Here is a 144179-nt window from a genome sequence, read left to right on the forward strand (position 1 = left end):
AATCCCAGACTTGGTGGGGTAGGGGGTGGTAGAGCATGAAATAGGTTGTCAAAAATATGAGTCTAAAATATGAGTCAACCAAAGAGACCCATACACACACATACACCCATTTACACAAATTCCCCCTGTGATATTTGAAATCCGGCTGGCGAGTCTCTATAGGAGAATAAAAATCAGTAGAACAACTCAGCTGATAAAGTTGGAGCGCCATGTCTCAAAGTTTGCTACAATGACAAATGTTCTTTCCTTAATGAGAATGCTTCAAAATATTAAAAATCTAATCTAAGAATAATCTGAACACACTGCACGTTTTCATAATTAGTTCGTCACTTGTATTTACTTCATGTATAATACATAACAGCCTACATCATAAAATAAATTAACGATTAAATGTCAGATCCGCCCCTCCCCTCACTTAGGCCATCTGCTTAGGTACTCAGAATGACATCCATTGGCACCAGGAAATATATTGCGAGATAAAAATCTTACTATCACTGGAAAGTCATGTCCCAAAACATTGATCCTCTACTTTCTTAATCAATTTGGTCATGTCCTTGACTTCCAAAGTTAGGTTACACTCTGATGCATAATACTAGTTCTGAATCTATATAGATCTCTGGGAATGGAGAGGGAAAATGTTTGGGAAACTTGGAAGCAATCTGAAAATTCATAAGTTTTATCATTTTTATCTTTGTTTAGGTCCAGCAAAATAAGCAATCTGATTCAATTATAATAAATAAGGCAACATACTTTTAGCAGACTGAACAATGAATCTTGCACCTAAATACATATTGCTGTTTTTCAAATGCATGCTTATGCTTGTGTGGCAAATTAAATACAATTTCCTTTAGAAAAACATGTCTATGTTCATGATAGCTTCTTGTCATCATGCACATTCTCAAGCCATGGATATTAATAGTGCAATCACTGTCAGTCAATACTATAACTAGGGAGGGGTAATCAGAGCATTCTAGCAGGATTCTAGACTTACAGGATGCTGATAGCACTTGATGTTTCTCACAGAAAGAACAGAGATTGACACTAAGCAATAATAATAACAATAATAATTATTATATTTATATTTGTCATATAAATTATATATAACTAAATGAATATATATTTATATATTATTATTATGAATTATTAATTAATATGTATTGCTTTATTAATTAGTAATAATTACTTAAGATAGGATGTTACCAGATGTTGAACGAATGTGAATATCTCCATTTCCTTGCCCTGTCTCCATTCCTAGCACCAGCTTCTAATTAGTCTTTTAAAGTCCTTTCAGGAAGGAGGGAAGGAAGATATTTGAGAATGCCCTTCATGCCATTGGCTTTTGCTTAGTTTGTGGAGCTTACCCCGGGCACAAAAAATCCCCCATTGTGGTTCTGGTATCATGTAGGTTTTCTAACATTAAAATGGGATCTTCCAACTCAAAAAAGGTCAGAATCACTTTCAATATCCCAAAGATATTTTAAAGAAGGGAAAGGGACCTGTAATGTGCAAGAATGTTTGTGGCAGCCCTCTTTGTAGTGGCCAGAAACTGGAAACTGAGTGGATGCCCATCAGGTGGAGAATGGCTGAATAAATCGTGGTATATGAATGTTATGGAATATTATTGTTCAGTAAGAAATGACCAGCAGGATGATTTCAGAATGGCCTGGAGAGACTTACATGAACTAATGCTGAATGAAATGAGCAGAACCAGGAGATCATTATATACTTCAACAACAAGACTATACAACAATCAGTTCTGATGGATGTGGCCTTCTTCAGCAATGAGAAGAACCAAATCAGTTCCAATGGAGCAGTAATGAATTGAACCAGCTATACTCAGCGAAAGAACTCTGGGAGAGGACTATGAACCACTACATAGAATTCTCAATCCCTCTATTTTTGTCCACCTGAATTTTTGATTTCCTTCACAGGCTAATTGTACACTATTTCAAAGTCCGATTCTTTTTGTACAGCAAAATAACTGTTTGGACGTGTATTAGCATATATTGTATTTAACTTATACTTTAACATATTTAACATGTATTGGTCAACCTGCCATCTGTGGGAAGGGCTGGGGGAAAGGAGGGGAAAAGTTGGAACAAAAGATTTTGCAATTGTCAATGCTGAAAAATTATCCACGCATATATCTTGTAAATCAAAAGCTATAATTAAAAAAAATCACTTTCAATTCATAATCTTCTATCCCAATCCACAAAGTTGTATCTTACATGAATTTGATCCTAGTATTATCTTTTCTTTCATGATTTAAATGTATAAATCTTAATTACCAAGTCATTATCACTATTAGAGACTTGAGGTCTCTAATAAGTTCTCCAGTTCAGTCTCTGAATCCCATTTTAGAAGTGAAGGTGATAAGAGTTCTGTGGTCAAGTTCCCTTCCCAAAGAAAACTCAGAGCTAGAAGAATAACTGGAACCAACTGGAATGTCCTTTCTCTTCACCTCTACCTCTTGAATTCCTTGGCTTTATTTAAGACTTAACCAAAGTCCCATCTTCTGCATGAAGTTGTTTCTGATCTCTCTTGCCCCCAACTAGGTACTAGTGTTCTACTACCCAAACTGACTAGTATAAATTCTGTATATATTGTGCATATATTTGGTATTTCCACCATTAGAAAGTAAGCTTCCTGAGGGCAGGCACTATTTCACATTTGTCTTTGTATCCATAGGCTTAGTCCACTAGCTGACACATAGCAAACATTTAATAAAATGCCTGTTGGTTGCATGACTGCCTGCCTGATTGGAAGGCTCCAATATTTTTTGCACCAATTTGAGGAATTTAAGTTCCTTTAGGGAAGAAATTTTCTCTATCTTTGTGAGCAAGAACTTTTTTTTTTAATTGTAGTAGCTTAATTAGGTACTTATTCTATTAAATCACACTAAATTGAATTGAATGGCAGATGAAACGAGAGTAGCAATTTTGGCCATTTCTGAAGGGAAGATCATAGGGATCACAGATTATCTGGAAAAGATCTCGGAACAAAATACCACAAGCTCCAAATCATAGAAAGAGGAGCTTCAAGGAACCTAGACAAAAATGAAAACATCTGGGGAACAAGAATTTTTTTTAATCTTTGTGTAAATTACCTGTACTTAGCACAATGCCTGATTCAGAACAAGCATTTAATAGATACTGGATTAATTGATGCAATTCTGAGTACTTGTATACTCTTTTCCTTTCCTCCCTCTATTCCTCTTCATTCCCTTTCACAAGCAGAAATGTGTAAGCACCACAAATATATTATACATACACACATATTTGTTTATAGGTAGATAGTGTTCTAGAGTTCAAGCATGCAGATAAAAGATTAGAAAGTTAAAAGGTTTTAAAATCAGGAAAAATTATAATGATGATGACAATAATAAAGCAGATAATATTTATATAGTATTTACTATAAGCCAGGCACTGTGCTAAGCTCTTCATAAATATTACTTTATCTTCCCAAAAAGTCTTAGAAATATGTGCTATTATTATTCCCATTTTACAGATGAGGAAACTGAGGAAGAGGTATAAGTATATAAGTATTATAAGTATATAAGGTATATATTAAGGTATAAATATATAAATATTTATTTGCTCAGAGGTAAACAGCTAGCAAGTATCTGAAGCAGACTTTTGAAAATGTTTTCCTGATGCTCAGCATTCTATCTACTACATCATCTTAGCATGAGTTCCAGGTCAGAAAGTTTTTATGGTGAGTTTTCAATCACTGCAATAAATATAGGCCTTAGTTTGATTAATTCAGAAGATGTATGGCATTTGGTGCTATCTTTGGTTTTCCATCTTTTTCTCACCAATCTAGATGCCTTTTTGAAGTATTTCCATATCCATTTGTCAGATTTAGGTACATTCATATTATCACTCAAAAAGAAAAGAAGATAAGAAAAAAAATCAAGGTGACATGATTCCCAATAAAAATTTCCAGCATGGAGCCCCAATGGAAAAGTAAAGCCTTTACAGTATTTACTTTGCTAAAAAGTTAGACCAGGAAGCTATCTCCCCACAAACTTTGTTAGGCAATACTTTATTCCCAAACTCTAATATTAACTTCCTTTGTGATTTTGGGCAAATTACATAACCATGCCCCCCACTCCCTGCTTCTTCTGCCAAAGAATAATAAAAATAATTTCTTGTCCCTATAACACACCTTTTATCACTGAAGCTCAAATGCTTATATTACTTTCCTACCTACCACTCATGCTGTGTTGTGAAAATTAATTAGCTAATGTCTGGAAAGTGCTTTCAAGATGAAAAGTACTATATAAGTGTTAAGTGCCACCCAAGAGTGCCAATGAGGACAACCCAGTAGAGAACATAATAGATCTTCTGGGAAATGAGCGAATAGCCAGCTAGAAAAAAGCTTGGTAACAAAATTAAAAAAAGAAATATAGAAAAAAAAATGAAATACTGCAGCCTTATAAAGAAGATTCAACAAAACCCACACGTCCATTTACCATGTAAACAAACACAGATATATTTATAAGATGAGGAGAATTAATTTGGGGTGCTAGGGTTGGGAAATATGATGAGAAACTAGCTCTCTTTTTGGGGGGAAATATTACTATTTTAGAAATGGCATGGGGAAATAAGTGGAACTTTGGAGTAAGCTGAATGTCTGTAGATGATGGGATGAAGACAGGAAATCTGATCAAAACAAGAGGATCTACAGACTATAGGGCTTGATGGTTCATGGGTCATGACAGGCGATGACAGCTCTAGGTTATTGAGCATTGTCTAGCTCTCTCCTTTGGGAGGAGAAATAAAATTTAGAGGAAGAATCCAGATGCCCATGTTTCAGACCCACTGGACCAGGAAGAATCTGAGAGCAATCAAAATGGACCATAAGTCGATGATATAGGAGAATCATTTGAAAAAGCTGGGATTACGGGGCTGAAGAAGAGAAGACTCAGGAAGGATATGGTAGCTACTTTCAAATATTTGAAGAGCTTTCACGTGGAGGAGTTCTACATTGGAGAATCTATGAGATTATTTCTCATTTACACTATACATATTTTTTTAAAGCTTACACTTTTTTATGTTATTTCTCCCATTAGATTTTGAATTATTTGTGGACAAAGACCATGTTTTTTGCCTTTCTTCATAACTAGCACTTAACAAAGTATCTGGCACATAATAAGCATTTAATGTTTGTTGACTTGTTCAGGAGGGGTTCACCATTTCCTTCTCTACCTCATTTTACAGATGGGGAATGAGACAACATAAGGGTTAAGTGACTTGCCCAAGTTCACACAGCTGTTAAGTGTCTGAGGTCATATTTGAACTCGTTGAGATGAGTTTTCCTGACTCCAGACCTGGCTCTCTATCTATTATCTGCACTGATGCGTACCAGTAATTCCTGTGTAAATCAAAATGGGGTTCTTAACCTGAATCCATGAACTCATTTTCTCTAAAAATAATTTTAATAACTACATTTTGATGTAATTGACCTCTTTTGTAATCCTATTTTTAATAGATTAAAATATTGTTCTGAATAGAGTCTATAAACATCAAAGGGATACATGACACAAAAAATCATAGTGAACCACTGAGTGGTGAAGTACCCAGGGTCATATAATTTGACTGATCTTATGCTCATAAGTTCATCAACCTAGTGTTGGAATGACCTTTAGTGTTTGAGTCCAACCTCCCCCCACCTCTTTTTCTCAGGAGGAAATTGAGGTTTAGGGTCACAGAGTTGGTAAATATAAGAGAAGAATCTGATCCCTTTCTGATTCCAAGGCCAGTCGTCTCTCCAATCAACCATTCTTCATGTATATGGATTTGACAGCCTTACACAGGCTCCCTGGACAATAGATTTAGAGCAAGAAAATACCTCAGAAGGCATCTAGTTGAATCCCCTGACTTAGAGAATGTCCTGAAGATAAGTGATTTTCCCCCCAAAGTCACACAGTTAAGAAACCATGATATTCTCAGAGAAAGTACAGCAATTTTGATTCTGAATTCAGTCAATGTAGCAAATCTTACCAGAACCAAAGCCCTGAGGAAGTTCTATGGATATTTTTTCTCAAGTCAGATGTTCTCTTGTTTCTTTGTTGAAGTTATCTAGATTAAAAAGTGGGGAAACATGGATAAAATTAAGAAACATGGCAGGGAAAGATCCTTTTAAAATCCCTTTAAAATCAGGTATATCATATGATTTGGGGGTCAACATGTCAGCTTAATTATAATGTCTCTCATTTCTGTGGTTTCTTCTAGAGGCTGTGCCATGAGCACATTTTAATTCCTTGTCACCACCAAGACCAAAATTGGTCCCTGCCTCTCCTGAGATTAATTACAAGACCATCTTTATCCAGAATAAAACAAATCAAGACTAGATAGGGAAAGCTGGAGTCTTGCTAGGACATACTCTATTTCCTAGGGAGTAGGGAAGGATATGCAGGGGTAGGAGAGAGAGAGAGAGAGAGAGAGATAGTGAGTGTAAATAAGAGAGAGAGCAAGACATAGATAGAAGTATATAAATACAGATAGATGTATCTATAGAAATGTGCATGTGTGTATGTATGATATATATACATTGCTTATTTTCTGTTTTGCTTTTATTGTCAAATATCTATTATTATTTTAAACCTGATAAACATCAACAAATATGAATAGTTCCACATATAAAGAAAAAAATAAAATTATAAATTAAACTATAAATCTCTATCAAAAATTTTAGTTTTTAAGAAGAAAATAAATTCAACCTGGAATTACAGTTACAGAACTGTCATTCCTGTTTGCATTTTCTTCTGAACATTTTCCTCTCCTCTCCTGCCTCTTCTCCCTCTCTCCCCACTTCTCTCTCACTTTCTCAGTATGTGTGTGTTGTGTGTATATGTAATGTCTCATTGACTCCCTTGCTTTTATCTAGTCATAACCACTTTCAATTTCTTTATCAAGACTTTCATAATCTCTGTACATTTGATTCAAATCCTTTTTGGTAGAGGGTAGAGTTTGATGTTCTTCAGAAGAAGAGTCACCTCATGTTATTTTGAATAGTTAGGAAGCTCCAAAGATGCTATTAAGTAGAAAAATAAAATACAGTAATACCAACAGCTCATATGGTATAATATATGGAGAGCCAGTTTCAGTGTCAAAATTATGCAGATTCAAATTTTATCTTTTAGTCATACTGGCTAAAGAAGCCTGTATAATGATGATGATGATGACGATGACAACAACGACAACAATGATGAGTAAGATTTATATAGTGCTTACTAGATTATTATCTCATCTGATCTTCCCAAGAAACCTGGAAAAGTGATATTATTATCACAATTTTACAGTTAAGGGACCTGAAGCAAATACAGATTAAGTCACTCATCCAAGATATTAAATGTCTGAAACTGAATTTGATGTCTGGTCTTCCTAACTCCAAATCCAGCACTTTTATTTACTATACTCCTAACTTCCCCAAATAACTGTCCCAAGAAACAGGTTGGAGAACAGCTACCAAACTGCATTAATGAAGGGAGTTGCCTATTTCTTTGTATTTCTCTCAAAAACCCCAAATGCCAGGACTAGTCTCAAAAGTCCTAATTAGAATTGGGATGAATATCTAATTATATATGTTAAAGGGTCTATTCTAGAAGTAAGTAAGAGGATCATGTTAGTTTTGCAGTTTTAGAATCCCCAAGAAATCTGCAACCATTTTGTTCCTGCTATGGGCTAGATTCCTTATTAGCAATGAGAAATATTTATAACTCTGTAATGGAGAATCTTATTTCTCCATTAAGTGCACCACAACTAGATCCCTTTTTTCTTGCTGAAGTAAAAAATTATTTTATGAATGTCAAAGTAAATAGAGATTTTTGGTGATGACAAATTCATAGTGAGCCAGATGTTGACTGACAGAAACAGGGTAATGAGATACATATATCTTGTGAATGGAAGGAATTTGATTCTAGGAGATGAAGTGACTGATGGAGTGTAGAGGATGGGGAGAAGGAGATACAAATGGGATTAATAAAAAATGGAGATGAGGAGAAATCCTGGGGAACAAAGAGGATGAACTCATGGGAACCCCTAAGTAGCTATGGGAGTAGTAGGGAGACAAAGAAGGTGTCCATCTACACTTTCCTGTGTTGTCCTCAAGAAAATGTGAAATTTTGTGTGAATATGAAATTCCACATATAAAGAAAAAATAAGAATTATAAATTAAACTGTAAATCTCCATCAAGAATTTTAATTTTTTAAGAAGAAAATAAATTCAACCTGGGAGTTACAGAGCTGTACTTCCTGTTTGTATTGTCTTGAATTCAAATATGTGAATATTTGAAAAAAATCCCCTGAATATTTCCACATATTTAATATTCTCTGATCTATCAATCTGGGAACTTTATAAAGAAAAAAAGGAAGTATAGTTAATTTGGCCTAATGTATAGGGTTAGAATATAAGGTCTGAAAGGGGACATTAGAAGCCATTGAATCCAATCTTCTCTATTTCATACAAGAAAACTGAGGTAGACTCCAAGTCCGGCGCCCTAACCATTATGCAATTATACCTCTCAGATCTTTGTTAGCTTTGACTAATATGTATTTCTTATTTCAAATGCTTGTGATCCTTTTCTCTGATAATGAGTTGGAGAGTTATTTTGTTTTGTTTTTCTAGAATTCAAACTCGAGATCAATGACATATAGTCAGCAGGAGCCACCTTTCTACCCTTTTAAAAAAATGAGTATAATACTGTCTTATCTCAGGGCCTTCATCATCTCTCCATAATTAGTACAGGACAAATGGTTCCTTATCTCAGGGTGCCAATATTGTTTTGGTGCAAGTTTTCCCCAGGAGAAAGTGTACCTCCTGAGTCTCAAATCACAATTTTCCACTAGTTCAGGCTACCACATGAAATCATAACTCCAAGGTTCCCATTACTGAGTTATCTTTTTCCCACAGTTTTTGTAGGAGTGAGATTCAGTATCTCTGGAGGCCAGTCTACACCCCCAATACTGCTTCTGTACCACAATCACCTCTACCATCATCCCTAATATTCAACTGAATTTGTCACAGAATAAGCAAGAATTTCTAGTTACAACTCTATACCTTCTATTCTTTGTAACTTTTCAAATTCAGTAACTCTGTAGATGTTCACTCATTCAAAAAAGGTTTTAGAAGATTGGTCTTTATTTTCTAGATCTTTAAAAAAAGATGTTTCTTTTTTTTTAAGAAGTATCTTGAATTGTTTAAAACACTGAATAATTTTTCCAAAAGCACTATTTTTAATCTGTTCTGTTGATTTTCAATAAAATAAGACTTTCAATTGTCAAAATCTAGTCCATAGATTAAAAGCTATGAAATCTTCACAATATGTTCCATTACAATCAAATTTACATTCTTGAACTAAGATATTTAGGGCATATCTTGTACATTTGCATATAGATCTCTGAGACCTTGAGTATTGCTGTTACCCTTCTTTGCCATTATCTGTTTAAATTACTGGGCTTTTCCATTGATTTTTAAAAATCTCACTTTTCTCTGTAATATATGGTTGAATGAATCTTTAGGGTACAGTTTTGTCCTCCCTTTCCTTTTTTCACTTTAAATTTCTTAAAATCAGATTCATCTCTAGAGTCTTTCATAGGTCTTATTATAAACACTTAACCTTACCTAGAGACTATCATTCCTGAATCTTAAGAAATTTCCTTTCTCTGATACTAATTTCTTAAACAGCTCTTCCCTCCTCATCTCTGCCTTTTTCTAATGAACCTCCTACCTTCACTCAGTGACAGAGTAGGAAGTATTAATTATTCCCCCAAATTCTTCAGCATCTTTTCCAGAACTTCATTACCTCTAATTATGCTCTGTAGGTTCATTCTAGCACGATGAGTCCACTTCCATATGAAGTTGATATTGATGGTCAGTTTTAACAAGACTCAAGGAGGCCCTTTGTCCTGTGTAATCTGGAAAAACAGCCTCTTTCCTGATTATTCCTGTCAGGTTTCAGTACCTCTTAAAAGGCCATCATTTTTTTTTCTTCCCATGATTACTACTATATGTCATTTCTTTCCTCAATAGTACCTCCTGGGGCTTCATCACTATTCTACAGAACATGGGGTACTACCTCTTCCTGAGAAGCTCAAACTCTACCATCTAAGGAATGAGGCACAAATCAAGCACACAGTTCTTGTTCAACTGACTTTCTTCTTGCTCATCCCTGTGTTCAGTTGGCTTTCTTCTTATCCATCCCTGGGTCCCACTTTTCTATCCTCCCAGCTCCTAAAAAAAGCTTTGAATTCTCTTTTGGCTCTTTGTATTCTTCTGAATTTTCCTCTTAAAACATTTTTTCTAACAATCTGTTTTTTCAAGGAACATTTCATTTTTCCATTAAGTTAAAACATGGGAAAATGTTCATTCATTGCTTTTACTTTCCCTTTTAATGGGGAGAAGAGTTGCTTTTTGTATATGTGAAATTGTTATTTAGCATTGATAAGAACAAAAACACGACTGGGTCTCTGCAGGTCACAGACACAAAACCAGTTTTCTGTTCCTTTCTTCAAACCCACTTACAATGTGGCTTTTGCTTCTTTCTCTGCTATCTAGCATAATGGTGGAGAGCACCTAAGCAAGGACTCTTGATAGGGAGCACTGTAGAAGGGAGGGGAAACCGTTTATCTGACAATACCAGAAGACTAGAAGACTGAAAGTTCAATAATCATTTTTTTACTATACAGGGATGGAAATGAACTTTTTCTCTATATTTTCTCCTGCAAAGGTATTTTCTGTACTAGTGATGGAGATACAAATCCAAACAAAAAAATACTATTCCCTACCCTCAAGGAGTTTACATACTTTTTTATAAATGGTATTTTATTTTTCCAAATATATACAAAAATAGTTTTCAACATTCGCCTTTGCAAAATCTTGTGTTCCAAATTTTTCTCCCTTTTCCCCTTTCCTCTCCTCTCCCCAAGACAGTAAGCAATCTGATATAGGTTAAATATGTACAATTCTTCTAAACATATTTCTATTTTCTTTATGTTGTGCAAGAAAAATCAGATCAAAAAGGCAAAAAACATAGGAAAGAAAAAAAAAACAAGCAAATAATCCCCACCAACAACAAAAAGGTAAAAATGCTATGCTTTGATCCATATTAAGTCAAGGAGCTTAATGGAGAGAGATGGAGTATGATAAGTTCGGAAGGAGGTGGGGGATACTGAAGAATGATGGTAAAGTACAGGGATTGTAGAGCCCTTAAAGATAGTGGTTCTAGAAAGAATTCAGATATGGGGACAAGTCACTGGGGCAGATGGAGAAGACAGTTAAAAAATAGTGGTGATGTATGGAGCATAAAGGGTGGAATTTCCAAAAGGCACTTACCTATGGAAGAAAGGGGCTATAAGGGTAGAAGGAGAAAATAGCTAAGGAACAGCAGCAAATTCCAGAAAACATCATGTAATCAGCTATTTACAGGTAAGAGATATATAGGATAACTTGAAGATGATCACAGAGGAAAGATGTTAGCAATAAAAATTATTAGGAAAGATTTCATGTAGAAGGTAGACTTTTAGCTAAGCCTTGGGGGAAGCCAGGGATACCAAAAGATTAAGATGAGAGAGTGCATTCCAGACCTGAAAAAACAGCCAGTCAAAATGTCTAGTGTCTGGAGTGTCTTGTTTTAAAACAGCAAGGCAGCCATTGCTGCTGAGTCCCAAAGTTTATGGTAAGAAATGAGGTAGAAGAAGACTGGAAAGGTAGGAAGAATATTAGATTGTGAGCTCATAGTTCATAGAACCATAGGTCCATGGATTCCAGATGGATAATTCCTGATTGAGAGGGAAATAATAAATATTATCAGGTATTTGAAAAGCTATTTCATGGATGAGAGACTTTTTCCTCGTGATCTCAGAGGATAGTACCAGGACCAATGGGTAGAAGCTGTAGACAGACTCCATATTGAAGGAAAAATCAACCCAATAAGTAGATCAATACAAAACATGGAATGAGCTTCTGGAGAGATGGTAAATTTCCCATTGCCACAGCGGATGACCACTTGTTAGCAATGCCATGAAGGGGATTCTTGGTTGTGGAGAGCTCAGACTAAATGGTTCATGGGAATCCCCCCATACACACACACAAACACAGACCCACAGACCCACACGTTGTGTTTCTGGGCTGGTTTACAGCTACTGCCCCAGTGGCAATCTCACAATCCCCATCTGGAGTGTGTATAATGCTATCAATAGCTTTTCTTTCTTCCTTTGGAAAGATTTTCATTTGTGATCATGTCTGATCTAACCAAGTCAATAAAGTATAATTATAACAATGTGTACTAAGCAACAGCTAAGTTCAGAGGGGGATTGTCAGAGGCACAGAGTTATGGTATATAATATACCCATCTGTGTGATAAAGGTTTCACAGACTAATCACACACACAGAGACACATTCACAAACACACTCACATATACTTACACACATACACATTCACACACACACATACACATGCAAATTACAATCCATAACAGCTACAACAGCAACGATTATGAACTCCTCATTGTTGACATACTCTAATCCCAGATCCCACTTGTGTTGGAAGTCATTTGTTCAGGTAATAATTTTTGCAATCAAAGAGATCTTTTTGCTTGCCCCACCTGCAAATGAGCCCCCTGAGTGCTGGATGTACACAGTTAACAGGGGCTATCGGGGGTTTGTAGGTTGTGGTTATTAACAGATTTTTTTTTCCACCCAGAAGCATAGACTAAAATCAATCATTCTGATAACTAGGCATGGCATGAGCTGTCTCTACTTTCATTTCAATCTGATTAATCACACATACACAGACCTTTACCTTAAAGGAGCGGCTGTTCACATTTAATCACAAAGACACGTTCGAGCGCTCCCCGTCGCCCATTGCTAGATTTAACCGCAATTTATGCCTTCTGTCTTAGCAAATGCATTTATGATAACATGGTTCTCTGGCATATGAATGTATGATTTTACTCATTTTACAAACATTAAAATTGAAGCTAAGTAAACTAATACATTGTGTTGTGGCTCATTTATCATCGGCGATTTACAAGCTTTGAAGTTTCCATTATACACATATGTTTTATCTCATGGTTTATCCTAATAATGACTGGCTAGATGAATGACTAAAAGGATATTTTCTCTGTTAAAACTGAAACATGCTAGGTATCTAAATCCTTCATCTAACAAGATATTTCTCTGCCTCTCACCACAATTGGGTCTTATTATTTCATGAATTACTTCAGGCTTCCTATATTTCAGGTAGGCAAATACAACTGTTGGTACAGGGATGGATTTTATATTATTTTTTTCCCGACATGGAATCAGGACCAAGTAGGTCTCTCATACAGCTCTTCATTAGAGTGTTCCCAAGAAGCACGAAATTCCAGGAGGTGGATGTGTCGTAACCATGGCAACCCTGGGGAACATTCTGAAGGGGGACTATTTGCACGAGAGGGCAAGTCACAGAATGAAAGGGTTTCGGCAGGGATGGCTGTAGATTTCTCTCAGGGAGGCTAAAGGTGCATCATTCTCCACTACCATCACACTATCCAAGAACTTGAAGAGACTGTGGCTGTATAAGAACAGAGCCGGGGTTAGAATTAAGCTTGGGAGGTTTAAAAAAAAAGTGAATATAGATCGGTAGAAGGGACCCTGTTTGGGAAATGAGTTCATTAGATCATTGTCCAGTGAGCAAATTATTGACCTCATACATAGATGTGTCCCCAGAGTCTCATTAATTTTCTTAGTTTAAGGGCAAGACCCAGAATTTGTATAGTCATTCCTTCTCTTCTCCTCAGTTTATGTTTTCTTATATATCTTATATACATACAGATCTTCTATATCATGCAGAGGGCAGGAAACGATTTTGAGAATTTACGTCTGGACAAAGACTGGGGGGAGAGGGGGTTGAGATAAGGATCTGTGAATTCACTAGTACAGGGAACTCCCAAGCTAAAGAGATTCCCTGTAGGTAGGGATGTTTTCTCCAACTTAAAGTCATAAATGCAAGAGTCCTAAAATTTGTGACTTGTATTTTGAAGTTTGGGGCAATCTGATGAAATCTATGAACACCTTTTCAGAATGTTTTTAAATGCATAGGATGACAAAGCAAATCAATTATATTAAAATAAACATCAAAATACTTTCCCATTTCAGTCTACAGGCTCCCTGAAATCTATCCATGGATTGCAAAGAATCCTTGTCTTAGAGAGCCAAGACAGATTAAAATGTAATTGGGAAAAAGAGAACATAAAAAAATAGAAAAGGACCCCCATGTACAAAAATGTTTATAGCAACTGTCTTTGTGATTGCAAAGATTTGGAATTTGAGGGGAATGCCCCTCAATTGGGAAATGGCTGAACAAATTGTGGTATATGAATATAATCTAATGATACTTTTCTATAAAAATAATGAGCAGATAAGATGAAAGAAAATGTTAATGATCAGTGCTGGAAGGGATGTAGGAAAACTGGGACACTGATACATTGTTGGTGGACCTGTGAACGGAGCCAACCATTTTTGGGAACTATGCTCAAAAAGTTATCAAACTGTGCATACTCTTTGATCCAGCAATGTTTCTAATGGACTTATATCCCAAAGAGATCTTAAAAGAGAGAAAGGGACCCATATGTGCAAAAATGTTTGTGTCAGCCCTTTTTGTAGTGGCGAGAAACTGGAAACTGAATGGATGCCCATCAATTGGGGAATGGCTGAATAAATTATGGTATATGGATATTATGGAATATTATTGTTCTGTAAGAAATGACCAGCAGGATAATTTCAGAGAAGTCTGGAGAGACTTACACGAACTGATGCTGAGTGAAATGAGCAGAACCAGGATATCATTGTACATGACAACAAGAAGACTATACAACAATTAATTCTGATGGACGTGGCTCTTTTCAACAATGAGATGATTCAAACCAGTGCCACTTGCTCAGTGATGAAGAGAGCCATCTACACCCAGAGAGAGAACCATGCAAACAGAGTATGGAACACAACATAGCATTCTCACTCTCTCTGTTGTTATTTACTTGCATTTTGTTTTCTTTCTCAGTTTTTCTTTTTCTTCCTTCTTGATCTGATTTTTCTTGTGCAGCAAGATAACTGTATAAATATGTATACATATATTGGATTTAACATGTATTTTAACATATTTAACAGGTATTAGACTACTGCCAACTAAGGAAGGGTATGGAAGAAAGGAAGGGAAGATTTGGAACAAAAAGTTTGCAAGGGTCAATGTTGGAAAAATTAACCATGCTTATGTTTTATAAATAAAAAGCTTTAATAAAAAAATTAAAAATAAGAAATTTAATCAATGTAAATCAAGTGCCATAACTTGTGAAACAAGTAAGTAGCTGCTACAAGCTCCATTGGGTAAGAGTATCCATTGGGTAAGAATACTGACTCATCTGTAAAATCTTACAAAGAAGGATAATGCACAATTATGAACAATATAATTTTATTTTTTTATTATTTTATTCTTAACTTAAGAAATAAAACAAACATTTCTGTAACATAGTAGAATAGAAAAAAAGATGACTGTACAAGAAACTGAAACTCTATTATGTACAACTTGCTATTTCTTTTTAAAATATATAATAAAGTTATTTTGTAAAAAAACAATGATGAGCAGACAGATTTCAGAAAAACCTGAAAAGACTTACATGAAATGATGCTGAGTAAAGTGAACAGAACAAGAAGAACATTGTATACAGCAATAGTAACATTGTTCAGATGATAAACTTTGGTAGACTTTGCTCTTCAAAGAAATACAATGACCTAAGAGAATTCCAAAAGCCTCAAGATGGAATACTGTCCACATTCAGGGAAAAAAAAGAAAGAAAAAAAAAACACTTCTAGAGTCTGAATGCAGATTAAAATATACTATTTTCACTTTTTTTTTTAACTTTCTCATGATTTTCCCCTATTGTTCTTATTCTTCTCTCACATTGTGACTTATGTGGGAATGTGTTTAATATGGTTATACCTATATAACCTATATCAGATGGATTACCATCTCGGGGAGGAGTGAGCAAATGAAGGAGAAAGAAAAAAAAATAGAAATTGAAATATTATCAAAGTGAATGTTGAAAACTAATAAATAAATTTGAAAATATAATTGGGAAATATTTAACAAAATAAAGAAAAACACAATAAAACTTAAAACCTAAGTCAATATTTGGATTCACTATATATGGACTGGTAGCTCAAGTTTCTACTGAGTTTGACATTATGAAAGATTAAGTGATTTACCCAGGAAGATGTAAGCTGACAAACATCAGAGGCAGATTCAAATCCAGTTCCAGTCTAGCTTACAGGCAGATTCTTTCCAAACCAAGAGGAATCACCCAAGCCTTTTATAACTCTGTACCCACTCACCTCCTGTTGGGTAGAAAGATAGTAGACCTTTTACTGTTTAGCTAGGAACAACTTTAGTTAAACTTGATCGATGTTTGTTTATAATCAGTGAGTAAGCTGCTACTTTAATGCTGCTACCTTGGAAGAAGCTCCTTCCAGGCATGTTAAATTAACTGAAGTGCGTAAAAACAATGAATAAAAATGCCTTGCCACTTTAATGAGAAAATTGACTTTTGTTTTCCTGAATTTTCCTAGTCCCATAAGGCTTTTTAAGCCAAGAGCACATATTTGGATTCAGAGAACATAACTTCATCTTACCCTTGTTGGGTTATCATTTCGTTGTTGTAGTGGGGGAGGGGGGAACCTTCATTCTTGAAGAGGACCAATGGTATCACGATGGTGATATTTTGACTTGCTATGGCTTTGGAGACCATTTTGGATCAGAGAAATTCACTGTTCTCTGAAAAGAGATTTGAATATAAATACTCTCTGATGGAATTACTATCTGTGTGTTCTTGGGCAAGTCCTTGGACTTCCTAGGACTATACATATGGGGAAACGAAGTCCTAGGATGTAATTTCTGATATTTCTTTTAGGTCTAGAACTGTGATCCTATGCTTTACTTATGTGACCTTAAGTGTGTCATTTAACCTTTAGCCTTGGTTTCCTCATCTGCCAAAGGGGGATTCAGATGGATTCTGAAGTCCATTCTATGATACTGTGATATACCTAAGCAAATTTGGGTACATCAGTTACAAAAAAGCTTCCTATGACTCAATTTCACCATTTGTAAAATGAGTTTAGTCTAAATAACTTTTTGAGGTCCCCTCCAGTTCTAGATCCATGATCCAATTTTTAAAGGATGAGTCTTCTCAACAGTCTCAAGGAACACATATATTAGCACAATGAGGTTACTCTTTCCCACTCCACCCCAATCCCAACCCCAAACTATATTACCTCACAGAGTGGAAACTGATATACTAAAGTCAATATACTATACTAGGTCAAATTCATCTTGCGCCTAACCCCTTAAAGACTCAAAGAGAAATGAAGATTTACTTTTGTCTTTCAATGGTCTCAAAGATTATTAAGGATAAGCCTCCTCTTATAGCTATAGTACTTCAATTCAACCTGCCTCTGTCACCATTTGTGAACCCTTAGATAAGTCATGTATGTTCTCCATTGTTCTTGCATTTTTCATCTGTAAAATGCTAGCATTGGACTAGATGATTTCTTAAAGTTCCTTATAACCCTAAGGTAGTAATCCTGTTAATTCCAGTGTTTTCACTCATTTATTTCCTATTTATCCTGTTCTTAGCTTTTTGTACGTATTTGTTTACTTGTTGTCACTTCTATTAGATGGAAGCTTCCTGAGGGCAAGAATTCTCTTTTGTCTCTTTCAGTAGATGTTTAATAAATGCCTACTGATGGACTTACTAATTCTACCTCCCTGGCCTTGGGAAAGACATTGGACCTCAGTTTAACTATTTGTTATATAAAGGAGCTGAATTAAGAGATTTACAGGTTTGTTTGTTTGCTCTCCCCCCCCCTTCCAGTTCTAAATTTACTATCTTTTGATCCTACCTCTAGGACATCAAGAGGATTGGATTTGATGGTCTTTGGAGTCTCTGTAAGCACAAGATCCCTGGTCCCGTGATCTTTGATTTTCTCACTGTGAGTACTACTTCCATTCATGTATATCTCAACTCCTTTAAATTTAGGAAATAATGTTTGAGTTACCATGGTCAAAAATAATTCATTTCCCTTGATTCAATGCAGTATCAAGACTCCCTGAGCTCAACTATGCTGGTCCACAGAAGCTATACTTTCTGTCTACCATTGGGCATTAATGTTTTTCTGGGTTCCATCTTGATAGAAAGAGGGTTGTGCTTAACTACATTTCTTTCTTTCCTTCCTTCTTTCCTTCTATAAACTGAGTCTTCCTCTGTATATTGGTCATTCGTAAGTTCAACCACACACCTTACTGGCACAGAAGCTTTGACCTACTACTACATTTCTAAACTATGCTGGCCTTGCCCTCCTTAAGCATCCTGATGGCCCCCTGCTCCTAGTGGCTCACCATACTGGTACCAGACTTACTATGCACATTTAACTAACTTAAGACTGATTGCAACTCAGAACTCTTAAGCTCCAGCATTCTACCAGCTTTGGTTTCCTCCAGTAGCACAGAATATGAATTTCACTAGATATCTTAAAGCAAAAAGTAGACGGCTATTTTTCAGGTATAGAAGTAACTCTTATTCATGTACAAATGCAATTAACAGGCCTCTGGAGCTCTTATAAACTCTTGATTCTGTGACCTTACAAAGCTTAGACTCCCCTGATATAAACTTGAGAGGAAATCTGATGTAGTGAATAGAACATTGGACTCAGAATCACAAAAAAGAGGCATAAATCCTTCGCTGATACTTATTACCTATATGACCATGGTTAAATCACATTATTCCCCTAAGCCTCATTCTCCTGATGTATAGGTTAGGAGAGATAATACAAAAAAACCCTATTTCATTTGGGTTTTGTAAAGCTAAAATTGATCGTAGCTATATAGATTGAGAGCTAACAGGGTTGTTAGAAGCCTCATTTTGTAGATAGGAACTTGAAACACAGAGCTTCAATGACTTGCTTGTGTTTGTGCAACTAGTAAGTATTTGAGGTAGAATTTCAATTCAGGATCCATAGGATTTCAGGTCTAGTACTCTGTCCACTATACCACCTAGCTGCTTGTAAATGAGATCATAGATGCAGAGGACTTTCTAAACTTCAAAAAGTTATGTAACTCAGTTGTTATTGTTATTATTAGAGAACTCAGGGTTATCTGCGCACCATAATGAGACAGTTGAGTCAGACTTTAATGGATGAATAGTTGATAATTCTGTTGTTAAAAAAAATAAACAGAAACAAAAAGAAACTTTTTGGATATTGGAGCCAAGTTATCATTTTTTGTCTGTATCACTTTTTAGAGATGTTAAATTCCATAAGCTTATTGGCTTTGTAAAGAAGCATTTCTTTTGAATTGTATAAAACCTATCTTGTCTAAGTTCCAAGGATGAGCTTTTAACTACTTATCATGACAAGAAATGGGTTGTAGTTGAGAGGAGTTCAAGCCTAGTTGAAAGGCAATTGAGAGTATCCCAAAAGAACGTGCACTAGGTCTTCTGGGACATTATACATATTATAGTAGAGTAAGTGATGGGTCAAGAATTCAGGATATGTAGCAAGACTGGAAAATTCAAAGTTAGAGAAAGAGTGAAGAGCCTGAAGAGTGAAGCTTTTTTATTGAAGCATCAGAACACTAGTGGGCCATAGTAACCCAAGGCTTAGAGTACAAGAGAACAGGAAATTGTATATAGGACATGTTTGGAGATAGTGACATGCATCCCCAATAGCCATTTCCCTTTTTTTTTTTCCACAATTAATATTCCCTTAGGCAACTAGCTGAAAACAATTGTATAATCATAACCAGAAGCCAGAGGTTTCCATGTATTACCTATGACCAGGTGAAAGAGGAGCAGATAAATGAGTTTGCCAGAAGTACTTAAACTTCACATACTTTGGTGGCCCAGGCAACAAAACTATACCCATATCTAACCCTAACTCCCTGTTCACCTCCACTTCTGAGGATCCTTGTTGTCCTTCAACACTTTCCTTACCCATCACTGCCCAATGCTAATATCTTTCCCTTCAAAATTATCTTCCCGACTCTACACTAGCCTATTCTACTCTACTACTCCCCCCATCCCATTCTATTCTTTATCAACAAGTATTTATTTCATACTAGAAATGTACAAAATATCATTCCAGGTACTGGAAATGTAAAGACAGAAGTGAAAAAATGACTCAGCCTTCATTTTACATCATTCTTCATTGAATACTTTTCCTCTACTCCCAAACTCTGTTATATTTTCTCCTTTGAAAATCTTCAAACCTAAGATTTTGACTACAAAGTGTAGTTAGAAGCCCACAAAGTTTCTGTCTTTAATTCTGACCTTTTTTTTTTTTTTTGCCAAGTTCCACACCATATTTTCAAGTTTTTCATGAGTATCTACATCTGAATGTTCTGCCAGCTTCTCAAACTTCATATTTTCAGAACTGAAGACATTTTCTGTGCTGCCTAAACCAGCCATCCCTTTTCTAACATCCCTCTGTATTAAAATCATTATCAAACCCCATCTTGACTCATTATTTCTCTCACACCCAAGTCATGTCTCATCTGTCATTTTTTTTCCCCATTTAACACTGAAATCTCTTGAGACTCATTCCCACCCACATTATCATTAGTCCATACCCACATTCATTCTTGGTTGTATTATTGCAATGGACTCCCAACTGGTCGACCAGTTCAACTCTTCTTTTCTCTAACTTATGTATCTTGGAATTTTTCCAACTAACTTCACAGGATGAGCAAATGGAATAGTGAATAAAAGATAAAAACAACTAATTTCAAATGTAAAGCAGTAATGAAATATTTAATCATCTTCTAAGATATCCTTTGTACTTGAGTCAAGTTGACCCTGGCTACTCTTGTAAGTTCATTAATGTGATAAATTTCTCTAACCATCTCTAACCACAATATTTATTTTGGGCCATAATTTTTAGATCATAATTTGGATGATCATAATTTTAGAACTGTAAGAGATTCTAGACATAGATGGGGAAAGTAAGGCCTAAAAAGTTACATGATCTGTGAAAGATCACTCAGATAGTAAGTTGGGTAATAAGCTAGTATTTGAACTCGACTCCTGTAACTCCCAAATTCCATACTCTACTTACTGAACAATCCTAAATCCTGATTAACCCCACACAAAACCTCTTTTGACCTCTACTACTTCAGTTGTAAAATAATGGGGATGGACCAGATCTCAAAGGCTACTTTCAGCTCTTTGGTTCTAATAATAAATACTCATTTATAATATTGAAATCACAAAATACCTCAATAAAAGCAATTACCTCAACAGAATTATAATGTCACTTGTGTGAAAACGCCCTACTATGATACAGCTTACAATCCATCCATACTGTTTCTAAAGCCAACCCAACTATAAATTTTCAGCCAATATTATGTATCCTGGCTTGATACTATGATATCAATTGACCAATAATAGGTCTCAGGTCGAGTCCTACTTGGTCATTATTTGGGCCCTGAATGGCTCAGAATAAATATAAATAGCAATTGTTTCTATTTTGGCCAGAAGCACTGAATTCTTCTCCTTTAGAACTGATTTTTTTTTTTATTTAATTTTATTTATTTATTTTTCTGATTTTTTTAATTAGGTAAAAGAAGCCATTTTCTGCCTCATTTCTTACTTAGCCTTAATCACTGATTGGGTATAGACTCAGTTAAACTGAGACCTGTTAAAAACCTTAGCTTAAAAAGGCCAAGGTTTCTTCACTACATCCAAGCCATCTCCAATTACCCTGATCTATATTTTGTCACTGGATCCAGATAGTTCCACAATAAAAAATGAGGCTGGTGACTTTACACAGCCCTCCCTCAATTAAATCCAATTTACTTACATATCGTAGCATCACCTCCCTCCTTTTTAAGAATGAAGGACAAACAATCCTATGATTTGTTATCTGTGCCTTTCTGTAAGTTCACCTTAGAGAATCCACTTAGTGAGTTGGAAGATTTCTTGTAATTTAAAGAAAATTCATTGGCACAAGATGATTCTCATTCAAGCCATTCAACCTTTGTGCTTTTGAACTGACCCTTTTCCAATCGTCTTTTTCCAGGAGGATATCTTTTATATTGATTTTTGAATTCAAGTCATCATTGGAATTCAATTCATCACAGCCAACTTTTGTTCAATACTATCTCTTTTCACTGACCTTTGGATGATCTGTAATTTTGGTCCTTTGGAGATCATGCTGTTCTGTGATACGGAGCAGTAGTTTTGCTATCAGGCAATTGGTCTAAACATAGTGAGAGGAGGGACTGGTCACAAAGAAGCTTGAAATGGCTCTGCTCTCTGACAAAAGCATTAAGCAAGTTTATAAGACAAGTATATATCATCAGAAGCAGCACCGGATTAGAAATTCAGGATATGTGACAAGACTAAAAGACTCAGAAATCAACTCCAAAATCAAAAAAATCCATGGAGCCATGACGTAACCCTCAAAGAATCCATAAGATTCCTAAAAGTAATCCAGTTGACTTTCTTTCCTCTATTTCGTTCTGGACCCACTTGTTGGCATATCAGCAACATCTATCCAATATATGCTCTGATAGATTATCTCAGTAGGTTGCTTATCCAGCTGTATGTCATTATCATATTAATAGAGATTTTCATGCGTTTTATTTTTTTCTACGTGGCCTGTTAGGACAATTTCTCCCACTGGCCCTGAATCTTAATGAAATGCTCCAGTCATACTCTGGAGCTTGATACAACCAGCACAATGTCAATTATATACAAGATTACATGTAGGAATTTCCAATCTTGAGTAATACCTATTTCACTTGGACTTCATACAAAACATTTTCCAAGACAATGGCAAATATCTCACTTCATTATACCTCACAAGATGCTGACAACCAAGATCACAACTCTAAGTTCTCTCTGACTCTATCATGGCACTTTATATGTTCTTAACATATGTGTGGGAGACATAGAATACATATATTTTAAAAGAAATATTAACATAACATACAAAATTTTCACATTTGCATTAATATGATTAAATAATAATGCAGGTACAATTACAATTTCACATACAAGAGATAAAGCTTTGTTCTTTAAGAAGATACTGAGAATCTAAAGAATAGGAATAGGAATATAAAAAGAGAAAACAGTCTTGATGGGGATTATTTATAGCTGTAGTTACTCAGGGAAAAAATGAGTGAAGAGGTAACAACTTCTATGTCTTTGATGTTCAGAAAAGTGATAGATTGAAACTGAGATTAATTTTACTTTCAATGTCAGAATTTTTAAAAAGGCTAAAAGAGATTGGCCTAAATAAATTTTAGAGAAGTAGGATTTTGAGAAACAACATGACCAAAAAGTAAATTGAATAAGTAAGAGAATGTATCATAGAGATACAGACTAGACACATTATTTCATTGGTATAATATACTCTGGAGTGATGGGAGTATATTTTCCTACCAATGAAAGTCAATACTTTTTCTACAACTCATAATCTTAGAAAGTTGCCTAGGGTACTAAAACATTACATGACCTGGATAGGATCATACAACCAGTATGCAGCAAAGTCAGGATTTGAATGTAGATTTTTCTGGTTTTGAAGCTAGCTCTTTATCCACTTTGCCACATAATCTCTCTATACCATTTTCCTTATTCCCAACAAAGTTATCTATGTATTAGGGCTTGGATCTTTCCAATGGGAAAATATCAGCACATTTCTTCCATCAAACCATATGTACATCATCTCACAACATATTTGTTCTGAAACTCCAAAATATCTAATATGAAGATCCCCAACATCTTGTTTAATTTGTAACCATGAATAATCCTCAAGTACAATTTTCAAAAACACTACCTGACCCTTGGCTTAAATCAACTTCCTTGGCAAAACAAAGCATCCCCTGAGGATCCATTAGGTGGAATTATTCTAAGCTTCTTTCTAAGAAATTGGTTCCATTTCTCAAGATGTTAACATTTCAAAATGGTTCCTTTAACCCACAAGAAATAAGCATGTTAATATGCTTTCACAATGGGAAAAAGTTTCCCTTTCACAGGTCTGTTTAAAATTGGACATTTTCCCCCAAAGAGAATATTGTTTTATGGATTACCAGATCCAGAGGAAGAAGATTGCAATGGCTCTTGGGGCAAGGCTATTACTCATAAGCTGCTCAGGATGAGTTCTCACGGATTGGGACATCAGTAAAGGCCATCAAGTCAGTTATAATGGCCCATTTATGACAAGGCCATCTATTATTTTATGGGGTGAGTTAATCCAGTTCTAGCTGTGCCCTTTATAAGAAGGGTAGGGAAGCTTATCAATGTATGTGATTCATCATGAATTTTTTAAAATTATGCCATCCCCTGGTAAATCATGGCAAAGTTCATTGCCAAGGCTTCTTTTTCCAGAATTGTTTCTGTATATACTACACTGAGATGAAACAAAAATGGAATTGGCTAGCTTTTTGTATCATTTGCTAACAGAAATTGCTAATATGACCAAGTCATGCCATTGTGGCTTTTAAACTCTTAGAAAAATCAACTTCTGTGAACATTTCTTGGAATTGTTTTGCTTCTCTATTTTTATCTATCCTTATCAAGTAATATTTACTGAGTTGGGTTCCTTGGATACTCGGCATCACAGGGATTACATTACATTGTAGAGAGGAGGAAAGGTTTATATGATCTGGAAAATTGAACCTAAATATAAATGAAATGATAACCAAGTTTGATAAATGCAATAAGTTCAAATGGGCAGCAACGTGGGACAGTGGATAGAAGGCCAGACTTGGAATTAGGAAGATTCCTCTTCCTGAGTTCAAATTTGGCCTCAGAGACTTACTAGCTGTATGGCCCTGGGAAGGTCACTTAACCAATCTCAGCCTTAGTTTCCTCATTTGGAAAATGAGCGGACAGAATCTGATGGCCTCCAACATCTTTTTGGGGGCTATAAATTTGTTATCTAGAGCAATGGCTTGCATTAATAATCCAGGGTCGACGTCTTACAAGATGTCTCCTTGAGCAAGAGACAGACCAGTTTCTGGCAGAAATCTGAGCCTTTTGTTAAAATGTTTATTTTAACAAAAGGTTCAAATTTCCTCTAGACTGAATAATGATTATGTCACCCAAGTGAGAAAATATAGTAACTGACTTGCTACATGTCAGGATTGCACACGCAAAAAGTCAGCTAGAAGATCATGGGATGTGAGAAAGAGGCCCCCTCCAGCAAAACTGTAACTATCACAATATAGCATCCCATGGTGACCCAAGATGAAATATTTACTGCATGAAAAGCTCTTTGTCCACAGGCAAAAAAGAGGGAGGGAAAAGCTCTCCTGAGAAATCTCAGAATAGTGAGAAAAGCCCAGGAAAGGGACCCCCAAAACGTTGGGAATTGTCAGATCCAGCTCAAGGATGTAGCACTCACATTCGCTGCAATAAAACTCAGCCCAGGATTGGGGCTCTGAGGTTCCTAATATTCTGTCCTGAGATACCAAAGGGTGTCTGGAAGATTCAGCAGCTACATGGTATAATGGATAAAGAACTGGGCCTGGCTTTAGGAAGCCCTGAATTCAAATCTGAGCAACGGTAACCCAATTCATGACAGAAAAGGGGTTGTACAAAAAGTTCAGAGACAACATTTCTGGATATAGCCATTGTGTGGATTCATTTTCCTTGATTATTCTTTTTTCTTACATGTTCTCTTTTTTCAAAATACACAAATGAATAAAATAATGATGAGTAAGAAAAGCTGGCATTTATATAGGACTTGAAAGTTTTCAAAGTGTTTTACAATTATTATCTCATTTTACCCTCAAAACAACTTTGAGATATTGTTATTCTTATTTTACAGATGAGGAATTTGAGGTGAACAATTTGTGACTTGCTCAGGTTCATATTAATAGAACTGTCTGAGGCCAATTATAGGTCTAGCTCTCTATTGGGACAGAGGATGGGAGTGAGGAAGAGAGGAAGGAAAGGAAGGAGGAAGAGAGCAAGGAAGGAAGGAAGGAGGGAGGGAGGAGAGAGAGGGAGAAGAGGGAGGAAGGAAGGAAGGCAGGCAGGCAGGAAGGAGGGAAGGAGGGAGAGAATAGAGGGAGAGGTGGGAGGAGAGAATGGAGAGAGAGGAAGGAGGAAGGGAAATAAGGAGAGAGGGATAGAAGGAAGAAAAGAGGAGAGGAGGGAGGGAGGGGATGAGGGAAGGAGGAAGGAAAGAGGAGAAAGAGGAAAGGGAGGCAAGAGAAAAGAGGAAGGGGAGAGAGAAGATGGAGGAAAGGGAGAGAAGGGAGGAAAAGAGGGAGGGAGAGAGGGAAAAAGAAAGGGAAGGAGAAAGGAAGGAAAAGGAAAGAACACAGTCCCCTCTGTGCCACAAAAAATAGGGAATTAATGGATTTTTCAACTTCCAACAATAAAATTCAGCATATCATCAATTCTAACAACTTATTAGTCACTATTTTGTTCTTGGTTCCCTTTATAGCCTTTGCCCACCTACCACAGTTTTAACATATATGCCTATAACCAATGAATATACCAATATTCTTGTTTTTCTTTCTTCACTTAAACTATTTCATAGTTTTATTTATTTTTATATCCATTATTTCTGTCTTTGTGGACATTATAGTATTCAATTATGTGGTTATTTCATAGCTTGATCAACAATTGGGAAATGGATGAGCATTTCCTCTATTTTGCTTTCAGGTTTTCACAAAATCACCAAAAATTGCTGTCCTAAATATCTTTGGCAGATGCTTTTGCTTTTGAATATTCCTGACAGCTAGAGTCTTCCACTGGTATCCTTGAAATATTTAGAGAAATAAAAAATTGGCTTTTCCATGTTAGGTAGACCTTGGCTATGAACTCAGAAGACATGGACAAGAGTCAAATACATAGGAAGACAGGGACAGATTGTGATCTGTGTCTTTGGGAGAATTTTTACTTTGGTGAGACCATAGATCCTTTAGAGTACTGAGAATTTCAATAAAATTCTTAAGAAATATTTTCAATTTCACAATTCATTGGCCAAAGAACATAATAACTGGGTTATTCTGCACAACCCTAATCATATGTTTCTGATGAGAGCTAACCTTTATATAGCACTTTAAGATTTGCAAATTGATTTCCATAAACGATCTCATTTGACCCCTATAATCACCTGTTTGTGATCTATTATCTATCATATGCAGTCCCATCATTTATAGATGTTTTGAATACACGCTCAGGACCACACAAGTTGTAAATTCTTGACCCTAAATCTCGGACTCGATGTATTGTACCATCTATTGGTAAAAATTCTCATTTCCACCTGAGTCAATCTTCTCTTGTTCTAGTCTCTGGAATAGCCCTTCAAGTATAGCGGTACCTCAGTACTCATTGTTAATTGACTCCAAAAGGTCACAGCCATCACGGCTCACCATCACTGCTCTTACTCCAGCTGCTGCTCCTCCGGCTGAGCACATCAGCTGGTTCATGGCCCTTTCATCACTCTTTTTGGGGGAGCCATATACACTACAGCCACATTATCCTGGAGGAACTGACTCATGACTTCCGTGTTGTCCCACCCACCTCAGCATCAAGGGCTACATCTTGACAGTCCTGAACATCACCACCTTTGCTGCAGAGAAGCTGCCCACAGTGAAATAGCAGCAATACCTGCAGTAGCAGCAATGGCAGAGTCAACCTCACATCCCCATAGCTCAACCAAGACAACAACCAAGTGCCATGAGCACCAAGCAAGCATTTTTTTTTCCTCATTGAAATGTGTCAAATACTGAATTTGACAAGTTTTAAAGCAGAGGTGTGCTGAGGTACCACTGTACCTGTTGAGAATCATCAAGTCAAATCTAGCATCTTTTTTACTCACACCAAGAGATGTCTTTGTAACTAAGAAAAACTAAGGTATAGCCTTCTCCATTGTAATGAGGTTAATTCATCACCAAGGAAATTATTAAGTTGACTTTAAGATCTGATTGCCTGATGTTCTCTGAAAGGCTCTAAATTTAACTTAAGCTACTGGATATAATATGGATACATAAAAAACAATGTGTATACAAAAAAACATAGATACATTCCATGAGAAGTCAGAAGAAAGAGGTTCTATTCCCTTCTCTGCTACTAATTAATCAGGCGATATTGGAAAGTACTTCCCTCTCCCTGAAGCTCATTTTCCTCATCTGTAAATTGAAGAAATTGGATTAGAAGCTTTCTAACATCCCTTCCAACTCTAGCAAGCTTTGAAAAATTCAAGTAGTTGAGTCTTCAAACATAGAAATTTGAGTCTGACATTCTTTGCACAGGCTCTGCATTACAAATCCCAATAGGGCTGGAGATCAATTCCAAATAATTCAATATTGTACCTGCTCAGTCGCAGTCATGTGAAAAGAGTCCACAATGGGGTCAAGTTTACTTTGGATATTAATCCTTTGCATTAAAGCATGACCATTTTTCAGAATTAAATAGACTAGAGAAAATCTGTTTTTTCTTAACACCAATGTTCTGGCTTAATTTACTAAAACAGCTCCATAGGCACTTATTATATAAGAATACATCTTTATGAAAATATGGTCACAGATTAAATATATATTCAGGCAGTAAAACCAAATAAAAACAAAACACCCCAAAGGTTAATATCTCACTGTTTAGAGGGCTCTTAAATCTAATTTTCTTTCATTCAAGGAAGGAAGGCTCAAAAGAATTTTCAATTCAAGTGGCACACTTTAGAGGAATTGGTATAATTCTCTACAGCAAGAATTGGCAGAAGATAACAGCATTTATACTTACTACACAATTAAATCCACCTAATCCTATATCAATCAATCAGCAATAGTCTATAGTAGCCTATATTAGCCTATGTATTGTAGCATGTTACAAATGGTGGTGAGTCTTGTGGATTCAAAGACTAAAGTGAAATTATCTATGCCCCTAAGGGGTCCATCATCAACTGGTATTTTTTTAGTGCTACAAGTTTCAGGTACTATGCTAAGTGCTAAGGATACAAAGACTTCCTGTCCTCAAGAAGTTTATGTTCTAATGGAGAACACAAACTATATAAAAATGGATCAAGGTAACCTTAGCAGGGGAAGCACTGCATCTGGTGGAACTCAAAAGATAGAATTGTATTGAGAGGACAAGGACTAAGGCAGTAGATAATGTCTGCAAAATTGCAAGGAGACCAGTAGGGCTGGACCACAAAAGGTTGTGTGAGAGAGGAATGTGTGAGAAGACAAGGCAAGAAGGGGGCAGGCTCAAGACTACAATGACAAAACAGAAGCTCTTTACCATGTTTGATTCTAGAGGCAATACAGAATTACTGGATTTTATTGAGTATGTGTGACATTGTCAAACTCGTGTTTTAAGAAAATTCAGTGTTGGGAGTGGAACCAAGAGTTAGAGGGAGCAACCCAGCCAAATTCTCTCAACATTCCCCTCCAATTTTTTTTTAAAATAACTTTGTAAGTAAAATTATGGAGTAGCAGAGGCAAGAAAAGATCAAAGTGAGATATTTTCCAGTCTAAGACAACTTACAAGGTTGGGATCAGGTACCCAGGAGGACATTCCATTGCAATACTATTGGTGGGCATTACAGGACACTGAAACAGTAGTAGTCGTAGTAATAAGTTCAGAAGATATTAAGATATCTCTGGAGATAATAAGGGATAGACAACTGGTCAGAAAGGGATTACAGGGTACCTTTTGCTGGCATTAGGTGCTACTGGTGCTAATTGGAAACCATTACTCATAGGTAATTCTGAATCACAGTCTAAAACGGAGGGGAGAGCTTATGTTGGACAAAAATGAGTGGGGGACCTGTGGTCACACTGACCCTAGTGCCTGCTTCAGCTGCCTTCGTAGCCGTTGGAACAAATTGTTCTTATCCCCACATTCTGCTGGGGAAAGTCTTCACATGATCAGGAAAGACGCTCCCTCAATTCACCCATAGGTTTCAGGTCTGATACCCTCAAACTGGTTTAATCTATCTACCAAGACAGTATTATTACCAAGATGTGGCCGTTATGCATGTCCAACTTTAATATGAAGTTCAAAGTCAGGAGATAGGCTGTAAAAATAAGCAAATAGCAACAAAAAATAATTTGACCATAGAGAGATACTATGGACTTTTGGGGAGGAACAGGATGAAAAGAAAATGAAAAATAAACAAAATAAAATAGGATGGAGATAAATACACAGTAATTGTAATAGTGAAAATAAATGGAATGGCATAAAACAAAAGTGGATAGTTGCATGGATTAGAAAATAGCATACTGTTCATAAGTTACAGAATTGAAAGAAAAAAAAACACAGAAAGTTAAAATTAAGGATCTAATTAAAGTTAAATTAATAGTTAAAATTAAGAATCTAATGTGTTTTAGGCAAAGTAAGAAAAGGCAGGTAGCAATCATGATCTCAGACAAAGCAAAGGCAAAAATAGACATCAGTTTAAAAAAATCACAAAAACTACATTTTACTAAAAAAGTACTATATAAATATATACATTATGTATTTTCATATACATATACATACACATGAAAATATTATCAATATTATTAAAATTGTCATCATTACTAAGGTAGTTTAAAAGAAAGGATGGATTGAGTTGTGTATGATAGGGTAATTTTAGAAAACAAAATTGGACAGGAAAAGATATCAGGGAGTAATTATAAAATTGGGGTATGAAAGGAAGGACTAATATAGAAGATACAGGTACAGAGCTGGTAATGTTAGAGCCTTCATCTCATTTGGATTGAAGAGGAAGCAATGTATATACATCTGGAAGGGTATAATTCACTTGAATTTGTACAGAGCTCAGAAAATTATGGAATAAGGATCTGGTGAGAGAGGGACTTTTATGGGGTTATGCTGATTGGGATTGGAAGAGGAAGAGGGTGGACAATGGACTCTTAGAGGGTTTGGTCAGATGAATAGTGGGAGGGAGTGAAAAGGTAAGGTAAAAGGGATAGGGTTAAAAGGGAGATTGAGAAACAAACAAACAAACAAACAAACAAGCAAAAATGCACTGGAGGGAAATTCTCAAACAGTAATTATAACTGACTGTGAATGGGATGTTTATAACAGCTCTCATTGTGATGGCAAGAAATGGAAATCACAAGGATCCTCATCAATTGGGAGATGGCTGAACAAGTTGTGATATACAGTTGTGATTGGATTGAATCCAATTGTGATTGTGATTTTAATGAAATATTACTATACTAGAAGAAATGATGAACTTAGTGACTTTAGAAAGGTATGGAAAGACGTGCATGAAGTGGTGAAAAGCAAAATGAGTATCAAGAGAACATTGTATACAATAATAGCAAAATTGTTTTAAGAACAACTTTGAGAGACTAAGTCATTTTGACTATTCAAAATACACAAATTAAAAATAAAGGACATATTAAGAAAGACGCTAAGAAAAACTGATAAATAGAAATATATAAAATATATATATATTTGTGTCTAATGGTAGACATCTCGGGTGGGGCAGAGGGCAGAAAAATTACATGATAACTTTTTTACATATCTACAAAGAAAAATAGCAAATTGTACATAATGAATTTTCAGTTTCCATGTGCACTTATGGAGATTTTTGTTTTATTACATAAATTAAAATATTTTTTAAAAATAGAAAAGGACCTATTATATACATAAATATTTATAACAACTTTTTTCTGTAGTGGCAAAGAAATAGACATTCAGGGAATGCTCTCTATTTGGGAAATGGCTGGTCAAATTGTAGACTGTGATTGTAATGAAACACTATTATGATATTAAAAACTATAAAGGCAGTGGTTTCAGAAAAAAGAAAAACATGACAAGATCTATATGAAGTGATACAATTTGAAGTGAGAATAATAAGAGTAAACAATGTTGTAATGATCAATTTTGAAAGCTTAAGCTACCTTGATTAATATAATAATCTAAGACTCACTTTGAAAAACATTCTATCCAATTCCAGAAAGAGAACTGGTTAACTCTGAATGCAGAACAAAATATAATTTTCTCATTTTCTGTTGTGTTTTGTTTGTTTTTGCTTTTTAAGATATTGATAAAATGGAAAAATGTTTTTCATGATTTCACATATCTAACTCATATTACTTTGTTTGTCTTACTGGTGGGTGTGGGAAATAAGGAAGATAATTTAGAACCCAAAATTTAAAAAGAAAAGAATGTCAAAAAATGAATTTAAAAAAAAAATGACTTTGGCCGGTAGTGGAAGAAGGATAGAAGTGGAGAAAGACTTGATATGCAGAAAGCCCAATTAGGAGAGTATTGCAATAGTTAAGATTAGATCTGTAACACTGTGGGGTAATGGCAGCTATGTAAGTGGAGGGGAGACATAAAGTAGGTCTTATTGGGATAGAAATAAATACATATGAGATTTGATAGCTATATATATAGTTATTTGATAGCCATATATGCAAATACAGTTTTTCTACTTGAGTAGGCACTTAATAAGTGCTTAATACTTGATTGATCTGCATGCTTATAGAATACAAGCTATATGAGAGTAGGGACTCTTTCCATTTTATCTTTGTATCCCCAGGATCTAGCACAATACCCTGACTACTCCATGGGTACGTAAATCAATGCTTATTGATTTACTGATTTATAAAAAGGAAATACAAAGTAGCTTGGGCTGAGAGCTAATTGCTCTGTGGCAATAGGAAAAGCCTTCATGTAGGAGATAGAACTTGAGCCAAACTCCAAAGAAAGGGGGGTTTCAATAAATTTCGGATGGAAAATGCTATCCACATCCAGAGAGATCTATGGAGACTGAATGTAAATCAGCAAATGCTATATTCACCTTTTTTTCTCCTATTGTTTCTTTTTCTCTTGTGGTTTTTCCCTTTTGTTCTGATTTTTCTCTCCCAACATGATTCATAAGGAAATATGTTTTCAAAAATTACATGCATAACAAAAAAATGAAGTGTGGATTATTATTTATTAACTCAAATTGATCTGACTCTAAGATATTAGGAAAAGTTTGTCAACAACCTGGCCTCTATTCCTCTTTAGATGAATTATATCCAGCTTTAGACAAGATGAATAATGAGGATACTTTTATTGATTTAAATGATTTAATGAACTCTCTTTGAAATCATCACTAGCCTTCTGCTTCTCTAATTATATTTTTACTGGTATGAGAATGTTGGGCTTTAAACCCAAAAGGGAAGATTGTGGATTATTATTTACCATTTACTAATATTGTTTGAATCTAATTTTATGTGCTTAGAGACTGTTTACATACTGCCATCAATAACTCTAGAGAAATGCCAGAGATAGCTATAAGGAACTTTGGGTTTCCTTGGTCCTAGATCTAACCAAAATATTCTTGTTTGGGGTTTCTGCACTCATTCTGGGTTCCATTCAAACAATTTGTGTGATTCATGCATAAGCCTTAGTCAAAACTCTATATAATATAAACCTTCCAGAATCTGGGGCAATGGAGTCACCTCTTCTTTCTGGCTCTCTCTTCTACTAAATAATTTTTTTTTCTAAAATCATTTCAGATGCTGGAGTTTCAAGACTGATATCTCAGAGTCATTGGATTGGCAAGGATTATCTGGGAATAGCACAGAGCATAGATTCTTACCCTATACCCCAGACAAGGTATTTCCATGTTCCCAAACATCCTATTTTCCTGCTTCTGTAGCTCGGTCCACGCTGTTCTTTCTTTACCAGAAAGAATTCCCATGACTCCCATTCTACTCTGTACAAATCCTACCCACTCCACTTTGGTGCCTTCTCCGCAATAAGCATTCAATAATATTTGTGGAAAAACCTCCTAATGAGAATGTAATTTCCCCCTACCCATTACTCAATTGATTTTAATTTAGATCTATAATTCAGAACTGTTAACTTAGATAACATTATATTTAGGAGAGCAAGTTTGTAAGACAATTTCATTTCCATAAACAAAGCTTGACTAAGCCGTGGGATGCTGGATTTGTAATCAGGAAGAATTACCTTCCAACCTCAGATGAGCTGGTCACCTTGTACCTTGTTTTTCCTCCTGTCGGTCAAATGAGGGGGAAGAACATGATGACCTTTAAGGTCTCTTGCAGCCCTAAAAAAAATCAGGCATTTAAAATTTTAATTACTTTCCTGGCTCATTTTTAAAAACACTTATTTCTGTTGTAAGGAATCACTGTTCTCTTTTTTTAAAAAATGATTTTCTTAATCATTCTGTTTATTAAAGTTTAGTAAGCACCATATAAATGTTAGTTATTGTTTTCATTAGCTATTAGTAATTGAGAACTATTCTCAGAGTCAGGAAGCCCTAAGTTCCAGTCCTGACTCTAACATATACTATGTGACCTTAAGCAAGTCATTTTACATCTTAAAAATCTAAAAAAAACTCTTTAAGGCTCTTTTTTAAGTGGGTACAATATTATTTTTTTTTCAAATTTTTATCCCTCCCTTCCACTTCCTCCCCTTCCCTAGACAGCAAGTAATCCAATATAGCTTAAACAGGTACAATTCTTCTAGGACAATAAATAAAAAGCCTATGCTGATCTGCCATGGGAGATAACATTTCCTCACCAGTGAATTCCTGACATAAAAAAAGAACCCAGCCCTCCCTCACTCCCAATAAAGATGAGGGGATTGAAGCATATTAAAGTGACTTAGAGAGGATTAATCAACTAGCAAGTGTTTAAGCCAGGATTCAAATTCTAGGTTTCAGATTCTAATACCAATGTTCTTTCTCCACGGCCAGATGTATGTGATGATTTCCTAGAAAATTTCCCCCAAGATCCTGATCTTCATTTCTTGCTATCTCCCAGCCCACATGACTTGTTTCTGTTCCAAATTATTTTCTTCATCTATGTCATGTAAAAAGCTCCACTCTTGGTCAGGAAAACTCCCCTAACACCATCCTCCTTGACTTCAAACACACTTTATGCTTCTTTAACTTGACTGTACCTGGGCTTCTCACAGATGATGCTATTTCCTTCATCATAAGGAGCAACATCAACATGGTAGAATGGAACGAACACTGGAATGGAAGCTAGGGAAACCTGGGCATTTGTCCCTTCTCTAATACTTATAAGGTACAAGGTCGTGGTCAAGCCATCATATTTCTGTAATTGCAGTTTCTTAATTGGGAGGGGGGGAGGAAGGAAGGAAGGAAGGAAAGAAATAGAGGAAAGGAAGGAGGAAGACAAGGAAGGAAGGAAAGAGGGAAGAACAAAAAGAGGGAAGGAAGAAAAGAAGGAAGGAGAGAGGAAGGAGAGAAGGAGCAAAGGAAGAAAAGAGGGAGGGAGAGAGAGAGGAAGGAAGCAAGGAAGGAAAGGAGGAAGGGAAGAAAGAAAGGAGGAAGAAGAGAGGAAGGGAGGGAGGGAGGATCTGATTTTTGATCTGATTTTTCTTGCTCAGCATGATGAGTATGGAAAAATATTTAGAAGATTTGCATATGTTTAACCTATACTGGATTGCTGTCTGTCTTGGGGAGGAGAGAGGGAATGAGAGAAAAAAATTGAAATACAAGGTTTTAAAAAGGTGAATGTTTAAAACTATCTTTGCATGCATTTGGAAAAATAGAATACTATAACATAACTTTTAAAATATCAGTGATCCTAAGCAGGTTTCCTCCCCATTTTCCAAGTATAACACCAAAGTGGACCCCCTTCTTCTTTTTTTGAGACTGGGTATCTATACACCTAGGCTAGAAGTACAGTAGCTATCTAAAGGCCCAATTCTATTGCTGATTTGCAGAAAAGCTTTAAACATCTCCATTTTTTCCCATTTAGACTTGTTTGTCCTAAGGAAGTTTGCTACACTGATACCAAATTTGGCACAGACATTGCATCTGCATCAGCCCCAGTGTAGTTCTCAAGGGCACTATCCACCAGACTCAGCCTCCCCCTGTATCACAAAACCAACCACAGGCAACTATTGCACAGATGCTCTTATTAGTATCCTAGAGGGCTTGAATTCTTTGACTTCATTCATCTTAATGTGGGTCTCCATTGCTTTTAGTCTTTCCCTTTATTCCTCTCTACTTCCAACTGATCTCATACAATTCTCCAAAGTGACTTTTTTTCTTTTCTTTTCTTTTTTGGCACTTCCCAAGCTCCTACCATCCCATCCTGACCCACTTTGACCAAAAACAAAAGTTAAGAACATTTTCTTTCTTTGTTTTCAATTATAATCCCATTCACCCCCAGCAAATATCCTTTTAAAATATGAACGACTCTTCTAAAAGGTCTACAAAGTTGTTACTTTTACACAATTTTGAATACTTCATTTCTATCTCAAGCCATATTCTATTATTCACCAAACCTGATCAATACAACTGCCTTAATAAACAGTAGCAGACATATCTCTGAATACACATTGGTTGTATGAGACTAGACAGATATCTTAACTTCTCATTGCCCAGGATAACACTCTAATATTTCAAGTTCCTCAAGACAAACCAACCTGCACTGATAGAGAGTAATTTCTTCTCTGGGAGTTTTTTTTTTTTATATATCTGAAACCACCAGTCTAGTTTCAATCGCCCATCCTATAATATCCCCTTTATCCATTTCCTTTTCTCATCTCCCTGCCCACAGCATAGTTGAAATTCTCATAAGCTTTCATCTAGAACATCACAATGGCCTCCTAAGTAGTTTCACTGACTCCCATTTCTCCCATTCCAATCCATTCTATATACTAATTATTCCTTGCCTGGAGATTACAGAAACCCAAAGCGAATGCAGATAGATAGTGGGTTTACTAATCCAGATGCAAAAAAAAAAATACATTCAATTTCAATGTAATTATTTTCCAATGTAAACTAATTTATTTTATGCATTTGCAAACATTATTCTGAGAAAGCATCCATAGACTATACTGGACTGCTAATGGTCCATGCCACAAAATAGGCTATAAACTTATGCTTTACATAAATATAAGAGTAATCTTTCTAAAATACTTATCTCAGGATATTAACCATCATCTCTCTTGCCTTGACTACTTAAAATTCTTAGATTGGCAGAAAGATTCATCCTTTGTTATAAGTGTAATGAATATTAAATAATTAAGAGACTCTCGAAAACTGTCCCCTCCATCCCATTTTATATTTTGGCTTCTAAAGCCCAAGTAATTTCATTTCCAACTACTGATTTTTGGCAGATTTCTGACTTTAACTATAGTTCAAGTCCTGCTAGAGGAGCAGTGTTCTCTTTCTTCTTTTACTGCTTGTTAGAAAAAATTCAGCGTTAAATATCTGGCACTCCAAGCCCCTCATCATCTGAAAATGATATACTTATCCTGAGGGATAGAGGAATTGGAGGAAGTGCTGAGGACAATAGAAAAGGGATTGGGGTTGCAAGGGAGAAGTGGAACAATAGATTGTGATCAGATAGAGGAATTTCATAAACATTGTAGGGTCATAGCAAGATCAAGAGTAATATGTCTGTGTGTAACTGAACTGGGGTAGAGGAATAGGTCCTGGGAAATGGATAACTTGAAGAAACCTCAAACCACTGGGTAGGAATTTAGGAAATTTAAGGAAATATCAATATTCATGACTGTAAAGGGCAAGAATTGAATAGGAGAGAGAGAGAGAGAGACAGACAGACAGACACTGTAGCCAGGCACTGAAATAACTGAGGAAAGAAGTTATCATAGAGATCAGAAGCTAAAATGGTAGATATGGATTGAGTGGACCTCAAAGAAGGAGAGATTAATGAAGGATAGGGCAAAAGGAGAATTTGGAAATATTGATGATGAGCACGGAGTATTCCAACTCTTCACCAGAAAGTTAGGCTATGAATGGAAGTATGCGTACTGTTGCAAAGTGTGGCTAAGGAGGCTGGGTTATTTGGAGGGAGTCAAATTTCAGTGAGAGTCAAAATGTGGAAGGAGTAGGAAATAAAAGGACCCAAGAGGAAAGGAAGTTCCATACCTATGGAGAATGCATTCTAGAGAACACAATGGAAGGGAATTGTTGCTTTAGAAGGAGCACTATAGGGAGGTTGAAGGGAATGGGTACAAAGGAGCTGGTTAGAAAACGAGATCTAAGTGATGAAATGCTCTGAATGGCTGGGATGGAGAGAATATGATGGGGCATGAGTTGTTAAACATAAGACTATGGGTTCATTTATTTATCAGCATCTCTAAGAGGATGATTCATATGAAATCTTTTTGTGTTCTCCTGTGTGTATGGAAACATTAATTTTGGTGTTTAAGTTCAGGATTTGAAAAGTAATTTTAAAAGGAATGAAAAACTCAGAAGGCTATAAAACTCTGCATACTCTTTGATCCATTAGTGTCTCTACTGGGCTCATATCCCAAAGAGTTCATAAAAGAGAGAAAAGGACTCACTTGTGCCAAAAATGTTCGTAACAGCCCTTTTGTAATGGCAAAAAACTGGAAACTGAGTGGGTGCCCATCAGTTGGGGAATGGCTGAATAAGTTAAAGTTTATGAATGTTATGGAATATTATTTTAGAAAAGCCTGGAAAAATTTACATGAATTGATACTGAATAAAGCAAGCAGAACCAGGAAAACATTACATTAGGATTATGTGATGATACTCATGGTTCTTCTCTGCAATTGAGTGACCTAAAGCAATTCTAATAAACTCAGATGGAAAATGCCATTTGCATATAGAGTGACCTGTGAAAATTGAATGTAGATTAACACACACTATTTCACCTTTTTTCCTTCTTTTTTTCTTTCTCATGGTTTTTCCTCTTTGTTCTGATTGTTTCCTCCCAACATTCATATGGAAATATATAAAATAAATGTACATGTATAATCTAAAAAATTTAAAAGAATTTTTTGAAAAAGATAATGCTATCAACAATGCTATAGATATATTCAAACTATAGAAAGTTAATACAAAATAATTGGGCAGAAATGGAAGGCAGTAGGAACTGAGGATATGAGGACCTCATGGAACTAGTAGAATAAGTTGAGTTTTGAAGGAAACTAGAGAAAACTAGGATGGATTTGCAAATTCAGATTTTGTGTATCAATGGATATAAAAAGTCAGTGAAAACACTGGTATCTTTATTCCTGGGGAGGAGAGAAGATGTTAAACTTCTGAAGGTATTAAGAGAAAATAAAAATGATTGGGATAATAGCAGGTCTTGAGGGTTAATGGCAGCTAGATCTGTCTACTACTCATCAATGAATATTCAGTTATCTTATAAACTGGATGAAGAGATTTAAGAGAAAGACAAATGATTAGAGGAATAGCAGCATTGGAGACGCAATTCAAGGGAGCTCACATTTGCAAAAAAAAAAAATCTGTTATTTATGTTGCTGAGGGTTTGCTACCTATTAAATGCAAACCTCATCAACATGTTTATTCTTTAAATAAAAGAAGTTTCCTATCTCATTGTGCTTGTCTGTATGAATATTTTAAGAGAAAAGAAAACTTTCCTAGGTAAGACCACTTTATTTTTCTAAGTTTTTATGAACTGCAAATTCAGAAGGCATATGAACATTTTTGTCATGAATTATATTTTTAATTATTGATCTGTTCTTTCCAGTTGGTGTAAAAGAAACATTGATTAATGCCCTGTGCCAATAAAGTGTGCTAATGTGAGAAAAGTGCCATATAGGGAGCCAGAAGGAATTGGATTCAAATCCTACTTCTACCACTTAATAGTAATGGCAAACTACTCTGGTTTCTGTCAAGAAAACTCCAAACAGGGTCATGAAGAGCCGTACACAACCGAAAGATTTATGAACAACATTATAGATTATAAATGGTATTTTAACTTTAACATATTTAACATGTATTGGTCTACCTGCCATCTAGGGAAGGAGGTGGGTGGAAGGAGGGGAAAAGCTGGAACAGAAGGTTTTTCAAGAGTCAGTGCTGAAAAATTGCCCATGCATATGTCTTGTAAATAAAAAGCTAAAAATAACTAAATAAATATGGTATTTTATCTTAGCCTCGAAGGCTAAAGATTCAATGATTTAGCTAGGAACACACAGTATCTGTGACAAGATTTGGACTCATAAAGATGAGTTGACTCCAGGTCTAGTACAATATCCACTGCACTACCTAGTTGCCTTTGATCTATCTACAAATAGTTGTTTGGAAGGCAGTGTGATATAGGGTTAATAGTGTTGAGTTAGGAGTCAGACTTAGGGGGTTATATTTTGGCTCTACACGTAATTCTTTGTTACCTTAGACAAGTCACTACTCTTTTGTATGTCTCTGTTTCCTCATCAGTAAAAGGAAGGTGTTAGGAATGACCACTAAGGTCTCTTCCAGCTCTAAATCCATGTTCTTATGAGTCAAAACTATCTATTCTCCAAATGTGAAATATTTCCCAATGGCCAAAATGAGAATGAACTATTGAAAGAAATGAACCATACTCATATTGATATTCTCACAACAAAACTAGAGTGAAGGATCTCAAAGGAATTGTAATTAAATGAAAGCATCAATCACAGGTTTTCCTAAAACAGGCAAAAATAAAAGTTATTTGTTTTATCACAAACCCAAACCCAGCAGGAAATAAGATTTCACGGAACTCATGTTAAGCATAAGGAAGGGGGCGGAGCCAAGATGGCGGAGAAGACACACGCGTCTTTCTAAGCTCTTCTCTTACCCTCTTTATCAATATTATATCGAGCCTCAAAATAGTCTTGACTGCTACAATTCGTAAAGATAAGAAGTAGAACAACTCACCGGCCGAAGAAAATCTGCAGTCTCGCCAAAAAACGTTGGTTCCGGGCCATGGGGAGATCGGCAGACGGGAGAGAAATTAGGTTCCTGAGGAGAGTCTCAAACCCAGGGTGAAGGCACAGATCTCAGCACAAGCTCGCAGCCCCAACCCGCAGAAGGGGCTTTTCCTTGGGCAGTTGTGATCCTGCACGGCAGGAGGACGCAGCCCGGGTTAGCCTCCAATCTGGCAGGGGAGCTGGCTTGGGGCCATAGAGCTTATCCAGGGCCGATTTGCATCAGGCAGAGACCCTGGGCAGAGTTTGTGCGGTCTGCAGTCAGCTGCTAACCACAGTCCCACAAGAGGCTCCGGCCTGGCTGGTGACACTTTCACCACTTAGTCTCTAGCCGAGGCAAGCGATAATCCACTCAGCCCTACTAAGCAGTTTGATAGCTCGGCCAGTGCTGAATCCACTTCCTGTTGGGGGAAGGGAAAACTCTCACCCAGAGCACTCCCATACCTCGGAGCCGGAAATCGGTTTACATCTTTCCTGCTCTGCAGAGGAAGCTGGTAACCCCTGCCTAGGAGACCTACCTCTAAAGGCTTTAAAACATGAATAAAAAGATGAAAAGAACAATCCGACAGCTTCTATGCAGAAAAGAGCAGGTCAGCAAACCTGAAGAGACCTCAAACAGCAAAATGCATCAGACTGTCCTCCTTACATGATGCTCTACAGAAGAGACCATTAAAAGTCCTCAAAAGAGAGTTAGAAGATAAATGGGGAAAGGAAAGAGAAGCCTTACAAGAGAGCAACAACTTCCTGAAATATGAATTGAAAAGTTAAAAATTCCCAGGAAGTGCAAATTGGTGAATTGGAAAAATTAAAAAAATCACAGGAAAGTAAGAATTGTGAATTGGAAAAATAAAGAATTCACTCAGAAAGTAGGATCTGTGAATTGAAAAGAAAATAATTCACTAAAAAAAATTAGTGAAATGGAAAAAATTCCTACAGACCAAAACAATACATTCAAAAACTCAATTGGACATATACAGAAAGAAGTAAAAAAAGCTAATGAAGAAAAATAATTTTTAAAAATTAGAACTGAAACAAATTGAAACTAATGATGCATTGAGACAGCAAGAATCAGTCAAGCAAAACCAAAAAATGACAAACTGGAAAAACCATGAATTATCTACTTCTAAAATGACAGACTTGGAAAAATAGATCTAGGAGAGATAATCTGAGGATTATTGGACTTCCGAAAACTATGATGAAAAAAGAGCCTAGATATATTTTTACAAGAAATCATCAAAGAGAACTGCCTAGATGTATAGAATCAGAAGGTAAAATAGGCATTGAAAGAATTCATCGAACACCTTCTGAAAGAAACCCTAAATAAAAACCCCAAGGAATATTGTGGCAAAATTTCAGAACTATCAGATTAAGGAAAAAATTTTACAAGCAGCCAAAAAAAACATTTAAATACCTGAGGTGCCACAATAAGGATCACCCAAGATCTGAGCTGCCTCTACATTAAAGGAAAGAAGGGCCTGGAATATGATATTCGAAAGGCACAAGAACTTGGATGCAGCCAAGAATAAACTACCCAGCTAAGTTGAGCATTTTCTTCCAGGGAAGAAGATGGACTTTAATGAAACAAATGAATTCCATTTGTTTCTGAAGAAAAACCAGAACTAAACAAAAAATTTGATCTCCAAGAATAGAACTCAAGAGATGCAGAAAAAGGTAAAAATAACTTTGAGAATTGTATTTCGTTGTGGATATACAAAAAAATACATGTAAAATTTGATAGTACTGATATAACATAAAAAAGGGAAGTAGATATGGAAAAGGGATGATGGCAGAATAAGGTGGGAAGGAGGGATAAAAGAGGGAAACCACATCCCACAAAGAGGCTAAGGAAACTTATCATATCTGAGGGAATTTAGAGAGGGGGAGGAACATTGTGAATCTACTCCTCATCAGAGTTGGCTCAAAAGAAAAAATAATTGACATTTGTTTTAGAGAAAATTCTCTCCCCTCATTAAAAACGGGGAGAGGAAAAGGAAAAGAAAAAGAGTAATAAGGGAAGGAAGGGGAAAGACTCAAAGGGGGAGGGAGGGATTATAAAGAGGATAAGTATCGTGATACAAGAGGGGTACATAAGTTTAAAAGGGGAAAGAGGGTTGGGGAGGCAAGAATAAGTAAAGCACAATCTGGGGTTATTAGGATGGCAGGAAATATAGATTTAGTAATTCTAACGTAAATGTGAATGGGATGAACTCCCCATAAAGAGGAGGCAGATAGCAGACTGGATCAAAAGTCAGAACCCTACAATATGTTGTTTACAAGAAACACATTTAAAGCAGGGGATACATATAGAGTAAAGGTAAAAGGCTGGAGCAAAATCTATTATGCTTCAGGTGAGTCAAAAAGAGGGTAGCCATCCTTATCTCAGATCAAGCAAAAGTAAAATTGATCTAATTAAAAGAGATAAGGAAGGAAACTACATCCTGCTAAAGGGTAGCATAAACAACGAAGCAATATCAATATTAAACATATATGTACCAAGTGGTATGGCACTCAGCTTCCTAAAGGAGAAGTTAAGAGAGTTGCAAGAAGAAATAGACAACAAAACTGTAATAGTAGGAGATCTCAACCTTGCACTCTCAGAATTAGACAAATCAAACCACAAAACAAATAAGAAAGAAATTAAAGAAGTAAATATAATATTAGAAAAATTAGGTATGTTGGATCTTTGGAGAAAATTGAATGGAGATAGAAGAGAATATACTTTCTTCTCAGCAGTTCATGGAACCTATTCAAAAATTGACCATATATTAGGACATAAAGACCTCAAATTAAATGCAAGAAAGCAGAAATAGTAAATGCTTTCTTTTCAGATCATGATGCAATAAAAACTACATTCAACAAGAAGTTAGGGGAAATAGACCAAAAGTAATTGAAACTAAACAATCTCATCTTAAAGAATGATTGGGTGAAGCAGCAAATTATAGATACAATTAATAATTTCACTCAAGATAATGACAGTGATGAGACATCATACCAAAATTTGTGGGATGCAGCCAAAGGGTAATAAGAGGGAATTTTATATCCTTAGAGGCTTACTTGAATAAAACAGAGAAAGAAAAGATTAATGAATTGGGCTTGCAACTAAAAAAACTAAAAAAAGACCAAATTAAAAACCCCCAATCAAATACTAAATTGGAAATTCTAAAATTAAAAGGAGAAATTAAAAATATTGAAAGTAAAAACTATTGAACTAATTAATAAAACTAAGAGTTGGTTCTATGAAAAGCCAATAAAATAGATAAGCCTTTAGTAAATCTGATTAGAAAAGGAGGGAGGAAAATGAAATTAGTAGTCTTAAAATGAAAAGGAGAACTTTCCACCAATGAAGAGGAAATTAGAGAAATAATAAGGAGTTATTTTGCTCAACTTTATGCCAATAAATTTGATAACCTAAGTGAAATGGATGACTACCTCCAAAAATATAGACTTCCCAGACTAACAGAGGAGGAAGTAAATTGCTTGAATAGTCCCATTTCAGAAAAAGAAATAGAACAGGCAATTAAACAACTCCCTAAGAAAAAATCCCCAGGACCAGATGGATTTACATGTGAATTTTACCAAACATTTAAAGAACAATTGGCCCCAATGCTATATAAATTATTTGATAAAATAGGGAATGAAGGAGTCCTACCAAATTCCTTCTATGACACAGACATGGTACTGATACCTAAACCAGGTAGGCTGAAAACAGAGAAAGAAAATTATAGACCAATCTCCCTAATGAATATTGATGCTAAAATCTTAAATAAGATATTAGCAAAAAGACTACAGAAAATCATCTCCAAGATAATACACTATGATCAAGTAGGATTTATACCAGGAATGCAGGGCTGGTTCAATATTAGGAAAACTATCAATATAATTGGCCATGTTAATAACCAAATTAACAAAAACCATATGATCATCTCAATAGATGCAGAAAAAGCATTTGATAAAATCCAACATCCATTCCTATTAAAAACACTTGAGAGTATAGGAATAAATGGACTTTTCCTTAAAATAATCAGCAGCATCTATTTAAAACCATCAGTAAGCATCATATGTAATGGAGACAAACTGCAACCATTCCCAATAAGATCTGGAGTGAAACAAGGTTGCCCACTATCACTGTTACTATTTAATATTGTATTAGAAACGCTAGCTATAGCAATAAGAGCTGAGAAAGAGATTAAAGGAATAAGAATAGGCAATGAGGAAGCCAAATTATCACTCTTTGCCGATGACATGATGGTATACTTAGAGAACCCCAGAGATTCTGCTAAAAAGTTATTAGAAATAATCCACAACTTTAGCAAAGTTGCTGGTTATAAAATAAACCCACATAAGTCATCAGCATTCTTATATATCACTAACAAAATCCAACAGTCAGAGTTACAAAGAGAAATTCCATTTAAAGTAACTACTGATAATATAAAATATTTAGGAATCTATCTGCCAAGGGAAAATCAGAAACTTTATGAGCAAAATTACAGACCACTTTTCACACAAATTAAGTCTGATCTAACCAATTGAAAATATTAAATGCTCTTGGATAGGGCGAGCAAATATAATAAAGATGACAATATTACCTAAACTAATCTATTTATTTAGCGCTATACCAATCAGACTCCCAAAAACTATTTTAATGACCTAGAAAAATAACAACAAAGTTCATATGGAAAACAAAAGGTCAAGAATTTCAAGGGAATTAATAAAAAAATCAAATGATGGTGGCTTAGCTGTACCAGATCTAAAACTATACTATAGAGCAGCAGTTACCAAAACTATTTGGTATTGGCTAAGGAATAGATTAGTTGATCAGTGGAATAGATTAGGTTCAAGGGATAAAACAGTCAACAAATATAGCAACCTAGTCTTTGACAAACCCAAAGATCCCAGCTTTTGGGATAAGAACTTACTGTTTGATAAAAATTGCTGGGAAAAATTGGAAACTAATATGGCAGAAACTAGGCATTGATCCATACTTAACGCCGTACACCAAGATAAGGTCAAAATGGGTTCATGACCTAGGCATAAAGAATGAAATTATTAATAAATTAGAGGAACATAGGATAGTTTACCTCTCAGACCTGTGGAAGGGGAAGGTTTTTATGACCAAAGCAGAACTAGAGATCATTACTGATCACAAAATAGAAAATTTCGATTATACCAAACTGAAAAGTTTTTGTACAAACAAAACTAATGCAGACAAGATTAGAAGGGAAGCAATAAACTGGGAAAATATTTTTACAGTCAAAGGTTCTGATAAAGGCCTCATTTCCAAAATATATAGAGAATTAACTCTAATTTATAAAAATCAAGCCATTCTCCAATTGAAAAATGGTCAAGGATATGAACAGACAATTCTCAGATGAAGACATTGAAACTATTTCTCGTCATATGAAAAGATGCTCCAAGTCATTATTAATCAGAGAAATGCAAATTAAGACAACTCTAAGATACCACTACACACCTGTCAGATTGGCTAAGATGACAGGAAAAAATAATGATGATTGTTGGAGGGGATGTGGGAAAACTGGGACATTGATTCATTGTTGGAGTTGTGAACGAATCCAACCATTTTGGAGAGTAGTTTGGAACTATGCTCAAAAAGTTATCAAACTGTGCATACCCTTTGATCCAGCAGTGTTACTACTGGGATTATATCCCAAAGAGATTATAAAGAAGGGAAAGGGACCTGTATGTGCACGAATGTTTGTGGCAGCCCTTTTTGTAGTGGCTAGAAACTGGAAACTGAATGGATGTCCATCAGTTGGAGAATGGCTGAATAAATTGTGGTATATGAAAATTATGGAATATTACTGTTCTGTAAGAAATGACCAACAGGATGATTTCAGAAAGGCCTGGAGAGACTTACACGAACTGATGCTAATGAAATGAGCAGGACCAGGAGATCATTATATACTTCAACAAAAATACTAGATGATGACCAGTCCTGATGGATCAGGCCATCCTCAGCAACGAGATCAACCAAATCATTTCTAATGGAGCAGTAATGAACTGAACTAGCTATACCCAGAAAAAGAACTCTGGGAGATGACTAAAACCATTACATTGAATTCTAGTCCCTATATTTATGCACACCTGCATCTTTGATTTCCTTCACAAGCTAATTGTACAATAATTCAGAGTCTGATTCTTTTTGTACAGCAAAATAATGTTTTGGTCATGTATACTTATTGTGTATCTAAGTTATATTTTAATATATTTAACATCTACTGGTCATCCTGCCATTTAGGGGAGGGGGTTGGGGGGGGTAAGAGGTTAAAAATTGGAACAAGAGGTTTGGCAATTGTTAATGCTGTAAAGTTACCCATGTATATATCCTGTAAATTAAAGGCTATTAAATAAAAAAAAAAAATAAGCATAAGGAAGATGATCACCATAAAATAATTGTATTTTTATGCCAACAATGCTTCTAGATGATAAAGAATTTGAGAAATATCATAGAGAAAACTTACCATACAATGTGGAAATTTGTTTTGCTTGACTATGTATATCTGTTACATCCATTTGTTTTACTTTTTCCCCCTTAGTGTAGGGAGGTAAGAGGGAGAAAAATTTGAGTTTCAAAAAATTAATTGAAAATAATTAATTTAAAAATAATCGCCAGAATACTGTAAACTATGTCAAAATTACCTTGACACTTGATTCATGAAGATGAAGATGAAAGTGAACACAGAGAATAGGGAAAGAGGACCAAAAGTCATAGGGTTCACAGCATCCGTAAGTTTATATAACATTGATATTTTCTTCAAGAAGACAGTTTGGTTCAATGATAGATTTAAAATAGGACTATTTAAGTAATTTATTTCCTCCTCAGTTAATCTGGGCAACCCATATTTTTATAAGAAATCATCCATTTTACTTAGATTATTAATGATAGATTTAAAGCTAGGGAGGTCTGTAAAGATAATCTAGTACGATTCATTCACAGTATTGCTGGAAAAAGTGAAGACTATAGATGTTTTTTAAAAGACATACAAGAAACGAAACAAAACAAAACAAAACAAAACATTTGAGGGGTAGCTAGATGTCACAGTGGATAGAGCACTGGCCCTGTAATCAGGAAGACCTGAGTTCAAATCAGATGTCAAACACTTAATAGTTCCTAGCTGGGTAACCCTGGGCAAATCACTTAACCCCAATTGCCTACAGAAAACAAAACAAAAAAGGAAATGACAACGCTTACATGATTTTTATAAAAATATTTTATATAACATTATATGTGTCTTCTCAATGGGGATGAGGAGGAAGGGAGCGAGAGAATCTGGAACTTAAAAGTTTTAAAAAACAAATGTAAAAAATTATTTTATATGTAACAGAAAAAATTTTATACACACACACACTTAAAAATGACAAAATAATAAATGGAAAAACTGGGATTTAAACTCACACTCCCAATCCATCATTTTTTTTCATTGCTCTATATTTCCTCTCATTGGATCAGGTAGTAGATATACTAGGCAGCAAACTACCAAAAAATAAAACTGACTATTATCTCAGGAGTCAGGAAAGGATTGTGACAAGGAGCAGTCGTTTCTGCATCAGCTAGCTGTATGTGTGCAGTCAGATTACTGTCTGGTTAGGACAAAGGTAAAAATCAATATCAAATTAGAAGAAAGAATAAAGTTGAGAAGGCTTTGCAAGTGATTGCAGTAGCTCTGACCCAGCCTATTTAAGCATTCTGTAAACTCCCAAACTGGAAAGCTGCAAAACTAAAGCCACTGATGATGATTATCACCATATCCTAGAGAAATTCAACTGATGAGAAATCATTACCATATATAGAATATTGCAGATACTGTCAAACATGTTTAATTTTGTTGAACTGCTTTTTGTCTTTTTTATTATCATTACAGTTTATGACTCACTGGCTAGGAGGGGGAATATATATGTAAATGAAAGTGATATAAAAATGACACATACATTTTTAACAAAAAAAAGTCATTACAACAAGAAGGTCAAACAAAAGTCTTCTCCACTTCCAAAAGTGCTTTAGCCAGCAAACGCTCAAACCACATCCCAAGCAGAGACATGGCAGTCTCATAAATATGAGTTAATTTGCAGCAAATTGAAGAAGAAAAAGAAAACGATGGAAGTTTGGAAACAGTGTCTTACAAAATAGTAAAAGCTGTTATAAGAGCTTTGTGTTAGAATCAAGTCAAACTTTTCTGAGAAGAGTAATAGATGAAAATCAGAAGGAGAATAAATTTAGATGGAATAAAACAGATCAGCTAATATATCTATGAAGAGCTCTTTTTATCAATGAAGAAACTGGAGTCAATTTCTCAATCAATCAGTTATAAAGTAGATAGTAAATACTATATTCTAAGTACTGTGTGTTAAAGGATAAGATGAAAGTGAAAAAGTCAACTCTTGCTCTCAAGATACTTAAATTTTAATAATGGAGACAACATATATTTATATAAGTTTATCCAGAATGGATACAAATTAGTTCTGGAAGGTGGTGAACTAGCATTTGTGGAAATCAGAAAACATACCATATAGAAAGTTTTGCTTAAGTTGAGTCTTGAAGGAGAATAAGTATTTCAACAGTGAAGAGAAAATGAGAATGAGAGAATGAGACTTGTTCTATGAGAATAAATAATAATCACCCTTAAAAAGATAAAGTCAGGAAAAGGAGCCATCACCAAATACAGTCAGAACAAATCCATACAGATTGCAGCATACTATTTTCACTTTTTGGTTTTTTTTCCTTCTCATGTTTTTCCTTTTGTTTTACTTCAACTTTCACAGCATAATTAATGTATAAATATGTTTAATGTGATTTTATATATGTAATAGGATTGTATAACTTATATCAGATTGTTTGCTGTTCTGGGAATGGGGGAGGAAAGGAGAAAACATCTTATAAAAGTAAATGTTGAAAGATCTCTTTACATGTAATTAGAAAAAATAAAATACTATTACGTGGGAGGGAGGAGAAAAATAAAGAAAGAAATCTATGCTGCAGGCAGCTCAATTTTAAATGCATTCAGATTAAAGATGAGAATATTGCAAAGAACAGATGAGATTATGGCTGATACCCAACCTTTCCTCCTCAAAGTGACTAACAAGCAACCAATCCATTATCTACTTTCCCATCACTATCACAGCTTTTTGAGAGCTCAGGGAACATAGAAGATATCCTTGATGTAAATGTAGCACATTTTTTTTTCCAGATAATTTTCAACAGTATAATACATCACACTTTTATAAACACGTACTTGATGGAGAGGCTTAAACAACATAAGAACTTGAATATATTCATCATTGTTGATTTAAAAATTAATTTAATGCAACAAAATTAAATATTAAAGGTCTCTGAAGTTTTTCATGTAAAAGTAACAAAAGATTCTATTACAGATACTACTAACAAGAAATTTTATTTAACAATCCAATGAGTACCAAAATAATATGTAAAGCTGATATATACTAATTTAAGATGTTTGTCAATTTCATAGAGGCCTGTCCTATAAAAAGTTCAATGAGAAAAATGGTTCCTTAGTGTTAATAAAATCATTAAAATTATTTGCATATTCCAATAGACAGGATGAAAAGCACCCTCCATATCCAGAGAAAAAGAAATATGGAGACTGAATGAGGATCAAAGCATAATATTTTCATCTTTTTTTGGATATTGTTGTTAATGTTTGCTTGAATTTTTTCTTTCTTGTTTTTCCTCTTTTGATCTGATTTTTCTTGCAAAATATGGTAAATATGGAAATTTTTTAGAAAAATTGCATATTTTAACCTATACTGGAGTACTTGCTACCTTGGGGAGGAAAGAGGGGAAAAAAGAAAGGGAGAAAAATTTGTAACACAAGGTTTTGCAAAGGTGAATGATGAAAATTACCTTTGCACGAGAACAGTAAAATATTATTTAAAAATAAAGACACATAAACATTAAAATGTTAGTTGTACATGACATTATATTAATTTCTTTAGCTTTTGAAGCACTACAAAGTTTCAATGTAATTCACAAAATAGTTAGTTTCCAGAATACACTGAAAAATACAAAGAATTTATGCAACAGTTTGAAGTTAGACTTAATTACTTAGCCCTTGTTGTTCACTTATTTTTTCTCCCTCTAAACATTTCTTCCCAGAACTCACTATAAAAGATGGCAGGAAGGAAGGGAGGGAAGCAGAAAAGAAGGAATGAAGGAAAAAAGGAAGGAAGAAACAGATGGATGGAGGGAAAGAAGGAAGGAAGGAAAGAAGGAAGGAGGGAAGGAGAAAAGGAAGGAATTAAAAGAAAGGGAAAAAAAAAACCTTATAACAAACCACTGTAATGCTTGAGTTTGCATAGTCAAGCAAAAAAAAAAAAAGATTAATTAGTCATGTCCAAAAATTCTACATCTCATTTTACAATTTGAGTCCTTTCAGGAACTGGGTATAATAGTTAACCCATTTTTTCTTTGGAGTTATGGCTGGTCTTTGCAAAGATCAGCATTCATATGTCTTTCCAATCATCTCTATAATGCTGTTATATGTACAAATTGTTCATCCACTTCTGCTTACTTCATTCTAAATCAAGTCATAAAGTCTTCCCTGGTTTCTCTGAAACCATCCCTTTCAGCATTTCTTATGGAAAAATTACATTCATATAAATATTGCATTTTGTTCAGCCATTCCCTCTACAAAGGGCACTTCCTTCATTTGTGGTTCTGTGCCTCTAATAAAAAAAGCAGCAAAAATATCTTTGTACATATTATAGCCCATATATTTTGAATGTGTTCTACAGATAGAGTCATAGTTACAGTTCAGGGTTGGAAAGGAGCTCTGAAGCTATCTAGTCTAATTCACACCTGATCAATTATTTTGTCTATAACATTGAAAATGATATATCATTTTCCAGCTTTTTAAAAAGGTATCTACTGAGGTGGAATCCATTCACTCCTTTCTATTTTTGAATAGGTCTCACTGTTAGAAAGTTGTTTTTCCTTCTATCAAGTCTAAACTTCCTTCCTTTTGACTTCCAATTACTGCTTCTAGTTCTTACCTTTGGGCTCAAGAAAAACAAATCTATCCTTCTTTCATGTGACAGTCTTTCAAATATTGGAAAACAATTGCCATGTCATCCTTCCACCCTCCCACATATTCTCTGTTTCCACACAAATATTCCTTGTTCTGTAAACTGATTCTCATATCCCATATTCTTGAGGCTCTTTACCAGCCTGACTGCCTTCCTTTGGAAACTCTTCAGTTTAACAAAATGCTCCCCAAAAACATGGTTCTGAGAATAGATTATAATACTAGAGAAGTGGTGTGATAATGGTAAACTACAGTGGCATTATCTTCCTACCAGTCCTTAAAATTATTATCACTTTATATAACCTAAAATTGCATTGTTGTCTTGTCCTCTATGCCAGGATGTTGACAATGAGCTGAACCCTCAAATGAATTAAGCAGATGAAATTTGGCACTTAGCCTACTCCTAAAATCTTTCTCCATCTTATTATTTAGGGACTATCAACTCCCAAATAACTAGTGAAGTAAACATCCTGTCTAATAATAAGAAGACACATGGATCCTAGAGCTTTGTTTTCTTCAGTTATGTCTGACTTTTTAAGACTACAATGAGTTTTTTTTTCTTTTTTAAAATTTTCAATAGTATTTTATTTTCCAAATACATGCAAAGATAATTTTCAACATTTTTTTTTGTAAGATTTTGTGTTCCATATTTTTCTTCCTCTCTCCTTTACCTTACCCTCTCCCCAAGACAGCAAGTAATCTAATATAAGTTAAATATGAGCAGTTCTCTTAAACATTTCCATATTTGTTGTATTGTGCAAGAAAAGTCCAGTTAAAAAGGGAAAAAAATGTGAGAAGGAAAAAACAAAGAGAAAGTAAAAATACCATGTTTCAATCCATATTCAGTCTCCATAGTTCTCTCTCTGAATGCAACTGGCATTTGCCATCACAAGTCTTTTGGAATTGCCTTGAATCACTGCATTGCCAATGATCCATCACAGTTGATTATCACATAATCTTGCTGTTACTGTGTACAATGTTCTCTTGGTTCTGCTCACTTGACTCACCATCAATTCATGTTTTTTTCTAAAATCAGCCTGCTCATCATTTCTTATAGAATAATAATATTCTATTGCATCATATACCATAACTTATTCAACCATTCCTCAATTGATGGGCATCCACTCAATTTCCAGTTCACTGGGGGTTTTCTTAGCAGAGAGGCATTTTATTCTTCAGCTCATTTTCTAGATGAAGAAATTGAGGCACACTAAATACCCTGGATCACATAATTATCAAGTGTTTGCTTCCACATTTGAACTTAAGAAGATGATAAGCCTTCCTGACTCCAGATCCAGTATTCTATCCAATGTGCCATCTAGCTTAGCTTAGAGCTTTGAAAAGTAGACTATACCCTGTTCTGAATAACTCATGCTATGACTCTCCTCCATTCATGTGGATAATTAAGAATTGACTTCAGTGGGGAGAGGAAACAAGGAAGTGGTTTAATAGGTATACAGAGGTTTCAGGGAGAAAAATTCCTCTATTAAGGCAGACTACTATCTGCTAAGTATTTTGGAGTCTTAGAGAATTGGCTTGGGGTACCAAAAGATTAAGTGACTTGTCCAGAATCACACATGTGTCAGAAGAGGGGATTAGCAGGGACCTTAAACTCAAATCTTTCTGTCTTCAAGGTTAATTCTCTGTCTTATATTCCATGCTGCAAATTTGCCTTTACTTATGAATAACAATAAGAATAATAAAACAGGCAATTACATAGTGATTTAGGGTCAAAAAGCACTTTTTATATGTATAAATGATCATATTATTCTCTCACATGAACCTTACAAGTTGCGATATAAAGTACTATATTTCCCATTTTGATGGTTGGGGAAATTAAGGCTGGAAGAAGTTAAATGATTTGCCCAGTATCACACAGTTACTAAGCACTAAATGTGGGATTCATATCTAGTTACTGCTGACTGGAAAGCTAGCATTGCTAGACTGACTGACTGTCTATAAAACTTATATCTGGGATAAAGGAACAAGAAATACTTGTATCTACTAAAATTGTCTTTTCTGCTGTCAAAGGGTTTTGGGTACATCTGATCAAAGGCAATGTGTAAATATGAGAAGGAATATATATATATAAAATAATTACAGAATTCAAAATCTATATGAGGTAAGGCCTGACTTGAACCTGACTTAAATCTGCTGGAAAGAAAAGCTTTAAATAATGTGAATTTGCTAAAAGCTAAAACCACTGTGAGCTGGAATAATGAGGTAGATACTGCATTCAACACATTTTTCCTCACCTGGAGAACTGGCAAAATATCTGGAAAATATCAGTCCTTGTATAGATATAGTGTACATTTATGAAGAAAATACCCTTTAATACCCTATTTTAATACAGTTTGGCTATATTGGGGCTATAGCATATGGAATATCAGAATCACATCAAGAGAATTGTTGGAAAAAGAAATGGAAAAAATCAGAAGGTAAATCATTCATTCATCTACCCATTCATTGAATGTCTACTCTGTACAAGTAAATGCATGATAAATAGAAGCATGAAGGGATTTCTTTCTGGAGAATCATTCTTATACTCTCCTCTTTCTTGACTCCAGCTTCAGATTTTCTCCTCATCACTAGCTCCCAATCCTTCCATCTCATCAGATGGTTTTCTATACATTCAAATTACTCTTAGCCCTTACTATTGTCAATCTACTATGCCTTCTTATTGCCTAGCTCCTTTTCCTCCTTTCTATCCAATATTCTCTACCTTTCCTACTGATGTCTAGGTACTGTCCTCCCCCACCTCCTTCCACTCCAAAATAAAGATAAAATGAAATAATTTATCAAAATATTAAAATTAAAATAATATATTATTAGAATTTATTATTAATATTAATAATAGAATTATTAAATATATTAAAATAGGGCAGTGAGATGGTGCAGTGGATGGAGCACTGGCTGTGAAGTCAGGAGTACCTAAGTTCAATTCTGGCCTTGGAAATGACACTTACTAGGTGTGTGACCTTGGGCAAGTCACAAACTAAACTGCCTTACAAAACAAAGAAATAAAAAAAAATTATACATGATCTTTCCATTCCCTTAGCAAGCAATGGAAAAACAAACTAAACACTTTCTTGCCAAAAAGGAAGAAGAAAATTGATAGAAATAGATAGACATTTTGAGAGACCACGATAATGGGTCAAAAACCTACAGAAATATTGTTGAATAAGGAGACATTATTTTCCTCATAAGCAGGAAAGATTGGTATAATAGGTACATGCTACTAGATTTCTTTGGTATTACTTAAAGTGATTTACCTCCAAGTGGAGCTTATGAAATAACTAAGATCCAAGGATTAAATCAAAAGACCCTCCACAAGTGACATCCATATGACTTAGTTCTATATGCTCATATAGATATTGAACAGATGACTGAGTCATATTGATTTGGCTTTGGAAATGGAGGGATTTGCTATAGCAACTTGAGGCTAAGTCACTGACACTGGAAATTAAAGAAGAGCTATGTTTATGGCTGTCATAATTACTGATTAAAATGAATTATATAAAGGAAATGGATGCTATAGAATACATCACTGCAGGATATAAAACATTAGGAATCCTAAATCCCTCTTAAGACATAAACTAGTGGCTAACATCCATCAAATACAAGATTTGGAGGCTAGCTGACAATGTTATGCAATTATTACATGATAATTTGTGATGGTCTAAGTCATTATGATGGCCTCATAAGCCAACCAAGATTCCTTTCTATTTGAACTCAACACCACTAGCCCAGATAATAATAGACTTCAAAATATCTTAGATAAATCAATGAAAAAATTCTACTAGAATCAAAGAATTACACAGAATCATCTGCATAGTTGCATGGAAATAAGATTGATCTATAAAAAGTTAAGAATGGTCTTTTAATATATGTCACTTTACCAAACATTCATAATTCCCAAGCTATATATAACAAGCTTTCAAAATAATGATGAATAGTAATACCAAGCAGTACAAATTAAAGTTATATGGGGAAATGATGAAGTATATACCATCCCCATAATCCTATGTGCTTTTAGAGTTGCCCTGAGAATGCTCTCAATGAACTTAAACTAGATGACCTTGCATCCTAAAATTTTTTTTCAAATATGAAGTTATTTTATTTTTAAGTTAAGCTTTGTTTTTCAAATACAAGGTTATTTTATTTTAAAGTTATTTTTCTCCAAATAAAAATTACTTTTAAGCCATTTTTCTTCAAACACAATGCTATTTTATTTTTCAAGTTAAACTATTTTTCTTGAAATATGATTATTTAAAGTTATTTTTAAGTTAAGTTGTTTTTCTTCAAATCCATTATTTTATCCCATATCTGTAGTAGCATTATTAAAAAATAATAAAATAGAGACTTGTAACTTAGACTATTTCTATCTGTATTCCATCCAACAAGATTCAAACTAAATAATTACAATGATCATAAAGAGAAGAAATAAGAAGGGAGAGGAGATGAATACAATTATAAAGATAATGATGATAGATATTGATAATGCACTTAAGAACCAGCTCTGAACTCAGAAGATTTAGATTTAAATTCTACCTCTGATATTTCCATATGCTCTTAGGCAAGTCATATAACTTCCTTCAGTTTCCATTTCCTCATTTGTAAAATGAGAGTAAAATTGTATCATATATTTTTTGAGGGGCCTTTCAGTTCAGGTTAACATTATCATCTTATATTGGTATCTCAAAATCTTATCTAATTGACAAATCCATCAATGAGCTAGATACTATATGTTTTATTCTTCCCATTTTACAGAAATTAAAATTTAGAGGCAGTTAATTGTGGCCCGTGGCTACCTAGTAAATATCAGAAGCAGTATTTGAATTTGTCTTCCTACCTCTAAATCTAGAATTAAATCCCCTATGCTTCAGTTCTTCATTTTATGGTTAAATAAAGTGACGCCACAGTAGATGGAGTGTCAGACTTGTCAAGAAAAATCATCTTCCTTAGTTCAAATCTGGCCTCAGGCACTTAAGAGCTATGAGATCCTGGACAAGTCACTTAATGATTGCCTCAGTTTCCTCATCTGTAAAATGATTAGGAAGAGGAAATACAAAGTATTCTAGTATCTTTGCTATGAGAACACCAAAAGGGATCACTAGCATCAGAAATGATTGAAAAATGAACAAACAACAAAAATGGGAAAGGAATTCCTAAAAACAAAATAACACAAGAGCCTTATCTCCCTCCTTTATCTACCATCCATTTATCCCTTATTATTTTTCTCTTTTTCTCATCAATATTTCAAGACCTAGAGGTCACAGGAAAAAAAAATCCTCCCCTGATAAAGTATTTTTAAGTGGAAGGAGTGAGTGCAAAAAATGCAAGGGACATTTAAAAATATATGTTAGACAAAGAACTGGAGGTTCCCTGGCACTAGGAGGCAGAGAGCAATGACCTAGCAGGTCTTTTCCAGTCCTAATTTCTCTGATTCTCCCCGTTCTGTGATGTTTCTCCACTCCCTGCTGTGTACATCTGCTGTCTGTCTCACTCTCCCACCCCCTCCCCCTGCTGAGGACATTCTCTGCTTTCGACTCCCTCTCTCCCTCCGATGTGTCTGCCATCTTTCTCCCCCTGCTGTGTGCACATACCATGTCTCTGCCTCCCCCTTCCTGTGCATTCACCATGACTTTCCTCTCTTGTCTCCTGCTGTTCACATGTCCACCAGCGCTCTCCCCTTCCATGTGTCATCAACCCGGCTCCTCCTGGTAGCTAAAATATTATTCTTTCACTCTTCTGTCTGGATTCTGATTTCCCTTTTCTCCCCTTTGGAATACACTTCCCTTCCTGCCCTACTCTCCTGCCCTGCTTCCCATATGCTTTCCTCTTTCTCTACTATAATACTTCCTAAAACTCTGTTCTTGTTTATTTTTATTTCTGAACAATTTTTTCTATTTGCAGGAGTAGAGAAGGAATTTCAATATGATCCCAGACATCACCTTCGCAGCCATCAACTCCAAATCCAGATTTCAGATGAGTAAAATGAGTGCGAGGACTTAAATAAATTGTCTATGATCATACAACTAAGTGACAGAGGCTGTTGAACCCAAAACTCAATGCATTGTAGGGATACGTCTCTCTGATTGTCTTCCAATATTCTCAGAATAAGTGTATCTAATTTGGATACAGTTGGAGATGCCTTATACAATTTTTACAGATTGTAATGTTGGGAAAATCTGTTTCTATTTGCCTGCTTACTCCATGAGTTTCTTTATTCATATGCAATGGTAGCAGAGTACGATAAGATTCCTTTTTTTAAATTTTCTTTTTTTATGATAAGATTCCAATTTTAGGTCTTCCATTGGTTGCCTTATGACTCAAACCAGAAGTTTCAAAACTGAGCATGCACATGGGAATAGATTCAAATGTGATTGGGAAATGTTTAACAAAATAAATAAAAATACAATATAACCTAGATGATGCTAATTTATGGTTTTCTAAATGAAAATGAACTCAACAGAAATCCATTTCTATTTCTGTTCATTACCACTGATCCAAATAATCATTTTTTCAGAGAGGAAAAAGAAATTCTATAGAAACACTACTAGAAATCATGAAATAATAATAGGCTATTGCCTTCTGACTTTCATAAGCAAGAAATTATAACAATTATGAAGATGACTTTCCTTCCTCAATATGACATTTTCCACAAAAGGGGATTGCATTGCTTCTCTGTACCAGGCTCTCTCTCTGAGACCAGAGAAGGATAGTGAAAAAAATTCTGGATTTGAAGGCAGAGTACCTAAGTTTAAATATGGATGCTCTTCTTTCTACCTCTATATCTTTAGGCAAACCATTTCTCTGTGGACCTCTATTTTTTCCTCTTTTATAAAATGATGAGTTAGATGAGTTGATTTGTCAGGTCCCTTATAGTTCTAAATCAATGGTTCTGTGAAAGCCACTGTAACTAGGATGGAGCAACTGGGGCATTGTCTTAGGGTACTGATGTTTAGAAGGTGATGATGACATGCAAACTTCCTCAGTAATTGTTGTTTATCCTTTCTTGAAGAGGACCATGACATCTGGGATGATACCACGACATGCAAGTGAATTGGATTTAATTAAGGGTGCTCTATGTAAAGTTACCCATCTCATTTTCTATTAGGAAACTATCTGATTCCATTTGCAAGATACAGATCAGGATAATTGGAGATAGCCCTGGATGCAATGGGAGATCTTGGTCTCAATGGTAGATTGAGCTTACCACCCAGCTAGTAAGAGTAATTAGCTAAGTAATGCCTCTTCCAGGGACATTCTTCCACATGGGCTTTAGTTCCCAGGTCTAAAGTTTGAATTCTTATCCCTACCCACCTACTTCTTTTCAAATGAATTTCTTTATTTGAGGATATCAGTGTGTCCATGATAGTTGCCCTGGGATAAATTTCATAATGATTCCTTTAGCATTTCCCAGGGGAGACAACTACCCATGGCTGGGATTATATGCAATTACAATCAAAAGTTCTCACATCGACATATCATCTTCCATCTTTGGGCACTGAATTATTTGTCTCCTCAACCTGGAATATTTTTCCTCTTCATTGATACCTGGGATTTCCAGTTTGTTTCAAGATTAAACCTAAATATCATCTTCTATAGGAATATTCTCCTCTTCCAATCCTATACTTCCCCAAATTCCACTTGCAAGTGTTATCCCTTCTAATATATAAATATAAAATTTATCATATTACATATGTATATATTATATTATATATGTAGTATTGCATTTATTATATTATATATGGTATTACATGTGTATATATTGTATATATATAATATACACATTGTATATGTATAGAATTATAGATATAATCCACTCTAATATGTATATTATATTATATTATGCAAATTGATCTATCTACATAATTATATATTATCTCCTCCATTAAAATATGAGTTCTTTGAGGGTCAGCTCTGTTTGTTGTTTGTTTGAATAAATGCTTGTTAATTGACTGACTGACTGTTCAGGGTACTATCGCTGATATTTTGTTGTTGTTGTTCTTCAAGAATTTCCAAGTATTTGTAACTTTGTTTGGGATTTTCTTGTCAAAGATACTGGATTGGAGATTTGTGATGGAGAGAGTCATCTGTACCCACAGAGAGAACCATGGGGCCTGAGTATGGATCCCAACATAGCCTTTCACTTTTGTTATCATTTGCTTTCTCATTTTTTTTCTTTCTTTTTTTTTTTTTTGATCTGATCTTTCTAGTGCAGCATGATCATTATGGAAATAGAAATAGAAGAATTGCACATGTTTAACCTAGATTGAATTATTTGCTATCTAGGGGAGGAAGTGAGTGAGAAGAGAGGGAAAAACTTGGAACACAAAATTTTGCAAAGGTAAATGTTGAAAACTATCTTTGCATGTATTTTGAAAATAGAAAGCTATTATTTAAATTTTTAAAAAAGATAATGCATTGGTTGACTGTTTCCTTCTATAGCTCATTTTATAGATGAGGAAACTGAGGCAAATAGGGTTAAATGACTGGTCCAGGGTTACACAGTTAGATCCTGGAGTGGTTTGCCATTTCCTTTTCCTAAAGCAAACAGGGTCAAGTGATTTGCCCAGAGTCATATAGCAACTAAGCATCTGAGGCTGGATTTGAACTCAGATCCTCCTAACTCTATGGTTGGTGATCTTTCCACTGTGCTATCCTATCTATAATAAATTCCTCTGTTAAATTATATTCAGCCCCTCTGTTTTATATTCTTTCCTTTCTGATGCTTCTCTATAATCATTTTGTCAGGGAAGAAAGGAGATTGTTTTCTCCTAATGTGAAGGAAAAAATGTCCCTATTCTTGGAATGAAAGGGGGGAAAATGGCCTACAAAAAAAAAATGCGTATTGTGGGAAAGGGCCTGGGTTCAAGTTCTACTTCCAAAACTTATCCATCACCTATGGCCTACTTTGGGAGTACAATACAGGCCATGGAAGACAGCATGGTATGGTGAGGAACTGAATTAGACTCAATTAGCCTTATCTCTTCCACTTAACATATTTGTGATTTTGGCAAACCACTGAACCTCAGTTTCCTCATCTGTAAAATAAAGTAACTGGATAACATGGCCTCAAATGAAATAATATTTGTAAAGCACTTAGCACAATGCCTGGTATATCATAGGTGCTTAATAAATGTTTAATCCCTTCCCTTCCTCTCTAATTCTAGATCTATGATCAACAAAATAGTTAAGGGGCATAGCAGAAAGAATGTTTAGCTAGAGTCAAGGAGGCCTAAGCCTAAGCCCCTCAGACACTGTGTGACTTTAGACAAGTCACTAATTTCTCAATCACAGTTCACTCATCTGTAAAATTGGATATTATAATAAGACCTACAAAGAAGGATTATTGTAGAAAAACAAATGAGATAATCCAAGCAAAGTATGACTCTATGGTTGTCTCAGAAACAGAGAGAGGCAGAACTCTCAGATTTGGGAAAAAGTAAAGGTAGGAAGATGATTTTAAGAGTGAGGGAATCTTCTGGATCGACTTCAGGAAGCAGAAGGGATGAAGGGAGTAAACAAACTGCAGATTTCTGAAAGGAACTCCTCACAGATGCTCCAAAGTAAAAGAGATAATGAAAGGAGGAAGAAAGAGCCGGGAGAAATGATAATAGGGAAATAGATACATCTGTGGTCCCATTGGATTTTCTAAACAATAAAGCACCCGGCTTGCAGACCCCCTATATTTCCAACAAAATGTGGGAAACAAGGCTGTTCCTTCTCTTCTAAGATCACTTCAAGAGATGGTGTCTGAAAAACTGGAATTAGCTGCTTTCCATCTAAGATGACCTTGATCCTATATTTCAGAGAGAGTCCATACAGTTAAGCTTATTTATCCTGTGGCAGTTTTCTCATCAACCCCCTCTCCCCACTTACACATACCCACCTACACAAGCTTTCACATGGTCTTGACCATGTGTTGTTGTTTGTTGGCTTTTTTGGGGGGGGGATTATTTTTTATTTTTTTATTTTTACAAATTTTATCTTATTTTTAATTTTCAATATTATTTTCCAAAAACACGTAAAGATAGTTTTCAACATTTGTTTTTGTAAGAATTTGTATTCCAAATTTTTCAGTGGTTCTTAACTGTATGTCATGGGCGCCATTGTTAGTCTAGAGAAGTCTTTTCTCAGTATCATATTTTTAAGTAATTGGAAGAAATACAAGTTTTCAGTTAAAAGTTAGTGAAAATAATGATGCATTTTTACTTGTTCATGTTCATGGACCACCTGACACCTATTCTCAATGACTCTATGGGCAGCAGTGTAAGAATTAGAATTCTAGGCTCATCTCAGTCTTATTGATTTGAATATTTCTATATCCTTTTCCTAATTCATAAAGTGGATGACCCTGTTTCTCTTAACTGTGGGAATAAAGTCATTTTTCTTGGTACATAATGGGTTAAATATAGGAAACTCAAATATCTGTTTTAGAGAAGATGATGTGGGAAGGAGACGAGTGGACAAGGGAAGATGGAAAACTTCTTTTCCATATACCAAGGAGGCATATTTCAGTTTTCTTGAATTCGAGGGTATAAAAGCTTTTACTTAAGCAAGAGGGTGAAAGCCAACAAAGGACTTGGGGGAAAGTGAATAAGCCAGAATTATTAGCATGAGTGTGGGAGAACTCAATTCTCCCCAAAGGAGGGGAACAGGTATCGGCTATCATGTCATCCCTCTGATCATACTGTCCCCTCCTCCAGCAGAGCTGCCACACTAATGAGATCTGTGATTGTTTTCCTATAATTTCTAATTTCAGTTGTGTCTAAATATGTATCTCATCAGCTAACCCAATCAAAATATTTCTCCCACTGCAAGCTGATTCTCTTTCCATCTACCACGTAAGGTGAAGGAACTACTGAGGGACCAGGTAGCTTTACCTTGGGAAGAAGTGTCATTTAGAACAGGGGAGATTAGGAAGCAAGCAGAGGCCCTCCCTCAAATGGCAGGGTGATCTCCAGGACACACAGATGTTCACCTTCAAGTTCAATATAAAATTTAATTCCCTGCAGAAACTCTGCCCTGAAAGCTAATAAGGACATCTACAAGTTGGGCTTGATTTCATTATATACACACACACACACACACACACACACACACACACACACACACACACACACCTCCTTTGTTGTACGTATGATCACTATAGCCTCTAAACTTTTTTTTTTAACAAAATAAAACAAAGTCAAAGATATAAAGGGATTATATAGCTAAGGTATACCATATAGCCATAGAAAAAGATGCATATGTACATTTATATGATTTTAATTTCCACTATAATAAGGGCATAGTAGAAGTTGGGAGAAAGAAAGAGGAAGAAGGGGAAAGAGAGAGAGAGACAGACACAAACGCAGAGAGAAACAGAGACAGAGACACACAGAGAGAAACACCCAGAGATTCAAAGAAGGAGGAGGAGGAGGAAGAAAGGAAGAAGAGAAAGGAAACATAGAGAAAGAGGAAGGGGAGGAAGAAGAGGAGGAGGAGGAAAGAAGGAAAGAGGAAGGAAAAGAAAGGAGGGAGGGAGAAAAGAGGAGGAAGGAGGAAGAAGAAGAAAAAAGGAGGAGGAGGAGGAGGGAGGAGGAGAAGAAAAGGAGAGAGGGACAGAAAGACAGAGACAAGGAAAGGAGAGGAGGGAAACACATAGAAACACAGACCAAGAAAGAGAGAAATACTGAGGCAGAGAGACAGAGAGAGACACAGAGAGAAAGAGAGGAAAGAAGGGGAGAGGAAGGCAGATAATAGAGAACAGGGGAAAGGAATGAACAGAGAGGGAGAGAAAGAGAACTGAGAGGAAAAGGACAGAAAGGAAGAGCCAGATGGAGAGAGAGATCTTGGACTAAATTATCTACACAATTCCTTCCGGGTGTGGCAGTAAGGTGAAATAAAAGAACATTGGATTTGGACCCAGAGAAGATGGGTTAAAATACTGCCTTGGTCACTACATACCTTGGGTTTAATCTTTTCCTCTTCTGTAAAAGAGAGAAGTTGGATTGGCTTTTTTAAGGCCCCCCAAAGCTAAATTGCTGTTGTTTTCAGTCATGTTCAGCTCTTCAAGACCTCATTTGGGGTTTTCTTGGCAAAGATACTGTAGGATCATATAGCTAGTGTCTGAGGTAAAATTTGAACTCAGGTACTCCTGATTCCAGGCCTGGTACTATATATCACTGGGCCACCTAGCTGTCCTCCAGGAAAGGTTATAGAAACTGCCAAAAATAATGGAGTAGAGAAAAGCATTAAAGTATAGCTCTTTCTCACAATACTCCAACAAAAACAAGAGGAACAAATGAAACAAAAGAAAATATCTTACTGAATTTGAATTGGAAAATTCAAAGAGAAACTATATATGGTTATTTTTCTAGCCTAGTTCAACATAAGCAAATAGAAACTTTCAGATGCTAGAGACAAAGGTCTAGCTTGGAACACTGGTGCAGTTCCTTCTAGAATAGAGACAGGGCTAAAGCCTGTGGACTGTACCACGGTTTTCCTGTCTATGACAAGAATTGGTGTCAGGATTCAATGAGATTTGGCCTGAAGCTCTCTATCACTCAAGAAACTGTATCAGATACATCCCACAGACCTAAGGGGGACAGTGAAGCTAAGTAACCAGGGTAAGGAGCTCAGTCCAAGGATTATTCTACAGTTACCTCATTTTGAACTCAGAGGTTCATAACTAGATGGTTATGGCTGTGGTCAATAGCAGTCTACTGGCATCCCAATAAAGGGCAAGTCAGATTTTATCTACATCAGATTTTTTAGGATATGCTAAGTTCTCAAGTGTCAGGTCTAAACTCTCCTAGGAAGTGACTTATTATGTTTTGATGATGTTAAAAAATAAAGGGGAAGGGGAAAATAAAACACCAGAGAAGAAAGGGGAAAAGGGGAAGGAACTTAATTATCTCATCTAGCCTGGTTGTGCAGACAAAATACCATAGATATATGAAAGAAAAGATGAGGAAAATAGGTATCTCTTGAGCCTCTGGGACACACACCTACACACAGCTTTGGGTAGAAATTTAACTCAAGAGTAAATTTAGGGAAGAATTAATCATAAACAAAACAAACTCCATCCTTGGAGGAAGGATCGTGACTAGATTTTAAAAATCTTGACTGGGCTTTAAAAGGATAGAAAGAAAGAACTTAAGTTTGGATACAGGAAAGAAAAGAAATATGTAAAACAATAGCTTGAAGGAGAAGAGACAATTAATGATCACACTTGTGAATGTGAATGGAATGATCTCACCCATGAAATGAAAAAGGATAGCAAAATAGATTAGAAAGAAAAATATCTATGGCTGGAGGATGAGCTCATGAGTAAAGAAGAAATAGAATGGATCATGGAAAATAAAATGCAATTTTGATTTTTTAATAATTTTTAAAAAGTTTTGTGCATAGTCTAACAAAAATTAGAAGCAAAACTTACTCTTATTTCTTATATATACCAATTTATCTACATGTCTTCCCCAATTGACTGTGAGGTGTTTGAGAACTTAGATGCTTTTGCTTTTTTGTGAATCTAAGTCCTTAGCACATTACTTGATAACAGAGTAGATGGACAATAAATGTTTGATGTCTTGATTACTCCATTTTTCATGGCATTCACAAATCATAGAAAAAGAATAAAAGGATGAAGAATTTAAAATTAATGAGTAAATAGAAGCAATGTTATCATTGGAGACCAGAAGAAAAAGAAGACAAAGTGGAGGAGCAAAGGATGGGTATACATAAAATAAATATCATTGATCAACTGTTGTAAAACTAACTTCACTAACTGGGGTTTTGCCCCAGGACATAAAAATTAAGTCTGGAAGCACTGATGGTCCTTCAGCAGTGCAAAAACAACAGAACTCAGCACTTAATTAGCAAGAAGAATTAGTTAAACTAGAAAGCTACCAGATGCCTCTTCCTCCCTTGGCAACTGAACCCCCATTGAGCTTCTCCACAGCCAGGAAACCCTGCCCCCCTTACCCATAGATTCTGTGTCTTCATGGTGTATAAAAAGAGCCTATATAATGAAGTAGTTTATATCCTTTATGCTCTTTCATAAGAAACAGAAAAAGACAAAGGATTGCCTAACAATACATAGTTTGCTATGATGACTTAACAGGCCTTTCGGGTCTTCACTTGATTTTCTTCACTACAAAATTTCATTTTGTAGCACAAACTCCCATTACTGGGCACTCCATAAGATTCTTAAAGGTATTTGTCATTGGGGGCTTTATATATAGTGAAAAGAAGACTGGATTTAAAATCAGAACATTTAGAATCCCAGTTTAGAGCCTAACTGATCCAGGCAAATCATCCAATCTCACCAAATCTGATTCCTCATCTATCTCCATTCACATGGCTACCAACCAGTGGGAAGACCTCAATACTATTCATCTGGATTATTCCAACAGCCACTTGAATGGTATTCCTATCTCATGTCTCTTCCCTATAAATTTCTCCTTTACACAAATGTAATAATGATTTTCCTAAAGGTCATCATTCTCCCAATCACCAGATGCTCCAGTAGCTACCTATTATCTCTAGGATCACATAGAAACTTGGAATTTAAAGTTCTTCATATCCTAGTTCTAGTTTATTAAAAACTACCCCCATTCATGCATTCTGGACTTGATCCACCCAAATTAACCATCTAGTTGTTTTTTTACATGCAGAAGTCTGGAAAACCTGAGTTCAAATCTGACCTGAGACACTTACTACCTGTATGATCCTTGCCAAGTCACTTAATCCTGTTTGCCTTAGTTTTATCATGTGTAAAATTAGCTGGAAGAAAAAATGGCAAATCATTCCAGTATCTCCATTTGGAGTTACAAAGATTTGAACATGACTGAAAAACAACAATTGTAACAATATGCATCATTGCATCCCTTATCTCCATGCCTTTGTCCAGACTGTTCCCCAACGGAGTTGTTATCTCCACTGTGAGAAATGGTTGAGGGTTTGGTTTCCACAGAGTTAGGAAACTTAAAATTAAAACTTAAGGAATGAAGGTTAGGCAGCAAAACAAGGAAATAACATTAATAGAAGGAAAATGTAATCAGAGGGATTCATACTTGAAAACAGATTGTAAAATGTAATCAGAGGTAGAGACTTAGAATAAGAAAAATGATTTTAAAACATAATCAGGAGTGTGGACTTACAAGTGGAGGGGAAGATGTAATTAAGGACTTACATTCATGTGGGAGGAGAAGTAATGATTTAATTAGGGTTGGAGGCTCATGGTGGGGAATTAAATTCTCCAGATAGTCTAAAACCTTTGTAATACTCAGCTAATAGGGGAAGAAGTGACCTACATGCAAATAGAATGAATGGCAAGGAAGAAGCAATGATGTTATCAGGGTGAAGATTCACACTCATGTCGTAGGAGCTCTAAATAGATTGTGGCCTCTGTGGTACTCAGTCAATGGAAAACCAGAGAATGAACTTGCATTTCGGCTATAAAAAAGACATATCTATTGATTCCAAGTGTTCCTATTCTATATGATACCCACTTCTGTACTTGTGTGATCAAAGACTTAACTTCATCTCTTTCTTATTCCTTATTTCTTATTTCTTATACCAACTTTAAGAATTCTGAGTATTCTTCATCATAGCAAATCTTTATATAGAGCATCAGTCATTGTGTTAAGCATCTTTACAAATATTATTTCATTTGAGTCTCATAACAGCCCTGAGGATAGGTGCTGTTATTACCTCCAGTTTACATATGAGTAAACTGAGGCACATAGAAGCAAAGTGACTTGTTCAGCATCACAAATTGAATACTAAAAGATGAGTCTTTCTGACTTCACACACCCTAGCCAACTATCACTACTGAGCTGTCTGAGCCTAACCTACAAAAGGCATTATACTTGTTGTTTGTTTGACTGATTGTGAATTCAGAAGCTATCAATCACCATGAATTGTATAATTTAGCATTGTGGATAATTAGTATGGGGGAACCTATGAGGTTAGCTAGGGATCCAGGGTCAGGAAGAACTGAGTTCAAATCCAATCTAAGATACTTCCAAATTTGTGATCTTAGACAAGTCAACCTTTGTCTAAGTTTCCTTATCTGTGAAATGGAAATCATAATAGCACCAATTTTCCAGGATTGTTGTAAGGATCAGATGAGATAATGTTTGTAAAAATTTCTATCACCAATGCATACCATATAATAAGTTCTTAATAAATGCCTAATCCCATCTATCCTTCATCATATAGATTAAGTGACCCAACTCTCCTTATTTTACAAATGAGGGGACTGAGGACCAGAGACAGGATAAATGACTTGCTGAGGGTCAGCAAGTCCTAAGTTTTCCCCTGTTATTGTGTGGTGCCTCCAATTCAACCCATCATATATCTCCATTGTCTTTCAGCTAGCTCATCCTAGATTTCACTTCTTCAGAGACTGCCATATTCCCTAATTCAGAATCATGCAGCATCTCTGGAGAACACTGATGTTAAAACAATAGATTTTCATTTCATAGGGAAGATTTGAGTCATGAAAAACACTGCACAGATTGCCAAAGGCAAACCATTCCCACGCAAACTCCAACTCTCCTCAATGGAGAAAAGGTTGGACTAGTCCCATCTTACTATCAATACACAGCATCCATCCACGAGTTATGTACCATGGGACAGGCTCAATGGATCACCCATCGGGCTTTATCCCTCTCACTCCTTCTACACCACATACTCTGGTACTCCCTTTCCTCCAATCGAACTAAATTAAAAAGTAATTGAGGCATATTTAACATAATCAATAAAAATGCAATAGAACATAGTGTTAATATGTGGTCTTCAGAATCAATATGAAGACTTCAGAGATCCTTATTTCTATTTCACTTTTATGTCACAGTCTTACATGATTCTTTGCTATTAATACTCTGTCATGGCCATTGTAAGGGAATGCCTGTTAGAAATATGCCGCAAAGATAAAAAGGACTCAGGAGTGTATGAAGTAAGTGGGTTTATTTATGGTTTTTGCAAGAAATGGGCAATCCAGCCAGGAACTGTCCCTGGGTAAATTCTCACTTATAAACACAGGAATGAGCCTTTTATTTCCTATCTTGAAGCACAAGGTCCCTCCCATGTGTCTCCAATTGGCTGGAGATGACAAAATTAACAGATTTCTTGGTCCTTCCATTGCATGTTCCTTCTTAATATATTCCCTCTCCCTCATTTTAATAGCACCTAACTTCCAGGATGTTGTGAGGGTCATTTGATATATTTGTAAAAAGTCTAGCACAGTGCATGGCACATAGCAGGTACCTAATAAATGCTTATTACAGTCTACCCACTGTTATGTAAGACAAAAAGTCACATAAGGCAGAAAACGTCTCCTTTAGGCAGAAATACAAGGTTATCCCTCCGGTGTTCCATTGACTGAGTACCACAAAAGCCACTCAGTGCTTGAAGTTACTTGTAATCCACTTCTTGTTTTGGAGTGATTTTCATCAGTTTATCAATTAATTGGCTCAGTATCTTGTTTTGTACAACTAATTCAGTCAGCTGATGTGACCTTTTTCTAAGTCTTTGTTCCTATATGGAAATCCAACTCTATAGATTGCTCACAATAGAGACAACATTTTGGTACATAGAAAGACAGATAGATAGAAATTGTTTTATATCATTGACACAAAAAGTTCTTTCATTCTCTTCCCCCCCCCCCCACTGGGGGAAGGGGCTATTCTGTCTATATAGCACTTGATAAATTTGCTGATTGACTGAAACAAGGTTTGTATTTAAAAAGGTCTCTAGAGACCAGAGAAAGTCCAAATTGTTTAAATGACCCCCTGAGTAAAGCTTATTCTTTGACAGAAACTGGAAGCATAACAATACTGAGTATATTATTATTATTATTATATTGAGTAAAAGCATAATAATCCCTCACTTCAGATTCGTCATCAGATCATGGGATATAACACCTGGAAAGACTCTTAAAAGTCCAGGGAAGGGCACTGATGGGAATCAGTTCATCCTTTTAGTCCCATCCTCTGTGGAAAACATAGCTATCTCCACTTTGCTGTGTCCAGCCAAAAATCCAAGTTAGGTCAAAACCCAAAGGTTAAATTTCCTCTATAAATCTGTCCATGGTTCATGCCATTTTTGCTGAATTTCTTTTTGGTCAGTCTACCAGGGCATTTTGCTTCATGGTGTCTTTCTTCCCACTCCCTCATCATGCCTCATGGTGTATTTCTCCTTCTTATAACTAATTCTTATAGGGTGCTTAATCTCCCTATGGATTTAGCCTGCCAGTTAAGGTCAAGCTCCCCTCTCATGGAATATTGCCTTTCTCCTCATTAATTGTGAGTTCCAGTAGGGAATTTTCCTTTCCACTGTTAATTGTTAAAACCCTTAACTTGCTAACACTATGCTCTCCCAAATCTATGTCATATTTACTATTCCTGGCGTCTATTGTATTTTCTTCATTTTATCTGTAACTTCTCCTAAATAACCTCCTTTTTGCCAAAGAGAAAGGTCATCGTAAATTCCTCACATGACTAAACCCCAACTTTTGGTACCTACATAAATCTCATCATTTGGTAAAACCCAAACACATCATTTAGAAGTAGTAATTGTTAACAATGAACACATCAGTAAGACAAGATCTGACTTTGGAATCAAAAAGATCTAGATTTAAGGGTTGTTTCTGACCCATAAAGGTTCTGTGACCTTGAGTAAGGTCATTGACTTCTCAGTTCCTCAAGTGACCCTCTAGAAAATACTAAGTAGAGGATCTACATTAAAGGAGAAAGTTTCTTTATTATGTGTTCCTATGCTAATAAAATCCCAGGAGTTGTCCTCCAAATACATTTCTGGCACTTTTTTTAGTGTTAGGAATGAAAAAAAGTGATAGAAGGGGAATTAGCTCATATACAGGTCCTACCAGTTCCTTTGATTAATATAACCATTTTATGTAGAGAACAATGGAGAGATTGAGTTCCAGAAGAAATGTGATGATGTATAGGGAAAGTATCTTCAAAAGAAGATATAGCATGTGTAGATAATTATGTAACTTGTTCTTGGCAACTAGCCATATGGTTAAAAAGGACTTTTTGTCAATTGGCTATTAGACAGAACTGTCAAAAAAAAATGCCTATTGGTTTCCATTTGCTGATTAGCAGAATAGCAGAGTGACTTTTTTTCTCTCTTGGTATTCAGTGAGAAGCCATAAAATATGGGGAAGCATCTTTATGAATCCATACAACCCCCAAGAAATGGGTCAGGATTCAGGATCTTTTCATTCAGTTAAGTTACAAAGAGTGTTGCCATCTACTCTCCTTAGATTGTAAACTCTTTGAGGGCAGGGATTATCTTTTTATTTGTATTTGAGTATTTAGCAAAGTGGATGGCACATTGATGGGGTTTAATAAATGTTTATTGAATTTAATGGCATTTTCAACCCTTGAAGCTGGGAGAGTATGAAACAGAAATCTAGAGTCAAAATCTAGGTGATGTAGCAAGCCTAATGTCAATGCTCTAAAGAACATTGAGAACCCAATCCAGTGAAAGGAAATCAGCCAGCAGTATCACCACACCAGGTCCCAGTATTATTTAGGAACCAGCTAAGTTTTGAGCCTATTACACTCAAAAACCTGAGGTGATATGTGGAAGAGAATCAAGGGAAATAATATGCATTTGATCTTATTATATTTTTGAAGGAATATCCCTTTGTAAAAATTAATTGATGTTGAGTCTTTGGAATTTTTCAAGTATATCATCATATGGCTTTAAGCATGACTTTGAGTGAACTAGTTTTTTGGACTATTATAAATAATATAATTATTTAATATAGTTACTTTGGGTAAAGTAACTATAAAGACATATGAAAAAAGATGCTATTTGCATTCAGAGAAAGAGCAAATAAATACAGTTATGTATAGAATGATTTTAAATATATATAGCTGTTTATGTCTAATGGTAGCCATTATTGGGGGAGGAGGGAATCAAAAAAAGAGATTTGTGTGATAATTTTGTTGCATATTTGAAGTGAATAGCAAATAGCACCTAGTAGATAGTACAATAAAAAGAATATAGCCCATGAAATGACCTATGTTGTAAAAATGCTTGTTTTAGTCAATAAATTAAAAATAAAATTTAAATAAATAAAAGGGCAAAAAATAATTCATGTTAAGTGATTAAAAGGAGCTGGGATGCTAGTTCCTGGCTACCTAATAGGGAGGACATAGTCAGTGGGGGATCCAGCTTATGGTAGTGAATGAAGAAAAACAATCACAATCCCCTCATGGAATGGTAGGAAAGATGTAGCAGATCTGGTCCTGAGAGAGTAGGAGCAGTATCCACTACAATAAGATTATCCCTGTCTTCAGGGAAGCTTACATTCTAGTGGGAGGTAGGGAGACAATATATACCCCCAAAAGGAAAATCTAAAAGGAACAGAACTCCCAAGTAGGGATAGGGTCAAGAATGGCTTCAGGGAGAATCAGCATCTAGTTGAGCCTTGAAGGAAACCAAGGTTACTAAAAAAACAAAGATAAGGAAATCATTTCTCAAAGAGTCTGAATGGGAAGCAGCAAAAACAGATAATAAAACTATAATCCTTTCTCTCTCCCACACACTTAAAAGTGAATAATTACATTTATGTCATAAGCTAAGAGGTCTTGATTTTGTAGATATAAAATTTAGGATAAACAGTGAAATTTTCAAATTGCAAATATAGAAGCCTATTTCTAGAAACATTTGTGTGATATTAAGAGTATGGACCAAGATGCCATTTTGACAATCAAATTATAAAGGGGTGGGGGGGAATCCAATTTGCCTTCTCAGAGCAGATAACAGGCCACCATAATACATTTTTTATTTCAGGAATCAAAAATGATTTGACTAAAATCATATCATTTTCTCTCTCTCTCATATAATTCTGAAAGCCCATTCATTTTCTCCACTTTTAAGAAAATTAATCTCTAATCTGATGTTGATGTAGTTTGGGTTCTGGACAGCAGAGGTCACTCTTAGCAGATACAGTAACAATGAAAGAGAGAAAAAAAGAAAGAGAGAAAGAAAGAAAGAGAGAGAGAGAGAAAGAAAGAAAGAAGAGAGAGAGAGAAGAGAGAAAGAAAGAGAGAGAAAGAAAGAAAGAGAAAGAGAAAGAGAGAGAGAGAAAGAAAGAGAAAGAAAGAAAGAGAAAGAAAGAGAGAGAGAGAAAGAGAGAGAGAGAAAAGAAAGAAAGAGAAAGGAGGGAGAGGAGAGAAGAAGGAGAAGAGGAAGGGAGAAAGGAAAGAAGGAGAATGGAAGGAAAAAGGAAAGAAGAGGAGAGGGGGAAAGATGAAAAGAGGGAAAGGAAGAAGAGGTAGAGAGAGAGAGGGAGAAAGGGAAAGAGAAAGGAGAAAATGGGAAGGAAAGAAGGAAAAAAGAGGGATGTAGGAGAGATGCATAAACAGAGAAAGGGACAGAAAGAGGAGAGAGAGAGAGACAGAGAGAGACAGAGAGAGACAGAGAAAGAGACACAGAGAGACAAAGACAGAGAGACAGAGATAGAGTCAGAGTCAGAGAGACATCCAGAGAACCAGAGACCCAGTCAGAGAAACAAACAGAGATGGGGAGGGAGAGGGAGAGAGGGGTGGAGGAGAGGGGGGTAAGAGGGGAAAAGAAGGAGAGGAGGGAGAGAGAGGAAGAGGGAGGGGAAAGGGGGAGAGAAAGAGGGGAGGAAGGAAGGATAGAGAGAAAGTAAAGTGGAAAGAAAGAAGTACAAATGCTTGAGATAAGAAAGAGCATCTATAGAAGTCAAAGAGAGGAAGCTGAGGAAAGGAGAAACTCTACCTGAGGAAGGAAGGACAGAAGTTGAAAGGACTGAGATGGCAGCCTGGATGGAAGGAAGGTCAAGTTGCATTTGGAGATGGCTGAATGGAGGGAAGAGAAGAAATGCAATTAGAAGCTTCGAAAAGAAAGAGAATAAGAAGGTGCATAGAAAAGTACATAAATGCTGGTCTGGCAAATGTAGAGCTTCATCTGGATTTTATACTTACATGTCACATTGATCCAGACAGAGCTATCTGCCTTTGAGAAGCTCCCTGAACACGGATGAGCAGCCTGCCCAGGGAGCCGGAAAGCACACATCCCACTTATACCTCTGGGATGAAGGCAAAAGGATAGAAACTTATGGATCAAGAACCCAACAGTAGCAGCATTGTCCTCCCTCAGCTGTTGGCTAGAGAGTCAAATCTTATCAGCAAAGTGTTAATTTCTGGGAATTGAGCAGAGAAGACATCTTTTCTTCAGCTTCCATAAAATGTGTGAGGGACACATGAATCCCATCAACAAGATTATGATGTGTCCTGTGCCTGCCTGGGAGCTCAATCCTATTTGAACTTTCTTGCCTTTTGGTTGTACAAGCCCAGCTATCTATTAGAAGCTTCAAATCCCGGATGAGAGAAATAATTAAGGGAAGAGAATTCTACTAAGTCAAATGGCTTTAGTAGCTTACAGTTGTTATGTTGATGTATATTCCATGGCTTAGTTTGGATTCACAGCCCAACCAGGATCTGGCCAAGGCATTTTGTGATATGGCTAATTTGACTGGTTGGGACGGCAAGAAAATCCAATCCCTGAGCTGGCACCAGTGGCCCAGGCACAGGCTGGAAAAGCCATCCTTTTGTCAACGGCTCATAAATGTAGTGCTGGAAGGGACTTCAGAGTCCACCCAGTCCAATCTCTTCATTTTATGAATAAGAAAACTGAGAGGCAGTTACATGATTTGCCCAGTTTCACACAGAAACTGAAAAGTGAGATAAAGAGATGTGGTGGGGAAAGTTCTATATGAAATCTAGGAAGAAAGGATACTTCAAGTGAAGGAATACAAGAAAACTTCAAGGAACAAAGCTCAAAATTGGTTTTTTGGCTATTATATAGCAGCATGGCAGCTAGGAGGTGCAATGGATAGAATGTTGGGTCTGGAGTCCAGAAAACTCAATTTCCAGATTTTAAATCCGGCATCAGATATTTCCTAGCTGTGCGACTCTGGAAAAGTCACTTACCCCCATGTGCCTCAGTTTCCTCATGTGTCAAATGAGCTGGAGAAGAAAATGGCAAATCAGAGTAACTGCCAAGAAAACCCCAAAAAATGACAACAAAAGTGCATACGTGACTATATATACACACATAGGGACACATTTATCCACACATATATGACTATATATTCATCCCTGTCTCTATTGTCCCTTCCAGTTCTAAACCCTGTGCTCTTCATTCATAGAAGATAGTCAACTAAATAATGTCCCCAGCCTCGTAATCTATAGTTCCAATTTTTGGCCACATCCACTCCGTCACTATATTTAAATACAATGGACTAAAACCAGTGGAACAAGCTGTTTCCCAAGGTATAGGTCAGCACAGTATCTCTTGCACACTCAGGAAATAGCCCACCTCTCTCACAGGTGGGAGTGAATGAAAATAAGAAATTACAATGGAAATCACACTCCAATCTTCACTGTGGGTTAAGTTACACTGAACAATATAATAATGCATAATAAAAAGGCAATAGTCTGTGCCAGGGAGAGGACAGACCTTCCCTTTGCAAGCACACAGCTGCATATCCATCAGAACTGTACAAGAGACCAACTCCTCCACCTTGCAAAGAGCAGCAGGCTTGCCAGTAATTATGGGGGCCAGAATTTCCTTTGCACTCAGGGAAGGCCAGGTAAGAGTTTATTTAAAAATTCAAAATTCAAAAAAAAAATTAAAATTTAAAATTTAAAAATTCTTTAAAAATGTTCATGTTTGGTATGCCTAAGTGACCTGATATGACCCTGCCATCCTTGGCCATTCTGTAATGAATATTTATATGGAATATTTACATATTTATATGGAATCTTCTTGGAGCAACAGCCTCATTTTATAACTTGATGGAAGGCAAATAGTGGAAATCACTGGGTCATATATTTAAGCCAGAAGTGATTTTAGATGACTAGGATCATGGAATTAGTGCTAGAAGTTATCTCTGGGATCATCTAGTCCAGTGGTTCTCAAACTTTTGTTCTCAATATCTTCCTGTTGTTAAAAAAAAAAAAAATAAAAATAAAAATAAAAATAAAAAAAAAAAAAACTATGGGGATCTGTTCAAAGAGTTTTTCTTCACATGGGTTATACTTATAGCTATTTACTATATTAGAAATAAAAAAATAATTTTGAATTTGTAGACCCTCTGAAAGGATTTTAGAGACCCCAACAATTCTTTGGACTGCACTTTGAGGACCACTGATAGTCCATCCCGTCTCATTTTACAACTGAAAAACAAAATGGAAAGGGTCAACCGTGATGTCAATATACTTCCATGTGTTCCTCAGATTTGAAGGAACCACAGAGAGAGATCTTATAGTCCAACTCACTTTCTTCAGATGATAGAAATGAGAGAGTAAATAGTAGAATCAGAATTTGAAAAACTAAATTTTAAGAGGAGATTCTTTCAAGATTAGGGTAAAGTTTTCAAGGCTAGAATCATGGAGCATTATTTTATAGCATGTGAATACCTAAAGTATCTGTGATTTCAATAGTGTAGCAATTACTGGTATTGGAATTCACCATCTATGACTTGGTATTTGAGTTCTAGAGAGTTGTCAAAAGAACAAAGATGTTGAGTTTTTTTGTCGAGGGACACACAACCATTAAATGTAATTGGATAGATTTGAGTCAGGTCTTCCTGACTTCTAGCCTGGCACTCTTTCCATTATATCAAGTTTTGCAATAGAACTTTGAATTTTTTAAATACTAATTTATAAATGTAATTGGCCAGATTTGAGTCAGGTCTTCCTGACTGCCAGCCTGGCACTCTACTCATTTATCCCAAGTTTTGCCACAGAACTGTTAATTTTTTAATACTATTTTATAAAGGTAATTGGCCGGATTTGAGTCAGGTCTTGCTGACTTCAAGCCTGGTACTCTATCCATTATACCAAGTTTTGCCACAGAACCTTTAATTTTTTTAATAGTATATTATAAATATAATTGGCTAGATCTGAGTCAGGTCTTCCTGACTTCTAGCCCCGCACTTTATCCATTATACCAAGTTTTGCCACAGAACCTTTAATTTTTTTAATAGTATATTATAAATATAATTGGCTGGATCTGAGTCAGGTCTTCCTGACTTCTAGCCCCGCACTTTATCCATTATACCAAGTTTTGCCACAGAACTGTTAATTTTTTAATACTATTTTATAAATGTAATTGGCCAGATTTGAGTCAGGTCTTCCTGGTTCCAAGCCTGGCACTCTATTGTACCAAGTTTCACCACAAAACTTTTGATTTTTTAAAATATTATTTTTATAAATTCATATTTTGGGGGGATTTCTTTGAAATTGAAGAAATTTACATCTTTGCCAGTTCTGATTATGAAAACTATCAGCAATGGATGTGCTTGCCCCCATTATTGTCTAAAAAAAAGGTCTTGAGAAATCTTCCTCCCCTGAATTGGGGGTAAAACTGTCATCTTGGCTGTAGTCTAGGTAATTGCTCTGTCCTGTTGGCAGCTTGTCTCCAAGCACGGAGCATATGGCATCCTCTGAGGATTCAATATCATTTTTGTTTCATTTGGTCACCGTGGCATCTCTATGGGATAATTCCAACAGCTGATCCCACCCGCCTTCGAGGTGAGCAAGCTGGTTTCTCTTGCTTCAGATGCCATTGGCTTCCCTGTGTCATACACTGAGCTGCAACATTGAGTTTATGATTAATTTAATGCTACATAGTTAATCTACAGGACTGCTGATGACAGAAAGCATCTGATGGTTTATTCTGGCCACAGCATGCCCTGAACCACAGGAGAGCAGGAATGGGTCTTATTTAAAAAAAAAAAAAAAAAAAAAAAAAAAAACCAACTCAGCAACAACAGAAGAACATCTTCAGGGAGTAGGTGTTTTATATCTATAGATATGTATATTTTTCCACTAAGAGAAAAGTTGAAAAAAAAATCAAGAATTCCCTAAATAAAAGACTACATAAATGTGTATATATTTACATTATATATAATATTTATATAATCTCCATATATATATATATATATATATATCTACACATATTCACATATATGTGTTTATAAATGTGTATGTATGTTAATAAATAATATATGCTTTGTAAGTATATAAATACAAGCATATAGGGGACAGAGTAATGGCAACTAGGTGACACAGTGAATAGAGCTGAGCCTAAAATCAGAAAAATTCATCTTTGTGAGTTCAAATACAGTCTCAGATATTTAATTGTAAGTCACTTACTATTCAGTTTGCCTCAGTTTCCTCATCTTCAAATGAGCTGGAAAAGCAAATGACAGACCATTCCCGCAATCTACCAAGAAAACCCCAAAAGGGATGACAAAGAGCTAGATATGACTGAATAATGACTTACCAACAAATATATATATATATATATATATATATATTCACATGTATGCATTTTGTGTGAATATATATATATATATATATATATACATTACATTTATTGTTTATACATACATATATACACATGTATACACATCCCCTATGATTTTGTTAGTTTAAGGAACTTCCAATAAGAGAGAGAGAGAGAAATCTGTTTTCTGGGTTATTTATACTTAAATTTTATTGAGATGATAAATAGTTTGCTTTACAAAGTACATTCAGATTTACAGTACACATTCCATTCCTCTGAAATCATTGGGTTATTTTCTAAAGTGCCTGTTTTTTCTCTGTTCTCTAACCATAACTAAGTATTTCACAAAGGACCTAGGGAACTTACAGTTTTGAAGTTATTGGGTTTTATTTTAACATTCACATTTTAGATGTTCTAGTTTTAGAACTATACTATTTTTGAGATCTATCTGGGGTCTGCTCAATGTCCACTGAAATGTGTACTAACCATGTACCTTTTGGTCCCTTAACATAAAGCAAGGTCATGAATTTCAGTCTCCTCTGAGTTCTTCTCTGTCATGGTTCACAGAGCCCATCTCTCCCTTGATCATCAGGGTAGCTCCCAAATTGAATCTGTTTTTCTCTCCCTTTTCTCGCCCCAACCAACTACTTCATTCTGGATCAAGAGATTAATGAAATTGTGATGAAAGCAAAAAAGAGCCTAGTGAACCAAAGGATGATAAATGAGTAAATAAGTCTGCTGAGGTGGGGATGGGGAGCACTAAAGAATAAAGTTAAATGTGAAAAGGAGGGGACACTAAAACATGCATCTCCCAACCACAGACTAATAATAAAAATAATACTTTCACATTAGCATACTATTTAAATGTCCTCAGATAATAGATGTGAGGTGAGAGGGATTTCAGAGGACATGTAGTCCCACTTCCTTGTTTTTCAGGTGAAAAAAATCAAGGAATGGGGTGTGAAGTATTTATTGATACAATCAATAAATCTCAGTGGTAGAATGGGAACCCATGACTCCAAAAAAGATTTTCATTCCATTACATGTTTACAAAGTGTTTTCCTTACAACCACCGGGATAAAGAGAGTAGAAGTCTTATGATTTCACCCATTTGGTATATGAAAAGATTGAATGTCTAAAAAGTCAAATTAATTGTCAACAGGGACTCCTCCAACCTAACTCTCCATATTTAAGTCCTCTGCTCTTTCTATAACAGCACATACCATGCCTACTGTATGAATTTTTCATTTTAATAGTTGAGTCTTAATTTGGGAATTCCAAAATATATTGAGCTTCTCAACTGACATGTTATTTCCTAAGCTTCTTGAGGTCAAGGACTATTTCCCTTTTTTGTGGATGTATCCTAAGTGTGCAATATCCAGAATGTAGTAGTTTGTCTAATAAATGTTGGTTGAGATGAAGAGGATGAAATGTGAGTAATATCAGTTCCCTTTTGTATATTTCTAAGAATATATAGTTGTTTTCAATGTGGGGGCTCCATCTGCTGATGAAGATCGCAATAACCCTGTTGTATCCCAACCACCATACAACTTTATAGATGACTTGGAGAGTTTCTCTAACTGGAAAATTCATCATGTTGCTGTCATGTTCTTGAGTCAATACACAGCCCAAATCCAGATTCATATGATATAGATCACAGAAATAATAAAATAATAATCATAGCGATGGTTTTGTCCCCAAAGGAATCTTCCTTATGTAATATCTTCAGATGAAGCATTCGACATTTACTAAGTTGGGTACTTTTGAGCTCTCACAATTATGTAATTAGAACTACAGTATCAATGACAAATTTGGGATTGGGTTCATGCTGGGGAAGTCAAAGCTTGAAGCACAATGGGGGAGTGGCAAAATCAAACAACTCCAAAATGAGGAACACCCTAGTCTGGCACAAGGGCTTCAGTTTCATTAAATGAACTAATCAAGGTTTTTTTTTTCTTTAAAGGATGTAATCTACCATGACATCAATGAAAAACCATAACATTTTTCATAATTATCCAGCTGCTTCTGAAAAGCTCTCATTGGCCAAGCTGTTTCCCCTTTTCCAACAGTTCTTTCAGACACCATTGTTTAGATTGCCAAACATACCAGGACTGTCTGAGGTTTTTACAGGGTGTCCCTCAAGCAACTACACATCCTTGTTTAATGAGACACATGCACAACACACAGACACACAGAATTGGTGATAGTTCTGTAGCCTATTCTCTATTCTAGCTCCCCATAGCAATGTCTCCGTGTGCTTTGAGCAGATGCGCCCCCTTTCCCCCTTGCCACCACCCCCTAGCTTAATCAGCCATCTTGCAGATATCCTCAGAGAAACAGAAGAGACATCTGCTCCAACTGAGAAGTGAAGGGAAAAATGGGAGAGGAGGGATGGCAAGAAAGCAGAGGGACGTTTTAGTGACGATAGAAAAAATAAACAAGGAAAGTGGGGGGGGGGGATGAAAAATGGAAAGGAGCAAGAGTGAAAGCCAGTGGCTAGCTCTAGATAGAAAGGAAAGGATGAAGGAAAAGGATGCAGTCATCTCAGAGAATGGGGTAAGAGAAGTCAAGAAAATAAAGCATCCCTAAGAGATCATCATTACTCCTCTCTAACACGGATCAGAAATCTCATGATAGAAACCCAGAATCACTGCAACAAAGGGCTTGACCTGGTTGTGAAAGCATCTACCTCTCACAAAAAAGATAGAGTTTAAGGTCTCTGAAAAATCTACTTTTCAATTTGCATTGCCCCAATACAGCTTTTGTATCTTAGAGATAAAAGTGATGATCTAGAACCAAGGTATCTTTTTTTTTTATTTAATAGCCTTTTATTTACAGGATATATGCATGGGTAACTTTACAGCATTAACAATTGCCAAACCTCTTGTTCCAATTTTTTACCTCTTACCACCCCCACCCCCTCCCCTAGATGCAGGATGACCAGTAGATGTTAAATATATTAAAATATAAATTAGATACACAATAAGTATACATGACCAAAATGTTATTTTGCTGTACAAAAAGAATCAGACTCTGAAATATTGTACAATTAGCTTGTGAAGGAAATCAAAAATGCAGGTGTCCATAAATATAGGGATTGGGAATTCAATGTAATGGTTTTTAGTCATCTCCCAGAGTTCTTTTTCTGGGCATAGCTGGTAGAACCAAGGTATCTTAACATACAGCCCATAATGCTCTGGAGTACAATCCAAACCAGATTAAAATGTATTTGGGAAATATTTAACAAAATAAATTTTAAAATGCAATAAAACATAGATGATGTTAATATGTGGTTTTCTAAGTCAATAGCTACTCACAGAGATTCTTATGTATGATTTTGTGACCTCCATTTCTACTTGAATTTGATACCACTGGTCTAGAAAACCATTGAGCCCCTCATACTCTTAAATAATGGTATCATAGAGTCAGAGATTAAAATACAAAGGGACAGGAGAAGTTATCTGGTTCAACTGCCTTATTTAACAAACGTCCAGAGAAATGAAGTAACTTGTTTAAACTCATGGAAAAAGTCACTGGCAGAGATGAGATTATTACTCAAGTCATCTTCCAATGTACCACAATCCTCTTTCTCCCTATTTGATTTCTCAACTATAATCTAGCCCCTTTTTCCTATTAAATTCTGGCCCAATTCTGTACTGTCTGCTTCTGTCCATGATGTAAATGCTGATATAACTAGCTCAATGGGGTGTCCATCCAATTTCATGTCATTATCTAGAAAAGAGGTCATTTTCATCTATCTTATTCTTCTTGTAGATTCAGCATAGTGTAATAACTGGAGGACAGACTGGACAAGGAATTTGGAAAAGCTAGGTTCAAAACTCACCTCTGACATTTACTGGTAGGTGTCCATGGACAAACAAAGCCTCAGTTCCCTAATCTGTAAAAGGAGAAAATTGGATTAGATCACCTATAAACTTTTTGCATTCTAAATTGACATTTTTATGGATTGTTTGACCATTTTCTTTTGAGTGGTCATGGAACTAAATGAGAATGCCTTTCAGTAGTGATACAATCAGAAAGCAGGAGAACCTGGTAGACTCCTAGTAGACCTGATGTTTACTAGCTGCCTGACTCTGGATAAATCATTTGACGTCTTCAAATTCCAGTTTTCATCTATAAAATAAGGAAATTGGATTTTATGACCTTTCAACTCAAAGAGACCATTCTACTGTCTGTCTCTTAATGCAGGGTACCTTCCATGATAGTGATAATGACTAACATATCCCTCCTTGTTTTAAATCTTGCTTGACATCGATGATCAAATTGTTAATAAAATTATTTCTTTTTAGTTCCAATATTCTTTTGGTCATGATACCTATCTGTGAATGAGACACCGCACTCTTCCCAGGATTATAATTATAGATGACACAAGGGGTCAAAGAGAAATGAATGGTGAGAATAAGCAGGGTAAAATATATTACAAATGATCATTTTCTGGTCTTAAAGAGATTCTCTAGGACATTCAAGAGAATGGTCAGTCAGATGGCAAGAGAGAAAGAAACAACCCATGAACATTTACAACATCTAATACCCAATACTCTATTCCTATGAAGGGAACCTGTGACTAGAGAACATGTTGAATTAGAGGGAAATCTTCAGTATATCAGATGGATTCAATATGGAAGATTTATATACAAGGAAATGGACTTGAATAAGAAAGTAAAGAAGTTATGACCACAATAATGGAGAAATAGGCCAATTAATGAAATTACGACTCCATTATCTTAGGTAATTGCAATGATTATTATTTATTAAAGGAAGCAATATGGCACAGTGGATAGAGAACTGGGTCCAACATCAGGAGATCCTTGTCACAAGTTTTGTCATGTATACATTACAGTCAAGTGACTGAACAATTTCCCTAACCAACTTCTTTCCATCAATCTGTACTGATAGAGGAAGTTTTCTCAATAGGAGATCTTTAGATAAATGAAATAACTAGCCCTAGAGGTAGCTAAATGGTGTAATGGATACAGGTATTGCCCTGGAACCGGGAAGATGAGTTCAAATTCAATCTCAGACTCATAGTTACCTGTGTGACCTTAGTCAAGACAATTTAACCTCTACCTGCATTTACATGTTATTCTTTTGTCGATTTTCAGTCCTATCTTATTCTTCGTGGCCCACTTTGGAGTATTCTTGACCACTCTTAGTCACAAAAATAATTCATAGTCAGGAAGCAACTTGTTTCATTAAAAAAATAATAATGATGATGATTTAATATTTGGAATCTGAATGTGGGAAAAGAACATGTCTACAAAGAAAGATACCATGAGCACCAACTTGAAATCAGGATATTCATATATGGTTTCACCAGGACAATATTCAGAGGCTTTAGGGCTGGAAGAGACAGTAGAGGATCATCTTGGCAATTTCCCCATTTTACAAATGGGAAAACTGAGGCCTAGACTTTTGCCAAAAATGACATAGTAATGATTAACAAAACTACAATCTGAGGTTAATTTATAGGGCAACTCCAAATCCTCTGCATATTTACTCCATAACTCTGACTCTCTTTAAAGCTAAATTCAAAGACATAAGAAGAAATAATAACAATAACAATCCATCTTCCAAAATGCAAAAATAACACTGTTGTCCCATTGTGAGTAGGATATGGACTCTAACTTGCTCACCCCACAGACACCCAATGGTAAGCATTGGTGGCTCTGAGTCACCCACAAAACTGTCACCCAAATGCCATTATGGACTTGCTAGTGTGCATCATTATGATTAGAAGCAAGGTTTGAGAGTACAGTTTATTAATCTATTGTCTGTGACACAATATAGAGCTGCAATTATTTTATGCTTATTTCTCTCTCTTTGAACTGAGGTCTTCCTTATTCCAGGCCCAGCACTCTAGCTACTTACTTGATACCAAGTAGTAGAGACCAAGAGAAAGACAGACAGAGGGACAGAGACATGCTGAGCCAAGTTAAGAAAGACAGAAAAAATGGAAGGGAGATTGATTTGCATCTCAAAATTTAAAAGTGGGGCAAAATTGACAGAAAAGGTCAAATAAAACCATGGAAACACACGAAAGTGAAACAAGCCAACAAATTATTCAATAAAAAGATGAAGATGCAGTAAAAAGAAATAAACTAAATGTACATCTCATATTATTAAATGCTAGAACATATATTCCACATTCAAAAACAAATGTCGCCATTACATTGAACTTAAACAATGATTTTGATTGGATATAGAGGTAATATCTACAGAATCACTTCAAAACATCAAATAATTAATCATACTTTGATGTTCTTCAGTCTCCTTATTTATTTTTAGACCTTCTACGATGGCCACATATTAATTTTCTTTCTGCCTAAATTATTTTGGGTACCAAGATTATGATATTCTAAATCTCACAATTATAGAGTATCACTAGAAAAACATTTCTCTTAAAAAGATCACCCAGATTATAATGGGACCACTAAAAGGAGTACATAATCTAGCTCTGTGTTTCTCCTATTGGATTCTGTGCCTAACATTGTTCATCTGCAAAACACCTTTGACAGACACTCATAGTGATGTATTAATTCAATATACTGAGGATCTAAAGGTGGATCATAAGCTTGAACATAGATAGACATTTTGGAAAATAAGACAATAGGAATTTCATTGTTCTAAATTGACCATACTTGGATTGATCTTTTTAAAGTAACCATGGCTTTTATTGGGGAGTCACTGTAATATGCTGTGGCTTGGTACCAAAAAAACCCCCAAAACTTAGTATCATCCACCAACAAGAGCATCTGAAAAACTTTTCCATCTATAGTGATAGTGCAAATAGTAGGAACTTACTCAATGTGCTTATAAGTGAGTTTAAATCAATTAAATTGCTCTGGGTGGTGGTGAAAGGCATGACACTATGCCAAAAAGGAAACAATTGACATGGAAATCATATACTATCTACCTCCCAGGGTATTGTGACAAATGAGCTAATGTAAATGATTTTGTCACCATAAACACACATTTGAAGGTCAAAACACAGACAGAATTATGCTAGATGAGAAGTATCCTCACTCTTAGCCTAGCAATTTGCCTATAGTAGATATTTAACAAATTTTTAGAGAATAGAAATGACTCACGAATGACCTAGTAGGGCAGAACCCATGGTGCTGACAAATGGAGAAGTAAAAATCAGGGCTTATAAGGATTGGGGAATTAGGGGATAAAGGCTGAAGAATTATCAAGAACAAAAGCAGAGTTGACAGTTCAATGATAAGTAGAGGAGTTGGCTAACTATCAGAAGAAGTAAAGAAAAAATTAAAAATAGGAAAGACATGAGTAAGTATTAAAAAAAAAATGAACAAATATTCCTTAAGTTTCAGGTACTGTTATGTTCTGGGTATTTAGGTGTAAAGAATGAAATAATCCCTATTCATAGGGAGTTTACATATATAACTTATATTTATATTCAATTAAACAAGTATTTTTAAGTCTTTTAGATACCACTTATGAACTGAGTACTACACCCGGCCCTGGGGATACAAAGACAATGATACAACTGTACCTGCCCTCATGAATCTTACATTTTTTTGTTCCCAAAGAGTTTTTTTTTAACTTGTTGATAGCTATTTATTTTTTAAAATACATTCAGATAATCTTCAACATTCATCCTTGCAAAACCTTATGTTCCAAATTTTTCTACCCCACTCCTCAGATGGCAAGCTATCCAGTATTGATTAAACATGTGTAATTCTTCTAAACATATTTCCATATTCATCATGCTATGTAAGAAAAATCAGATCAAAAGAGAAAAAAACACAAGAAGGAAAAAAAAAAAACAAGCAAACAAACAACAAAGGTGAAAACCCTGTTCTTTGATCCACATTCAATAACCATTGTTCTCTCTCTCCTCTTCTCTCCTCTCCTCTCCCTTCCCCTTCCCCCCCTCCTCCCCTCTTGATGGTTTTTTCCATCACAAGTCTATTAAAATTACCTTGAATCACCTCATAGTTGAAAGAGCCAAATCCATCACAGTTGACATAATCTTGTTGTTTCAGTTCATGTAAGTCTTTCCAGGCTTTTCTGACATCATCCTGTTCATCATTTCTTATAGAACACAAATATTCCATCATTTTCATATATCATAATTTATTCCTCCATTCCCCAACTGATGAGCAGTCATTCAATTTCATGCTCTTGCCACTATAAAAAGGGCTTCCAAAAACATTTTTGCACATGTGGGTCCTTTTCCCTTTTTTAAGATCTCTCAAACTCAATATTTTAAATTCTTAATCCAATATTCTTGCCACTATACCATGCAGCCATTATAACCTTTATTACATTGTCCAAGAGAAGACTCAACAAGGTGATCATGGTGTCTGCATTTATTTGTCACTTAAAAGCTACCAAAGTGCCAGAGCTAATCACAAGTGATTCTAATGACAACTTTGTGAGGCAAACAATACATCTATTATTATCCCATTTTCCAAATAAAAAAGTGAAGTTCATGGTTAAATGGCTTTTTATTAGTTGCATGATTTGGAGGTTGCCAAGACAAGAATGTAGGATTTTTTGATCAAATAACTTGGTTACAAGCCCCATCTTCCCCTCCTCCCTGAGTTGTTTTGTCATAGAGACTCACCTAACTTTTGTGAACTTCAATTTTTCTATCTATAATATAAGGGGGTGAACTAGATTATATGTAAGTCCCTTTTCAACTTAAAAATATAACGTCCTATTCAATGGCAGAATTAGGACCTGAACCCAAACCTTCTTGATCCAAATGTGGTTTCCCATTCCCATCTCATCAAGCTTGCCAAAGATTATAGAGACAAAGCAGGTCATCATCAATAGAAATCGTTAATGATTTCCATTTTCTCTCTGATAGCCATGAAATAATGCTCTGACAGCTCAGGCTTGCTTCCCCTTACCCCATTTCTTTTTCTCTTTTATAACTGCCAGAACTGATCAGTATTACCCAAGCCCAGTTTCAGACAAGACATATTCAAACAGTCAGTATTTAACTATGGTTATAGATTTTTTCGGCTTTCCCTTACAAAAATAGCTAGCATTTTTATGGCACTTTAAGGTTAGAAATTTTGTCTCCTATTCAGTGATTCTCCAATTGCTTGTTGATATACACTCTATTTTCTTAATGATACTAGAAATACTCACTATACCAATAGTGGGCAGAGGTCTGGAACTGCATTGAGAATACGAGTTTAATTCCATTGTAATTCTTACTAATTGTATGATCATTCACAAAACATTTTTTTTTTGGTCTCAGTTTTATCATCTGTAAAATGGGAATGGGAATATGTATGCTTTCTACTCCACAGATTTATTGTGGAAAAAACATTTACAAACTTTTTCAAAATGCTATGGAAATATGTTTGTAGTACTATTATTATTTCAAAGGTTCAACATATAACTGAGCAACAGAAAGGGATTTCAATTACAAATGACCTCAAGAGAAATAAAAAGATTTATAATTGGGGCAGTTAGGTATTGCAATGGATGGAGCACCAGCCCTGAACTGAGGAGGACCTGAGTTCAAATCTGCCCTCAGACACTTAACCCTTCCTAGCTATGTGTCAACTTAACTCTAACTGCCTCAGGAAAAAAAAAAAAAGATTTACTAATCAACAAATATTTATATTCTAACTGGGATTCCAAAGGCAAAAGTAAAATAGTAGGAGTCCAAAAAAAGCTCCATTCTAGGCTTGGTGATTGTTAATAGTCAAGGCATATTTCTAATATTGAGTCATGTGAGACAAGTGGTATGTAAAGTAGTATTATTATTATTAACAATATTTTATAGTATTTACTATGTGTCAAGTATTGTGTTAAGCTTTTTATAGTTTTTTCATTTTAACTTAACAACTTTAGGAGATTAATGCTATTATTATGTTCAATTTATATTTGAGGAAACTGAGGCAAACAGGTTAAGTGATTCACTTAGGGTCAAATACCTACTAAATGTCTGAAGCCAGATTTTTTAGGTCAGATCTTCCTGACATTGCGTCTGATACAGTAAGAAAGCAATGTGACCCAAACCAATGGATGGATTCCTCACAGAAGATCAAGGATCCAAGAAAATAATGTGAGCCTAGTAATAAAGCAATTTACATACATTATCTTATCTGAAGCCTGTAATGGTCCTGTGCGAGAAGTTAACAATATTGACTAGAGGAGGAGGAGCAGGAAGGATGAACAACCACTAACCCACATCAATAATTTAATATTGTGTAGAGTAGAGAGAGAGAGAGAGAGAGAGAGAGAGAGAGAGAGAGAGAATGATCCAATAGAAAGAGATTTGGGGTCTAAATTCCAAATATCTCTGTTCCTAAGCTCACACTGGATTTGGTCCATAACCTTAAGCATTTTCCCAACCCTCTCTGGAACTGAGGCATATCTGTAAAATTGGGATATTATAGCAATAATATCACCTCAAATCACAGGTCGGTTGCATGAAACTATTATTAGAGAGGACTAATTTTCCAACGTGGTGAATACTGCAATGAATTTAAAAGTAAGCCTTAGCTAACAATCTGGATTGGGGAGAGATGAGACAAATGTACAGAAAAGATGAAAAACAGAATAACAGCTGGTAAAGCATTTTGTACAGATAATGTTTTACATAAAAACATTATTAATGATAATCACTGATAGCATAGCCTAGTGCTTACAGGGAAACGAAGGTACCAGCTGATGGGTAGCAAAAACTTCTGAATTGACAATGGTGGTGAATTCCACTGACATCATTTCTCTACTCTTGTCAGCAGAAATCTGCCTTTGCCTGTTTATTTCCTGATAATTTATTTCAGCCATATGGTTTCTGGCTCATATGGAGGCTGATGTCTATGATGTCAAGACCATTCATCCACACACAAATTGCAAATAAATACTGGATCTCCTAGGCTCTAAGCAAGGGATGCTCTTGGTTTGTACATCCAATTATATGTGACAGCTACGGACTGGAACCCCAGTGAAAGTCACAAACGGGGCAAGGATATCATGTCTTATTGGACTAATGTTTCAGTTCCACTCAATACCATTCAATGAATATTTGTTAAACATTTGCTGTGTACAGAACACTGATAAGCACTGAGGGAACTAACACATTTAGATAAGATACTAAGCCCGGCTTTTGAGGATCCATGGTCCATTAGGGGAATATGATACAAGGAGTTATGAGAAAAAGAGCTGATCTTAGAGCCAGACAGACCGACCTTATAATGTAGAAGTTACTATTACATCCATTTCACAAACGAGAAAATTAGGGGTTAGAGAGATTTCAGCAATGTGCCTAGAATTATAGTATATGCTTTAGATGGGGTTTGAACACAAGTCTTCTTGAATTTGAGTCCAGAACATTATCAAATATACCATTCTGTTTTAAGTTAGAGAAATCTGTTATGAGCTAGTTTCATTTATCTATTTGTATACCATATGCTTGTGGTAGTATACTAATGAGAGAACTGTCCTAGAAGGTAGAAATATCTAGTTTCAAGTCTCACCTCTGACATATCCTGGCTATATGTGTCACAGCCCCTGTACTTTAATCAAATATACTGGTGTATATTTATATATTTAATGTATTATATATTATATACATGTTATGTTCAATACATCATGCTTATCCATAAACTTACATAATAACCCCTTGCATTTAACAAACTGGAGGTAAGTTACTGAGTAATAAAAGATACGAAGAGGGAGGAAGCATTGATAGAATAAAATAACTCAAATATAATAGAAAAACATAATGAAGTATAGACTGGGACTGGTGCATCTTTTCCCAATTATCATTTTGTCTTGACCTTACCTGTTTTTGTAACAGGCTATTCTTTTTGACTTAAATACTCTTTTTCTTCATCCCTGCCTCAGAAAGTCTTTTTTCACCAAAATCTACCTCATTGACCAATACTTCCTAATATTTCCCAGCTAAAAGGAAACTTCTCTTTCTAATTTCCTTATGTCACTTTGGGGTTTTTTTTTTTCTCTGCCTTTATCACATTCTAAGAAAAATGCTTCTGGCAACAGAAGATGTGGCCTCTAATCTTAGCTCTGGTATTAGTACCTAGAGGACTCTTAGCAATCCATTTAGCCTTCTGGATCAAAGTCACCTTTTCGGTGAAAATTTGATGAGATAGTCTCAAAGGTCTCTTCCAGCCCTAAATTGTATGATCTCATGATTTATGTACATGTTCTACATGATAAGCTCTTTGAAGGCAGGGACTACACCACAAGAACATAGATTTAGAACCGCAAGCTATCTTAGGGATCATTTAATTCAATTTCTTAATTTTACAGTTAAGGAAACCGAGCCAAATATCTTGCCCAAGGTCAAAGAAGCAGTAAGCAGTGATATTGGGGCATTAACATTGGTTTCCTATCTTTAGGCTCAATGTTCTTTCCGTTTATCCCTTCATATTGTTTTAAAGATTCCCAGCACCAATACTGCACATATGGCCATGGACATATTTAATCAACATTTGTTGAATTATTAAAGTGAATTGGATTTGGTTTTCATGACCCAGCCAGCAAACTTCAGCAATTGACTGATTTGACTCTATTTCCTGAAATGCAATCCTTGAACCAGGGAGAAAAAGAGATATTTGAGTCAATGGATAAGCAGGCAATAAAGATGGTGCTTTCCAATCTAGCTCTTGGAAGAGATTAAAAGGGAACGTTAACAAAAGTCAGTTTGCAAGAGCAGCTTTAGGTCTGCAGGGTTTCTTTCACTGCTGCCCTCCTTGAATCCAGTGTATATATGTGTTGCCATCCACCCACTTAGTTAAGGTGAGAGCCAGAGAATTATTTCCTCAGTCGTCTGTATTTTTGTCAGGTAGATGAGGATGATTCGAGTTATAATAGATTCAGGACTTTGAGGGCATTACAGCTGTTCTGAAGAGGAAACCTACCACTAATGAGGAGGGACTACAGCTAGAGAAACAGGATGAAAGAGAGAGCAACATGCCGCTTTATTCCTACAGGAAATAATTGCCAAGAAATTGCATAAGCCTTCCCAAGTTGAAAAAGAATATGGCACTTTAAATTCTCTCTTAAGTTTATGATCTAGTGACCACGCTTTTACCAGGAGCGGATATATTTGGCAAGGTAAATACCATTATGATTAAAACCAATATAATATTCCCATCTTGGGCTGCCTTTTATCAGTGGGTTTTGGAGCATCTGAGGCTATATGGGGCCTGAGGAATGGAGGGGCTCCCTCAAAGAGAGACCAATGGAAACATTTGCTTCTACCCTCAAAAAGTAATAAAGTTCTGAGGGGTCAGGAATTCTGCTGATATTATATAGAAAAGGAGATACTGGAGAGCCTCTTAAACTTTTTCCACTCATGACCCCTTTTTGTACAAGAAATTTTTATGCAATACTGGGTATGCAGGTATATAAATCAAACATTTACTGATAATAAATCATAATTTTGTGACATCCACATTCAGGTACATGACCCCCAGTTTTAGAAACTATAAGCTTGAAGAAGAATCTTCCTTCTAGGCTCCTCTGTGCCAGTCACTGTGCCAATCTCTGGGGATAAGAACAAAGGCAAAAGTAGCCCATGCTCTTAAGGAGCTCATAAACTAAGGGAGAAGGCAATGTAAAGAATTAGAGGCATACAAGAAATATTCAAGATAAATTTGAGCAAATTAGGAGGGGAGGAACTAGCATGAGGGGGGAATGGGAAAAACTTCTTTTAGAGGGTGGGATTTTAGCCATGACTGGAAGGGGAGAGGAGGAGGGAAATAATTCTAGGCATGTGGGTTTAGCAAGTACAAATGGACAGTGTCAAGAGGACAGTGTTGTACAAGGAACAGAGAAAGGTGAACATCACTGGCTCTCAAAGCCTAGGGCTGAATACAATGTACAAAGACTAGAAAGATGGGAAGGAGCCAGGCCTTTGAATTCCAAATAGAGGATTTTACATTTGATTCTAAAGGTATTAGAGTTTACAGAATAAAAGGATAACACGATCAGACCTGCATTGTAGAAAGGTCAGTTCAACAAACTAAGTAGGGGATGGACTGGAATTAGGGACACTTCAGTTTGGTAAATCATCTGACAGTCAACATCCCAGCTTCTGGGGGTCAAGCCCCATACAGGATGTCTTGTAACTTAATGTGAAGGTTTTAAAACATGATTTCTTATCAGTAAATGTTTGATTTGTATACCTATTTTATATACCCATATACCTGGGATCGTATAAACATTTCTCAGGCAAAAAGGAGTCACTAGGTAAAAAAGCTTGAGAAGCCCTGGTCTACATTAGTAGTCCAGACATGACATGATGAAGGCTTATACCAGTGCCAAAAGAAAGAAAAAGGTATAAATCAGAGATACTATATCTCTGGTATATAGTGAGTGCTTTATAAATGATTTTTGGTTAATAGATTATAGCCTGAAGTATGGTAATCTTTTTCCTGCCTACAAACATATATATTGAGAAGCCACTACTCAATATAAAACTGAGTGTTTTAATTTGACAACTATTTGTTGGGGACCACCAACTAGATTAAGTGAGATTATATCAGTGAAGTAATTATGAGATAAAATATTTAATTGTATATCCAAAACAAAGCATGGTATGTTTTAGTTATTATTATTAGGAGGACATAACTGCCTCTTCTCCAAGAGATTTTGGTCTAGGGGAGGGGTGATAACACATATAGACATTTGTATCAATAACTTTTAGGTTCAATGGAGAACAGGAGAGAGAAGCTTGAGGTATTGAACAAAACTTCATGCAGAAAGTAGCATTTGAGGACATTAAAGCACAAGGAGAAACTGATCAGAAGAACAGGATTCTAGGTATAGAAAACAGCAGAACAAAGAGGCAGGAAATGGTAAGATTATTGGGGGGGATAAGGACAGGGAAAAACAGAACAGTCTCACTAGAGCAAAAAGTACATGAAAAATAGGATGAGCTGTCTAACAATAGAAGAAGAAAAAACAGGTACACACAAGAAATACACAGGATAAAACTGAAGATAGTTAAGTAAGGAGAAGCACCAGCATTAAGAGAAAATGGGAAAAACTTCTTGAGAAGGTGAAAGTTTTAGCCAAGGCTTGAAGGAAGCCAGGGAAGTTGGGAGGAGAAAGAGGAGGGAAAAAAATCCAGGCAAACATTACAAGTACAGCAAGTGAGATACCAGTGAGGAACAGCAAGAAGCTACCAGTATAGCCCCCTATGATCCTTGAAAGCCACTCAGTGGATCACAAGCAAGCACAGAAAGTACTTATGCAAAAACCAACTGTCAGATGTGATGGACTTTTGGTGCTTTGTAATAAAAGATGAACAGGAAGGATTCAGAAAAGTATGAGACAATTAATTTATTATGATCAAAGTGAAAGAAGCAGAACCAGGAATACAATACATATAAAAATTTTAATAGAAATAAAAAGAACAAATAAACTGAAGAGAAATTCAGTGCAATTAAAAAGCCCTAGCTTGTGATTTTTCTTTGGGAAAGATGAGAAAATATATTCTCTATATTTTATTCATGGATGGGGGACTACTATCATGGAACAATGTATATATTATCCAACTCACTTAGTTTATTAGTTTTTTCTGACGTTATTATTCCCTCTTTTAAAAAAAATCTTTTTTTAAAGGAATGACTAAAGCGGGGAGGAATATATTTGGAAAAGAAGATGATATAAGAATAAAACTTTCATCATTCATTTCCACTAGCCCTGATTGTAGTCAAAAGTTCTCTCTCCCTTATCTCTCTCTCTCTCTCTTTAATTTGGTGACCTCATTATTTGTCTCAATAATTATTATTATATATAATGTCAATAATATTATAATCTCAATTCAAATGATTCCCTTAATCTCACTGCCTCTCTCTGAGCTCCAGCCATTCACTTCTAGCTATTAATTTGTATTTTTCAAACTAGATGTTCACACTCAACAGATTAAAAGTGAACTCTTTATCTCTCACCATCATATTTCTTTATTTTCCAGCCACTAGATTTTCCATTCCTTACCTTCCTATTCTCATTCCAGACTCAAACTGTGGGATGTGGGATTAACTATTCCAATCCTATGTACTTTTTGGGAAATAGAGTCATTTCTTCTCTGGCTAGAGATGATTATTAGCCTTTTTTCTGCATCACTTGATCCTGGTCCTCACCAACCAACAAATCAATCCATAAGCAACAATTCATTTCTTCCCATGTGCCAGGTACTGAGAATACAAAGCAGGCAAAATCAGTTCCTGTCCTCAGGGAGTTTATATTTTATTGGGAGAAACAATATTTAAGGCCTGTTACCCCCAGAGTGACATTGGGGCTATACAGCATACAGTGTTGTAATGTGGTCACCCAAAGTACGTAAATGGTTTAATTAGAGCAGAAGTTTTTAATCATTTGGGGGAATCCAGAACCTCTTTGGCTATCTTCTGAGACCTAGGGATCCCTTCTCATATTAATGTTTAAAACAAAATTCATAAAATCACAAAGAAAATTAATTTCACTGAAATACAGTTATCAAAACATTAAAAAAAAAACAAGTTCATGGACCTCCCCCAGGTAAGAATTCCTGGCATTAGAGACCTACAAAACATGAACAGACACTCAACTTTAATTGGTCTGGCTTTTTGAAAATACAGGTAATGAAAGAGCTTTGGTAGGATGCGGAGCAGAAGAGAGAATTTTTTTTTTCTTTGCAAAAGAACTGCATCATATACAAATGTTTATTTCATAGGAAACAATATGGGATTAAGCCTATTCCACCATTCATTGCTGTTGGCATCCAAGCTAATTTGGCTTTGTCATGTATTTTGGATACTGCGGGCCCTCCATCCACAATGGTGAACCCAATAAAAGAAACCTAATCTTACCTGGGCTAGAGGCCAGCTACACTGGAAGGAGAAACCTAAATAGAAAGAACTGGGGATCAAAAGAGGGGGGGGACAGACAATGGCCTGAGCTGCCCCCAGCCTCTGTCAATAGGCCTTTGATGAAAAGTAAAAGCAGAATGTGTCTGGGCATATGCTGTTGAGCCAGCCTGGTCTCATTCAGGGAAAGACCCAGAAGAGAATGCAGCTGCCTTAGCTTCCCCAGAGGCCCGGCCCAGAAGGGAAAATGGACAAGACAGGCCCCAGCAAGACAGCCGCCAGAATGCTGTTTCCCCAGAGTTTTAATGAGGCAATTAGAGGACCAAAGAGCTATCTATAATGACAAATAGCCATCAGCCCACCCACCAGAGAGCAAGAAGTGGAGGGAATGGAAGGGAGGGGAGCAGAGTAAACAAAGGAGAGGAGCTAGGAAAGCTATTTTGCCTCAGCCTTGGAGAATTAGACAATTATGGAAGGAATCTACTCTTTCTTAAGAAGTGGGCGGAAGAGGCCCATGGAAGATGTGTAGGACTTGGAGGCAGCAAAGGCCTGAATTCCTCCCTCTGGCGCTTGCTAGTTACAAAAATTAGCAAGATGGGCAAATAAGGCTACCTCCCTGAGCCTCAGTTTTCTTAACTGTAAAAAATCAGTAAAATAATATTATCATAAGGAAATTGATCAGACGTGTTGTATTACCATCAAAGAGCAGATGAATGATTTAATAAATGAATGAATGAAAAAGTACTTACTGTGTATAAGTACTGCCCTAAATGCTAGAGATAAAAATATCCCAGAAGTAAAGATGATGGTTGTTCTCAAGGAGAAGCTAGGTAGTTCGTGGAATACAGAACTATTCTGGAATTAGAACAACCTGTGATCAAATCTGGCCACTAGCTGTGAACGTGGGTAAGTGACTTAAGCACTAACTCCCTCAATTTCCTTCTTTCTCTCAGAGATGTTGTATCAAAAATATCTCTAAATTATTGAGCACAGTGTCCAGCATGTAGTCAACTCAATATAAATATTAACATTCTATGACTATTATTATTATGCTAATATGATATAATGTATCATATTGTATCGTATTATATTATTATATGTATATATAATATGTATTATTATAACAAGATGGATACAACACATAAGGATGTTTCAGTAACAAATGGAATAAAAAGAAGCAGTAATCTTTAGAATGTAATAGCAAAACAAATGCTAATGTATCTTCTTCAATATCTAAGAAGTAGTAATAGAAACAATAATATTTATTTGCTATTATTCAGTTATGTCCAGTTTTTCATACTCCTACTTGGAGTTTTCTTGGCAAAGATACCGGAGCTGACTTTTCCAGCTTATTTTAAAATGAGGAATGGAGGCAAACAGGGTGAAGTGACTCACTCAAGATGACACAGCTAGGAAGTGTCTGAAGCTATATTTGAACTCCTGAAGATGAATCTTCTAAACACTAAGCCTTCGGTTCTATCCACTGTACCCACCTAGCTCCCAGTAATATTTATATAATACTTTGAAATTAATAAATCCCTTCCTAAAGGATCTTACATATAGGAGGTAGGTACTACTGGTGTTATAGTCTTCATTTTACAGATGGGGAAAATAAGATTCAGAGAAAATGTAGGACATGACCATATTATACCTTCTATTGAATAGAAGGGTCAGCATCTGAATTGAGGTCTTCCTGAGTTCAAGTCCACATTTTTCCTCTATCCTTTCCTCACAGAATAGTCATGGATATCAACTGAAATGATATAAAGTACTGAGCCAGTCTTAAAGCACTAGATAAGGAAGAGGAGGAGGAAAAAAGAAAATGAAGGAAAGAAAGAGGAAGAAGAAGAAGAGGAAAAAGAGGAAGGCAGAAGAAGAGGGGGGAGGAAAGAAAGAGGAAGGAGAGAAAGAAGAGGAGATGGAAGAAGAAATGAAAAGATTATATCTGTGGATCTCCATTTCCTTCTCAGTACAATGCAACTAATTTTAGATAATCTCCAAATTCTCTTCCAAAAGGAGAGTCAATGACTCTGATTCTTATCTAATTAACCTTTGGTTATCAGCCAAACTGGCAAAGGCCAGAACTAGGATCTGGGTCTCAGGACCTGAAGAGCAGATCTAACTTTATCCAACCAAGCTCAAGAAGCTTAATAACTTCTTCTCACATCTGTTAACAAAACATAAATTACTCTGGCGTTTGAAATATTTAATAATGTGGTTCCAATCTACATTTCTATATGGATTTAATATTAGTTATCTTCATTTATTCTGTATAACAATAATAATGGCAATAATAGCAATAGGTGGTATAATAAACAGAGGGCTGGATGGGGAGTTGGGAAGATCTTGGTTGTGCTGCAAATGCTTGTTAGCCTTGGGACTCTAAACAAGTGACTAACCTCTTGGTTTCAATTTCCTATTTGTAAAATGAAGATATTAATAATATATCTATTCACAGGACTGTTGTGAGGACTGAATGAAATTACATCAGTGAAGCTCTTTATAAACTTGAAAGCATTCTATAAATGCTCATGATTCATAATTGTACTTAATTTTATAATTGGTAATAATGTCATTTATATAGCCGTTCCTGTAAGATTTACCAAGTGTTTTATATATTAACTCATTTCGTTCCAACAGAATTATTCATAGTATATGGGAATCCAGTTCCCACCTCTTTGTCTTTGCATAAGTTTTTCCTTATGCCTGGAATAGCCTTTTTTTCTGACTATGACTTCTTAAAATTCCAAGTTTCCTTCTGAACTTATCTTATATTATCTCCTAGACAGTTCCCTCTCCAATCAAACCAGTGCTTTCTTAGAAGTGCCTTCTCTGAGAAAATTACTTTAAATTTCTCTGTGTGTGTATATACACAGACATACACATACATACATATAGATATAAATATATTTAGTAATATATAGTAGTATAAAAATTACTAAATAGATATAAATTTTATACTTACACATGTCTAGATGTCATGTTTAATAAGCATATATATTAAATGTATGCTTAGTTAATGTTATTTATATGTAAATATAAATGTATTGCATGTATGTGTGTGTGTGTTTTTCAATAATTTTTTTAATTGTCTAACTCTTTATGACCCCAAATGGCAAAGATACTGGAACAATATCCTTCAACACATTTTATAGATAAGGAAACAGAGGCCAATGGGGTTGAATGATTTGCCCAGGATCACACAACTAGAAAGTATCTGGGGGTACATTTGAGCTCAGGTCTTCCTGATTCTTGGCCTAGTGCTCAATCTACTACACCACCTGCCTATTTGTCTATCCATCCATTTATCCATCTTGCTATCTATATAGTTGTCTGTCTGTCCCTCAGTCTGTCTGTCTGTCCCTCCATCTGTCCATCTGTCTGTCTTTCCATCCATCTATCCATCCATTTGTCTGACCATTGATCTGTCCATCCATCTGCCCATTTATTTGTCTACCTGTCTGTTTCATCCATTGTTCTGTCTGCCTGTCTATTCCTCTGTCTGATCATCTATCCATTTATTTATCTATCTTTCCATCTGTCCGTCCATTCTCCTATTCATATATTTGTCCATCTGTCTCACTGTCCATCTAGCTTTCTATCTCTGTCTATATATTTGTGCATCTGTCCATCTGTTTGTCCATTTAGCTATCTATCTCTGTTCATCTATCTGTCCGAACAGATCTGTTTGTCTGTCTGTCTATCTATATCTATCTATTCATCTATTTGTCTGTCTGTCCGTCTATCCTGTGTGTCTGTCATCTGTCTATCCTGTGTGTCTATCTATCTTGTCTGTCTGTCTATCTTGACTTCTTAGTATATATGCTGTTTCTCTCCAGGAGGATATAAGCTCTTATTTAATTTAATTTTTGTTTTATATCTCCACATCTAGCAGACTAACTCATACTTATGCAGTTACTTTGAAAATGCTAATTGAATTAGACAGCTGAAAAGAAGCTCAGAGATTAAAAAAAAAACCAGGAGTCAAAGACTTTGGAAAGAGCCAGTCTGACATTCAGGAGATCATCACGCCATTATCACAATAACTGACATTGCTTGGGCTCTTCTGCTTAGAAGTGCATGTAAGTATGATTCATTTTTGTGCCCATTTCACAGATGAGAAAACTTAAGAGATTTGAGAGGATTTATACCAGAAGAGTCTAAAGTGAGGTTTGAAATCCTTTCCAATGGAGCAGTAATTAACTAAACCAGCTACGCCCAGAGAAAGAACTCTGGGAGATGACTAAAACCCATTACATTGAATTCTCAATCCCTATATTTATGCCCACCTGCATTTTTGATTTCCTTCACAAGCTAATTGTACAATATTTCAGAGTCTGATTCTTTTTGTACAGCAAAATAACGGTTTGGTCACGTATACTTATTGTGTATCTAATTTATATTTTAATATATATAACATCTACTGGTCATCCTGCCATCTGGGACAGGGGGTGGGGGGTAAGAGGTGAAAAATTGGAACAAGAGGTTTGGCAATTGTTAATGCTGTAAAGTTACCCATGCATATAACCTGTAAATAAAAGGCTATTAAATAAAAAATTAAATTAAATTAAAATTAAAAAATAAAGTGAGGTTTGAATACAGGAGGTCCTGACTCCAAGTCTATTATTCTTGATTTTACCATTCTGCTTTAAGACAGAGAAAGATATACTCTGAGCCCCTAAATGAAATGGATTTATATATATACATACTACTTTTTCATGCTGTAGTGGACAGAGCACTATCCTTGGAGGTATGAAGATCTGGGTTCAGATCCCATTTCTGAATCCAGTGATGTGCTAGTAACCGTTTAATAACTACCTGAGGGTGGTGGGAGGGAAATGGGGGGGGGTTGTTGTATGATGCAATTTTAAATTTTAATCTGAATTAGCATTTTCTCCATCACCTTTTTGTCTAAATAATCACTAAGAAACTAAACCCTAAGTTGTGGTTTTTGCCAATTTCTGAACACTTCCATTAAAAAAATTAGAGGTTGGCTCTCTTGAGCTTGTAGGAGCAAATCATGCTGGTTGTTTAACTCTGGGCAAATCTCTTAATCTCTCAATGTTCAAGGCAACAGTTTAAGACTATAAAGTACAGAGAAGATGCTCAAGAGCTGGATAAGATTTTTTTCTCATCTGGGAATTCCCTATACCAACAAATTCCCAAGATCAGTCCTTTCCCTCCTCCCTATGATGGTGGGATTCAGAGACCTGGCAGTTTCTGCCTTTTTTCTTCCCAGAAATCTTGTATATACACACTCAGGAGATACTCAGCCTAGAGAAAGTGAGGGGAGAAGCCTTAGGAAGTATTAGGGGCCCCTGCTCTCCTTGAGGACAATAGAATCCTGGAGGCAACCAAGCCCACATAATGAATGCTTGCTTTATTAGCCAGAAACAAGCCTTTCCAATCTGCTGACAAAAGACTAGGAAGAAAGAGCCTGCTGATCAACATCATTCTGCTTCCATGTTAAAAAAAAATACAAAAAACCACTAGATGCATTTCAGACTCACAGAGCCCGCAGAGACAACCATCCCCACCCCCAGCTCTTCCATGAGCCCTGGTTACTGAGACACTTGTCAATTTAAACTGCTTTTTTTTACATAAACAAAGATTCAGACTTGGAAGGAACTTTGGAAATCACTTAGGTCCAAAAGATGGAAAATCTACAGCTGGAAGAGACATGAATAATCATTGAGTCCAGCTCTCTTAGTTTATAGATGAGAGAAACTGAGACCAAGGAAAGGGAGCAGGTAGCTAAGAATACCCAAGTAATACATAGCAAAGGAAAGATATATTGGCTAACTAAGTCTTCAAAATCCTTCAATAGCAAATATCTTACTTCTCATAAGATGCTTTACTTGATTTCTCCTAAGGCTAGTGGCTTCATTTTGATGTGGTACAGCCCTTAGAAATAACCCCAAGGCTACCTGGCCTTGGGTATGATGGAGTTATGAATACTATATTTCTTCCGTTAGGCTATCTTGCCTTAGTTTACTTTATATGGCCAGGATGTTGAGTCCAAAATATTGCTGCCTGTCAGATAACAGCATGTTGGTCAGTGATAATGGACTTTCTGAGACTAATTAATAATAATAATGAAGTGTTTAAAGTACAGTACAAAATTGCTTGCACTTGATATTTCAGCTTAAAAAACTCAACTTAGGAAGGTTACCCCATGAGCTCTTCCCAGGAAAGTATGAGTACTATACCTGTTGCCAAAGTTAGAACAAGACCCACTTCTCAACTCCACATCTAAGCCACAAAATTAGCATATCAGTAAAATGAAACACCCATTTTCTTTTACTTTTTCCCTATAAATTTACCTTTTGCTCCTGGCTCTTTACTAACTTCTTTTGAAATTTAGTCCCTTTAATTGACATTACAATTATAATAAACTTTGCCCCTTGACTTGGAGAGGGATCTGAGCCTGCAAATGCTTTTGAGATATCTCATGACACTGGTCTGGAACCCAAATATCTTAGGGTCTCCTTGAACCTCAACAGTTTAGTTGATTATGTCCAATTTCTCCTGCATTATAACTTGTTTGCACATTGCTATCTGCATGTTGTTTCCTCCAATAGATAATGAATTTGTTGAGAGGAGAGACTTTTATTTTTTTGCCTGGAGATTTTTTGTAATCCCATTTCTTAGCACAACACCTGGCATAGAGTTTAATATAAGCTTAATATATGCTTGTTATAGGAAAGAGAGAAAGTTCTGCAGACATAAGAGACTGCCAGTAGCTATGCAATCAGTTATTCTGTATCTATCTTGTATCTTTCCTGTATATATCAATGTATGTCTAGATTGTTTGCCTGCCCCTATTAAAATTTAAGCACTTTGAGAGCAGGAACCATTTTCAATTCTTCTTAACTCCATTCCCTTCCACAGTACTTGGCAAATAGTTGAGCTTAATAAATATTTGTTAATTAACTGATAAAAAAATACATGCTTGTTAATTTGACAGAGCACATATTATCTATTATCTATAGTATGCATTTTATTTATAGTTATTTATAGTTATAGTTATATACTATACATATAGTTATACATATATTATATATATATATATATATATATATATATATATATATATATATATATATGTCACTATAATACCTTGATTGAGAATTACCCCTTTGACATCTCCAAGAAACATTCAGACTTCAACTGAAGGTCTCTAGTGATAGATAGTCTTTCAGGTTGTGTTATTACTAATAAAAAACTAATGTAAGGGAAGTGACAAAAAGGGTGTCCAAAAAAAGTTGTACATCCTGAAATGTGTGGAGAGTGACTGGTCATATGAGGAGGCAAGAGATAATGGACCAAGAAACTCACACGTTCCAATGGTTTCCACACAAGGTCAGACTGTACATGTTATTATTGATGTACAGTTATTTTCAGTTAGATTTTAGTCTTTGTGACCCCATTTGGAGTTTTCTTGGCAGAGATACTAGAATAGTTTGATATTTTCTTCTCCAGGACTATGATGAAACTGAGGCAAACAGAGTTAACTGATTTGCCCAGGGTCACACAGCTTGTAAGTATCTGAGGTTGGAATTGAACTCAGGAAAATGAACCTTGCTGGCTTCAGGGCTGACATTTTATCTACTGAACCACCTAGCAATCTATATATTTATATCTCTATACCTATATGTAAACACATAAATGTATATATACCTATATGTTTATGTGTCAATATATTTTAGTGTACTTCATTATTATATAAAATCTCAGTAAATCTCCACAAAAAAAAAATCTCTGTGAGATGGGTGCTTTTATTACATGTGTGTTTATGTATATATACATATATATATGTGTGTGTGTGTATGTGTGTGTGTGTATCAACATATATAAAACAAACATATATAAATATATATTTCATATTTTATACACACATACAGGGAAGGTGAAAGAGAAGGAAAGGAAGAAGGAGAGAGGAAGAGAAAGAGGGAGGGAAGAAGGGAGAGAGACGGGGAGAGAAATGGGAGGAATCTGAGTAACATATAGCTCTAAATAACTTGCTGAGATTCAAACACAGCCAGTGAGTGTCAGAATCCAGATTGGAACTAGCTTCTCCAGACTGGAAAGATGGTACTCTATCCACAGGGTATGCTTTAATCTATGCCATACTTTGTGAAGTCAGCCTTATTAAGCATGTTCTACAGTTCTCTGTCCAATCTGTCTTTAGATCAGAAAAGGCATTCAGCAATGTAGATCCTGCCAGATAATGCTCACACATTCAGAAAAAAGGTCAATCTGACATTGATTTTTTTGGTTGTTGAAAGAGGTAGGATTTTACCCATGTAGATACTCCCAGTGAAATAAACTTCTACCTATGTATAACCACTCATTCTAGAGGATTCCTGCTCATGTCCTTCCTTCAGTCTTCTGCATTGGGTTCCACCAATGGGCTCAAGATACTAGATGGAGACCATTTGAGCTTCTCTACCCATCATCTCTTGTTTTCCCCAAATGACTAATCTCCCTCCATACATTTCAGGACATACATCTCTTTGCTAACATCCATTCTGCTTTTTCCCTTGTATAACTTTTTTATTAGTAATGACAATTCTTGAATGAATGGGCATTCAAGTGAATAATGAATGACCACATCTTGGAGATGTTCAATGGGCAATTCTCTCTCTTTTTTTAAATTTAATAGCCTTTTATTTACAGGTTATATGTATGAGTAACTTTACAGCATTAACAATTGCCAAACCTCTTGTTCCAATTTTTCACCTCTTACCCCCCCCCTCCCCCAGATGGCAGGATGACCAGTAGATGTTAAATATATTAAAATATAAATTAGATACACAATAAATATACATGACCAAACCATTATTTTGCTGTACAAAAAGAATCAGACTCTGAAATATTGTACAATTAGCTTGTGAAGGAAATCAAAAATGTAGGTGGGCAAAAATATAGGGACTGGGAATTCAATGTAATGGTTTTTAGTCATCTCCCAGAGTTCTTTCTCTGGGTGTAGCTGGTTCAGTTCATTACTGCTCCATTGGAAATGATTTGGTTGATCTCCTTGCTGAGGATGGCCAGGTCCATCAGAACTGGTCATCATATAGTATTGTTGAAGTATATAAGGATCTCCTGGTCCTGCTCATTTCACTCAGCATCAGTTCGTGTAAGTCTCTCCAGGCCTTTCTGAAATCATCCTGTTGGTCATTTCTTATAGAACAATAATATTCCATCATATTCATATACCACAATTTATTCAGCCATTCTCCAACTGATAGGCATCCACTCAGTTTCCAGTTTCTAGCCACTACAAAGAGGGCTGCAATGGGCAATTCTCAATTCAGTTTGAGTTCCACTAGACAGAAGAAATGATTTTGACTTATCTATGCACATGTTGTTTCCTTCAGTAGAATATGTTTTGTCCTTGGAGCCATTTGTGCCTATTACCTGTTACATTACCTGGGACATCACAAATGCTTTATAAATAAATGTTTGTTGACTGACTGAAACAGTAGATGTTTTCTAAATATTTTGGGAATTGGAGTGCTTCTTAGGGCCCTACTGACTTTAGTATTTCTGAAATTCTGTACATCTGTAATTCAATCTCCAAAGCCTGCTTTCAATTCTTGAAAAAAATGCAAAGCACATTTCTTCTATTCCATTTTTCTATCCTTTGAAACACACTCCGTTGCTTTCCTGATCTGTTTGTTGTCATTCACATCCTATTCACAGACAAGTAGCCAAATACACCAAAACAGATTCTCTCCACAAAGTAGCTTTCCAGCAATATGTGTGATGGAACTGAGTCATTCAAACATGTGAACATAACTTACATGAGCTACATATGTGTTCTTGGTAGGTTTTTTCAGACTGCCTTTTTCTATAATTGTTTTCATATAAAATATTGGTTCATCTCTATTTCTGGGAACAGGGTTTTTTTAGATTTATCTGTTCATTCTTTAAGAAAAATAATGAATACCTAGCATAAAGTATATTTCTAAATATTCTGCTAGTGGTTTGTGCAAATCATTTGACGAATAGGCAAACAAGGATAATTTCAAAGCAGTGTCCAACATTTGGCTAAGTGACAAAGTTGATCAATAGTTCTTGGTTCTTTTCAGCCTCTCGATGCCTTCTCCAAATCTATTCAAGTCACTCAAAAGCTTCAAGGAAGAAAGTTTTCCATCTTGAGATACCCAGAGTCACATCAGTTTTAACCCCAGGCTCAGTCTACTCAGTGCTACATATATCAACTCTTTCATCTTTTTCAATCCACAAAAACTCCATCTTTAATGACTTCAGAATGAGGAAAGGAATATTGTATCTTGGTTACATCAAAGATGCTCTGGAGGTAAGAGGCTGGGGGAGGGAGGCAGAGAAACTCACAGGATCAGATATACAGGGCACAAGCTAAGCAACCAATTTATGAAGGAAGTAGGCTACCTAGAGGGATTGGTAACTCTCTAGTGAAGCTGTGTAAAATTCAAGGTAGACAGGTTTCATTTTTAACAGCAATACTTAAGTTCAAATGTCTCTAGTGAGTGAATGCATAATGAAAGACATGAAAATGATTATATTTTATTCATTTTACAGGACAGGAAAGTGTTAAGTGGGGGATGGAAAGGTAAACTGACCAAGCTACCTTCCCCACAGATAGTTAGAGTTGAGTCAGGTATTCCGAGTCCAAATCCAATATTCTTGGATTCAATTCAGTTCAAACCCAGGTCTCCTAATTGCCAGGCTACCATTTGCTGATTTCATTAAATTCAAAAGGCATTTATTAAGCAGCCACTAAGTTCTAAGCATTATACTAATCTTCAAAGAAACAAAGAATAAAAATGAGAGTCTCTGATCTCAAGGAACTTTTGTTGGAGGTTAGAGAAAGGACAGCTACTTCAGAGAAGGATAGGTAAATACAAACAATATAAACATGTAAATAAAGATATAGGCAAATAGGTGGTATAATGGATAGAACTTTGATCCTGGTGTCAGGATCTGGCAGCTGAATGACCTTGGGCAGTTCATTTAATGTCTACCTCAGTTTCATCACTTTTAAAATTGGGATAATAACATCTATCTCCCAGGATTGTTATAAGAATCAAATGAGACAATATTTGTATAGTGCTTTGAAACCTTTAAAAAGTTATATAAATGTTAGTTCTTATTATTATTTATATAGCACATTCAAATAAAAACAAAGCATATTAAAGGCAAGTCCACTGCTCTAATACTCCATGAAATACTCCAGGAAATTTAAGATTCATTCTCGCTTATATTCTCATGGTAATTCCTCCCTCCATCTACTAGGAAAATTCAGAAGGATTCCACTCCCTTTTAAAGATAAAATCTGGTTTCTGGAAAATCTCTTAACTCTTCAAAAGAGAAGGCAAATCCTACAGCTAGGTTTCAATTATTCTTTTCATTAGAATCAACAATCACTTGAATTGAGTTTAAATGCTAGATAAGGATGGTGGGAGGAGAAGGTGAGCTATACTTTTATACTTTTAGGACCACCTACCAATGTATTTTCAAATGTAGGATAAGAAATTCTTTTTTCCCTCTAGGCTTAAAGCCATTTCTCATGCATACATTCATTTAGTCTTTGATAGTCATGTTAAAAATAAAAACAGAAAAATGGATGTTAATTGATAGGAAATGGCTGCAACAACATCATCACAGCAGCAACAACAAAATCCTCCCTTAGTGACATTAAGAAATATAAGAACCATCTATCATGCATTGGTAAGAATCAATCAATCAGCCATCCATCAATTTGATGAGGAAAAACAGTTGCAAAAATATCAAAATACGAGGAGTTTCTCAACGATCCTTTACTCAAGATAATAACCAAATAAATACTCATCCATATTTCTTAAGCCGTTAAAAGATATTTCCATTCCTATTATTCTTGGGTCCCTAACATTAGTCCAGAATGAAACCAGATGCCATAAACAGGAAGCATTTTAAACCAGTAGTCGTATTCTACATAATGGGACTTATTTTAAATGTATTACCCTAAATACCCCAGTTCCCTCAAGCCAGAGCTAAGTATCTTCATTAGCTAATTAGTAATGAGATATTTTGAGCATTTGGGCGATTTATTGTAGGTTGTCAGAGGAGCAGATTTTGCATTTTCCCCACAATATACATTCAGATTCAATGCTTTCTGTCATCATATGCTTAAGAAATAAATGTTTATATGTCACCACATTTATAGAAAATCTCGCCTATTTATGTGAACTCTTGAGAAACTTTATCTGTTATTTTATTGCATATACACTGACATATTAAATTAAAAAGAGTATGGTCTCCTGAGTTAGAGAATGTGGGTTCAAATTATGTCTCTGAATTTTACTACCCTTGTGACCTTAGGAAATTTCTTATTCCCTACATTTCTGTCTCTCTGTCTCCCTCCTCTCTCTCTTCAATTTCCTTTCTGGTTGAATGAGTAGATTAGACTAAAATCCCTTCCTTCTCTGGATCCAGGATTTGTTGGTCTGATGATAGTTCAAAGCAAAACAAATTCTATTTAGCTGCCCTCATCACTCCCATTTCACTGGGGTTCAGTGAGGAAATTTCCACCTCTCTGCTTTCCCTCCCCATGTCAACATTTGATTCATATCCTCCTTGAAGACAAGTCATTATCCTGAGCACCTCTTCAGTTCACATCTGCTGGTCCTGCTGATATTGATGAGCATCACAAGTGTGAATGTGTATGTATGTGCGTATGTGTGTGTGTGTCTGTGTATATACAATCATTGTCTCCTCGGATTGAAGGAATACTATTTGAAAGAAGAGGTATCCTCCAGCTAGTTTCCTTCTATTCCCTATAACCTTGCATTCATTCTGTATATATGTCGGATATACATACATATATATGGATACATAGTTACTTTGGATTTTGTATACACATTGTATGGATATACATAGAGACAAGGAGAAGAAGGGTAGGGAGGAGAGAGAAGAAAGTAGAGGAGAAGAAAGGGGACAGGAGAGGAGGAAAAGACAGGGGGAAAGGGGAGGGAAGCAACAGAGAGAGCGTGAGACAAACACACATACACAGAGACAGAGAAAACACCTTCGTAAGCTCCATAGGTCAGGGGATATTCCATTTTTGTTCCAGATACCCATGCATAGTGCCTGGCACTTAGTAGGTATTGCATAAGTGCTTACAGATTAATTGATTTAATCGATCGAATTGACTTTATGTCCCCAGAGTCCAGCACAATGCCTCTCACATAGGATTTACTTAATAGATGATTCTTAATTAACTGCATGTTTGTCTCTGGGGTTGGAATCTTGATGTAGGTCCAATGGGGTGAGGGGCAATCTTTAAAGATGGGAGGAAATATGGGAATTTTTACTCAGATGGGAGCTGTTGAGCTTTTGTTTGTCCTGAATCCCTTAGGTAATCTGGAGAAACAAATAGACTCCTCCTTAAAACCATATTCTTAAATGTATAAGATAAAGTATTCTCTGCTGAAAAGGAACCCAAAAGCTTCAGCCTTTAAACACACTGGCAAGATTTTTCAAATGGAGGGACAGTTGGTAATAGAGACACAAGACTGATCTTTCTTTATTAGTGATCTAGGGGTAGAGCTTTGGGTGGACATAGGAGGTCAGGAATACTTAAGAGAGATTTAGCTGAAACGTAAAGGAGGTAAAACTTACAAACTCAATATTTATTAAGAAACTATTGCACACTAAATCCTGTATTATAGTGGATTCTGGGGGTCAGGGGAAGGAGAGGTGAGCTACAGAGTCTAGATAAGATATAATCCCTAATCTCATAGAGCTTTGAGTCTAGTAGATATCTAAGACCCAAACACCCAAAATCTATAACCAAAAACACGAAAACACATGAAATACTAGACTAATCTTATATATATAGTCTAGTAGCAGTATGAAGAAAGAGCACTATTCTTATAGTCAGGAAAACCTTAGTTCAAATGTAATCTTAGATAATTTATTAGCTGTGGGATCTTAGATAAATTATTTAATCTCTGTTTGCCTCAGTTTCCTCAATTGTGAAAGGGGTTTAATAATAGCCCCTACTTTGCAAAGTTGTTATAATGAACCAAATAATATTTGTTTAAAAAATAAGTTTAACAGAGTTCCTGACACATAGTAGGTATTAAACAAATGTTTATTACAGTCCCTTCCCAACTTCTTCCTGCTAAAATGAATAGTAGCTAGCAGTGCTATTTGAAGCCTATTGTAATAGTCCTTAGTAATAAGGATTGATTCTAAGGTAATGGAAATAAATGAGACAGGGTAAAAAAAAAAGAATAAGTAGGATTTGACAACAAATTAAATATGAAAGATAAATGTGATTATAGACTTCAAGTTAGCAGCATTATGAAAGATTATTTAGTCCTGCTCCTTTTCCTTCACAAAAAGAAGAAATTGAGGCTGGAAGATAAAGAAAAACTAAACTTTCAAACATAGAAGACCAAGTAAAATGGTGAAACCAAATAGGAGGAAACATAATAAAGTCAGTTTCTGAACATTTTGAATTTGATGGTGAGTAAAGGTAGACATTTCCACAGTTGATCATGTAGCTTTCAAAATCAGGAAAATGAACAGAGCTGCACATATCAAGGAATGGTTTGTATAATGGTTCAATCCATTGAAGTGAATGAAACAGAATGAAAAGGTAAGGAAAGGGGAGAAAAGATAAGTAGAAAAAGAAAAGATCATGGTCAAGAACAGATCTTGGAGAATACTTATACTCTCCAAAGTCTTGCTAAGTCATCAGGAAGACACCCAAAATCCAATGAAGACAGAGAAGAATCTACTAGAACTGGACAAGAACTAGGAGAATGTAGAGTTTATGAAGACAAATGAAGAGAGATGGTACAGTCAGGAAAGGCAGTATGGAATAATGGTGTCAGACTTAAATAGAAACTAAGATCACCAATCCATAGTAAGAATTCCTACCAGAAGCATATTATTGTTGCTGTTCAGTTGTTTTAAGTCATGTCTGATCTCCATAATTCCTTCTGGGTTTTTTTTTTCCTTCTGTTTTTTGGTTTTGTTTTTTTTTGCAAAGTCTACACTGGTAATAATAAGAACTGGTCCTGGGGCAATGGAAATAAATGAGACAGGGTAAGAAAAAAGAATCAGTGGGATTTGGCAACAAATTAAATATGAAAGATAAATGTGATTATAGACTTCAAGTTAGCAGTCTTCTGAAAGATTATTTAGTCCAACTCCTTTCCTTCATGAAAAAAAAAAAAAAACACTGAGGCTGGAATACAAAGAAAATCTAAAATTTCAGACATAGAAGACTAAGTAAAATGGTGAAACCAAAAAGGAAGAAAGATAATAAATCAGTTTTTGAACAGCTTGAATTTGATGGTGAGTGAAGAGGTAGACATTTCCTAAAAACAGTTGATTTTCTGCAAAGATACTGTAATAATTTGCCCTTTCCTTCTCCAGCTCACTTTACAGATGAGGAAACTGAGACAAACAGCGTGCCCAGGGTCACACAGCTAGTAAATGTCTGAGGTCAGATTTGAACTTGGGAAAATCAGTCTTCCTGATTCTAGGCCCAGTGTTCCATCTACTCACCCATCAGCAGCATTCTAAATTTTAAAATATAAAGTTATCTATGTTTTATTGTATTTTAATTATTATTTTATATACTTTCTAATTGCATTTTCCTCTGGTTCTGGCCACACTCCAGAGTACTGTGGGCTAGCTGTAGCATGTATTTGACACCTCTGCACTAAGGCAACAAATACTGTACAAAGTCAAAGAGAATCTTGAACATGAAAAAGTAGAAAACAGAAATTCTTAAAGATTCCCTATTCAAGGATCCCATTTTTCTTTCTTTTTTTTTTTTTTTTTTTTTTTTTTTGCCGAGGTAATTTGGGGCTAAGTGACTTGTTCAGAGTCACACAGGAAGGAAGTATTAAGTGAAGGGAAAAGATGAGAAAAGGGAAGGGGAGGGGATTTTTAAAAGATGAGAAAACTAAAATCCAATATGTTAGGTTAGGGTATGTGAGAAAAATATACAAAGCTTCACACTAAGATGATAGAACTACAAGATTTATTTATTTATTAACTCATTCCTTTGCTTATTTAAAAGTGGGGTCATCCTAACTGGCCCATACTGGTCCCATATTTGGTAAGGGAATTCAAATAACTTTAAAAATTTGTGCTCTGCTAACCATACATCCTGGTTCAGAAAAATTAAACTAGAAAAATAGAACAGACCAGTCCAAGAGGATCCTTCATACAATAGGGTCCTGTAATTTTATTCTGCTGTAGACCAAGTAAACTGAAATCTCTGGTCAATAGAGTAAGCCAACTTCAAATACGTTTGGACATGTTAACCACAAATATATCAGATAAGAATAAAGGCTAAGATTTTGAGAATTTGGGGGGTGGGATCAGGAGGAATAGAAGTCAGATACTATATTTACTTATATTCATAAGACAGTCTGTTTGTCTAAACCTCCATTCCCAAACCTATCTAACCTGCCAGTATTATCCAGAAAAGGGAAGTGATTTGATGAATATCACATTGATAATAACTGCTAAATCTAACACCTGAACGCAGCTGTTCTGGATTTAAATCTCATATTTTATACGATATTCACCAGCACCTTTATAGACTATATAAAAATATGCCAAACTCACGTTAATCACTAACCTGCGACTTCTCTAATTGCCTTTCCTTGCACTACCATATTTATTTATAAAAATCATCTACATAAAATAGAAACTTGCAAGCCAACATGCCATGAAACTATAAATAGTGTTACTAGATTAAAATACAGCTTTTTATATAAAATATTCTTCCTAAGAAGCAAATATTTCAAGTTGGGAAAATATCAAATAAAGAAAACAAGTCTAGAATATGGTAAGGGAAATCATATAAAATAATGTCACATTGAAGATATCTAGATTAAACGTCATATTAACCCAGTGCTTATATTATGATCAAAACTAGAGTTCCAAAAGAACCAAAACTTGGTTATATAATCAAAATAAGCAGGTCTGGCATCATGTTGGTCTTGGCATACTGTGCCATTTGGTACTCATAAAGATCAAATTTAGCTGCATAGTATTTAGAAAGAAAAAGTTGTTGAAACAAAGAGTAAGTAAAATTGAAATAAGTAATATTTCAGCTAATGAAAAGGAAAAGTTTCTACATTTATTAGCACCCATTGTCAATTTCCTAAAGGGTATTCTCATATAAGTGATTTTTGAAATCTATGTGTTACCTTCTATAATAATGCAACCTTCCTACCTTAGGTTTTCAGCAATAAAATATTAAACCAAAGATTCTAAATATTTCTTGGGTTTTGGAATCTTTGGCAAGCTGATGATATATATAGATTCCCTTCTCAGAATCAGGTTTTAAATATATAAAATAAAATACATAAGATGATGAGCAAAAACAATTATATTTAATTGCAGTTATCAAAATATTTAAAACTCAAATTCTTGGGTTTGGGAAGCCCAAGTCCATTTCAAAATGGCCTGAATCACCTCACTGTTAAATAGAGCCACATTCGTCAGAACTGATCATCGCATAACCTTGCTGTTGTTATGTACAATGTTCTCTTGGCTCTATTCACTTCACTCAGCATCAGTTTATATAAATCTCTCCACACCTTTCTGAAATCATCTTCCTGATCATTTTTTATAGAACAATAATATTCCATAACTTATTCAACTATTCTCCAAATGACGGACATCCACTCAGTTTCTGGGGTTTACACTGGTCGTCAAAACTATTTGGTACTGGCTAAGAATTAGAGTATTTGATGAGTGGAATAGGTTAGGTTTAAGGCACAATGATATAGTAATGTAGTAATTGATAAACCCAAAGATTCTAGCTTCTGGGATAAGAACTCACTATTTGACAAAAATTGCTGAAAACATTGGAAAATAGTATGGCAGAAACTGCATTGACCAACACCTAACCCTATACACCAAGATAAGGTTATGATTTAGCCATAAAGAGTGATTCCCTAAGCAAATTAGAAGAACAAAGCATAGTCTTCCTCTCAGATCTGTGGAGAAGAAAGGAATCTGTGTCCAAAGAAGAATAAGAGGACATTATAAAATGCAAAATAGATCATTTTAATTATATTAAGTTAAAAAGATTTTGTACAAACAAAACCAATGCAGCCAAGATTAGAAGGGAAGCAGAAAACGGATGAAAAATTTACATTCAAGGATTCTGATAAAGGTCTCATTCTAAAATATATAGCAAATTGATTTAAATTTATAATATAAGCCATTCTCCAATCGATAAATGGTGAAAGAATATGAACAGACAATTTTCAGATGAAGAAATTAAAACCATTTCTAGCTATATGAAAAAAATGCTCTAAATAACCACTAATCAGAGAAATGCAAATTAAGATAATTCTAAGATCCCACTTACACACCTCTCAGATTGGCTAAGTACAGGAAAAGGATAATGATGAATGTTGGAGATGTGGGAAAACTGGAACACTAATACATTGTTAGTGGAGTTATGAACTGATTCAATTATTCTGGAGAGCAAATTGGAACAATGCCAAAAGGGATATCAAAATGTACATACCCTTTGATCCAGCAGTGTCTTTACTAGGTCTGCATCCCAAAGAGATGATTTAAAAAGGGGAAAGAACCCACAGTGTAAAAATGTTTATGACAGCCCTTTTTGTAGTGGCAAGAAACTGGAAACTGAGTTGAAAAATACTTGAATAAGTTATGGTATATGAAGGTTGTGGAATATTATTGTTCTGTAAGAAATGATCAGCAGGATGATTTCAGAAGATTATATGGTGATCAATTCTGAAAAGAGCCCGATGTGGCTCTTTTCAACAGTGAGGTGATTCAGGCCATTTTTCAATGGACTTGTGATGTAGAGAGCCATCTGCATCCAGGGAGAGGACTATGAGGACTGAGTGTCTATTGCAACACAGTATTTTCATCTTATTTTATTGCTGTTTGCTTGCATTTTTTTCTCTCTTTTTTTCCCTTTTTGATGAGATTTCTCTTGTGCAGCATGATAATTGTGGAACTATATATAGAAGAATTGTACATTTTTAACATATATTGCATTACTTGCTGTCTGGGGAAGGGGCTAAAGAGAAGGGAGAGAGAAAAAAATCTGGAATGCAAAATTTTGCAAGGGTAAATGCTAAAAACTATCTGTGCACATATTTTGAAAATAAAAAGCTAAAAAAAAGAAATCCCACTTTAAATGAACTATCTAATTCAGCTCTTCAAAAGTTTCTATAATGGCTATCAAAGAAAATCTCAAATTCTTCCTATAAAATTTAAGGCCTTCTTTTATCCAAAATTCTCTCTCCAATTACTTCTTAACCATCACAATAGCTCCATACAACCAAGAAGTCTCTTTCTTATGCTCCACAAATGATTCACTTCACTCCTTTTTCCTTTGTTTTTGCAGTTCGTTCTATATAAAATGCTTTCCCCACATGTTTAATCCAAATGCTACCAGCCTTCCAGGCCCAGCCATCTCAAGCTCCATACCCTCCAGGAAACATCCCTATTAACTCCAGCTACCATCAGTTTAATTTGTAAGTATACCCAAGGGGCAATCAAACTGTGCATACCTTTTGATCTAGCACTATCACTATTAGGAACATTTTCCAAAGAGATCATAAAAAGAAAAAAGGACCTACATGTACAAAAATATTTATAGCAGCTCTTCTTTTTGGCGGCAAAGAATTAGAAACTGAGGGGATGTCATCAATTGGAGAATGCCTGAACAAACTGTGGTTTATAAATGTAATGGAATATTATTGTGCTATTAGAAATGATGAGTAGTTGGATTTCAGGAAAACTATGAAGGACTTGAAGAAGACTTGCATGATGCAATGTGTAATTAGTAGAACAAGGAGAACATGGTACAGAGTAACAGCAACGATGTGTAATGATAAATTATGAATGATTTAGCTCTTCTCAGCAATATAATGATCTAAAACAATTTTAAGGACTCATGATAGAAAATGTTAGTCACCTCCAGAGAAAGAACTGATGGAGTCTGAATGTAAACAGAAGCATACTGTTTTCATTTTCAATTTTTAAAGTTTTTTTTTCCCTTTTAGTTTCTTTTTTCACAACACAAATAAAGAAATGTGTATTACATGAGTATGTGTATCCTATATCAAATGCTCAGTTTTTTAGGGAGGGGAAGTGGAAAGGAAGAAAGGAAGGAGAAAAATTCAAAAATGAAAATTATTTTTAAATAAATATTAAAATTATATTACATGTAATTTGAAAAAAATAAAATAGGATTTAAAATTTAAAAATAAAAGAAAAATGTACTAATTACAATTTGTATGTGCATTAGAGTGCTTGGTACATGATAAATGATTGCCATGATTTTTCTATGATTCAGCCCATAGATTTAGGGCTGAAAGTTTTCTTGAGTTCAACCCCCTCATTTTATAGATGAGGAAACTGAAGTTGAGGGAGATTAATTGATTTGTCCAAGGAGATATACCAAAGTAATAAGTGGATTAAGGTGCCATATATGTTCAGTTCTCTTTGAGTCCAATCCTAAAGCTTCATCCACTGTTTCACCTGGTGGTTGACTGATTAAAGATGGTTGCCAAAGCTTTGTTATAATTCAAGATAATTTCTTGTCCTGGTTGGTCTATTTGGAGGTTATTACTGTGCACTTACCATTTCAATGTTAGGCAGGACGTACTATGAGAATTTTCTTTTAAAAAATTCACCAAGTACACGAACTGATGCTAAATGAAATGAGTAGAACCAAGAGAACATTGTACACAGCAACAACAAGATTATGTGATAATCAACTGTGATGGACTTGGCTTTTTTCAACCATCAAGTGATTCAAGGCAATTTCAATAGATTTGTGATGGACAGTGTCATTCATATGCAGAAAGAGGACTAAGGGGACTGAATGTGGATCACAGCATAGTATTTTCATCTTTTGTTGACATTGTTATTGTTATTATTTGTTTGCTTGTTTTTTTCTCAATTTTCCCCTTTTGATCTGATTTTTCTTGTGCAGCATGATAAATGTGGAAATATGTTTAGAAGAATTTAGCCTATATTTAACCTACATTGGATTGCTTGTTGTCTAGGGAAGAGGAAAGATAAGAAGGTAGGGAGAAAAATTTGGAAAACAAGATTTTCCAAGGGTGAATGTTGAAAACTATCTTTGCATGCATTTGGAAAAATAAAAAGCTATTATATATTTTAAAATTCACCAAGAATAAAAAGTCCTCTCTACATAGCATAACTTGGCTTACCTAGTCATACAAAATACACATCTCTGCTTTGTGGATATGATATGAAAAGAAAAATGATGGATTGTTATGATGTTTCTTTGGAGACAGTCAATCTTTTTTCTAGCACTCCTACAGAGACTGCTTGCTTGTGCCCTGAATCTGTTGGTGTCTCATTCTCTACATTTTTGAAATATTTGATATTACAATGCCTAGAAGATAAACCACATAAAAGAAAGAGACTATGTTGTTCAAGAGAGATGTTGATTGGGAACTCTTTACCACATGGGCTATCAAGGGAAATTATTAACTCAATAATGAACACATAAATCTACTTTAGATTGAGAACTCTTTCTCCCCTCATCTTTACCTCCTGGGTTCCTTCAAGTCTCAATCAAAGCAACACGAACTGCAAGGATCTTTTCCTGGTTCTTGTTAATCTTTGTGTCTTCCTGTAAGATTATCTACAATACAGCCTGTGCATATTTTATTTTTACATAGTCGTTTGCATGTTGTTTTTCCCATAATATTGTGAGTTCCCTGGGAGCAAGAACCAATGTTTATGTGTCTTTGTATCCAAAAGCATTTAGCACAGTGCCAAGTATATAGTATGTACTCAAATAATATCTGACTACTTGATCTGACTTGATTCAGGACAATAAACAGTGTCCTTACCATATGCAGAAGGGACTTGTAAATGTCTGGGACAAAATGACCCATTCCCAATCCTGCAACTATGTTAATACTAGCTTTCTACAGGGAATGTTTCTATTTTTTGTGCTAGGTAATAACTACGGACCATCACAAGTTTTGTCCAAGTTAAGCAGAAGTTTTTGTTTTCTCATGATTCTTGGATTTTGGTATTTATCTAAAGCTCAGGATCCTTCATCTGGACTTTCCTGCCTCAATGAATTTCTGATAAGCTTATCAGAAATTAAGCTTTCTACCCTTTTTTAAGTAAAAAGATTTTTAAAAATTTATTTATTTTTAATACACATTGCTTTATGAATCATGTTGGGAGAAAAAAATTAGAGCAAAAAGGAAAAATCATGGGAGAAAAAAACAGGGAAAAAAAGTGAACATAGATGTATTGATTTAAATTCAATATCTATAGTTCCAGCTTTCTACCCTTTCAATTCAGCAATAACAGAGCCAAGAAAGGAACTATAATTTTGTATTCATGGAGCAGCTAGATGGTGTGATGGACAGCACTGGCGTCAGGATCTGAGTTCAAATCTGGCCTCAGACACTTAACACCTGGGGTCCTGGCTGTGTGACCCTACTTAATCCCAATTGCCTTGTAAATAAATAAATTCTTTTTTTAAAAGATATTTTTGTACTCAAACTTTCAGTAGCTTCTGAGGACATATGATTTATAGATCTTTGCCTGAGAAGGAGCAATTTCTCTAACTCAGAATAAATGAGATGCAGGCTCTTGAAGACAGAATGGAAGCTTAAGAGTTAATTCTGATTCACTAAATACACAGTAATCAGACTCCTTAGAGTGATCAGTCAGTGGGACAATAGATAGATCACCAGAACTGAAATTAGGAAGTCACTCAGTATATTTAGTTGTGCCCAACTTTTCCTAACACCATTTTGGAGGTTTTCTTTGTAAAGATACTAGAATGGCTTGCCATTTCCTTCTCAAGTTTATTTTATTGATGAGGAAATGGAGGCAAACAAAGCTAAGTGACTTTCTCAGGGTCATACAGCTAGTTGTCTGAGCCTAGATTTGAACTCAGGAAGACAATTTTCCTTACTCCTAGAATTCCATCCACTACACCACCTAGCTGCCTGGAATTAGGAAGACCTGAATTCAAATCTAATCTCAGACACTTATTCATTGTATGATCCTGGCCAAATTACTTAACCTCTCATTGCCTCAATTTCCTTATCTGTAAAATGTAAAATTTACCTTCCAAGATTATTGCGAGAATCAAATGCAATAATAATTGTGAAGTATTTAGATATTGTTATCATCAACAAAGAGGCAAGAAAGTTGTGTAGTATATAGACATCACTGGGCATGAAGTCAGGAAGACCCAAATTCAAATTCTCTCTGGTACTAGCTGTGTGACCCTGGGTAATTCATTTAACGTCATATTTTTTAGCTTCCTATTCTACAAAACAAGAGGTTTGGACTCAGTGGGCTCAAAGGAAAGTTCTTTGTAGTTCTAAAGTTATAATCAAAAATAATCCATAGAGAGTAGGAACTGAGGGATAGAGGGCCACACGCTTAATTCCCTATTGTTTCAGTAAAATGAACTGCCATAAACTTCAGAGAAAGCATGGAATTTGCCCAGTTTCTGAACTTTCCTGATGAATAGGATCAGGCCAGTGGCAAGGAGAGCCATCTAGTAGGCAAATGTAGTGTGAATGAATCACTCCCTCTATGAAGAGATGGGATGTATATGATGTTTTACTGTATATGATGTTTTACTCTTGGCTTGGGAAGAATAAAAACAATAAAAAATATTTTGAATACTCTTAGAAATTAGAAAGGTAGTAATCCCTGATCTCAAGGAGCTTATAGTCTACTGTGAATGAAATGGTTTGAGATAAGACGTGTCCTTTAAAAATAATACCATAATACAGAATTTGCTAATTGCTTCAGATAATGTTCAAAGTGCCCTGTGTCCAGATATCAGAATCAAACTGCTTTTTTTTTTAAGAGGGTAGAACCACACTTGAAGTTGAATTATTAATGTCTGGAAGAAGTTAAAGAAGAATGTGTCACAATTTTCTTTTCCATGGCTAGCATTAAGATGGACCCATCAAAAGAACTCCCCTGGCAAGGTGTTGTTTATGAGAGTCTCGGAAAATTCAATGGAGTGTTCTTATGTCATGAAGAATGACTTAGTAATACTGGATAAGGAGATTTCTCAAATGACCTAATGTGACATATGGTGTCAGCTTCAGAGCAAAGCTATCCACCACAGGGTGAAAAAAAATCACTTTAGCTCTTGCTTTAAACACTTATTATTTTTTGTAAAAAGGTGCTTTTAAAAGATAAGTTCTAATGTTGGGATTTTAGTAACTTCCAACCCCTTAGGCAAGAAGCAACTATGTATTGGACCTGTATGAGGCCAAATAGAAAAGCTCAATGATGGAAAGATTCTAAAGTATTACATTATTAATAATTAATGATTAACAATTAAAATGGATAATTGTGTAAATCAGGGAGTAAATATCAGACAACCAGATACCTATTGAGAAAGAAAAGAGAAGTGAAAGGATAATTTAGCTATTGATTGAAGGAAAAACCTTATCAGGGCCTTCATATATAGATATGTTGTCAATTGCTCTGTTCCTGCTCTCTACCACAACTCACACTTGTCAATCAATCAATCAATCAAGAAATCTACCTCATTGTGAGAATAAAATGATAAAATATTTGTAAAGGCTTAATATTGTTTGGTACAAAGTAGGTAATGTAAAAATTTTGTCCTTTCCCCCTTTGACTTCTCTTTCCCCTAATCAATCAACAAGAATAGACAATTAAATGGTCCAATGAATAGACAAAGATAGTAAGATCTGGGTCCTAATCCTGCTTCCAATTTTCACAAGCTATGTAAATGTGGGCAAGTCACTTAACTTTCTTCTTTCTCCATTTTCTTATTTTTAAAATGGAGTCAATAATAGCATCTATTTCCCAGGTTTGTTGTGTGAATTTAATGAGATAAAATACTTTGTAAATCTTAAAGCTATATATAAATGCTCTTATTGTTATTATTATTATTAAATGAGTGATTACTATATAACAGACTGCTATGAAGTGCTGACGATACAAAGAAAAATCAAATATAGTCCACATCCTCCAGTATGTTTTCATTGTGATGAACAAGCTCTCTTCTGCCCAGCTTTCCACATACAATGCCTTCCCCTTGGTATTTGTAACAGCTCAATTTTTGGCCCACTTGTTCTGGGAGCAGTAATTCAGTCAATACTGACTTGCTTCTAGGAAAGATTATGTGATTCAACTGTTCAATGGCTTCATTCTTCATCCCTCTGAATCCCCAGACCAAAATTTCTCTGGCCACTACTTTATCTGAGTTATCTCCTACTACTTGGAATTCAAGCCACTTGAATACAGAGATTGCCTCCCTTTTGAACTTGTATCTGTCTGCATGATATAGCATGGTTCATATAGAGGCTGAAGAAATACTTTTCCATGGATCCAATAACTGTTAAATTGAATTATTTGGTCATTGTGTAAAAAAAAATAATGTCCCCAAAAGCAAGGTTTAATGGAATGAGGGCTTTTAATTTAGAATCAGGAGAAGTAGTTTTAATTATTAATTATTATTACAGTTAATTAATTAACTATGGTTTATTATATGAATAACTTGAGCAAGCCAGTTTAATTCTTTGGACCTCAGGTTCCTCAACTTTAAATGAGATTGTTAGGCTCAATAACATCTGAAGTCCTTCATGATTTAAATCCAACAGCTTACTATTATGTGGAAGTGACCCTCAGTCCTCGAAGGCTATGGCAGCTCTGGCACATTCCATCCAGCTGGAGAGATGATGACTATGAGTCCACCAAAGACTTGTGGACTAGTCAAAAAAAGTTCAACCCCAGGTTGATTACAAAGAGACAGTTTTACTTTTAGCCACATAAAATTTTAAATACCAGCTATTGAGGAATAACATAGCTGAGCACCCAGAAATACATAATTAATAAACTGGCCACTCACTAATGAATTATCATAAAAGGACATCTACCAAAGTAGACTTGAGTTATAATCTGAGGAGTTGGCCACACTGATAAAATTATGGATTCTTTAATACTGAAGTAAATGAGAAAGAGAAGAGAGTGAGGTTAGATGAATATAGGAGGAATTTCCTCTGGAAAACCAAAACCAGACAGATTGTGTCTCACTACAAAGGTATAAAAAGATCAAAGAACAGAAGTCTTTTTGATGCAAAGCTGATCTGAAACTCTTTGGAGAGGTTCCATTTCAAAAATGAAGGAGATTTAGGGAAAATGAACTATATAAACAAAACCAGGCTAGGATTAATCAGTAAAGGAGAAAATTTTACCAATTACCCATATAACCATTAGATAAGTTAATTGATCTCTTCACCCATCAGGTTTCACATGGATAAAATGAAAGAAGTTAGAACAAATCTCCAAAGTCCATTTTTACCTTTGAACTCTTATTATTTAAGTGCCTAAAACTGTACCTATATTTTAATATCTTTTAAAAAATTACTTCAAAACCTGTATCACTTTTTAAAATTTATTATTGAGTTATTGCGAGGTTTAACTGTTTTAATTTTTTTTAATGATTATAGAAGAGCATAAATGAGTAGAATAATTATGATTCATCCCATAGTTCAATTGATTATGTCTCAGAGTAGCAGGATATTTGTATCACAAGCAAATAATACTCTCCTGTTCTAAGGACATTAAACCATGAAGTGATGCTGATGATGATGATGAAATTTATGCAGCATTTTAAGATTTGCAAAGCCCTTAATACTGACTTTTATCTTTATAACAGTTCTGAATGGGAAGTACTACTATTATCCCCATCTTACAAATGTAGAAACTGGAGAGAATAGAGGTTGCTTGACTTGCCTAGGGAATACCCTCATTCACCATGACATAACTTACATAAATCATAGAGCCCACGGAATATTGCAATAAATCAAGATGTCAAAGGCTTTCTCATATTCACATAACCAGTAAGTGTGAGAGGCAGGATTTAAATCTAGGTTTTCCTAAGTCTATGTCCAACCCTCTATCTACTAAGCCAGAAAGTCTCTATTAGTTCTGTACAACCAAATGAATAATATGATGCTATTCGCCACTCCTATACTTTGTATCTTTTCCGGTTAAATAAATATAGTTTCAATACCTATGAGGAGTACGCAGATAGCCTCTTGAGCAAGCCCTTGTCATCAAATTTCATTAAGGCTGCGAACATATCTGGTTATTAATGTATAAGCCTTTGAAACAGATTGAGAGAAAAAAAGCACCAGGTGATATCGAGTGAGGAGCCCTGGATTCAAACCTAGGGTCAAAACTGACACTACTGGTATAACTCTGGGCAAGTTGCCTGGCCATCTCTTACTTTTTTGTTTCCTAATTTATAAACTGAGGGTATTGAACTAGATGATTTTGAAGACCTATTCCCACAAATTTGCTATATGACTAAACATAATTGGAAAAGATACTGTTCTCCTGAAGATTCTGCTTCTTTGTATTTTGGGAGGTAGCCTCCAGCCCTGAGTTATTATTATTGTTATGACCATGCAATGATGATGATGAGGGTGTTGGTGGTGGTGGTGGTGATGAATGATGACAATGATGACTCATGATCCAAGTATCCTAGCTACTCAGATATGACTAATTGAATCATGGGACAAAACAATATTCTATTCAATAATGCTTTTCTATGATAACTCTTAAAATTTAAAAATCAAATTTCCTGTTCCAGAGTACCATAGTACAGTAGAAAGAAACTGAATTCAGAGTAAGGGGAATGGGGATTCAATCCTAAATTTTGTTACCTCACCTGAATGACCCCTGGTGAGGCAGTTAACATCTCTAAACAACTTTTTGTTATCTATAAAAGGAATGACTAAGATTAAATAGTTTCTGGTGTCTCTTCCAGTTGCAGATTTATGATTCTGTAATTAGAAGATGTTGAATTACAGGATTGTAAATTTAGACCTGGAAAGGATCAATAAAGTTAGTTAACACAAGCTCCTCATTTTACATATGAAGAAGGAAGAAAATAAAACCTGAAGAGTTGCAATGACTGGCTCAGAGTAACACTAAGAGAATTTAGAGTTGAATCGAGTTCCTCTAACTCCACATCCTAGGTTTTTCTACAAATACTATACTGGAAAGAGAAGACTAGCATACATTAAAGGGTAGTTAGGTAGCATGATAAAAAAGGCAAGGAATCAGGAAGGTATGAATCAAAATTCAACTTTTTCTTAGCTATATGATCCTGGGCAAATCACTTAACTCTGTTTGCCTCAGTTTCCTCATCTATAAAATGAACTGGAGAAGAAAATGGCAAACCACTCCAGTATCTCTGCCAAGAAAACTCCAAATGAGGTCATGAAGGGTCAAACATGACTAAAAATGACTGAAAAACAATCCCTTATCAGCATCCAATCTTTTTAAAAGATTACCTGGTATGGTGTCAATATCTTACTTCTCCTTCCTGATTCTCAATAATAGCCTGTTTAAGGGAAGCTGAGGTCCATCACACTCATCATTCAAAAGTGGACCCACTATCTCTCCATTTGGTTTATAGTCTTCATCATTTTAAAGGAAATAAAACTTGTCCTTTAGGCTGGCCCAACTCTTTCATCTCTCAGCATGACTCTGATGTACTCCAAAACATTCTAACCTGGAGATTTCAGTGATGAAAAAGCCTCGAGAGAGGAATGCCTAAGAAAAATCATGATAATGCAAAATCAAGTCCATGTTGAACATGTGAAGAAAAGCATTTTACACTAACAATTTTAGTGTTATTTCCCATTACCAATTATAATACAAGGAAAGCTAGAAATGAAAGCAAACAATACTCCAAGGCTATTTTTTCCCAAACAGAGAATAATACTACCCATAAACCATGCATGCCAGAGAACAAAGGACCACCTGCCTGATTAAATATGCTCTTTTTTTTGAGAAAGGGTCATTACCACATAAGTAATGAATCAAAGTGGCTCCTCACTCAGCAGGCCATGAAACCAGACCAGTTCTTAGGAACAATTCCCAAAATGAGATGCCCACTCCTAGGAGAAATCAATCTGGACAGAAAAAGACTTCCCCAAGAGTATAATCCAACAGGAAAAAGTTCACAACAGAAGTCAAGACAGATTGTCCCACCTGTACTTAAGCCAAGAATCCAATATTATCTTGGCTGTTGTTTCAGCATTTTAAGTTGTGTGTGTGTGTGTGTGTGTGTGTGTGTGTGTGTAGCTCCTTGCAGACTTACAACAAAGATTCTCACTCTGTCAGCACAAAGGCAAATGCAGCATAAATGACACTAAAAAAGGTTCTGGTATATAAGGGAATGAAAATAAAAGTTATTGGATGTGACTTGTGCCTGTGAGGCTCTATTTGGGTTGCCAAGAGCCAAAACAAGAGTAGTAAAGTGAGAGCAAGCTCACACAAGGAAGACAAGATTAAAATACTGGTAGGTTTTGTGAGAAAACAGGAATGGAAAAGGTGAACAGTCAAACTCAGTTCAGAACAGTCCAAATGGAATGAGAGTTTTTAAGATCATAATTAGCAGATGGAGGGCTAGGAACAAGGCTCTGAAACACAGAAGTGCTCATTGTAAACAGCTCAAGAAAAAAATTAGGAGGCAAAGGGGAAAATGCTGGGCAACTGAGAAAGGAGGCTGTTAATAGAAGAGGCAGCAAATAGAAAAGAAGAGAAGAATAAATCCCACCAAAAGTAGGGCAGAGAAACTGTCCAAGTAGAAGGAGAAAAGCATTTCTCCAATTTAACTCTTTCATCACTGAATTCCAAGTTAGAATATGCTGGACATTGAATGTCCAGAATTCAGTGTTCAAGGAGAAACAAAAGGTTGGGCAAGAAAGAAAGACAATGTTCTTGCTTCTCAAAAAAATGACCTTTGATGGATTAAAGGTCATACATTTAGAGTTGGAAATGACATTAGAGGTCATGTAGTCCAACACCTTTATCTTAAAGATGATGAAACTGAGGCACTGAGACAGAATTTGAACCTATGTCTTTGGACTCCAAAACTGCTATTAAACACCCATTTACAGGGTGTCCCAAAAGTATAAGTGCACATTTAAGCTTTAACAGCAAGAAAATGTCTGAGGTCAGATTTGAACTCAGGAAGATGAATGTTGCTGATTCCAAGTTTACTGCTCTATATGCTATAGTGCCATCCAGTTGGCCCTCTTAGAATATATGTGACTTTGTAGGTAATAAGTAACCAATTATGTCTTTATAATGTAATGAAAATAATTGTGTATACAAAACATATAGAGAGGAGATAGAATAAAAGAAAAGAAAAAGAAAAAGAAAGAGAGGAGATAGAAAAGTAATCAGAGAAGGTAATAATAAATTCTACACAGAAGGGAAGAGGGAGAGAAAACCCTTCAAACTTGAGATTTTAATCGAGTCTTGAAGGAAGCTAGTGGGGAAAGGTGAGGAGGAAGAGACCATTGGAAATAAGCAATAAAAAATATGGAAAGTGGAGATTATTATAAGTATCATAAGTTAGGAATATCAAAAAATCCATTGTGACTGGATCTTAGAGTGTGTAGAAGGAGATAAAATGGAAGGAGACTAGAAATATGGTAAGTGTATGGTTGCTCAGGACTTAAATGCCAAACAGAAGACTTTATATTTTATCTTTGAGGTAATAGGGAGCTACTGTATTTTACTGAATAATGAGAAAACATGGTTGGTTCTAATAAAATTACTTCTGGCAGTTATCAGAATGGTGAGACTGGAGTAAGGAAAGAATTGGGCAGGAGATCAAAATTGGAGAGAAGGGAACATAAATACAAGAGATGTTGTGAAGGTATAAATGCCAGGACATTGGGATAGTCTGGACATACGGACTGAGTCTGATAGGAATAATACCAACATTATAAGTCTCAGTGGCTAAGACAATCAAGGTATCCTTGACAGAAATTAGGAAAAAAGTATGCTCCAGGATGGGTGAAGATAATTACTTTTGCGTTGGATTTACTAAGTAGAAAATGTCTAGAAGACATCCAGTTCAAAATTCTAATAGAAAGCTGGTAGCTTTCTATTACGAGATTAGAACTCAAAAGAAAGAGTGGGGCTAGGTATGTGGATCTAGGAATCATCCCCATAGAGATTATAATTGAATCTATGGGGACTGTTGAGATCACCAAATAGTATAAAAGAAGACAGAAAAATCGCCAGGACATAGATTCTTATACAACCATGACCTAAATGAAGAATCAACAAAAAGGCCTGAGAAGGATAAGGGTTAAAAAATTCTAGTCTTCCAAGTACTATGTTGCCCTTTTTCTCTTCCTTATTATTTTTCTCTTTCATCTTTTGGAAGACGAGTAAGAAAAATTTAATGTCAACTGATTATAATGTTTTTACTGGAAGATGTAACAATGACATAAAGCAAGTAAAGACTGAGCTGTTTAAAATATAGTGATAGCAAGTTAAAGGTTATGAGATCTTTGTTCTGGAATGCATTTCTGAGACCTATAGCCCAGGACCTCTCATTTTACAAATGAATAAAATAAGACCAAAGAGCTTAATTGACCTGTCCAAGTTGATTCCCTAGATAGTAAATAGCAACAACAGAATTTGAATATAAGTCCTCTAACCATAGAATGATCTTTCCCCTGTACTATTCCATAACATATTTCTCTCCCCTTGCAATTCCAACCATCATGTCTCAAATCATGAGATAGAAGGGGGATAAAATGATATGATTATATGTAATCATATTATATATATATATATATATATATATATATATATATATAAAATCATATAATATAATATACAATCTTTTAATACTTATATATAATAAAATATTATCTCATCAATGTAGGCCCTACTTCCAGTGTAGATCAGTGGGATCAAACAGAACCAGATTTCTGAGGCCATAAATCATAAATTAACAATATCTATTTTGCATAATATTTTGATTTATTTTGTTATGTGTCCCAATTACATTTAACCTGGTGGGACTTAAATAGTTGTGTGACACTTATAATGTACCTTATAAGTTATCTTCACTAGGTGATATTTATCCTTGGCAGCCTGTATATCCTCCACAGGGCATTTACCCCATCTCCTAGGAGCTTTGCTTTGGTTCAGTTGACCTATTGTGGACATGGTAAAAAGCAAAGACCATTCAACTTGGCCATCACCTTTCCTAATCGTCCACCTCAACAACTAGAAGAATGAACCAAAATATGTAAGGCAGAACCTGACAAGATGGGAACAAGGTAATATAGCTTCAAGAATCCAGAGACACATACAAATTGATAAAAGACCTGGTTACTAAGATTAATGAAGTGCTTACCTTCTAAGAAGTCCCCTGAAATAAAGATGAGATTCCCTCCCCACCTTCTCCATTCAGTGGAGGGAGGCTTTAATATCCATATACCCTTATTTTAGACCTACTTTAAAAAAATCTGCTTCTCATCTCATCAAAGGAAAGTCAATTTTATGAGCTGACAAATGAAGATGGGACCTCTGTTAATGGTCTTTTGCACTTTCTCTGTTTTCCCTGCAGGCTTCCACATTATTCTCCCCTAATGGAAAGAAACCAGCTAATGGTTAAGGCTTGATCAGGCACAATAGCTTTTTTTTTTTCTTTTAGGATACCCAAAAGAGCACTGAACCCTTTAGTTGCTGATTTTATTCTGTTTTACAATTATATGGAAATATTCTTTTAATTCCAGATGGAAAACAATTCCAAAACCTCTCATTTCTCTCTTCCATTGTCACCCCTCTCCTTTTTCCTAACAACAAAAGTTAGACATTCATCAATTCATCCATGGTTAATCTAATCATGTGAAATGATACTAAATGATTTTTTGGCTTTTAGACTAGGCCTGTGATTTGAATCTTATAGGAAACACTCAATGTGGAAACTCCCTCTTGCCAATACAAATCAATAATTGTTCCATCCTAATTTGGAGGTCAGCTCTCTCTCCACTGTGTTAAAATGATACTTTAAATAAATGATGCTTACTTTATTGTTTAGTATTTGTTTTATTATATGATTTAACCTACAAAAAAAATCTAAAATCTCCATTCCTTACTTTGGTGATTTCTGCCCATTACCATAAGAAATCTAAGTTTCCGCTAATTCTAATATCTTCCTCACATTAGGTCCATTTACTCCATCTTATTTCTTTTTATATCAACATGTATATATATATATATATATATATATATATATATATATATATATATATACATACATATACATATACAAACATAAATTGGACAATATGTGCCTAACAGGCATCCAAAGTATTAGGAGATACCAGGGAGAGATCATTTCTAGCTGGGAGAATCAAGGAAGACTTCACAGAGAAAGGGACATTTTTAAGCTGAGTCTCCAACAATAAGTAGGGTGTCATCAGGTGAGGAAATTAAATATAATTCCAGATATAAATATAATTCCAAATATAATTCCAGATGCACCCAAAGGCACACCAGTAGGAAAGCAGAGGATGCATTCAGAAGATAGCAATACCTCTAGGTTGGCTATATTATGAAAAGTGTAAGATACTGAGGCAGTTGTGAAACTGTGGAAAGGCTGTTATATTTGAAGTGATGGGTCCTGGGTTTGAATTTCACCACTGCCACTCGTTATCTGCATAATTTAGGCTTTTCCAGCTTTGGAATGCTTCCTTGACTTATCTCTATCTTCGAATGGGAAGATTCTGAACTCTTTTGGAGCAGGGACCTTCTGTTATATTTTTTTGACCCGAGTATTTAGACAATATCTGGAAGGTGTTTAATAAATGTTGATTAATCCATTTGTCTCTGTATTCATTAAACTTAGGGAAACCTGGGACAAGGTAGGTGCTTAATAAGTGCTTGGTGACTTAATCCATCTGTCACTGTTCACAAAGCCTAGGGAAGTCTGAAACATAATAGGTCATTAATAAATGATCTTTGACTGGACTTGCCCAAGATCACATAGCTAAATAAAAATCAGGGATAAAAACTGAGTGTGATTCATACTATAGCATTTTCACTTTTTTTGTTGTTGCTTGCTTGCATTTTATTTTGCTTCTCTTTTTTTTCCTGTGTGACACAATAATTGTATAAATATGTATACATATATCTACCACGTTTAACATATATTGGACTACTTGTCATCTAAGAAACGGCATGGGTGGGGAAAGGGGGGAGAAATTGGAACACAGAGTTTTGAAAAGGCTAATGTTGCAGAATTGTCCATGCATATGTTTGAAAAATAAAAAGCTTTAATAAAAAAAGAAAAAAAAATCGATACCTAAAAGAAAAACATGTAATTGGGAAATACTTGACAATATAAAATAAAAATACAATAGAAAAAAGGCAGGATAAAATTTGAACTTAGAATCTCTACATGTCAAAAAGACTGCCATTAGCTTGGTGATACGATGGAATGATAAACTAAAAGTTCAAATTCAACTTTAGACACTTCCTAGCTTTATGACTTGATTCCTGTAAAGTAGGGATAATCTTAGGAAGATTTCTCTGACAACATCATGAAGAATAGATTCATGGGGGGTAAGATTAATAGCCAAAAGATCATTACGATAATATTCTTCCTATAAATAGAAAATCTATTTCTCTATACATACACACACTCCCAATAATATTTTTACTTTAACCTTTTATGATTAATTTTAAATGATAAAACATAGATAAAATATATATATACAACATATAAACACATAAAATATACATATATAATAAATACATAACTACATCCATCCATCATTTTTACCATCCAGAGCTGCTGGATACTACTTTCATAATAATATCCTTCTCTCTAACTTTTCTTCTCAAGTTCCTATCCATATAGATAAAAGAACAAATTCTATAATTTAGTTCCCAAGCCTCAGATGATGATTCCTTTTATTTTCCTCCTAGCACGTCAGAGTTGAAAGCTACACACACACATACATCTACTCACATCATATACAGACAAAATTTGAGCCTGTGTGACATAGTAATTCAACCAGTCAAAAACTTCTTAATATAAATTCTCACTAGCTCAGGTTTACTCTCTTCTCAGTGATGAGTCCTCTCAACCCAGAAACTTTTTCCCATTGAATAACCTGGAGGTATGGCTCTAACTTGTACTTCTTGATTTAAATTTCTCTTCATTGGTATCTTTGTATTCTTATACCATATATCCACCAATCAATCAACAAACATTTATTAAAATACTGCCATGGGCCAGGCACTCTATTGCCATATCATTCCTGTCTTCCCCACTCAGGGGTACATCCTTCAGAACAAATAAAAAAGAATAAAAAAAAAAAAACAATAGAGTGAAAATAGAGTTAAGACGGTAAAACAAAAACAGGGACTCACCCAAACTCTTCCCCAAACCTCTCCAAATATCTTTAAATAATGACTTTAAACAAATTCAATAGCTTCAGAACCCACAAAAAGATGGACTGAAATGATTTTCCAGTCCAGGACAACAATGGAAAGGTCAACAGGAAAGATCTGTTCTCAGCAAACCAGGAGCAAACTTTGGCAGCCACTGATTTAACAGTGAAAGCTTCCAGAGCTCTCAGGCCACAAATGGCAACGGTGTCTAACAGCTTGTCACAAGGAAATTACAAGGAAATATGTCTCTTAAGTAGCTCTGAGGGAGGACTCTTGGTTTGCCCATACCATAGTCTGGGTGACAACTAGGGTGGCAGTCCCAGGGCAAGGAGGAACACTAGCACACCAGAGCTTGTAACTATAGTGGAGTGAGGAGCCTTCTTACAGTTCCATAGAAGAAAACAGTATTTGTGGTCACTCACAGACCAGAGCACAAACCAGGAAAGTACTAAAACACACCTCTATTTAGATCATCCCACTTGAAAGAACTGAAATATTACTTGTCTCCAGATTTTTTTTTTCTGAAAACAGCCACAGAAAAATCCTGAAGCTTGGGACAATATACCTTCTATCTTGAAAAGAAAGCCTTCTGTTAAGAAGGAATTAAAAATTAAGTAATAGGCTAGGAAAATGAGTAAATAGAAGAAAAAGGTTCTGACCATAGAAAATTTACTAAGTGACAAGGAAGATCAAACATACACACACAGAAAATAAAATCAAAGTTCCTATATCCAAAGCTTCCCCCACCCCACCCCCCAAAAAATAAGAATTTGTCTCAGGCCATGGAAGAGCTCAAAAGGGATTTTGGAAATCATGTAAGAGAGATAGAAGAAACATTGAGAAAAGACATGAGTGGTGCAAAAAAATCATGAATAACAAGTCAACAGCTTGGTAAAGGAGACATCAAAAAACGCTGTACACAGCAACACCTTAAAAAAGAGTAGGTCAAATAGTGAAAGAAGTCCAAAAAAGCTAATGAGGAAAAGAAATCCTTAAAAATCAAAACTCACCAAATCGGGAGAAGGGAATACTGAAGAAATCAACTCCTTTACAATTAGAACTGGATAAATGGAAAAGGAGATATGGAAACCTCAGTGAAGGAAATAATTCCTACTAATATGGCAGAAACTAGGCATCGATCCACACTTAACACAATACAATAAGATAAGGTCAAAATGGGTTCATGACTTAGGCATAAAGAATGAGATTATAAATAAATTAGAGAAACACAGGATAGTTTACCTCTCAGACCTGTGGAAGAGGAAGGAATTTATGACCAAAGAAGAACTAGAGATCATTACTGATCACAAAATAGAAAATTTTGACTATACCAAACTGAAAAGTTTTTGTACAAACAAAACTAATACAGACAATATTAGAAGGGAAGCAATAAACTGGGAAAATATTTTTACAGTCAAAGGTTCAGATAGAGGCCACATTTCCAAAATATATAGAGAATTATTAATTTGTAAAAATCAAGCCTTCCCAATTGATAAATGGTCGGATATGAACAGACAATTTCAGATGAAGAAATTGAAACTATTTTAGTCAAATGAAAAGATGTCCAAGTCATTATTAACAGAGAATGCAAATTAAAACTCTGAGATATGATTTACACCTGTCAATGGCTAGAAATGACAGGAAAAGATAATGCAGATTGTTGGAAGGGATGTGGGAAAATAGGGACTAATACATTGTCGGTGGAACTGTGAATACATCCAACCCTACTGGAGAGCAATTTGGAACCATGCTCAAAAAGTTATCAAGCTGTGCATACCCTTTGATCCAGCAGGATACTGGGATTTAATCCCAAAGAGATTTAAAGAAGGGAAAGAGACCTGTTGACAAATGTTTGTAGCATTCCTGTTTGTAGGGCTAGAAACTGAAATGAGTGGGTGCCCATCAATTGAGGAATGGCTATAAATTGTGGTATATGAATATTATGGAAATTATTGTTCATAAGAAATGACCCAGGATGATTTCAGAAAGGCCCAGAGACTTAAGAACTGATGCTGAGTGAAACAAGCAGGGCCAGGAGATCATTATATACTTCAACAACAATACTATATGATGACCAGTTCTGATGGACTTGGCCATCCTCAGTAAGAGATCAACCAAATCATTTCCAATGGAGCAGTAATAAACTGAACCAGCTATGCCCAGAGAAAGAACTCTGGGAGATGACTAAAATCCATTACATTGAATTCCCAATCCCTATATTTTTGCCCACCTACATTTTGGATTTCCTTCACAGGCTAATTGTATAATATTTCAGAGTTCGATTCTTTTTGTATAGCAAAATAACGGATTGGTCACATATACTTATTGTGTATCTAATTTATATTTTAATATATTTAACATCTACTGGTCATCCTGCCATCTGGGGGGGGGGGGAAAGAGGGGAAAAATTGAAACAAGAGGTTTGGCAATTGTCAATGCTGTAAAGTTACCCATACATATAACCTGTAAATAAAAGGCTATTAAATAAAAAAAAAAAAAGAAAAAAGAAAATAATTCCTTAAAAATTAGATTGAGCAAATAGAAGCTAATGACTACATGAGAAATCAAGAAACAATAAAAAAACAAAAGAATGAAAATAAATTGAAGACAATGTGAAATGCGTCATTGGAAGAACACGTGATCTGAAAAATAGGTCAAACAGAGATAATTTTAAAATTATTGGACTATTTGAAAGCCGTGATAAAAAAAGAGTATAGATATCATTTTTTAAGAAATTATCAAGGAAAACTGCCCTATATTCTAGAACCAGAGGATAAAATAGAAATTGAAAGAATTCACTGATTGACATCCTAAAATGAAAGCATCCAGGAACATAAATTCCAGAGTTCCCAGGTCAAGGAGAAAATATCACAAGCATCCAGAAAGAAACTGTTTAAGTATCATGGTACCATTGTCAGCATAACACAAGATTCAGCAATTTCTCCATTAAAGGGCTTGGATTATATTCAAGAGGGCAAAGGAGCTAGGATTACAATCAAGAATGATCTAATCTGCAAAACTGAGTATAATTCTTTAGTGAGAAATGGATATTCAATGAAATAAAGTATTTTTAATCATTCTTGATGAAAAGAACAGAGCTGAATAGAAAATGTGACTTTCAAAACAAAACTCTAGTGAAGCATAGAAATGTGAACAGGAAATGTAAATCATAAGAAATTTATTAAGGTTAGAGTGATTACATTCCTATATGGGAAGATAATACTCATATGAACTTTTTCATTATTAGGGCAGTTAGAAGGAATATATCTAGACAGAGGGCAGAGGTGTTAGTTGAATGTGAAGGGATGATATCTTTAAAAATAAAATTAATGAATGGGAGAGGAATGTACTGGGACAAAAGGAAAGGGAAGGGATAAAATGAGGCTAAATTATCATACATAATAAGGCAAGGAAAAGCTCATATAGTGGAGGGAAAGAATTAGGAAATAAGGGGAAGTGAGTGAATTTTACTCTCATCAGAACTGGCTTAAAAAGGGAATAATATATGCATTCAACTAGATATAAAAATCTGTCTTAGCCTGTAGGATAGTAGGAGGGGAAGGGGATGGAGAGTGGTGATAGAAGGGAGAGCAACTTAAGGTAGGAGGTAGTCAGAAGCAAAACACTCTTGAGCAAGAACAGGGTTTTGAAAGGAGAGAAGGAGTAGAATAAACAGGGGAAAATCTAGTTAGCAAAAATAATTGTAAAAAAAAATTGAAGCAAGGTTCTTTGTTAAAGATCTCATTTCTCAAACATATAGAAAACCAAGTCAAATTTATAAAATTAAGATTCATTTACCCAACTGATAAATGATCAAATGAACAGTTTGTGTAACCACAGCTTTCTATAGCCATATGAAAAAATGCTCTAACTCACCATTAACTGAAGAAATGCAAATTGAAACAACTCTGAAATAATTACCACATACCTATTAGATTGACTAATAAGACAGAAAAAGAAAATGACAGACATAGGAGGGGATGTGGAGAAAATGAAGTGTTAATACATTGTTGATAGAATTGTGAACTGATTTAGCCATTTTGTAGAACAATTTGGAATCATGCCCAAAGGGGTATAAAACCATGCACACACTTTGGCTTAGCAATACAACTACTAAATCTGTAGTCAAAAAGAGATTTAAAAAAAGAAAAAAAATCTATATGTACAAAAATATTTATAGAGCAGTTCTTTTCTGTGGGAAAAAAATTGGAAATTGAGGGGATATCCATCAATTATGGAACGGCTGAATAAATTATATTGTGATTGTATGTGATTATGATGGAATACTATTGCTCTATAGCAAATAATGAGTGGGATGTTCTAAAATAATCTGGAAAGACTTCCATGAGCTGATGTAAAAGAAAGTGTGCTGTGTACAAAATGCCAACAATTTATATTGTACGATGATGAGCTATAAATGAAATAACTATTCTCAGCAATACAATGATCCAAGACAATTCTGAAGGACTTGTGATGAAAAGTGTTATCCATACCCAGAGAAATAACTAATGGTATCTGAATGCAGGATGAAGCATCCTTTCTTTAAAAACTTTATTTTTCTTGAATGTTGTTTTTTGTTTGTGTTTTGTTTTGATCTATGTGTTCTTTCACAACAATACTATTATGGAAATGTTTTGTATGAGTCTACATGAATAACCTATATTGAATTACTTCATTGAATTACATTTTCAATGAGAGATAGTAAAGAGGGAGGAAAGAAAAGAATCTAGAACTCAAAGTTTTAAAAATGAATGTTAAAATTTGTTTTCAAATACAACTGGAGGAAAATAAAATACTAAACAAACAAACAAACAAAAATCACCACAAAAAAACAAAACAATGAAGTGGCAGTAGTGATTCTGCAAAATTAACCAAACTCATCAGTGTTTGCAGTATTGCATATTCATAGACTCCCAAGTCTACAAATAAGGAAGGAAAATAAAGAAGATTCTGGGAAGATGGCAGATTGGATCAGAAATTTTCAAGCTCTCCAGATTTTTCCCCAAACAAAACAAATTTATGCCTGACAATGAATATAGATTGTTGAAAAAAATCAAGAAGACTTGGGGCAAAACTGGTGAATCCACAAAGAAGATCTACAGAAAGCCCTCAGGCCTTACATTAATCCATTTGAAGCACAAACACCCTCCCCAACTCTTCAAAACACTAAATGGGAGGCTCTGGGATGATCTGGTTTTGACTAGAGCCTCAGCTGGAATCTCGAGACTTTCACCTATTGGACATGAAGTGAAGTTGGGGTCTGAATCCTGAAAGACAGAGGAAACTTCCGTTGATCAGGAATGCCAGGTCTAGCTATGCTGCAGATATCCTGGGCAGAAAGGACCCATTACCCTGGTGAATGCAGAAGCAGTGAGGAAGAGATGCTGCTGATTGTGGGTACTTGTACATAAGTAGAGCTCTTAGTTTGGGGTTCCAAATCAGAGTAGAGAAAAAGTGAAATTGGAGGTACCACCCCCATCCACAATAAGAGGTATTTACATTAATACGTCTTATTGAAAAAAAAAAATGAACCAGCAAAGAACAAAGATCTCAACCATAGAAATGTATTATGGGAACAGGGAAGACTGGGGCTCATCTTCAAAGAAGGAGAATGAAGTAAAAAAAAAAAAAAACCTACTTCTACTCCAAAAAGTAATGTTAAATGGCTTCCTTTCCTAAGAAAATTTATAGAATTCAAAAAAAGAATTTAAAACTCAAATGAGAGACATTGAAGAAAAACTAAACTAAACTAAAACCCATCCAAGAAAAACAAGATTATAAAAAAGTTAACCTACTAGAAAAGGAGATTCAAAATCCCAAAGATAAAAACAACTCTTTAAAAATTAGAATTGGGCAAGGGGAAGCCAGTGAAGCTATAAGAGACCGAGAAATAACAAACAGATTATTAAAAAAGGAAACAATAGAAGAGAATGTGAAACATATTATAAGAAAAACAATAGATCTGTAGAACAGATCAAGAAAAGAAAATATAAGAATAATTGAACAACCTGAAAGTTGTGACCAAAAAAAAAAAATCTTGACACAATAGTGCAAGAAATAATCAAAGAAAATTGCTCTGGATTGACAGAACATAACGGGAAAGTACAAATAGAAAGAAACGAAAACTACTTCAAGAGCCTCTGTAGAAAACACATAGGAATATTATTGCCAAATTTGAAATCATCAGGTCAAAGAGAAAATTCTTCAAGAAACAAGAAAAAAATAATTCTAATATGCTGGATCTACAATTAGAATTGTACAAGACTTATCAGCAGCCACAATTAAAGACATCAGGTCTTGGAATCATATCTACCAGCAATCAAAAGAACTAGGTTTATGGCCAAAAATATTATATCCAGAAAAATTATCCATAATATCAAATGAGAAAAAATGGACATTCATTAAACTTGCAGATTTTCAAAACTTTCTATTAACCAAAACCAAAACCAAACAGAAATTTTAACATAAAAGCCAATATCACAGAACAATATCAAATAATTTAACATGGATAATTGTTTGTTTTTTATATGGGAAACATATTGAGGAAGAATTAAGATAATTCTTCTTATATATGTATAAGGTATTATCTTATACAAATGAGGTGCTAAGGAAGAATAGACAGGCATTGGAAGAGGAGCAGGGCTTGTAGTTTTGAATACTCACATCAGGAATGAGTTAAATAGGCAACATTAAATTATATACATATATATTATATATGTATATATATATTCATACTATATATGTGGGTATATAACACATATATGTATACATATATGTTATATATAAACATATGTGTATATATAACATATATGTATATATATTCATACTATATATGTGGGTATATAACCAGCCTTGGAGTCAGGAGGACCCAAGTTCAAATCTAATCTCAGACACTTAACATGTCCTAGCTGTGTGACCCTGGGCAAATCACTTAATCCCAATTGCCTCAGGGGGAAAAAAAGAAGAAAAAGGAAAAAAATAAGGAAGGCAAAAACTAGTACTTCCTTAATTAAGAGTCAGAAATTGGTAAAATATATTATATATGGACAAATATGGAAATATGTTTAAAAGAATTGCATATATTTAACCTAAATCAGATTACTTGTTGTCTCGGGAAGGAGGGTCCTCCCTTATATGGACAAAAATGGACAAAGTCTTACAAAAATGAATGTTGAAATTATCTTGGCATATATTAACAAAAATAAAATATTATATATGTATGTTTTAAAATTGTAATTCAATATAATAAATAAATTTATGTATTTTATATATGTGTATGTATTTTAATAGTATTTTATTTTATTTACATAAATATATTATACTCGGTTTAAGCCTTCAGGAGGAGTTTGGGATCCATGAAATGGCTAGGTTTTCAACATGATATCTGCAAACCAAGATAGCATGATACCAATTTTCCAGAAGAGCAAAATTCAAATCCTGTCTCTTCCACCATGCAATCTTGCTATTCATTGGACCTCAGTTTCCGCATCTGAATAACAAGGGGACTCTTCCAGATACTCTCCATAATCCCTCCTAGTTTTAGAATGATGATATTAGGAGTATATTCTGAGGACTTGTCCCTAAGAAAAAAGCTTTTGGAAATAATGAAGGACCCCCACAGTCAAACTTGCTGGCTCTTCAGATTCATCAGCTCATGGCCTGTTCTACAAATCTTCATCTTATTTCAGAGTCGGGCCTTCCATTAGCCCATAAAACATTTAACCACAGACTGCTAATCTGGGGATATTTTAATATCTACATTTTTTTTGCCCAAGGCTCTTATCAGAACGGCAAAATCTGCTGCCTCAGAGACAACATTTTCTTGGTTTACCCACTTCTGGGGGCCTCCAGGTTCCATGTTCCCCTAGCAGTTCTCCCATATTTCAAGCAATGGAGCAAACTGTATTATTTGTCAGAAATGCGCTGTCATACATATTCAGGAAACATTTGCCTGGAAGACAAATGTAGGAGAATGCTGGGTGGCAGTTAGAAGTGGTTCAGTCAGAAGTGGTTGCAGTCCCCAGTCCCCATTCTATTTCAGATAATAATGACTTTTGGGCAGCCCCTTTAAATGAGGATTTCTGAACCCCAGGAACAGAAGGGAAAAAAAAAAACCTACCCTACTGGAATCAAACTTATTATTCATCTTTCTTCCTTGCTAGGCTCAGTTTAATGATGGGCTTCTTTTTTCCAAGACTCATTATTTTTCACTTTCTTCTGTCCTTCCCTGTCGATTCAGTTATTGTTCCTCATGTTTTTAACTTGACTTTCCACACAGTCTCTCTTCCTTCTATCTCTGAGACTTCATTTTCTTCTGGCCTATGAATATCATCTCATTCTTTCTGAAATCACGCTTTTTGCCGGCTAACGTTTCATGTCTTTGGTGCAAAAATAGACCCTAACAATATGCATTTAACTCCCTTTACCAACTTACTTTTCATTTATTCATCCTTCCTAAAATTAGTGTCCTATTACCTATTCTCTTGACAATCCCTTCTAAAGAGATGAGAAAATATGGGATACAAAGGCAAACAAGTATTTCTCTGAGTCATTCATTACGATCTCAGGCTTCTGTACACAACATAAGAAGTGGGGGTGGATGATAGATCTATAAAGTAATGACTTTTTTTAAACCCCCATATGAAAATTGATTTCAATATCTATAGTCATACCAAATATTTAGGGACCTTGGGTGAGATTTTTCAAGCATTAGAGATTCAATTAAAAAACAAGCAATCTAATAAAGAATAGGGAGACTATATAGTACAAGTACTGAATTTGGACTCAATTCTTTCTGTCACCTGGAAACTAATTAGTGCAACATAATCACATACTTCCTGTCTAGTAAACATACAAGTCCCCTAGGAACAAATGATTTGTATCTTGAATCACTAGCCACTGCTTATTTGTAATTATCATATAAATGAGGTGCTTCAAGTTGACCCTGGATTCCCTAGGCCTTCTCTTAGTTGGCTAGGAAGCACTCATCACACAAAAAGTTGGGGGAATTTAAATTATCCCATGAGCCTCTTAGAGACTTCTTGTTGTTATTGTTGGGTTAAAGTTTATTTACGAGTAACAGTCAGTGTGACAAAACACTTAAAATTATTAACAATAAACATATAATATATACATGTATGTATGTACATAATATAGATTTATGTATATATACATACACACATCTACTCTTAAAAAAGGTGTAAGGGAACAGAAAGGCTTCACATAAGTAAATTGTTGCTGCAAGATATACATTTCTGTGAGAGATGATTATGCAGACTTAGCAGAATCCTGAAAAGTGAAATCATTCAGCAGTGCTTAAGAAACTAGTCACTGGGCACATCTTCTCCTCACACTTAATTGAATTTTAAAAAGTTAATGAAGCTTCTAGATTCTAGAGCAGAATCCCCAAATCGTATCCCAGTGCACCTTTAAGAGACTGGAAATATTTTCATCTGGTCCCTCACAGTAGGACTTTGTCATTTATTTTTAGGGAAAAGGATCTGATTTTGGAATACCAAGAGAAAAATTAAGAAAACAGCAAGCTCAATATATAAGGATTATCAAATGTTAACCTGGTAATTGTTACAATTGGATGGTTCTGGTTCTGTGGACCTGTGCAAATCTCAAGATGAACGTGAAAACCTGCCACCTTGGATGAGTTCTTTGGTGGAAGGGAAATGGAGAAAATCTGAAATTAGGAGTCCCTTTCAGATCCAGCTTGGAGTGAAAAACAGAGGGATGTTAAGGACAGAATTTTAACAAAGGAGAGACCTTCTAAATGACAAAGCTCATCTTGGAGCTCCTGCCAGACCAGTTCTTAGATCCAATAGCCGTTAAGTTACTAATAAGCAGTCTGAGAGAGATGCCGAGAGGAGCAATATTCTTATCAACTAATGTTCCCAGTCAACCAGAATAACCCATCTGTTTTCTCTTTCAAGCAGAAACAGAGTCCTCTAGTCATCAGAAAACAGAATGGAAAACCAATAGGAAACATTCTCTGCTGGCTATCCATCAGCTCAGCTGCAGGAACAAGCTCCACTTTATCATTTTGTTCCTGTAATCAAAAATTCACTGAGGATTTGAGCGGAGACCTTTAACTACCAGCTTGATTGTGGGATGAGTCAGTGGTAGAAGAGTATGTCCCATTAGCCCCAAGGGCCCCAGCTGAGTCTTAATGATGCCTGCTAAAGAAACCAATGTTTGAGTTGTAAAAGACAAAAAGGTGGTTGTGGTTGCTAAGCAGGCTGGAATGCCATTTCCATGTATTTGTATTTTATTTATAAATCAATATAGACCAAAATAGTATTTACCTCGACTGATTTAACAGTAAGGGAAATGGAAGAGTGACTGATGACTGTGGAGATATGTGAGCATTTAAAAATCTTCGAGGTACTTGGTCTTGAGGGATAGCCACTGTAAAGTGAAATTTTCACCAAAAACCTGATCTACTCATTCTGGTGAGGAAGTCTTTCCATACTCTAAGTCAGCAATGGGTTTGAGGTTCTTTGGTTACCCTCAACCTGGTTTAGCCTGCCTGCCAAGAAGGCTTTAGCACTGGCCACTGTACATCTACTTGGAGCCACAGGTGAGAGTTGGGTGAATCAGGTGAACACCAGTGGTGGATAAAGCAGCCCTGACAAGGGGTCAGCAATTCCTTACAGCAGAACATTCCTACAGCCCAGTTATTACCCAGCATAGGGTCAGGCACATGATTAATAAATACTCTCTGCTCTCTCTATTCCTCTTGATTTCTGTATTTCTCAATCTCTCTGAGTCTGAAAGAGATGCAAACTCTGTGTCTTTCTGTCTATCTCTGTCTCTCTTGGTCTCTGTGTCTACCCCTCTTGTCATAATCTTTCTATTTCAGTCTCTGTCTATCTCTCTCATCTCTCCATCTTTATTTGGATTTTTCTCAATAGTTGCTAACTATGGTTATTTCATATATGGTTTAATTATATATAAAAGCAAATATTTTAGTGTAAGCTCTTATCAAGTATCAAATATTGTGCTGGTCACTGGTCAAGTGCAAAAAAAAAACAAAAATTCATTATCCTCAGAGAACCTACATTTCACATGTACATACAAAAATGTTGATATAAGGTAGATACAGAGCAATTTTCAAAGGAAGTGCCACTAGGGAGAAGGGTTTTACACAGAAAATGGCTACTGTATGAAATGGTAGGTGTTCTAAGGGACTGTTGAGATGAGGGAGGGAGGAGTCATTCCAGGAATGGGGGACAGCCTGTACATGCAATAAATATGGAGAGAAGACAGAAAGCTATGAATGAGGAAAAGCAAAATATGTCAATTTGGCTGGAATATAAAATTTTGAAGGGATACAAATCACAGAAAGATCGGCATGGGTAAAATTATGAAATACTCTTAATAATATACAGGAGGGGGTTGTAGAGTTTTGTAATCCACTTGAGAGGCAACTATGAGCTACTGAAAGTCCTTGAGAAGAGGACCAACTCAATTAGACCTGTGCTTAAGAGTAATTCAATTTGTATAGTTGTATACAACTAGATGATAGTTGTGTAGTAGATGGACTGGATAGAGACTGGAGCAGGAAAGACAAATTAAGAGGCAGTAAAGTAAGTACAAAAATGATAATAGAAACTAGGGATGTTCCCATGTGAGTGGAATAAAAGGAGGGCTGATTTTACATACACAAAACTATTCGGAATTAAGTACATAGCTTCTGAGAATCAAGGTTTATCATCCAGAACTGAAAAATAGATGTTGCCCTTCTCCCAAGGAATCTAGTTAGCACTAGATTCTTCAGAGCAATGAATTTGAAGGAAGATGTTTGTGATAAATGGTAAAAATTTACTGAAGAGAAGTGAGGGATTCATTCACCTTCAAGAGAGGCATTAGTGAGAATAGCATCTGGTATACAGGAGCCGTAATTTACTAAATGAGTTGTCATTTACTTAATGAGTCTTCCTCAATATCTTTGTAATTATGATTATATTTAATTGTCAGATGGGCAAAGAAGGCTTAAGGGAGCAGAAATGACTTACTCACGGTCACACGATGAAAGAAGGTTGGAAAAAAGAAGCACTTGCGACTTTCTTATATCATTCAACTATAGGAAGGATAAATAATGATAATGATCAATGCCCTCCTCCACAAACAAGGTTGCAGGTGACTGCTCAAGGTCTTCCACTTCATTCCCTCCCTCACCAGCTTCAAATAATTTCTTCTTTCTTTACTAGGAATAAAAGTACTTCAGCACGTTTTTGTCTTATTCCCTTACGTGTTGAAGAATGATTCATAAATGAGGAATAATGAAAAGAAATAGTATTTGCTTTTAATTTATGAAAAAAGAGAGGCTTAATGAATAATATTCTGCTCAAGAGAAGATGTGATGGATCTATGTAAATTTCAAAGGAATTCTAGAAATGTTTCATTTTCCCCTCTTTCAAATGCTAAAAAAATTACATATTGCAGGTAAAATATTTTCTCCTGCAGAGTCATGTAGATGAATATAAACAATTCCCCAGGCAATGATTGTCCTTTCTCAGTGGGCCAGAATCATAGTGTTTTTATTTCCTTCTTTTAAAGCATCTCCCCCACCGTCTTTGGAAAAGGAGGTTTGCTGAAAGTGATATATATAGATATAGATATAGATATAGATATAGATATAGATATAGATATAGATATAGATATAGATATAGATATATATTACATAGAACATGTCCCAAAAGTCTTTGTGCCATTTTAAGTTACTGAGTAGTAAGATTTTGGGACACATACAGTGTGTGTGTATGTGTGTGTGTGTGTATGTGTGTGTAAGTGCCCCTTTTTTCCTAAGAAAGAGAAAGAATTTGGGAGGATAGGGTGCACACAAATGTATGTCTATAGGTGTATATAGAATATATTCTATATGTGATATGTAAACTCTCTAGAGAGCTATATATATTTAATACAGATATGATACATATTACATCTAGATAATAGATAGCATAATTTATATGCTATATGTTATAGCATATAATATATAAGAATATCTCCATTTTGAAGTTTATATATTATCTGGATATAATTTATCACATACACACACATATATATAGTTATAGTTTTATATATATATATATATATATATACACACACACACACACATATATATATATATATGACTGAACAACTATATATATATAGTTGTTCAGTCATTTCCAGTGACATCTGACTCTTTGTTGAAATCATTTGGAGTTTTCTTGGCAGATAATGGTACTGCAGTGGTTTGTCATTTCCTTCTCTAGTTAAATTTATAGATGAGAAAACTGAGACAAAGTTAAGTGATATCTATATCTAGAGAATAAGCAATACCTCTCTGTAATCTATAGATATTCTACATAGAATATATATGTAGTGTATAAATATGCCATATAGACTATAGAATATTACAGCTATTCCATATAGTTATAAAGTAGATTATAATTATAGAATATATATAATCTACATATTTGTAATATTTGAATATGTTACACATACACACAGATACAAACACAAATATGTGTTTTTGCATGTGAATGTGTGTGGATTCTCTCTTTCCTACCTATATCCTTGATCTTGTTCTGGGAACAATAATTAAAACAATATTATTTTTATTACTGGAAAAAACTGAACATTCTATTGCCTTATAGCTCCATTCAAAATTATAGCTCCACCAACAAAATATTAATGTATGTTTTCCCATGCTCCCTCCAGATTTTATCATTTTCCCTCTTTTTTCCATCTTTCCATCATTTCAATGGGAATGAGATGAAACTTCAAGTTACTTTCATTTTCATTTGTCTATTAGTGAATTAATGCATATTTTCATTTACTTGTTAATGGCTTGATTTTCTTCTATGAAAATTGCCTATTCATATCCTTCATCTGGCCATTCATTTCTACGGGGGAATGACTCATAAGATGATTTTTAAGAATTAGTTAGT

The sequence above is a fragment of the Sarcophilus harrisii genome, chromosome 5, assembly GCF_902635505.1.
Source record: "Sarcophilus harrisii chromosome 5, mSarHar1.11, whole genome shotgun sequence".
Lineage (NCBI taxonomy): Eukaryota > Metazoa > Chordata > Mammalia > Dasyuromorphia > Dasyuridae > Sarcophilus > Sarcophilus harrisii.